Genomic DNA, 144,179 nt, shown 5'->3' on the forward strand with positions numbered 1-144,179 from the left:
AACGGTTATAAAAAATAAATGTGACAAATAAGGCTTTGACTAAGTAAATATCACATGGTTAAATCAACAACAAACAATAAACAACTTTTAATAACTTTTGAAATATAATATCAACTCAAAAATACAACAGTCAATAGCGGCGCTATAGCGGCCGCGCGCGTAGCGGTGACGAACGGCGGCGCTAATTGTTGTAGCGGTGCGGATTGAGACAGCCGCTTCAGCTGCTATAGCGGCATAGTTATTAAATATATTTTTATTTTTATTTTTTTAGAAATATATAAGTTTGTTTATACTTTATTATTCATGTAATTTGTTCAAAATGAAATTGTATATGTTGAAAATTCTGTCTTATCATTGTCTGGATTTGTTTCTAAGTAATGTGTTGATTTTGCAGCGCAAGTTGTTAAAGGTTTGGGTGATGGTGTGAAAACAATTAAAAAAGGTGAAAAGGCCCTTTTCACCATTCCAACTGAGTTAGCTTACGGTGAATCTGGTTATCCTCCAAAACATATATATTACTCCTAATGCAACTCTGCAATATGATGTTGAGCTACTTTCTTGGATTAGTGTGGAGGATATTTGTAAGGATGGAGGTTTGTTTAAAATGATACTTAAGAAGGGGGGAAATGGGAAAACTCCAAGGATCTTGACGAAGTTTTAGGTAAACATATTACGAGTATATTCCATTTTTCATTGAGGGACTCTATTATTTGACTGTGATAACTATAAAATACCCTTCTGTTGTTGCAGTGAATTATGAAGCGCATCTTGTTGATGAACACTAGTAGCAAAATCTGATAAAGTGGAGTTCACAGTGAAGGAGGGTTAGTGCGAACAAATTTTATCATGGTTTCTGTCTCTCATTTTCAATTTTTCTGATATGTGATGTCTAATATAATGTTCACCATGAGACAGGTCATTTTTGTTGTGCATTGTCAATGGCTGTTGAAACTATGAAGAAGGGAGAGGAAGTGTCATTGACTGTGAAGCCTCTATGTAAGTTCTTTACACAACACTATGGGAAATGTTTATATAACACGTTTCTCTATGCTATGAAGGTTTTCACCGTTGATATATTAACTCTTTTTTTTATTGTGTAATAGATGGATTCGGTGAGACCGGCAAGCCAGCTGATGGTGATAAAAGTGCAGTACCAACTAATGCAATATTAGAGATAAAACTTGAGTTAATTTCTTGGAAGACCGTTATTGAAGTAACTGAGGACAAGATGGTTCTCAAAAAGATTATGAAGGAAGGTGAAGGATACAAACGTCCAAAAGATGGAGCTGATGCAAAATGTAAATTACCATTGATAATGGCTCTTTTCTTTTGCGTGTATTGTAATGTATTTAGTAGATAGATTTCTGATGATTTTCTTCATTTTGCATATTTGCAGGGAAATTGACTTGTAAGCTTAAAGATGGCACTGTGTTTTTTCGCAAGGGCCATGGCGGAGATGAAGCAGAGCTGTTTGAATTCACAACAGACGAAGGTGAGGGTGATTATCTTAAATTGTTGCATTGGTTCACTCTCTCCTATTAATTTGTTTTTATACTAACCAACGAAAGTGAATGTCTGTTGTGTTGAGCAGCGCAAGTGACTAGAGGGCTTGATAGAGCTGTAATGAGTATGAAGAAGGGTGAGGTAGCATCGTTGACTATTGCACCTAAGTATGGTTTTGGTTCATCCGAGTCTCGACAGGAATTGGCAGTGGTTCCTGCAAATTCAACCTTACATTATGAGGTTGAGTTAGTATCATTCGTAAAGAGGATGGAGGACGAAAAAAGATCCAAGTTTCGTAAGACTCTTCGTGATGCAGTGAGAGAGTGGTCTCAGACCAAACCTAAGAGTGAAAAGAACAAAGATTTCTACCACATCAATACACACAAAGTGAAGCTATCATTTCCAGGAAAAGAATGTTTTCCCATTGTCATTGGAAAGTACAAATGGTATGGAAAGAATTTTTAGTTAAAGTGTTTGGATAGTAAAGTGAAACTGAAAAATTATTATTTCTAATGTGTAATTTCAATTGATATTTCTATTACAGGCAATTAGAAGCTATGCGGTTGGAGGGCAAGGATCCCATGGATCTTGAATTTTCCATATATACTATAGGGGGAAATATCGATAATCTATATCAAGTAGACGGCGTCGATTCATTTTTGGTGTCTATTGCAACTCTTCACCCTCGCTATAGTCATATGCATCATTTTAACGGTAGGTTTTTAAATTATAATTTTAAATTAAAAAAATAAAATTCCTAATAGTATTTTATTTGAATCGGTGCAGACGATATCAAATACTGCGGTGGGGTGGGTGTCCATTTTTTTGAATTGATACATAAAAATGCATATTCAAGTGGGGATAAGAGTTTTGAGGACAGTGAAGGTTTTGTCAGTTTTGAAATTCAGGTCCAAGCAATCAGGTATTTCAACATTTCATAATGGTTTCTCTATTCCTTGTATTGTTTATGTTGTTTTTTTATGACTTACGTATATTGTTTTTGATCAACAGCTCGGAGGTTTACCCCCCTTTCCTTTCATTGACTTACAAAATGGAAATGTTTGAGGCATACAGAGAATTTGTGCTTGCACAATGTTCTAAATTTATGAAGGAAACACAGACAGAGTTCAAGAAAGTGATCAACAATAGTTCTCGCTGGTCAAGGTATTTATTATATATTTTCCATAACCATTTGTCGAACCTGAACCAGGCACTGATATATTTATGATTTTTTGTGCAGTTTATGTGATCTTTTGAAGGATGAAAATTACATAGCTTTAGAATTCCAAAGCTTTTCAGTAAAAGCTGATGTAATTAACAAGAGGTTGGTGGAAACTTTTTATCGAGACGATAAAGGCGAAGAATAAAAAAAAAAATAAAAAAAAAAGATGGTGGCTTGATAGCTTCTTTGATTTTAGATATGATTTACCAGGGATATGAATTAACCTGCAAAAAGAAGATGAAGAATTGCGAATGTGTCATGTATGATAGTGATGGTGGGTTTCAGCCGAAAAAGAATTTTTCGGCTATATTTCTTAAAGCTGCCTGTTTGAAGTATGATTCTGCTCCGGTTGGAAAAGCCGATTCAAATAGCCTAGAGCTCGATTTTAAGCCTTAGGAAAAAATTGGGTTTGTTATGTTGCAACTATTTGTCACCGCATATTTCTTTAGGTAAAATATATTTTTGCTTTTACTCCTTTATTTTATTTTGTGAAAAATATATATGATTTACTTAATCTGGGTTTTTCTTGATTTTTGGTATCCTGTAGATTGTGCGAGTTACTCTTGGATGGTTACGTGAAAAACACACTTAAGAAAAAGAAGGCCAGATTTAAAGGTACTAGCAAGAGTAAAGGGGATAAAAGAATGCAGTCCCAAATAAGTGTGCCTCTAGAAGAGGGGGAACACAGTGTAGAGACACATGGATCGAAAATGGTAATGGAAGATGAGGAGGCAACAATTATAATGGTAGATGAGGTAGTGACTGTGTGAAAGAAGACAGGGAACACAATGTAAAGACACATGGGCCGAAAACTGTAATGGAAGATGAGGAGGCAGCGATTATAGTGGAAGATGAGGCAGTGACTATAGTGAAAGAAGAGCTGGATAATACATTTGTAGATGTTTTTGAATCGGTCAGCAAGAGAGTTGTTGATGCTCTCAATGAGACTTATGAATCACACGCACAACTTGTCAATGATTTTGATGCAAAGATTGAAGCTCTTCTTGGTGAATGTGATGGTACCATATCTGTTGACACAAAAACGATTTGATATCTACAACAAAACTGTAAGGAATGTAGATGATTTATATGAAAAACATTTGTATGAAAAGCACATAAATCTTGATTTCAATTTAGATGTCTGGGCAGATGTCAGTAGAGTAAGTTGAATGCATTTTTTTTTTTGTTGATTATTTTTTAAATTTGATCTAGTATCCTTTTTGCTTTCTTGTCATTGCAGTTGTTTAAGAAGAGGTATAAGAAATCAGACGAGCAAGCCAAAAAAATTGGCAAAATAGGAGAGAAGTTGGCTAACGCATACTTAACCGAAATGTATAATGACGAAGTGAATGGTGTTGAAATCCGCTGACTTAATGAAATGACTGAGTCAAACACAGCATGCAATCTTGCCCTTTTCAAAGGTAAAGTGTTACTTTATTACTTTGAGGTGAAAGTCACTGGTATACCGGAGAAATTCTTTTTCTTAATGACACCTAATTAGATACATTTGGCCGCAAAAAGTGTTGATTTGTATAGTGTAGTGTTAATTAAGGTGAATACTGATTTTAAGTGCGGATGTATACGAAATAGAAAATCCATTGTCAAAAGAGAGCGAATTGCAAACAATTTTAAGGACCAAGAAAGAAGCGAAGGATCTACCTTTAGTCACGATGACAGTCGCCGAAGTTAAGGACATATTGAAACAAGCTGCGTTTATCAAGGGGAGGTGAGAAAATGTAGGTGTGTGGGGGTTTTATGGGTTATTTTGTATCGAAAAGTATTATGTGAAAGTATTATAACTCAAAATCCCCACACACCCTAAATTTTCTCACCTCCCCTTGATAAACGCAGATTCCTGGGGTTTCAATATCTCTTTAACTTCGGCGACTGTCATCGTGATTAAAGGTAGATCCTTCGCTCCCTTCTTGGTCCTTAAAATTGCTTGCAATTCGCTCTCCTACGACAATGGATTTTCTATTTCGTATACATCCGCACTTAAATGAGTATTCACCTTAATGAATACTACACCATACAAATCACCACTTTTTGCGGCCAAATGTTTCTCATTAGGTGTCATTGAGAAAAAAAAATCCCCACACACCCTAAATTTTCTCACCTCAAAGGGCAAGATCGTATGTTGCGTTTGTCTCAGTCACTTCATTAAGCCAGTGGATCTCAACACTCTTCGTCATTATACTTTTCGGTTAAGTATGCGTTAGCCAAGTTCTCATATTTTTCCAATTTTTTTGGCTTGCTCGTCTGATTTCGTATACCTCTCTTAAACGACTTCAATGACAAGAAAGCAAAAAGGATATTAGATCAAATATAATCAACAGAAGAAAAAAAAAACGCATTCAACTTACTCTATTGACATCTGCCCAGACATCCAAATTGAAATCAGGATTTATGTGCTTTTCATATAAATTAGCTACATTCCTTGCAGCTTTGTTGTAGATATCAATTCATTTTTGTGTCAACAGATATGATACCATCGCATTCACCAAGAAGAGCTTCAAACTTTGCATCAAAATCATTGACAAGTTGTGTGTGTGATTCATAAGTCTCATTGAGAGCACCAACAACTCTCTTGCTAACTGAGTCAGAAACATCTACAAATGTATTATCCATCTATTCTTTCACTACAGTCACTGCCTCATCTTCCACTATAATCGATGCCTCCTTATCTTCGATTACAGTTTTCGGCCCATGTGTCTCTACATTGTGTTCCCCCTCTTCTTTCACTACAGTTCCTGCCTCATCTTTCACTATAATCGCTGCCTCCTCATCTTCCATTACAGTTTTCGGCCCATGTGTCTCTACATTGTGTTCCCCCTCTTCTAGAGACACACTTGTTTGAGACTGCATTCTTTTATCCCCTTTACTCTTGCCACTGCCTTTAGAACTGACATTCTTTTTCTTAGGTGTGTTTTTCACGTAACCATCTAAGAGTATATCACACAATCTACAGGATACCAAAAATCAAGAAAAACCCAGATTAAGTAAATCATATATATTTTGTCTAATTGGCCTTCATTCTTTTTCATCATTCAATTATTGTAGGATTTTGTGTTTACTCTTCAAACTTTCAATTATTCCCTCTATTGTTCCAACACAATCAAATTTTGCAGTTTCGATGTATAATCTATTCTTCTATCTGAAAAGACTCATTCATGCCTATAATTCCAGAAATATTAACTTAACCAAGTTGACAGATAGTCATGAAGTATATAACACATCAAACATGCAAAACAAGTTACCAAAATTGATCAAGATAAGTAACTCAGTGTTATGTTCATGTGAAAAGTTTATAGATTCATATAGAGAGGAAAGGAATTGAGATGTAGCCATAGAACTGAAATCAGCACAATATAGGAAGAGCAAAGCAAACTCATCGGTCAAAGATACGAATTTACATCAATGAAGGTAGAAAATACTTGTTCAAAAGACAGCTTGAAAACATTACAAGGCAGTAATCCCCGTAGACATGAAGGTCATGCAGTTTTTGTAGAAAAAATCAACTTAAAGGGATCATTGCATCATGGTGAGATGAGTTATATCCAAAAATGTTATGGTGAAATGGAAATCAGCAGAAGGTCCTTGCTTGGAAGAAGCGAAATGCGAATCACATTAACTAGTTATCAATCATTGGAAGATAATAAAGAACTACAAATAAGTAAAGCCAATAATAAAGAACAAACTAAGAGTTACTATCTCTACGATACCGTTCATCATTTTCCGTAGTGTATATCAAAAGAAAGGTGTCATCATGCATTTAAGAGGTAACATCAAACTTCAAAGAAAAAACATGTCTATGAGTTTATGGCAGCGTCAGCAACATTAAAATTCTAACATAAAGCTAAAAAAAAATTCTCCATTTGGCAACAATTCTAGCATGGTCTTGAAATCAATATTCTCATCAATCTTCACCGAGCTTATGACTTTCACATTCTTCAAGCCATGCCACCAACACTTAGTATCACTAGAACTGCACAAGCAGTCATCCCCTTTTCTTTCCATTAGCGTCTCATATAAAAGCTGCAGATTGAGATGATTAACAAATAGAGTTAGAAGCTCCATAAAATAATTATAAAAAGGAATTATATCAGATGATAAAAAGCAAAATCTTTTAAGAATAAATGCTTGTCTGACGTAAAAGGAATTGGATCTAACCCAAATTGAGGATAACAATTGTATTATAAAAATCTTCTTAAATTGCCAAATTTCAGTAGGCACGATGTGATATGTCTCAGAAATTATTGTTCCACTATGTATTTTAGGATATAGTAAAGGCTGATTAGAGTAGTTTAAGTTGTTAAGAGTTGTTAGAGAAGTCTGTTAATTAGTCACCATTTAGCCCTAAAGTAGTAGAGTACTTTTGTACCGGAGACGAATATGGCGATTGATATGTTGCGAATAGATATTTATCTAGTGAGAAAGGAGAGTGCTCCTTTGGGGTGGCCTTGTGTGCTAACTGCAAGGTTACCTTCTTGTTCATTCCTATTATTATTACATTAAGTTGATAGTACCATGTCGATATTTAAAGAAATCTTCTTTTTCTCAATTATGTTGATCAATATTTATTGAGAAATGATATTTGTACAACCACTTTGTGACAACTTTCTTTCTCATACTCACATTTTATTATTACTCTCTCTTCCTTTTTCTCTCTCCATTGTTTTTGACCAATGAAAAGAGAGAAAAGGAAGGTTGTCAAATAGGTTGTAACAAATGGTTGTTCAAATATCATTGCTCATATTTATTCTAGTTAAAATCAATCTTTTGTTTACTCAATTTTGTACTGTTTTTAGGATAAATGAAAACAGAAAACATAAAAGCAAAACATAGATGACATAAAAGGAACATGGGAGAGAATGACATACCTCAATGAACGATCTACTGCAAGAAGGATGTGGGCTCAAAGATATAAATGCAGGGCAGCAACTTGAAAGTAAGATATTTACAATAGATAAAAACAAAGTTTCATTTTCTGGAACATAGCGAAGGTACAAATGTTTGATACTTGAAATAGCACCGGGTGTTGTACATCCTATGTAATCCAGACACAAATACAATAAGAAGTTATGAAGATTGAACCAACGAATTAAGTAGCTAACTAATACTCACCACAGATGGTTTACAAAGATGATGATAATCAATGAAAAAATTCATATCAACTTTTAGTTGACTAGAACTTCTTAGATAAGATATAATAGGCTCTGAACTACCATCACCACGATTAAAAAAAAAAATGATAATAGATTTGGAGCATCAATGTTGACCTCCTTCAAGTTAGAACAATGAGATAACTCCAACACCTTAAGTTGAACACTTGAAATATTAATCTTGTCGGCCATTGTACAATAACCCAATTTCAACTCTCTAGGAAATGAAATTTTGGAAACAGTTCAAGAAACCATTTTTTTTGGAAATATTTCAAATTTTGGCATCTATCAAAATCAATCTTATATGGTGAAAAAAAATCATCCGGACAATAACAAAGTTTCTCAAGATACGGGGCATCAATATATACCTCCTGGATTCCTTCAACATCAACTGTCTTGAGCTTAAGTAGACCATGCATGCTCAAAGACTTCATGTCGACAAACTTCAAAGTTATATGTTCAATCAACGGACAACAAGAAATAAAATGTTCAATTACATGTTCGTCTTTCGAAACGACATCCCACAATGACAGTACTCTTAATGAGAAAATACCCTACAATCTTTATATGATTTCTGCTCTTTCCTGTGCACTTTTCACTTGCACCCTACCGTCTTGCCGAAAATACCCTGCGTTAGTTAACTAACGCAGATGTAAAATTAACATGACATAATTTTTACACATGTGTGACTTAAGTCACGCTGCGTAAGTTAACTCACCCTAGAATTAACACATGCACACGCTGGTTTTCAAAATTTCAATTGAGGCCGTATGTTTTTTGAGTGTAACCAATGAGGGAGGGAGATCAAGTCAACCTGAGCAGCATGTGAATATGCACTCATTCCCAATACATCCATTTCCAATAGAATTTCAATTCCAATTGTGTTTCGTATTTCATTTTTTATTTTGTTTCTTTTCAATTCCAATAGATTTTCAATTCTTCAGCCTTCTTATTGTGTAATTCGTGTTTGATTTTTTGTTTCTATTCCAATCAATTTTTTATTTTGTGCTTCTTAATTTGAATCCATATCCTGCTATGTTCATAACTTTTATAAATTAAATTTTGGTTATTCTAATATATAATTTGATATCAATTCCATGGTTGATTTGATATTTGAATGAGGAAAGTTGAAGAATTATGAGTGCTGAGATTAGAGTGAAAACCTCTGTGTGCACAAGGAAAGAGATGAAGCGTAGATATTGCTATCATATTTCTAATTATGTGTGCACCAAATACGTGATAGGATATGTGTTTATCCTGTGACTATCATATCATTATCTTATTTTTAATTATATCATGCTTCTATCATATCATACGCATCAAACGGACCCTTAAAAGTCAATGACATCATACTAGAATTGTGCTTACCACCAAATAAAAAAAATGTGCTTACCTCGCATCCATGGAAGACTTGATAAAAGATTTATAATAGACTTTTGATCATGTCCCTATTTGTAAGCATCTTTGATACTTTCATATGTATTAAGAAAATAGATGGCATCAATCAAGTATATAATTTATGTATAAACATTATTAAATTGTTCTTTATGTATAAATATGTCCAAAAAAAATTTATGTGTCAAATAAATTACTATTTCCTTAAAAAAAGAAATACTATTATTTTCCAAGAAATTAATAGTATTTATAAGGAGTATATTTAAAAATTAATAATAAATATACTTAATAATTAAAAAAATGTTATATTTTGAGACGACTTTTTTTTTGTGTGAAAATGAGCTCATAATTATGCAAGAGGAAATATTGTACTTATATTTGTATCTAACTCAACTCAAAAGTTAATATAATAATAACATGGAGTACTTTGACTATGTTCACGTTCACATACAAGAATCAACACGACAGTGTATACTGACTGCTTCCTCAACTCCTCCTCCTCCCTATGTTGAGTACATCCAGTCCACATTCAGCATGAATGTGCAGTATGAAATTTACTTATGCCTAGGTTAAGTGTATAAAGAAAAACCGTAATCCAATTAATTTTAAAAGTATATGTTACAATATATTAACTTATATTTGCATTTTAACTTAATTAATTATTTAGTTCATTAAATAATATACATGTAAATTAGTTATACAAATGTTAGGAGTCTCATACTAAGTAAATAAAAGTGTTGAATGTAATAATATGAGATATGAAATTCTTTTTGAATGATGATGAATTAGTCTTTTGAGTTGGACTTCATATATAACATTAAGTCCTAACAACAAATTGGTTAGCTATGCCAACTGTTATGATGACACTCCAATAGTGATGTTCATGCAAATTTTCATTAGATATTTTCGAGCGAATTTATTTCATTTTATGAATAGATATGTCCAAACGAATATGATATTTATGATATTGAGGGAATTTTATCATTTTCTTCGAAAGAGACAAGCGAAAAAATGGTTATGCTTCAAAATATCAAAGTTCGAAGGCTATTATTTCAAAAATTAATTTGGAGAAATTCGAAGACAGACGTTCTTAAAGTCATTTGAAGTCCATATTCCCTAACTTCTCAAAATTGTTGGATTTGAAGTGTATGAAAGAATTTCTATAGATAAACCGGTTAAAGGATTTTCAACGCGAAAGATTCAAAAGAAAATAAAAGCTCCATAGAAGATACATGACATTCATGCATTCTAGGAGTTAATTTATTTTCTTTATAAATAATAGAATTAAACTTTATGCAAAAGAGTTCAATTTCATACAAAAACGTGTCTACTAGATAACACATTAAACGAATGATGTATGTAACTCACCTATATTTATAATAATATCAATTTCTTTTTATCTTTATTTCTTGTTTTATATACTCGATCACAATTTCTTGCGTCACAAACTAAAATTTATGGATATAGACCTATCAATCAACTTAGAACTCTTCAATGATTTAACTTGAATCCTAGATTCACCATTCGAGTTTATTTGTTGAAAGAAAAAATTTCACGTTAACGAATGAATATTTAAAAATAGAGACCGCAACTCATATAAATGAATTATGTTGTTAATGCTTCAAAACTCAAACTTAATAAATCCACTACATATAATTTTACTTTTTTTTTTTTTCTAGTATATAAAACCGATGAGAATTCATTGTTTAGAAACATGAAGAATTAGTATCGTCATAATTCGACTCAACCAATTTTAATGAAATGATCATTAGTGTCAATTATAATAATTTCACCATACTCCAATTATTTTAAAAATAATACAGAACATCAATAAAATCACAAACTAATAAAGATGGAAATCTTAAACTGTTGATTAAAAACACCAATGAATTGAAAATCCTTGTCAGTATTTGCGAGCAACTTTTAGAATGTGAGAGGTGAGCTTTTCTGGTTTAGAAAACATGACCATGTGATCTGAATCCTTTATCACTTTCACCTCAACATATGGACGAGTATTCTCAATCATCCATATTTGAAAATCCTCTGTCAACAAATTATCTTCTTTGCTGATGATGAAGGCTTTAGGCACCCTTCCATTCCTATGTTTGGTAACTCTTGTTTCTTTCAACAATAGTTTTTTGTCATTAAAGATAGGATGTGGCCTCACCAACGATAATCCAAGTGTCAAATCCTGTACATGTTACCATCAATATATGGCTTCAATGTAAATTAATATAATATAATACAATATATAATATGCCCCTAAAAAAATGTAACATGGCATGTTAAGCTAACTTGGTGTACACATTTGGTGCTAACGATGTCAAGAGAAAATGTCAAAATGGGTTATCACTTGGTGTACACATTTTGTTAGATTATATTTAATATTTCGTTCTGTTTTGTTATTGCTCAACTCAAATCAGATGAACTATCAAACCTCTTTATTTTTTATCTTCTTTAACCCACCTTGGTTAATCCCACTGTTAACATCAAAATGTAGAATATGCATGGACATCAACTATAATATATATTCAGTATATAAAATTATTTACCTTAATTTCAATCAAACAATGAAAAAAATTACCTCATGAGGAGATAATTGATATAGATTAGATGACATGATTTTGGGTCCCCACAATGAGGCAGTTGGAGGATTATTTATCCCATTTGAGAAGAATAATTGGGATTCTCCCTGTCGAGTGGAATTCTATACGGCAATAAAACAAAATGAGATAAATTAGAAACAAATGTGACAATAGACTTCCACAATTAAAATTAAAACTCAGAAAATTATAAAGTACCATAAACATATATAACCATGATCAAGACTGTATTCTATATTATTCAACTAACCCTTATTAATCCATCATATACTGTGTATAATAAATGTGAGAAAAAGACAAAGCAAAGTACCTCTTGATTAAAACTTGTGAAATTAAGATTTTCACTAAGCACCAATGCAGTGATAAAAACTGCAACAGAAATTTTCTTAGGGAATTTTTCCATAGCAACAGATAAGGGTATCCCTCCAAAACTATGACCCACAAGAATCACCTTCTCCTTTGGAGGAAGAGATTCCATAAATGTCATGAAAGGTTCATAATATTGTGAAATTGAATGAATCTCTTGAACCTGGATTGGACTGATACCACAAGCAGCCAAGTCAATAGTTGTAACATTATGACCAGCTAATTTAAGCATAGTTGCAACCTTATACCAACACCATGCACCATGGAAAGCTCCATGAACAAGCACAAAGTGCTTCCCATTAGCACCAATGAAAAATGAAAGAATAAAGAAGAGAAGAATCAACACAACGTGTCTTCCTTGTTTAAACATGTTGATAATATATTATATCTCTATGATTAGGAATGAGCTAATACATAGACCTTTAGCTCCTTTATATATGTGTTTGGTCATTGACCAATTATAAATGTTCTAACCTTTTGAATATTGGAGACATTTTGTAGAATTTTTTGTGGTCTAACCTTTCGCATTCACACATATATGGGATATCAATGACTATTTAATCAACATTGGACGGTCCAAATTCAAATTAGTTATTTTAAAGGTTTAATTGATTTTTTGGTCTCGTAGCTATTTTGGAGGTATCACTTTAGTCTCATAAGAAGGAGTAGATTATGCGTTTGTTTAGTAGCAAAAGGGTTAATATAAACGTGGAGTACGTTGACTATATACGTACACCTGATCAAAATGAAATTATGATATACACGAGTTTAATTATATATATTTTAGAATTAACAACAGTTTGTTGTCAGGTATCAAAACACGTTCTATAGCTAAAATGCAAGTAACCTCATCAAATCATTATATATAATTCAAAATCACAGGCAATAACTGGTGAGACTCTAAACCTGAAACTCTTGATCTTAAGACCTAACTTTTTACTATTAGATCAAACTTTAAAGTGATAACACTCTTCAAAACACGTGAATAACCACGGTTTAGAGTAACTAACCTCAATAATTCTTCTTAGAAAATTATCAAAACAATTAAGGCTATAAGCAGAAAACGTGTGAATAGGGCAATCCAGTAGTTTCGCATCCGCGTAAGAAACAATTGATGATTTATTAGAGATAGTTGTTGAGTTTTTTTAAGGGATAATTGTTAATTGTTAAGTTAGAGAACAATATTAATATAAGATGATGCACTGCCAAAAAAAAAATATAATCCATTCATTTCGGTTAATTTCTATATGAATTTTCAAGTTTCAAATTTAAGATTCATATGTAAACATAAGTGAAAAACCATAGATTTGAAGACTGCGAGTTCATATGAAAATAAAATTGTAGATTTAAAGGTTAAAAATCTATACATAAATGGATCAAAATGACATGCATAAAGATATATGACCAAATCATTATCTAAAATTAAATGAATGAGTCACATGACTAATTTTGTCAACAATAAAAGTGCATACTTATTCATAATTTAATGGTCATTCGTTGCACGCATAAATGTATTTTGAACAACCATATATAAAACAAAAACAAATAATATAGATATCAGGAAAAACTAACGCAATTTAATTTGTTTTTTTATGCATAGTAGCATGGGTAACACAGCAGGACAAAAAATATCAAACATCATAAGCCCAACAAACAAAAATTCATATAATTGTTTAGGTATTGAAAACCTTTACTTATTGTTCAAACATCATAATTATGCGATGAACGAAAACCTTTACTTATTGATAGTTGTTCTATTTAGTGGTCATGTGGTGATGAAATCGCAGCTTGTCTCCACCGCATCGAAAGGGTGGGTTTGTTTAGGTAGATGGTGGTGTCGTCGTCATACTTTGTCCTTGAAATCTGTAACACTCTAGTATTTATTTAATTATTTTTAATTGTGTGGTGTCATTTATTTGATTTTTGGTGATTTATGTGGTGTATATATATTTATTATATGATTATTTTATTAAATAATTAAAATAAGAGGAGAATATGAGTAATTAGAATTTGGGGGTTATGAAATAATTAGTATAGTTAGTAGGGAGTTAATTGCTAATTAGGGGAGTTAGGGAAGTTACACTTTGGGAGTTAAGAAAAGGAAAGAAAAACAGAGAAAACAGTTTTTACGTGAAAACAGTCAAGTTTGGGAGAAAACCAAGAGCAAGGGAGAGGAGCTTAGGAACCATTTTCTGTTGTGTTTATTCTGCAAATCTAAGGTAAGGGTGAGGTTTACCGCAATTCTATAGGTTCTGAATTCTGATTTTGTTCTAACAGGTTTATGTGAGAATTGGGAAAAGTTAGGTTTTTGGTTGATTAAGGGGTTTTGAGTGTAGGAATCGTGGAATTGAGGTTAGAAATGGGTTCTGAGTGCATAAAACCTTTCATTGCATGTCTGTAAACTAATTTGGGGAGTGAATTGAGGAAAAATGGGATTTTTGGGAAAAACCTGCATTCTGCCCGTACAGAAGTTCATCGCTCGCCTCGCGAGTAGTCATTGCTCGCCATAGCGAGTGACCAACTTCATCGCTCGCCTCGCGAGTGATACAACTCGCCATGGCGAGTAGCCTTGTAAAAATCTAGATTTTGAAAATGTTGTTATAAGCCGTATTGTGGGTAGTTTCGTGTACCTAGATGATTTTTAAGAGGACTAGAGCAAGTTTTAAGTTTAAAAGATGATTAGGGAGCTTAGAATTGAGGTTTGAGTGAGAAAAATGTCATTTTTCCCGAGAGCACCATATTTCTGTTCGCCTCGAGTTCGCCTCCAACTCGCCATGGCGAGTACCTGTTTTCCTGAGCTCGCGAGGCGAGCTGCCCAGTATTTTGTTGGTTGATTGCTGTTGTTGTTTGGATGGTTTATTTTGTTGAATTATTGCATGGCTTGTGTGCTGATATATATTTTCCTGGATGTATTGGTTGGTTGTGATGAATAGATGCTGATTGAATGAATGTTGTATTTAATTAAAATTTCCTTAATGTTGCAAGTTGAATGGTGAATCATATATATGTATATGTTTAGGTTGGTTGGTATGTAGATATACTCAATGGGGATTAGTTGCATAAACATAACAGTGGGAGAGCTTCGGCTCTGGAATGCTTAGTCGTTCAAAGTGGTGGAGTACTAGTTACTCAAAGTGGTGTAGTGGTGAGGACTTATGTCCTGTTGAGAATGCTTTAACCATTCGACAGCGGTGTGGGTCACGGCCCTGATTTTTGGTACCACATGCATGGGTGTTTAGAGGAGTCTTAGTGGAGTGGTGATAAGTTGCATTTGTTGTTGAGAGGTTTATGAATTAATATTGTTGATAAGATGCGAAAATGATGTTATGTAAATAATAATGTGGATGAATTATATGATAGGGTGTTAGATTCAATTGATGTATTCTTTATCTATAATTTGTTGTGAATCTCACCCCTTCTGCTTGAAAATGTTGCCCTTCCTATGGGTAACTTGCAGGTAATCCTGAGTAGTTGGTGGTGGCTCATTGTGTCTAGGACTCTGATGCGTGGGATGGGATTTATAGTTTTAAATTTCTACCATGTATCAATTTTTGGAACAAGTTAATGTAGTCCATGTTTATTGTTGAATTTTATGTTGAGGCCTAGTGCCAAGATTTAATTTTGGATCATGGAGTTTAATTTAAAGAATATTCCGCTGCAGTTTAATGAATGATTTTGTTAAATAATTTTAATCTATTTAAGAATTTATGTTTAGTAGTGTGACATGCCGTTTGGTGTTGAACTCTGATTTTATAATTATAATTAAATTGATTTTGGGAAACGGGGTGTTACAAAATCAGTTTGGATCTGGATCTTTCTGTTTAGTATGTTCTCTTGGGTTTTTTTTTGTGTTGAAACCTGGAATGGTATGCTTGATATCCTCTATCTCGCAGCCGTTTTGGAGTTTTTTCTCCGCCATGTGGATTGGTTCTAATGGGTTATTCAAATTTGTCGTCTCCTTCCTTTCTTTGGAGGTGGTTGTGGCATTGTGGTTGGAAACGGTTGGTGTACGTGGATTTGCTAATTACCGTAACGGTTGTCGAATCCACTCTCCATTTTCATGAATTTGTCCATGGTTGTATCCCAGTCATCCCTTTAATTTCATAAGACTGTGTGGACTCGAAAGAGTCGTTAATGTTTGATGTCGTTGTTGCATGGAGTTAATGGCACGTGATCTAATTTCATGTTGACGATCGATTCATTTGCCAAAATATAGACCCGATTGGTACTTACAAACGTCTATCATTAATGATGTTTGCTTGTTAAAATTGATTATGGTTGGATCCACTTTGTTGATTTTTTTTTTTTTTTTTTTTATGTTTTACCTGTTAGGGGTGTATTAACTCGGTCAAGTTTTTTGTCCACATTTTTTATGTAATGTTCCCCTTTTTTAATAATATATATAAGCAATTGACAAACGAGTATAGTAGGGTATACCTTAGTTAGGCATCATTCTTTTTTATGTCATTTTGTTCTTGTCCTATAAAAAAATTATTTTATTTCTAATTGACTATTACACTAAAAATTAGTACAAAGATTATAAAGAGTTCACTAAGAAAAAATAAGTACAATTATTTTTACTTTTATCTCAAACTTTTTACACTAAAAAATTCATATTTATATCATCTCATGTTAAAAAAATCTAAGTTTTTGTAGAGAATTTTTTTTTTATAATATTATAAACATGTCTCGAAAATATAATGAGATAGATTAGCAACACTCATTGTAACACACATTTTACAATATAATCTCTTTGATTGGTTAAAGTTCAAACGCGTCTCACCAAATTTATATGGCCCCACATGGTTTGGTGGGACCCAAGTGAGTTTTAACTAGTGAAATAAAGTATGTTGAAAAGTATGTGTTAAAATGTGTGTTGCTAACATTCCTCAAATATAATTTAAAAATTTAAAATTTGAAGGTTAATTAAACAAGTTTCACATGAGTTTGCACATAAATCTTTTATTGTTACCCATTTGTGCAACAAGATGAAAGAAAGAAAGAAAAAGAGGAAAATACAAAATAATAGCCGAAGAAAAATCTAATATCAATGAAATAATTTCTGACTGCGTTTAAAGTAGTAAGGGCAAGAATTTCAAATTTGTCCAAAAATTGGAACATTACAAAAAATGTTGCGATTATTAATAAATAAAATATCAATTATTTAGAGCACAAATGTAATAGAGGATAAAATTTACAATCATTTTATATTCCTAACATATATAACATTTTTTATCACTTAACATGTGAGACTCCAAGAGTCATGAAAAATTAAGGAGAATGGATTCAGCAGACATGCATGTAGTTAGTTAATTGGTTGTATTCTTTGTGATATATGCATGTAGTTTATATTGTTGTTCCTTCGTGATTGGTATACATGACTTTAGGATCATATTTAATACATGAGAGTGACATAAAATCAATTGTATATGATTTATCTAATAATTAAAATTAAATTTTTTAAATTATATTTAATATGATATGTTATTTGTGAGTTTTCTTCCTTTCTTTAATTGAAATTTGTAACACTTAAATTTATAAATTGAAATAAAAATTTTATATTTTAAATTAAGTTTATAATTAAATTCTCACCAGTACCTTTTGATTGAATTTTCAGATTGCGAGAGCCTCTTCTTCTTGGATGAAATTTCAAATTTTCATATTTTAAAATATAAGATTGTCGGAGCTTTTATCTAGGTTGAATTTCACAAAACAATTAGAGAAATTAAGTATAAATGTTGCTTAGGAAAAAAATAATAACAAAAAATAAAAGTTTTCAAATAAAATAACAAAAATTAATATCCATAGTATGAAATAATTAAAGTGGACTAGTATGTAGGACCATACCACGTGGACTCTTCTATACCTTGACTATTCAACATGTACATCTCAATTTGATCATTCAGGTCACATGAGTTTGTCTTTCAACGTCACTAGCTCTTTCACAGAGTGTTGTTTGTTGTTTTTGGATTTTCAAATTGTTGTATTTGAATTTTCCAATTCTATTATCTACCGAAGTTGTTACTAGGTTGAGTCACGACTAGGTCGCTCTCTTTAAGACGTTTCGTGACACTGCCCAAAATTGTGCAAGGCAGACTATCAACCACGCCGCCTCTAGGATAAAAACAAGTCCAGCTACAACTGTGCGGTTAACTAGTGCACTGTAGAAAACCGTTCGAGATTTACACCTTCAAATATGGTACTAAGATCACTCTTTAATACTGAAACCACCTATGATATTGTAACCACTCTATTATGGTGTTGCCACCATTCTAACTTTAATTTATCCAAAACATCAATATGGCACACAACGACTCAAATATGGTGATACCACCATTTCTCCTCAAATAGAAAAATATTGAAATACTTTTTATATATACCGTTAAGATCATTCTTAATTTCAACGGGACATTGTTATTCCAAATAGGGACTATGATCTTAAAAGTAATCTTTATTCTGAAGGGACATTTATCGAAGGGACAATGTTTTTAAGACCATTCTTAATTCCGAATGGACATTAAACCGAAAAGTGACTATGGTCTTAAGAACACTCTTAATTCCGAAGGAACAGAAAAAGGAGATGAATAGAAGAAAGACTCGTCAACACAAGTCAAGAAATGGAGAAGAGATAAAGAGTTCCCAACAACTCAATGAAACTTTTTGGTGTGTTTTTTGAACTGAGTGTAGTCTTCTATTTATATAGAGATTTTGTAACTGTTTTAGCAAAAATTGCGACAGCAGTTACTCTAATGGATAAGATCAAAATGGAGTTTATCCATTAATCAATTCAACAACACTTGTGGATAGGATCAAAAGAAACAAATCCACACAAGTGGAGCAAACAAACTATTAGATTTGAATGAAGGAAATATAAAAAATTTAATTAAATTCTTATTCTTATCACAACCACCATAAGCTAAATTTATAGAAAATGATATTTTCAAATAAAAATAATAATTACTATTATTTTTATCATTATCAAATATTTAAAATTAAATACCGCAATTTAAACACTTCTAATGTGTGTGTTCTATTTTATATGGGACCCCACACTATATTTTTTCAATTCACACAACATTAGATCAAAGTATAATTACTTGGTGTTTAATCTTCCAATTTATTTTCCAACATCACACTAATGTTCCAACATTGTTCAAGTGACATTGTGGTCTTCCTCTTGAAGTCTCATAACACGCCACACGTCTTGCACGTACATGTGACGTGAGCTACAATAAAAAGAGATCCAATTCATCTTCTTTTAGAAATTTTCACGTGTTCCATTAATCTGCATTTGTTTCACGTTGGAATCCATAACCAAGACTCTTTTGAGTATCATAGTTAAAAGAGCAGCAGAATAGACAAATCTATGATCTCAAATTCTCTTTATTAATTTGATTCAAGAGTCGTGATTTTCTTTTTGGTAAAAATAAAATAAAATAGAGGTAATAAAAAAAATAATGGCTTTGTTAAGAACCGAATAAGTGAAATTTGAAGAAAAACTACTACAATGGTATGCGAGAGAGGAAAATATTGGTTTAGTGGTTGTTTTATATAACCTGATAGACAACAAATCAACATGATAAGTAGGGTCATCAACATTGTGTAGAACAGAGACATCAAATATAATCCAATTCCTACTAACAAGATAGAAACAAAACAAAGTTCCACAATATAATACAAGAACAAAATAAAACATGCATGCTAAATGTAACAATACAAATAAAATAAAGTTAAATATGTTTTTGGTCATTGTAAAATTAAAAATTTAATCTTTACTTAATTTTAATATATCTTTTAGTCGCTCTGTTTGGCAATTTTGAGGGAAGGGGAGGGTTTGTAAAAAATGAAGGAAAAAGTGGAAAGAATTGAGAGATATGAAGGTGGAGAGTAACGACTAAACTTAAAATATCTCAATTTTATAAAAACTAAATACATATTTAATCCAATAAAACATTTCAATTTTTAACTTGATCTCCTAATAACATCAAAACCAACTCCATATAATAAACATTTGATCATTTGAATCAATAGGAAACATAGTCGGTTTTCATAAGCCGTAAAAATGTGTATTAAAATATTGATAGACAAAAGTGCTCATTTTTCAATTAGTGGTTATAAAAAAGTAGATAAAAATATCAACACTATATACAATACACACACTCAAGCTCGAGTTCTAATCCTCTCCATTTTGAATCTCCTCCCTTTTTTCTATCTAGAGAAGTAGAGACGCAATAAAATTTGAAAATAATTAATGATGATGAGACTCACTAGTTAGTAGAATCCACAATTAATATTTTTTGTGTATTTCTTTATAGAGTTAGGATCATCTCCATTAAAACTCTTCTTCATTTCTTCCTTTAGAGAGATAAAGACACAAAGAACATTGAAAATAATTAATGATGGTGGAACCCATTTAATGATAGCACTCACCACCTAATCTTTTTTTTCTTTTTTTTTACAAAATAAACGATATTCATTCATTCAAATTGATAGAGTACATCGATACAATACAAAACAAAAAGGATGAATCTGTGAACAAACTCACAACATCCAAGTTAATAGCATAAAGTGGCAAAGTACATATGCCTACAAATATGACTAGTATGACTATATTCATGTCCCCGGAATACTCATGTCTCCGGATCTGCAACGTTGGCGACGTCAAAGTCATTGTCATTGATCGGATTTACACTTGCTCAAAACTAATCTTTCAACCTGAATCAAATAAACATCGCGCTAAGACGGGACATCAAAAACACACCGCATAAAGACGGGAAACCAAAACAAACAGTCGTTCAGATACGAGGAAATCACAAAAACAAACGAAAGAAATCAGAAAAAATGTGAAATCACTTATTGAATTAGGATAGAAGAAAAAAAAATCGGAGGGGTGATTTTTGGGTCAAAATTGACCCTAAATCACCCCTCTAAAAAGAAGAAGAAAAGGGTGACGACTAGGGTTTGGGAAGGAGATAAGAGATTTATTTTTTTAGATGGATGATTTAGGGTCAATTTTGACCTAAAAATCATCCAAAAAAAAGGGTGACGGCTAGGATTTGATAAGGAAAGAATAGATTTTTTTTTTTTGTCATCTTCATTTATTTTTATTATTAAATATACTAAAAAAACAATGTCAAGCGATGTCGAATAATAAATTTTGATGCCCCGTCGATCTAAATAAATCATAATTTAACTTTTGTATAACTATTGAAGTCAAGTATGTTTAATCATCTCACGATTAATATTGATTATCAGTGTAAAACATTTTTAGACTGTGAATCGTATAAATTAAATCCTCAAATTTTGTTTTCCTTTTTTTTTTTTCATAAATTTTTTGTCTTCGCTCAAGTTTTTTGTTCTAAGAAATGTGATATATACTCCTATGAACAAATAAAATATTTGTATGCACTTCACAAATAATTAATGAGTTTACACATGATTTGCAAGTGCATATAAGTAAAATCAATCCATAATTAATATCCAGTTACCAGAGTTTGGATTATTTAAATTTAAGAATTATCATCCAAGGCAAGTCAACAAATTCCAGAAATTTTTTTCCCTGATTCATTGTACCAAAGTGGTGATTCTACTCATGGCTAATCGTAGATTTATTGACTTCTTACTTCACTTTATTAGCAAATTATAATAATTTACAGACTCATGCAAGAAACATTTCATAAAAAATATATTCATAAAAAATCTGAGGTTAATCAATATATTCATAAAAAATTCTCTTTAAACCATTTATATCTGCTAAGAAATAAATAAAAGGCCACAACCAAGAGGACATAGTACTTCAGCCTAAAAAATTCTGATGAATAATTGAACCTTTTACATTTGCATTGAAGATGTAGGAGAAATAATATTAAAACAAGAAATTCCATAATTTATAACATTCTACCCACCCATCTCACTGAGAAAATCATCTCTGCAAGTTGAGAGTAGCCTCAAAAACACTAGACAAAATCATAGACAAAATCATTTCCCCCCTATATGAATGTAAAAAGCATACATTAAGCATCATCGTTATCTAAATAAATTGCTCCAACTTCCTTGATGTAGTAGAATTATTAGGTGGTCGGAAAGACTCCAACCGCAAGGTTGAGCTTGTACGAATCTCACTTAGAACAACATCCCCTTTCTCGTGCTTTATTGCCTCCAATGTGCTTCCAAGAACATCAGCTGCAAGTCCAAATTCTAGGAGACTGCCTGGCTCCTCTCCACCATCATGTACTAACTGCCCAATCTCGTTCAAACCGACTAAACTCTCTGTTATAAGTTCTGCAAAAATACGGCCAAGAAACTCCGGTGCCTTGGGGGCATCATTAACAGCATCCTCCAATGTACTGAGAACTGTCTCGAACCTGGCCAATATTATATGAAAAACATAACATGAAGAGTGTTTTTACAAGACAAGTATGAGAAAAGGCAGCATTCACCATCAGTGTGAACTAGTTAGTTTTACAGACATCGAAAGTGGGCTTATGTGGCGATAAAAATGAATTTCATTGGATGTCAGTGTAAAACTAATATGCAGCGACAGTGCATCACCATTAAACTCAGTATTCTTCCTACTAGTCATTATATCGTGAAATAAATCTTACCCTTCGATAAGCTGAGTTGGACTCAGGAGGCCATCCTGAGACTTCCCAAGCTTGACAAGCAGTTTAGCCAAAAGATCTCTTTCAGCGTCCTTTCTCTCAAATGAGTCTGTGACCCAGAGAGAAACCATAGAAGGATGAAAGTTTGGAGAGTTCAGATCTTTGATGCATTGAGCAACTTCGTTTACATCTCTAGCACTGAAAATTGCATAAGTTTCAGTCAGATCATATTACACACAAGATAAATGGGAAATAAGTTTGTCATACATCACCGCAAAAGCAAAAGAAAAAAAACCTAAAAACTTAACAAAAAAACGAAAGACACGTATGGAACTTAACTTGGCTCCCATCAATAACCAGTTCCATGAGGTACAGACTGTCTATTTCTTGAGATATCAGAGTCAGAGTGTCAAACAAGTTTCCAACAACATCTGTATGACACTCATTAGACTTGTGCCATACACTCTTCGTCGGGAGTTCTATTAGAACTATTATTTATTTGCATGGACATGCACTAGATACGGATTGGCACTTGGCTGACATTTAAATATCATTTTGTTTTAAAATAAATTTCAGGAAAATCAACTTAAAACATTAAAGGAGGTTAAACCAAAAAAAATAAATAAGGTCTCTAGTAAATTAAAGAATGCCACTGCTTCATATGTTAATTCTTGTTATCCCATACATGCGTGTATCTACAAAAGCTAAAATTTGACAGTAGAGTCTACATGCATGCTCAAGACTAACTCATCTCATGCTCTCAACCAATACGAGTATGCAACTATGTAAATACCTTTATGTGTGTATGCAGTGTATGTGTCATTGCCCGTACATGATAGTAATTATTATAATCATAACGTTAAAACTTGTGATAAATCCCCAACATCTACACAACGTTACAATAACAAATAAATCTGAATTCAATAATCTACCAGACCAAGCAACTTCCCATATCTCCTTTCCCTATTCGAAATGTGTATAGAACATTTCGCAGTCTCCAACCGTTACTATTCTATGATATTCATAAGTTAACAGGCAAGGGAAATTCGGTCATAAACAAGGAAGACAACACAGACCAGGGGGAAACTGCATTTAACTCTAACTCCTTAAAATTTAATTACTGTTTTATAAAAAACTATCATGTGAATGACCAATGTTACAGACCCTGATCACACTGAAGTCCCGCTTTGTGTTGAACTTCATGTCCTGGAATTGAGGCGTTCGGAGTTGTTTGGGTCTTCGGGAATTAATCATATTATTAAAGGCTATGAAGGAATGAACTTAATCTAATCATGACCTATTTTTGCTTAAACAATAGGGTTAGAAAAGGAAATAAGGTGGTAAATCAAACAACTAATTAAAACTTGTAGACTGAAGTCCAAAAACACGAGAAGTAAAACAAAAGATCGATAAAAGAATGAAACATCATAATTGGCACCAGCAGATTCATTGATGAGATGATATAAAGCTACAATCCTGATAATGGTAAAATCCTAATCCTAAATGAAATAAAGATAAACTGTAATAAAGATTTGTATGTCTCAACTTTCATGAGATATACTGTAATGAACAAAAATTGTAACCGAAAAGATATAAACAACACAAAAACAAAACAGTACCTGTAGTATTCTCTGATTGCTGACAAGGACATGTCCCGTAGTTGTTCATCTGTAGAAGCATTTTGAGAGACAATTGGCCCTTGCGGCTGAGCATGAGGTGAAGTTGCAACAGGCCTATTTAGATTCCGATCATCATTCCTTAAGTCTCTGTTACCATAGTTTATATTATGAGATGCAGCACTTGAATGATCATATCCAGCTGGACTTGAAGGTCTGTCTGACATATATCTTGATGCAAGATCCTCCCTATTGCCATACGATGTGCGTTCAGATAAATTGCCATAACCATTAATACCGCTAGGCATTCTGTGAGAGTCTCCAGGGCCAGAATGCACATCAGGTATTGACATATTTGAATTTGTCGGTCCTCTACTGGACATTCCCCTAGCAAGACCACCTTGGGGTCCCAATGTTATAGATTCATTACCCAAGGGTCTTTGAGGAAAATTAATTGGCAAGGTCCTAGGCTCATAAGATTGCCTTTCTTCAAAACGAGCATCTTGTAAACCATATCCACGTGTTTGAGTAGAAAGCCCACGCGGTCCACCCATTGGAGAAGGAGGAGACAACATAGGTGATCCTCTAGGACCAAAATCCATGGGGTTCCTTCTTGCAGATTGATTGTTTCCCATACCACGACCCGTCCTACCAACTTGTGCTTGAGCCTGCCTTTCTTGCACGGCATCTCTGTGTACCTCCTCAATCTTCTTTGGACCATCAACTTTTCTCCTTACTTGCCATCTATTCCTTCTCAAATCAATTACATCCTTCAACATAAATCTTACCCTAGAAGATAAATTCATGTTGTTTGATAATATTTTCAACCTTTCAAAATATACATCCATATGTTCTTTAGCTTTGGGATGGTCAATCATCTCCCCAATAGTACTCATCAGCTTGCACAGAGCCTCAACATCTTCCTCATCAGGATCCTGACACTGACCTAGTAACTTCTTTATGCACTCGTGCATTATCCTCTCTGTCAACATTTTCTTCTTATAAAGTTCTCCAATCAATCTGATGTTTCCTAACATGCGCCTTCTTGCCTTGGTTCTTCTCTGCTCCCTTTCTTCATTTGACAGCTTGACCTCACCCTCAGCCTCATCCACCTTATTTGCCTCTTCTTGTTCTCTTTCACCCCTCTCAAATTCCTCCTGGCATTTGTTTAATAATAACCTCTTAAAAGTTATCTTTTCGTTGTCCACACTCAAATCAGGCAACTCAGCAGCCAGATGTGAGCAGAAGTTGGCATACATTTCACAGAAGGTAGGTTCCATCAGAGCCTTCTCGAAGATTTGTGAGATGACACCAGTGAGAGTGATTGCGTTGTCAATATTAACTGCTTTTACCTGTTCAAAAAGTCTATCGAAATTTTGAGGAGTTAGTTTGTTCAGGATAGCTTTCAGTTGCCTCTGCTTTGCCTCTTCTGCATCTGACACTTTCCCTATTTCGTACTTCTTCTCAGCCTTGTGCATCATCTGTAAGGGAGACTGAGGAGAAGGAATTAAACCCCTCTGCTGGAAGCTAGTAGAACGTTGCCACCTCTCCCCGTCAGGACTATTTCTTTGCATTCCACCCTGATGTGCCCCAGATTGCATTGGCCCAGAAAGGATCGCCCCACCATATTGGATGGGTGCCGGTCCACGAGGATTCCTTAAAACACCAAAATTGCCTCCTTGGCCATGTCGAAATCCACCGCTACCATCCAAACCACGCCCAGAATGAAAAGCATTGGAAACTTTGTTCCATTTGTCTTCCTCGGCCACAACATTCCCACGGTGTTCCATCCTTGACCTGTCTACAGTTCTTCCAGGACTAGGATGTGAATCACGAGAATTACCAACATTGGAATTCATCAAAGCCGCAGCTATGTCTGCCGTAATTTCAAAACCTTCAGGAAGAGTAATGCATTGCTCTGAGAATTTCAAAAGAAAATCACGCGAGTACTTTTTTTCTGTACTTCCACTTCCATCAAAATCCTGCTGAGATTTATCATCAACTTCAAGCTTTGGTGTAGACACGTCAGCTGCATCCTCCCAGTCATCAGGTTCGGCTTTATTCTGACCACTTTTCTCGCTTACTGCAGCATCTAACTGAGCAGAATCTGCGGATAACTGCTTTAAACCTTCAGATGTACATTCACTTTCTGAGCTCTCTGAAATTAAGCCAGTTTCTTTCTTTTCCTCAGGTCCTTTATATGCATTATAAAGATCAGAAGTTGTCCCAGCAGCATCTGCTTTCTGGAGAAACTCTTTTCTTTTCTTCTTCCCTTTAGATGTAGTTTTCGCCTTATTTGGTTCTAAATTTGGTCTATCCTTGGTACCCGACACTGAATGGGACATCGAGTCACTGCATGCATTCTCCGCACTATCATTGGTTTCCTTGTTTGCTTCTGGTAAATCAGCAGACTGCAGATCTGATGCTAAAATTTCAATAAAAAATATTCATTAGTAACTACACTATCATTTCTACCTAAATAGACATCACTAGAATCCAATGCAGTATAGGTTGGTATGCCTGAGCTATCATCTGTCCTGTCATCTGACTTAAAACTAGCAGATTCATCCTGTCCTTTCTGTATTGTTTTAAAAGCTCTGAAGCATAGGTACTCCAAAATTCGTCTTGTACCTGTACCCAGTACTCGTTGGGTACTTGTTGATATTTTTCCTGTTACATTGTATTTTTTTTCCTATTTTTTACTATATAACAACATTTACCACACTCATATTATGTAAATAAATATCCTATTTCTATCATAATTTTCTTGATCACATATATTTATTTCCAAACTCAACTCAATTTTTATTTCTGATGTAGAAATTCTGAAGATGCTTTCTTGTATATTTTTTGTTAAATGTTATATTTATGAAAGACATTTCTTTGTATATTGTTAATGTACCAGTACGTACCTTAGTTTTTCTAAAAATCTCATATCTCGGACTTGTACCTAGTACCATACCCGTATCCATGCAACATAGTTTAAGGGTTAAAACTTCAGTGCTTACATTTGCAGCATATTTTCAGTTTGTTTAAATTGTAATGCCACATTTAATTTTATTTTTTTTTGGATTTTATCAAGAAGTTCGTCATTTAATAATAATGCTTACCTTCGGATGATTCGTCTATCTTATCATGCTTATGATCACTCAAACTATCAGCCACTTCAGCAACAGATCCTTCAGATGTGAGAAGATCTTCAGTGATAATTGCAGGAAAATGGTTTGTTTCACTTCCTACAGGTGTGGAAACCCCAGTATCAGATATACTACTGTCAACAGCTCGAGACTGCATACTAGCCGCTGTAGGAGATTGCACAGAAACCTGTGGGAGAAGTCAAAAAGTATATATATACATTAAATATTCAATTATACCAAGACCCAAATATTGTGTTAAAAATAATTCAAATGTATACCTGATCTTGAGACGATTGACCTATTTTCCCAGATTTCTTCTGGTTATCCTTCGCAGAGTTGGACCTACTAACAGGTTCCCTCGTGTTGGCTTCATTATTAGTCACAACTGAAACAGAGTCCACAGTCACAGCTGGCGTAGGTAGCACTGTAAGCTTCTCATCAGTGACAACAGATGCAGCAGATTGTTTTGGCAAACTCGAAATTGAAGAATCCTCGGAAGATTTAGAATGCTGTGTAGAGATTTCCGAGGAGGTATCGGGATTTTGAACACCAGAAATACTAGAATTAGTCAATGATGAGTCGGTAACAGCAGAAACAGCACTTGGTTTAATAGTCACAGAAACCCCCGTTGAAGCTGATGATGTCACTTTAGGCACTTCACGAGAACGTTCTGCAGTGGGAGCTTCAGCAATGTGAGGAATAGGAGTGCTGACTTTATTAACAGGCAGAGAACTAAGAGAAGATGAATTGATGAAAGCTAAATTTTGTGGACCATTGTTCACAGGATAATTAAATATCGGTGGCTGGGTGTTGGGAGTTATCTGGCTACTTGTTAACGGAAGAGAACCAGGAGGTTGATAATAGGGAGGACTGGAACTATATGAGCCGGAAGGATAATAATTCGAAGGCTGAGAAGCAGCAATGGATTTAACAGGATGGGATTGAGAAGGTACATTAGGATGCGGCCTAGCACCAGATGACCCACCATCTGAATATCCATCTGCCCTTTTATCAAGCCTTAGCTCTTCATGCGTTTCAGGGTGAGTTATCTTGACAGTAGTAGTTTTTCGAGGACCCGCAAAATTTCCACCCTGCTGCTGGGGGTATGGAGGGCCGGTGCCAATGCCCATGTTGCCCAATTGATGGGGCAACTGATGACCCATTTGATGAGCGAAACTTAAGTTATGGCTTGGATGCATCATCCCATGAGAGTGCATTGGATGAGGCTGAAGACCAGGAATAAAAACCGGCTGTTGCACTTGTCCAACATTTCCGATTGGTATAGACATTGGCATAGGAATATGCATGGGTGTCGAAGACATTCCCTGAGATTGAATTTGTGGATTAGGACCACCAAACTGTAAAGATTGCTGTGACTGCTGAAATGGTGTTGGCATTGACATCCCAGGTACAGGAACAGCAGAAGGCCTCTGCATCTGGCTTGCCGGAGTCAAAGCTGGCAACTGGGGATCCTTTTTAGCCTTAGCCCCCAGATGAGTATCTCTGGCATTAGTTTTCTCGGTTACAACTGCATCATTCCTAGGTGGCTGCTGTGGCTTCGGAACAGTAGGGATTGGCGCTGAAGGAACAGGTTTAATAGAGTCGTGACGAGCCTGAAAGTTTAAGAAAATAGAAATCAGGAAAAAACTTGCTATGAAAAGTGAAGAAAAATAACATTAAGCAAGCTAACTTCAAGTAGACAAAGTCACAAAACTTGTTATGTGTTCCCCTTTCAGATTTAATTTCAAAAACAGTATCTATTCATATCATGCCTTTGGAAGCAATGGGAAGTAGCATCAACTATCTATAACTACAACAAATGTACGGACATCAACGAGAAAGTGCCAAAAAGAATAGAAGTGAATACCTGATCACGCTTCTGCTCATCTAAATTAGGAGGAGCTGAGCTTGTACGAGCAGGAATCTGTATATTATAAGAAAACAATCAGTTACTCACCTTACAATTCTATAAAATACGTATAAACCATACATTTAGCAATAATATGTCAGAACTTACAGCCACCCCATTCATAACACCAGGAACAATCGATCCAAACTGAAAAGGGAATGCCTTTGAAGTATCTCCTGGGACAGACATAAATATTCAAATTACTTAACTATCACAGTCAAAGCAAACAAAAAAAAACTAATCTAAAACAAATCAATCTCCAACACAACTTCATGTGACCCAATCTACGACTACGAGTAACAAAAAACAGGAGTCAATCTACATTTGACTAACATACCCTTTGCAGGGCTTGTAGGAACGGTTGGTTCGGAGCTCACAGGGGGCGGTTGAGAGGTTGGTGCATTTTGAGCAACTCTAGGGCTCCTCTGTGCAGCTGTTGATTCAGATGCCTTTGCAACCGGCCCATCAGATGCTCCTATCCTACCACGTAAACTAATGAATTACATAAACAAACAAAACCATAATTTACCAGACACTAAAACACAAACATTATTTGCATATTCTTCCGGTATAAAGCAAAAGAGATCTTTTCAGGTATAGTAAACTTTTACTGAACGGCATAACCAGACATCAAAAACCAATAAAGAGAAGAATCAGATTTTCCAAAATTGAATAAAAAGTTAAAAACTCATGTTAAAGCTTACCATGCATCTGGGGTTGTACATGAGTACCGTTATGTATGGTTCGAGCAGCATAAGTACTGTTTGGCTCAGTTGAATTCACGGGTGAAGGGTTCACCCGATATTGCCCACCTTGTGCATTATTAGACTTCTTGCTAAAACTGGAACACACAATACAAATAATCAATAAAATAGGAACAGAGGAGAGAGAGAGAGACCACACTGCTCATAATGGGTGGGAAAAAAAATTAACAAATTAAAAATCATCAAACTTCATGCAACAAAACAAGGATATTTATAACACTGTTGAAAAACCAAAATAGTAAGTTTTCACAAACTCGTGTTATTATGTAATTTGTCGGAGGCAAATGTTAACATGTTCCCTCAGGACACTTGTCAGTGATGTAAATATAGAAACTTTGTTTTGGAATTGTGTATTAAATTTATTCAAAAAGTTAAAAAACCGATTTTAAGACCAAATTTATATTTGTTGATTCCTTAACATGTACCCTATTATCAAAAGACCCTTTGTCATACATAAATGTATTTCAAGCATTTTATCTTAACCTGGAGTGTGAACTTCACCCATGGATTCCATCAAATAAAGTCTGTAAAAGTGATTTTATTACGAGTAAACAACCATTTTGAGGTTTGAAATTGCTAGCGCGACTGTCACAAATTGGGACCTCAAATTTACAAAACACCAAAATGCTCCCTTGAATTGTCGAACGTCAGTCATATTGCCCATTCCGTCAAGTTGCTTTGTTGCAAATGTTCATGTGGCACGTTAACCGGCATCCACATTGACACACCACAATGACTCTTAACGTGACACATCAGCAACTGTATAGAGAAGCAGCTTGAACAATTTGACTGACATTGGAAAATTCAAGGGAGCATTTTGGTATTTCTTAAATTTGAGGTCTCAGTTTGACACATTAACAATTTCATGATCAATCCAAAATGGTGGTTTACTCTTTTATTACCCTACGTAAAATACACACAAATTCTACAAAGCAACCCCATATTCCTCATCCAAACATAAACCACTTTACCTTCAACTCACTCCTTCGAGTCATTTTTAGCCAGAATCAATTTAACAAAACCAATTCACTCAAAATCAATTTTTATAACCACATAACAAAGCATACACAAAAGTGATTTTATAACCCTGTACAAAATACACACAAATTCTACAAAAACAACCCCCATTTACCCAATCCACATTAACCAACACTATTACACAATTAAAAACTACCCATTATTCACAATTCATCCAAAATCAAAACAAAATCACAAAAACACAATAATTCAATTAAAACACATATAATGGCAAATTAGTAAACCCTAACTGACCTCCTATTAGAGTTAAGTGACGAAGCCGGTGCCTGGCCACCGCTGCCCCTTCCATGACCACCTGAGGGACCTCTCTGCTGATTAAAGCTAGACGATCGCCCAGATTTTCGATAAAAGGCGTCGTTCTTTTCCGTTTTTGATTGATTGTAGGACATATATACCAATCCTGAATAATCCCTTAAATCACAAGTTTTCACAAAATTGAAATTGAAAGAAGAAAAAATGAAATTTTTTCCTCTTTTCAAAATTTCCCTGCAAACCCAAAAACGCAGATCCATTAAAACCGTTAAAATCATACACAATTATACCGTTTATTTAAAACCCAATTGAAAAATTGTCACGAAAATGAATGAAAGTGATGAATTTGATAAGAGAGTGAAGCAAGTACCTTAAAAGTTGAAATTAGGGTTTTGTTGAATGAAGGTGATCACAGTACTCTGTGTGTGTGTGTGTGTGAGAGAGAGAGAGAGGGGGGAGGGGAAGAAGAAGAAGAAGAGGGAGGGAGTGAAAGAGAAACCAGAATTGGAAGAGATTGTGGAGGAGAGAGAAAATTGAAGAGAGAGAAAGTTGAATAGGTAAGAAAGTGAGACAGACAAGAGAGGTTAATGTGTGTGAAGATTAAGGTTAAGGTTAAGGTTGGTCAAGGTGGTAGGTTTTTTAGGAGAGATTGCGGTTCTTGTGACACCTATTCACTTCAACACTTGAACACATCATCATACAAATTTTACTATGTTTTTTTGAGCATACCATAAAATATTATAATTTTGTTTGTATGAAACTACATGAATGAATCCTTGTCTTTTGTTTTTGCTTTTGTTTTCCACGTGTTTAGTCCACTAAGATATGTTTGATTAGACCATCAGTGATGACGAGGATTATTCAAATTTATTCTATTTTTTTATAAGACTTGATGCAAATAAATAGTGGTTCATTTTAGAACCCTAATCAGAAGGTATTGAGTTACTCATGGAAACTTAAATACATAATAAAAAAAGAAATAAAATATGCTAAGAACAAAAGTTGAAGATATGTGAGACTCCTCCTTGATGCTCCAGGTGTTTTACTTCCTCTTATTTTTGCATAATTTATAAGTTGTTTTCATTAGCTATCTTATAAAACATCTGAAAATAAAAGTGAAAACAATTTATGGACATGTTATAAGATGTTATCATAAGTTCTTCCAAATAGTCTTACAAGTGTTTATGTCGGTATCTAAGCTCAAATAAGTCAATTCAAATAGGCTCAATGTATTGTGTGTTGTTTCTCTTTACTAGGTGTTCAATCCATCAAGTTAATCATGTTTGATTATATTATCCTATATTAAATCAAACGTAATTATATCTTTTAATCAAGACTCAAACCATGATTTATCACGTTGTAAGAATCCAGTTCTTTATTCTTGACCTAATTCACGACCTAATCCATGCTTCCAAATCTTGTCACTTTTATCTTAACTTTTAATTTTAGTAAAAATGGAGTGTGGTATTCTTAACTTCCACCATAAAGTAAGTAATGTATGATCAAGATTATTTTTGAAAGGGTCTTGTTCATTTGAGAGATTGCAAAAAGGATAGAAATTATGGTTTGTTCTTTGTGAGCTTGTTGAAGCTAATTTCTTGTAACCCTTTTATATCTATTTGTAAATAACTCACTAATAGTGAATTGGAGAGATCAATCTCTCCCCATAGTTAGGGGTGGTAAAAAAATTTGTGCCCGCGGGTATTCACGGATAAAATCCGTCATGGCACGGGGCGGGTAGCTAAATGGATACCCGCAGGTATAATAAACGGGTATTTAACTATCCGTTACTTAATGGACACAGACACGGATTTGATGATACCCGTTCCCGCGGTATCCGTACCCGTTAATATATTAAGTAAATTACTAAAATACCCATGCGTGTGTGTGTGTGTATATATATATATATATAAGAGTTTGGTGTCTAAGAGAAAGAAAAAAACCTAGTTTATGTACGGTGCTCAAAATTCTTTCTCTGTTCTTTTCTTTTTTTCTTTCTTCGTCTCCTTAGCATGATTACTTGTTTATGATTTTAGAATTTAGGGCTTTCTAGTTTTAGAGGAATAAACTAATTTAAGGTTTATTATTTTGGCCGGTGTATACAACTAATGACTTTAATCATCTTTTTAATTTTACTGATGAAATATAGGAAGCAATGTCTGCAACATTTTTGTTAGAATTAGTTGATGCAGCTGCGATTATGTTTACAGTTTAAATGTAGAAATTATTGTATGTTGTATTGGATTGCAAGTACATATTAGTAGTAGTTAGCCGATGATGACAAAATCAAATTGGAATTACCGTCGGAATAAAGAGAAGAAAAAAGTATATATTAGTTGGTATTCTATTAGGATGTCTTTTATACTGTGATGTGATGTGATCACTTTTCTCTGGTATCCAATCCAATTGTTTTATACAAATGAAGGATAAAGTGACTTCTATGTTTAATTTTAGAAAAAACACGTTTCTTAAAATAAAAAAAAATCATATATATTCTACGGTCCTTTAAATTATATGTTTATAACATATTAGTTCTTTAAGTTTTTCTGTTACCAATTGGTCTTTTAAGTTATTTTTTGTTACAAAATGGTCCTTTAAGTTATAGAATATTACAATGTCATACATCTTTTCGGCCAACTTCATTAAAAAGTGCTTATAAACCATTTAACATTACGATGGTAGGTCCAAATGTGCTTGTGACATCAAACAAGATTACCTATACACATTTTCTTTTTGTTTTTGTACATGAAGCTTAATTTTACCTATAAATATTTGATTAACAATATTATAAAGGCTAAAGTGTACTTTTTCCCCCTTAACTTTTAAAAACTTGCAATTTTGACCCTCTAAGTACAAAAACTACAATTTCGGTCCCCTAAGATTTAGCCCATTTGCATTTTTTGGTCCTTTTGGCCAATTTTGATTTATTCAACGCCTACGTGGCAGGCCATGTGTGTAATAAATTAATTAAAAAAATTAAAAAAAGATTTACGTGAGGAAGATCTGAGAGAGCATCAACCATGGCAACATTGGTGATAATAGCAAGAATCTTGTTCATCTTGGAAAGTGCTCGAAGCTCTTTACGTGAGAGAGTGTGGAAATCCATTGCTGAGATTTGAAATCCCCTAGCATCAACATGAAGAAGTGTTTTGGGTTTTATTTTTATTTTTATTTTAGATTTTTTAATTCTTTTTTTAATTTATTTAATTTAAAAATTGATTTTTTGGTTTTTTAATTTTTTTTAAATTAATTAATTACACATGTGGCCTACCACGTAGGCGTTGAATAAGTCAAAATTGACCAAAAGGACCAAAGATGCAAAATGGCTAAATCTTAGGGGGCCAAAATTGTAGTTTTTGTACTTAGGGGACCAAAATTGCAAGTTTTTGAAAGTTAGAGGGGGAAAAATGCACTTGCTTATTATGGTTTTTGAAAGTTAGAGGGGAAAAAGTGCACTTTAGCCTATTAGAGGGACAAAAATTAATCGGTCAATTTTGTTTTGAATCAGGACCGAATAGCACACATATGAGCTCTAGTTTTTAGAGCAATGAATTTGAACAAACAAACTTAACATTAAACATCCACATAACACCTTTTGACCGAGTTTGATGAAATTAGGATAATAGTGCAAATATTTTATGACTTAAATGACCAATTTATAACAAAAAAAAAAATTTAAAGGACTAACTTGCTATAATCGTGTAACTTAAAGGATTACAAATGATATTCGACCAAAAAAATAATAGAAAAAATAAGTAATTGTTATTTCAGCTACAACATTGCTTTGGTTTTTCTTTAAATTGATGATTGTAGTGTTAAAAAAGACTTACGGTCACTTTAAATTACTTAGGCTAAACTGTATTTTTGCCCCCTAAGTTTTAAAATGTTGTATTTTTGATCCCCTATTAAAAAAATGGCAAAAGTGACCCCATGTTTAGGGAAATATGCTCTTTTGACCCCTAACATAAGGAAAATATGATCTTTTAACTTCTTATCTTCTCAAAAAGTTGCGAGTATGGCCTTGTTTTGGGACACGTGGCGTCTTCTCAACAATTTTGAGACGAAAGGGGCCAAAATTGTCTTTTTTTAATAGGGGGCCAAAATTACAACATTTTAAAACTTAGGGAACGAAAAGTACAATTTAGCCAATTGCTTATTAATTTTCATTAAAAGTGTTCAAATCAAAATCGATTCAAATTAAAACTGCAAATTGGATTGATTTTTTAAAATTAAACAAAATCGAACTAAACCACACAAGTATAATTTAAAATTATTTTAATGAAAATTTTATTTATTTTATTATATTGATATGATAGATTATGTTAATATGTTATTTGTTGATTTTAATAAAAGAAAAAACTTAATACTACTTATTAGTTTAGGTTAATGTATTTTCTTTTACTATTTCACATGTTTATTTATTTTTGGTAGAATTATTATTTCACATGTTTCAAACATAATCGATCATGGTCATTTAATAATATTAACTTTTAATGAATTATATGTTATATTTTTCATCGAAGGTATTATTTTACCATTTTTTAATAGTATCATCATTAATAAAAATAATTAAATTCTATAATTTGGATATCCAAAATCCGATCCAAATTAAACAACATTAAATTATATCGTATTTTTTAAATTAGTCATCTAAAATTTAATCGACCCACGTATAATTTTATCTTTGAATAAATAAAATTTTATTCAATCGTACCTTGTTTTAAAAATAAAAAAAAAACAACAACGTACCTAACTTCAATGGTGTCAAAAATTACAACCATCAACCCATCATTATTTTTCATAGTTATTTCTCTTTTGAAATTATAGAAAGTTTGCCAAATATAAAGGTTTATTGATTGAAATATAAGCTACTATATATGATTGATCCAGTGGTGAAGGGTTATGGTAGCATACATGGTCTTAGATTCAAACATTATTAGCTTCATTGTACACAAAAAGAAAAGATTGAAAAATAAAGTATAGAAGCAGATATGAAACGGAATTTTTCATATAAACAAGGGAACAATTTCTATCAACAAAAAAAAACAAAGGCTAAATTGTATTTTTGGTCCCTTAACTATTTAAGGAGCATCGTTTTGATCTCTTAATTAAAATTTGATTATTTTAGTCCCTTAACTTCTCTCTGTTACACATTTTGGTCATTTCCGTTAGTTTTAATTCAAAAATATTAGATTTCCTTCATCTTCTTCTCCTCCTTTTCATCTTCATATCATCTCCTTCAACCTTCGACAACAAGAATCCCAGAAAAAAAAACCTAACGTTTTTGAATTAAAACTAATGTAAAGGACCAAAATGTGTAACAGAGAGAAGTTAAGGGACCAAAATAAATCGAATTTTAATTAAGGGACCAAAGCGATACTACCTAAATAGTTAAGGGACCAAAAATACAATTTATCCAAAAACAAATGGAGAGAGAATATGGGTCAAGTTGTAGGAGAGTGTATGTGAATTAGAGGGTTTGTGGATTGAGGTGCTTGTTACTAAATATTGGTTTTCAATGTGGCTGAGTTTTGGGAGATGGTATTAAGGTGTCTAGTCTTTTGAGAGTTGTCTGTAATAGGAAGAATAATTTTTTGTTGTTGGAGAGATTCATGTTTGGAGAGGGTGTTTTGTGTTCTAGATTTAAAAGATTTTGAGTTATATGGTGAAAGATGTGTTTCATTTGCGGGTATGTGTAAGTTAGGTTTGGAAGTTGATGGTGGTGGTTGGAGGTGGCAGAGGAGAAAGTTGTTGAGTGTTGCTCTTTTTTGGATAATATTTTTTAATGGGTTATGTAGATGATTAACGAGTATGGAAACATGATACTAATGATAGCCATTTTTTCATAGGAGTTTACTAGTTGTTGACTCAAGTTGAGTGTCTTGCACCGTTGGATCTAAAAGGAGAACTTTGAATAAGGCATTGTCATGAAAAGTTTCTCTTTTTGCCATTAAACGTGATAATTTGACGACTCGAGATATTTTATTCTCTAATTCTTTGGTTGCTCATATGAATGTGGGAAAGAAGAAAGTATTCATCATATTTTTCTTTAGCTGCGAATTTTTCGGTCAGATGCAAACTTGTATTTTTAAGTGGTTGAGTATTTCTTGTGTTCTTCTGAATAATGTGTGTATGTTTACTCTCCAATTTTGTGGTTATCGTTTGTTTAGTAAGGACATTCAAAGTTGTTTTCAAGTAATCTAGTTGTCTTGTATTTGAGTTCTTTTGAAATATAGAAATCCGTGGGTTTTTAGTAACAAATAATTGTCTCTTTTGCAATTGCGCAACAAAATTAAATTCTTACCAAGATGGCGGTTAAAGGCTATGAATCTGAATTTGTCTTTTGATTTGAACCTTTCGTGAACTAACCCTTGCTAGTATTGATTTTTCACCTCTTGAGTTTTCAGTTGGTTTTGCTATATTCTGTATATGTTTTATTGTATTTTTTTTTCATTTTAGGTTGAATGGCTTTTTAATACATTTATTTGGATCATAAAATAATATAATTATTTCTAGAACCTCTTTTTTTTTCATATATTTTTCTGGTCAAATGTTTTTACTAGTCTCTTATATTTTTAATAAAATATCTTCCATGTCTTGATAAAAAAAACATTATATCTTCCATGTAATTTTCTATATAAACCCCACACCACTCTTCACAAATCATCATAGACTCATAGTAACACTTAATCTTCCTCTTTTTAAGCATTAATCTAGTCAAAATGCAAGGGTTCCTCACTTTTATTTTGATTCTTAGTTTTATTTTACCTTGTCTATGTACGAGATTAAATGTTGGAACCACAAACGCTATTTATAATGTGATGCAATATGGTGCACATGGTGATGGCAAAACTGATGATTCACAAGTATGTATTTCTATAAACTTTTTCTTAAATTTTTTAATTAATATCTATACTTTTCATGATAAACTTTTCTCTTCTATTATTTAATTTTTTAATTTTGTATCTTTATGAGCAGTTTATGGTTTGATAGATCATGACTAATTGGGTGTCCCTTTTTTAATTGTATGCATGTGTTAAATTGTAGGCATTTATTAATGCATTTAACAGTGCGTGTAAAGCAACTGGGATGTCAACACTAGTTATACCGGCAGGAAAAACATTTATGGTGTCGAAAGTAATTTTTAGCGGTCGTTGTAACGCCAAAGTTCGTATTCAGGTATATATATCTAACATTTAACCTAAGATATAACACCTATTAATTGTAGTTTGGGAATTTCCATCAAGAAGTATATTATTTAGATGGAGTAGACTTATAATATATTAGATAAATTATTAAAAAAAAATATTGTTTAAAATGAATAATATGATATTAAAAAATATTAATATTTTATATTGAAAGTATTCGTATGCATTCTTATTAAAAAAGGGTATACATATATTATTGTTTTCTGAAATTTTTCATATTGTGAAAATATAGTACATATATGTTAAAGATTTCTTAAAAAAAAAAATATATATGTTAAAGATGTTAATATTTTTAATATAAACAATATTAATTTTGTTCAATAAAATAAGAGAATGATTTTGATGTATTGTTTAAACTTTGTATACATTCAATCAATCTCAAATCATATGTTAAATTAATTTTAAGATATTGATTCATTATCTTTTATGAGTATTTTTGAATTTAAGATGAAATCAAGTGTTCTTTTCGAATATTATTAATTATTAAAGTTAATTTTTATTCTTCACAATTAAATTTTAATTTTTTATTAAATTTAATAGTTTTTTTAAGGATATTCAATTTAATAGTAATTCACCGATAGTAGTATAAAAAGAGCATAAAACTCAGCAACTAAACCCACGAATGAACATACTATGATCTCTAGATTATCAAGTGATGATCGTGATTTCTGTCAATTTTCTTACTATTCTATCTTTTTTCTAAACCTTTACCCTGAACGTTGTGTTGTATCTTTTGTAATTTTGTTTTGTCTCTTTTTGCACTCCTTATGCTAGGGAGCAAAACTTTGATTTGTTAATATATATCTCATTTTGGCTTGTTCAAAAAAAAATTTCTTACCATTCTCGTGTAAGATCTTCGAAATATATAACATAATAATAAAAAAAATTGATAGATAATTTTTTTTATGTAGTGGTTTTGTGGTTAAACTTCCATCTCTTAAACTGGAGTGAGGTGTCTAATCACCGACTCTCCATATATCATGCAATGTCCTTTTCAATTGAGATTACTGAAACAATTATTCACATCTTTTATTGAGTAAACTTCTACTTACGTTATATATGTATATTAATTACACGCACACTCACATATAAATTCTTATTTTTTTTAACATGCATTCTGATTACGTTATTTTTTTCTTATTTATTCATATATTTATATATTTTTTTTATCATTCTTTGAGGAGTATTCTTTAAGTCAACATTTGGAATAGTAAATTATATTCCGATAACCTTATTTATATTATTAGATCATTTCTTTTAAGAAACTGGGAACGGAAGAAATCATAATTAATTAAATGACATAATCACTATTTAACAATTGTATCAAATATTATTTAAACTTTGTCAATTACGATTATAAAGTCAATCTCTTATAATTATACATTTTTTATATCAACGTTATAATTAATTTTTAAAAAGGTCATGTGAGATTTATGACGAATAATGTGATATATAATTAAATAGTTATTTTTTGTACATATATAAATAATTAGTTGAAATATAGAAATTTCAATTAAATATTCTCAACATCTACGTTTAAATACAATATATGTTTTTTGAAATGCAAATATTAGCGACAATTTAAATAAATAAATGAAGTATATTTATTTAAAATTTTTCCATCTATCTATATTGCAGCTTGAAGGGCAGATAGTTGCACCCTCTAAGGCAAATTCGAAAGCACAATCATATTGGTTTACTATTGAATATGTAAATGGACTCACAATTGATGGTAATGGTCAAGGAGGACTTGATGGAGACGGTTCTACTTGGTGGGAAAGCGGTGGTGAAAGACCTGGGGTATGTATTAAATAATATTTTGAATTGATTGTGACATATTTTTTTAACATAACATGATGATGGTAGGTACAGGCCTTGCTTTTTCATTCTTGCAACGATCTTAGTGTTAGTAACCTAAGGATCACCAATAGCCCGAGTTCTCATGTATCCATTAATATGTGCAATCGTACAACATTCTCTCATGTATCCATCAATTCACCTGCTACTAGTCCCAACACTGATGGGTTTGACATTTCTTTTTCCACTGATATTCGTATAGAAAATTCCAACATAAAATCTGGTAATTAAACTTTATGTAATATTATAATATTTTAAATATTTAGTATGTCTTAAAAGAAAGTTTATGTTATTATTTTATAAAAGAGAGTCAAACATAAATTGTTATAGAGAGAGAGATAATTATCATTATCATTGAAATGATTAAGTTTTGCGTAAATTTAATGAGTTTTATTTTTTAATTCTAATAAGCAGGTGATGATTGCATTGCTGTTAATGGTGGCTCTAATTTTATCAATGTTACCGGGGTTACCTGTGGACCCGGTCATGGGATAAGGTTTATAAAAATTGTCTATATCTAAAGTTTAATTTCGTATATATATATATATATATATATATATATATATATATATATATTATTTCCACTTTAGCTTTTTTTTTTTTTTTTATACCAAATATCTCTCTCTCTCTCTCTCCATATTTATATATGCCAATGAAATTTGGATTATCTATGACTTTCAAAACATGACACTCGCTCTAATTAGGAGATCAATCTTATATGAATATTAGGGCATCTAACATCCTAAATTGATATTTTTATATCATAGTTTTAACTTTGAAAATAAATTTTTTATAGACAAATATTAATTGTTAGTAGTAGTCAAAGTTGGACTGCTTGACTTCCTAAACTTCTTTGTGATGCCAAAGTTTTAAATTTATATTTATATTGCACATGTATTCATTTCTTTTTCTTTCACAAAACTCATAAAAATGTATATCATGAATTAATCAGTGTTGGCAGCCTTGGTAAAAAAAGAACTAATGATCAAGTTTCCGATGTTCATGTGAGAAATTGCACATTCAAGGAGACTCAAAATGGAGCACGAATCAAGACAGTTCCGGTGAGTATAATTGATAAAGTTAAATATATTTATACTTCTTATAAAAATATGGATCTTTCAAGTTCCATTCGTGCCACCTCTAAAAAAAACGTCGATATTAATATATTATTCAATCTCAGTCCTTATCTTTTACATAAACAATGTGATTTAAATATCTCTACATTAAATAAAAACATGCTAATATTTTTTATATACAAAAACACAATATTTTTGTTAAATATAGACCAAAAAAATATTATTATAAGTAGTTTAGGTAGTATATAATAATATAAAGTTATAAATTATTTCATATCGGTGATGTCAATAATGACTCGTGGAAAATATAAATAATTCAAAATTTTCAATGTTACAGTGTTTTATAGCTGCTATTTGACAACACTTCTAGATATTGTATCACAAAATAATAACGGTTTGTTTAAATTCAGCTATACTACATCGATGTTATAGTTGTTATTTGACAATACTAATCTATATACATGAATACATTGGTGGCTACCACTTATTGTTACACAGACATATACTTGGCAAAACATGAAAAATCGACGAATACATGACTGAATGAAAGTTTTGTTATTACGAACCAATTGTAGGCAACTTTAGGCTATTGTTACAGAAAATAGTATCATATACCATATCATAGATATCTTGGTATGGCTTACACTCAATATCAGTTTCAAGCTCATCGTCAATTTTTTTGCAGGGTGGATCAGGTTATGCAAGACATATTACATATGACCAAATTATCCTTGTTAATGTTAAGAACTCCATAATTATAGATCAATATTACAATGATATTATTCCTCAGGTACATATTTCATTCTACATTATTCATAATTATTATATCTTTTGTGATATCAACAATGTAGTAATGTTGGTTTGTTTTATATAGTATAGTTATATATTGTGAATTTTGTAAATTATTAGGCTGGAGATGTGTCGGTGAGTGATGTGACATATCGAGGATTTACTGGAACTTCAGCTAACGACTTAGCTATTCAGTTAAATTGTGGCTCATCTGGTTGAACCAACATTCAATTGGATCAAAACAAAATTGTCTCTGCTCAACCAGGAACAAAAACTTATTCTCAGTGTAAAAATGCTCATGGAACCGCTACAAATACTATTCCAAGTGTCACTTGCTTAGTTAAGTAATGTTTTATTGACCTCCATTACGCGGGGGAAAAAACTATTTAAACAATGTATCATTAATAAACTTGCAATGCAATTCAAAAACTTAAGGCTAGGAGAATAATGATTAATGTTCTTAATTGGTTTATTCTAGAAGAGGTTGAAATATTCTATCAATTAGTTGTTAGATGCGCCATGTGTGGTTGATCTAGCTATCTTGCTATGTGTATGCATTAGTTTTTATGAACATTATTTAGCCTCGTGATTGGAACCAATGGAAAATAGATAAATTTCTTCTTATTTCATCTATGATTTCTTTACCTAAATTTTGAAGTTTAACCCTTCTTAAATTGGATGTACAACTTCTTCTCTTTGGTTGTAGGTTTCTTTTAATTTGGACCGGTGAAAGTTGAGGTCCAACTTGGACCAGTTGAAATCTGACCTTTGATATAATATTAATTAATATAGACGATTGTGATAGACACTCAAGTACCTGATGTATAAGTTAAATACTATCCAAGCCTAGTGTAAGAGTGACCACACAGTAGCAATTTTATCATTGGAAAATACAATTTTACCCCTTTTCATTTCACTTAAGTTTTCCGGCAGTAATCCATATCTTATTATTTTGATTTTTCTTCCTACAACAACAACAATTTTTCTCCCAAATGCAACCAATTTTCAATCTCTGTTTATCTTCTTCTTCTTCTTCTAAACTATACACTCCAACAACAACAACCTCAAATTTCAAATATTGAACAAGAATAACATCACAAAGTTCATCTCAGAAACCCTTTTACTCTTCTCTTTTCAATTCTCTTTCATCTCCAAAATCCACTTTTACACTAACATATCTAACAGAAATAGATTTCCAGAAAATAAACAAGAAAACAAAATCTACATAATCAAGATTGGAAGAAGGAAGATATCGAGTGGAAAAAAAATCAAAATTAACAAATATTTTTGGATGAAATATAGAAACTGAATTAAAAAAAAAAAAATTGATCAAGTAGAGGTGACCGAATAGAAATTTGTGGGGATGAGGGATCATCTTAGTCATGTTCACTTGATTTTTAAATTTATAAGCATTTTTTGATAGATAGTTTAGATCCACGATTATTCATTTCTGTTTTTTATAAGGTTTCCGAAAAACTATTGCTCTATATGGGGAAGAAGTCGGGGTAGAATTGGAATTTTTATGGTATGTGAAGGTAAAAATATAATAGATCTGAAATAAATAATAACTTTGTAAATTTTTTGGGGGAAAAAGGTTATTGCTGTGTATTCCTTAATAGAGTGTATGATATGGGGAAACTTGAACACAACCTGTAATATCAGGTCATTTAGCTGGTCCAAGTTGAACCAAAACATAAGCTGATCCAATCTAAAGGGACCAAAACTAGGTATTTACATTTATGCAAAATAACAAAGTTGATGTTTGACAATAATATGTGATGCTCTAACTACAATAAATCTCTTCATTTTCACATAGCACTATAGTTTTTGTCAAGCTTTGAATATAACTGTTTCACATGTGATGAGAATTTCGGTCATCATGTAACACATTTTAAAATTAAAGAACTGAACTGCACATCACGTACAATCGAGTTCATGTAAAATTAATATTTTCTTATTTTTAATTGCAACATCATATTATTGACCATATCAATACAATATATACAAGTGTTTGGAATACATCATGTGTTTAAATATATAATCAGCCAACACTTGTTAAACTTCTACCATGAACTTCCAAAGTTTTTAATTGTAGTGACTCATTTACTTTATCTTCAAGAGACTACACATTTATATGATTCTATAAATAAAAATATCTAATGTCCCCATGTTTAGTTCCATTTTCTTATTATTCCATACACTAAGTTGCTCAAGTTCTTCACCACAGTCTTCCTACTCATGGTGTCAAATCTAGAAAAAACAAATTCTTCGTTGACTCCTTAATCCTCTCCAAGGAAACTCCCTCTTAATCTTAACCACCTCCATCCACACCTTGTTCGACATCTTCATAAAGGATGAGTAGAAAATAGGGATCACATTCAACATTGAATTAATCAAAACAATCATACTCTCAATTCTAATGCATTTGTTTCCCCCAAGATCCTATTGCTTCCAAATAACGTCCAACATTGGTGTCATGATGCAAGGAGTTTCTCGTAATAAATTTAAAACCTTTTCCGATGGTTTGTGGAGTAATTCTCATTTCTCACCTTCAACATGTGAACAATACTTTGTGTATTGTAGAGGCGACTATAATCCACGGGTTCTTAAAGAGGTTACGAGAGGCTTTAAGATGACGTTGGATCTAAAGGTTAACTTTTGGAAGAGTTGTTTGAAAGAAACTATCGTGTAACAAAATGTTATTATTATGGCAGCTAGATTTCTTAATTCTCGACTTGGAACGACCCCGTTCAAGTATCTTGATTTGCCTATGGGGGATAATCCATGAAAATTGTCAATGTGACAACCAATGTTGGAGTGTTTTTTGGAAGAGAACATGATCTTGGAAAAACAAATACACTAGCCTTGGGGGTAGGATTCTTTTGATTAATTTGGTGTTGAGTATGGTCCCTACTTTCTACCTATCTTTCATGAAGATGTGCCCATGAAGGTATGAAGGGAGGTGGTTAAGATTCAGGATGAGTTACTTTTTGGCGAACTAAGGAATTCAAAGAACATTTATTGGGTGAAATAGGAGGATATTACCAAAATAAGTGAAGGGATCCTAGAGTTGCGAGACCTTAGAGTGGTTAACATAAACCTTTTAGAAAAATGTAGGATATGTTTTTATCTCAATAATAAGAAGTTTGGAAAGAGATGTTAGTGGTACAATATGGTCATCAAATTGTAAGGAATTATATATTTGAGGATGACGATGATGTGAGGATGGACTCTATTTGGTGAAAAGACATGTGATATATTTGGTTCTCTAGTGCTTCTTAGAGAAGACTAGGTAATGGCATGCTTACTTAGTTTTGGAAAGACATTTGGGTAGGTGAAAAAACATTGTGCTCTTGATTTACTTGCTTGTTTAGAATTTTGGTTCAAAAGGATTGCATGGTAAGGCAAGTCGGTCATTGGGAAGTTGACATGTGGATGTGGTTGTGCACTTGGCATATGAATTTTTTGAATGAGATGAAACTATTTTTCAAGAATTATTGGATCTGGTTGGAGGAGTATCTCTGGCATCTGAGATTTTTTTTTTTGAAACGGCAAATAAGTGAAAATGGAGGTCAGAGAACAAGGGAGTTTTTATAGTTAAACCTACCTACTTGCTCCTTTCTAAATTGATTTTCATGTGTCACGATAAACTTCCAATGGAGGCATTTTGGTTAAAAAAAACATTTGGAAAAGCAAGACACCTTCAAAGGTTTGTGCATTCTCATGGAAACTAGCTTTTGATAGGGTCGGGTAGGCCACAACAAGTGCATAATTTCTATCGCGTAATTTTTTTTTTTTGGGCTAAATTACCTTTTTGTCCTCTAACTATTTAATTGGTATCAGATTGATCCTCTAACTAAAAATTAATTTATTTCGGTTCTCTAAGTTTCTCACCGTTACTACATTTAGTCCTTTCTGTTAGTTTTATTCAAATAAACGTTAGGGTTTGTGAATTGTGGGTCCCCTAACTTTATTTATTAGTATCATTTTGGTCTTATGCCTTATTAATGTATTATATGATTAAATAGTGACTGATATTATTAGTAACCGTTATGGTTCATATGTATGTGTGAAACAGGAGGTCTGGTGCCCACATAACACAAACCCTAACGTTTATTTGAATAAAACTAACAGAAATGACTAAATGTAGTAACGGTGAGAAACTTAGAGGACCGAAATAAATCAATTTTTAGTTAGAGGACCAATCTGATACCAATTAAATAGTTAGAGGACCAAAAATGTAATTAAGCCTTTTTTTTTTATCTCATGAGAGCTAGAGTTGATTACAAATTTCTTTTTCTGAATTGGTTAGCTAAAAATATTAGATTTTTTAGTGATCCATTTTGGTAGAGATTTATTTAACAATAATATAAAATTATCTTAAGATTATAGTTTCCATCACAATAATAGAAACTCCAAACCCATTTCTATTTTTTTTCAATGAAAGTCAAAGTTCTAAAGGGGGGTAAACTAATGTAACTTATTACCCTTTCTGGGTATTGCATAAGCGTGCTTTGAACTAACAAATCCTCGTTGATGCTCAAGAAGATAAAATACACGTAGGAAGAAAAGTTTAGGAGATGTGAGACTCCTCGTTGATGCTTCAAGTGTCCGCCTTCCTCTTGATCCGCCAAGTTTTGAATGAACGTTCATGTATGGAAAGAGCTATATTTATAGGCATATTTCCTACTAAGTTTGGATTGAAATTCTAGGCTTTTCCTCAACCCATATGGAAAATACAACAAAAAGTTGTATTTTATTAGAACAACACACGTAGGGCGCGTGGACCTAGGCTCAGGGTGCATGGCAGCTGGGGTGAGTGCCCTCGGTCTCAGGTGCGAAAATCACATTTTTTTGTCGTTCTTTGAGTGTTTTTCTTCTTCGACTTGATCTTGGGACAAATTTTCCCCACCTTTAATGTCTTCAAAGCCTTATTAAATCTTACCAATCTTCATTCCACTCCTTCTGAATTTTCCATGTGGTGCCTTGCTTGCCGAATTACATGATTTTTTTTCATAAAAAATTAAAATCACCACTGAAATTGTTTGGTTTAGGTAAGAAACATAATTGCACGACTCAATTGAAAACATCACAAATCATCCCTTAAACCATAAACAATTTCTCTAAAATTCTTCTATAATAACTCAATTATCTAATAAACTTCCTCAGAATCATATTGAAAAAATCGTAAGATGACATGTCATCAGTGAACTAAAAAATCTGAGAGAGAATACACCATATAAGAATGAAAGGTTGATTTCTCGTCTCATTAAGGAATTGATGTTATTTTATTAGTGATGATGATATTGATGTTAACTTGAACTTGCATGTTTAATATTTAGAATACTTGAATAAGTAATTAATAAATGAGGAGTGTTATTTGAACAACCAATTTGATTACAACTTATTTGACAACCATAATTTACAAAGAAAAAGTTGTATTCGCACGGAAACCATAACAATAGAGAGATAAAGTGAAAAATAATGTGAGTATGAGAGAGAATGTTGTCACAAAATTTGTCACCAAATGGATGTTAAAATATCATTTCTCTTAATAAAATCTATCTTCGTCATTTTTATCTCCATGTTATCTCACATTACTTTTATCGATTATTTTTATATCATTTAAAACTTATGAAAGAAAACCAACCAATTATTAACATTAGAATATAATCATTATTGAACGATATAGTATCACTCAACTTCATGTGGACACAATAAAACCCATACTTACTTTTGATCCTGTATAAAAATGCTCGATCAAAATGAGTAGTTAACATAATATCCAACTTTTTTTTAATTTATGAAAAATTTAGTTCTCTTTACCAAAGGATGTGATGATATATGTTATCAAATAAGACAAGACTTTAGAAATAAAGTGATCGTTGTCATGTCATTAATGAACCTTATAGTGAATGTTGAATCAATCATTAACATCAAATTCAGTTCAAACACTCAATGATTTTCACTCAGCCAATGTATTTACAAATGTTTTCCAATCCAAGAGAACCTCTCAAGAAAACTCTCACCAATGATCATCAACCCTAAAGTTACTTTCTTTGATTTCTCAAGTTTCTCTCTCTTGAAGCTCTCCCTCAAAATCGAACATTGAGGCCTTGAATAGTACTCATATACTGTCAAAATCATGTCACGGTTTGTTAAAATTGTGCCACGATGAAACTCGTATACAGTACAATGCTACATCTTAATCAAAAAAATCGTTCCATAATTTGTCTTCGAGTGGCTTTCTTCTATTCTACCTCAAAAATCATGTCATGATTCTCAACTCTGAATTACTCAATTTTGAGTCAATTCAACATTTATCATCAAAGAGTTAACAAAGAAAAATACAAAAAATAACACTTACAAAAATTACAAAACACTCATAAGCAAAATAGAGAAAGACAAAAACTTTGGTCCATTCTAATAATATTAAAAAAAAGGGGACTTCTATGGTGTAGTCAAGAAAATGACTTTTTTGAAAAAGTCATTTTGTTCAGCCATTAACATAGTTGTTGATGCCATGTCAGCTAATGTCTTTGTGATGGACATTGTAAAACCAAATTTTACTTTATTATAAATCAGTCCTTATACAAAATATTAATTACTTTTGATTTATTAACTTATTTTATTTAAAATACAATTTTTTTTTTATTTCATCTGTTCAGTTTTGTTCGTCCTTTTAGAACCAAATCAAAAAATTTGTTCGTCCTTTCTTCTTCTTCATCTGCAAATTCATTTTTCTTCATCTTCGTCCCAAAATCGAAAACACGTTCATCACACAAAAATCGTTCCAAACCCAATTCAAAATCGAAATCGAAATCCATTCAAAATATTGAGTTCATCATCTCAAAATCGAAGACATGTTCTTCCATTCAAAATCGAAAACATGTTCTTCCATGCAGTTTGAAATCGAAATCCAATTCCGCTTTGAACCAGTTCGTATGATTCACTCCTCCCTTGTTCCCAAATCGTTCTCAAATCACAAAGATTGAGGCGAGGTTCAGTTTGTTCATTTCAGTTTGTTTGTTCCTTCAGTTATTTAGTTTTTTGTGTATATTTTTTTGGGGTTTTCTGGTTTTGTTTCGAGTTTTTGGGGTTTAGTTGTGCAATTCAGATTCCATATCTTTTATCGAGTTCTATGTCAAAATTTACTCTTACAATTAGGTTTTTATGATAATCTATTTCGCTTTAAAACCTAATTTCAAAACTACTGGTTAGATCCCTTTTCTTTGGTAAATTTAATTTCAAGAATTGCATGCTATATATCTATTTTGCTAAAAAAACATCAGTATTTCTCATTTTAATGTCTTGATTTCATTTTTTTTCTTCTTAATTTTGAAAGTGTTGTGGTGTTTTTTTTTTTTTTTTGGTACAAAAGTGTTGTGGTGTTTTAATTAGTTGTTTGGAAGAGTTAACTCTTAGGTGTGTTTCTATCAAAGTATGGTGTTACTTTACTTTTTCAATTATTTCCACAGTTGCAAAATAACTATGAATTTTCTTAATGGTTTCATTTTCTGGTTGTGGTATCTCTCGACAGTGTTGTAATCATCCATATATTATTGATGAATCCCTGCAACCTTTACTACTAAAGGGCCTTGAGGAAGTTGTGTATCCGAGTCAAAAAAGAAAAAGCAGTTGCATTTCTGAATGTCGGAATAAAAGCAAGTGGCAAGCTGCAACTACTTGATTCAATGCTCACGGAGTTGATAACAAATAAATTAAGGGCACTCATACTTTTTCAGGTATGTTGTCTACAAGTTTCTTTCCATGCTTCATAAAGTTGCTGACCTGAGAAACACTATTGTTTAGGATAATATATGAGTTAGCATAAAATTGCCATTCATATGAAAGAATTGATAATTGTCTTATGGCTTCCAAGAAGCAAACTGTCACGAAGATATTTAACGACAAGAATAATGAGCGATTTTTCTTTTTGATGGAAACAAGTGTCTGTCATCCTAGCATAAAATTGTCATCAGTTGACACTACAATTATATATGACAGTGATTTTTCTTTTTAATTTCAAGAATTGCATGTTATATATCTATTTTGCTGAGTTTGTTAATGATTCAATTCATTTGCAGGGTAGAACTGATTCATGTTTCAGTTTGTTACTCATTCATTCATGTCCAAGACTCGCCTTCCAGTTCTATTATCGCGTGTTGGTGCTGGCTGCTCGCAACTGCTCTCATATATGCAGGCTTTCAAGGTCAGGCTTTTCCGTGAATCCTTTCAAGTTCTAACTAATTTTTAACATGCCTAATATTCTTTAACATGCCTAATTTTTAACATAAAATTAGCAGATCCAAAGACTTCGGAGGAGCAACAGAGTTGCATCAGAGGACATGCCTAATTTTTGTCTCTTGAGGTAGGGGCCGGTGTTAATAGGTGCTGCTGCTGGTGTGGTGTGTGATTTTCTGCTAATTTTCGCAGGCCTATGTCAGTCTTCTGCTGCTTGCGGTTGGTTTTCTTGGTGTTCCAATTCTGTTCGGTTTTGGAAGGGTTGGGGGCTGTTTAGTTCGGCATTCTATCTAAGTTTGGGAAAATTTGTTGTTGGCAGCAGTGCTGCATTTTTGTGCTGGCAGCAGAGAAGGAGTTTTCATGTCACAGGGAATCCTTGTCATAGGGATTTTGAGGTAGGGGTATGCTTTCGGTTTTCTATTGTCTGTTGGTATACTTCGGCCTCATTATTTAGAATCGTTTTGGGAGCTTGGGCTGTTGGTGTTCCGTATATTTGCGGCGCCATTTGTATCTTTTCTTTAGTTCGACTCTCATGTGCATTGTGCGGATTATTTATGTGATATTTTTGTCTTTATACTGATAGTAGAACTCAAAATTGAAAAACAAATGACTTATTTTAGCATCAATAGACGGTGTGGAACCAAAGGAAATGTACAAACAAATTTGTCATTTTATTCTTTATATAGTTGGAGCTGTTTTTGTCCTTGTCTACGTTTTCACTGTTGTTTCTTGTTGATAGATATGAGGAACCGACAAATGATGGTAAATGATTGGTTCAAATTTTTTTTTTTGTTGCAATATAGAGTTGATAAGTCAACAATTTAATAAGTCTGTGCTAGTATGTTAGTAGTATTGAATATGAATATGATTGGTGCTTATTATTTTTTTAAGGATCAGTAAAAGGAAATAAGGAATGATATATATACGTGAAAAATTGAATGAGGAATGAATCAGTATATAGTTGAATTGCAACTTAGCATGGATTTTTTTCTCAATCACGTGAATTTGACAGATTGAAATAAACAATTACATGAATTTTGCACAAGGCCTAACGAAGGCAAATACATGATTTTGACAGATCTCAATTACATCAGCAAAGTTTATTAAGTATTTTTGGGAGAGTTGCAAAGTTTGCAATAATGCAGTGACACGTTTTTTGGAATTTTTTACTCCCTCCGTCTTATTATATTAGTCGTTTAAGGTTTGTGCACGATTATTAAGGAAATGATTAATTGTGTTGATTTCAATGGTAAAATTAGTAGCATTTACTAAAACACCCTTATTAATTGTAGTTAGTGAAATAGTTACTCCCTCCGGTCCTAAATATAAGCAAATTTGACTTTTTAGGTTCATTCAATTAATGATGTATGTGGTCTATAATATGGTCCACATACATAATTAACTTAATGAATCTAAAAAGCTAAATTTGTTTATATTTAGGACCGGAGGGAGTAAGTTTTATGAAATTTAATAAATAAGGGTATACTAGTGGAAAAAAGTAATAAATGTTGCATTGGTATTGTAAAGTGACAATTATTGTGAAACGGATGGGAAAAAGGGAAAAAAGTATATTTTTATTTTTTGAAAACAAAGTGTGCATTTGTGAACCTATTGGGAAAAAGGGAAACTGCTTTGACAGAGGAAAATGTATGGGGAAGGTAGAATATAATGCTAATGATGATACTGCATATTAATGACAAAGGATCAGTGGGAAAGCAAAAGGACGTGACAATTGTTTGGAAGATGTAAATAATTGGGTGTGCATTAATTAATCTCTTTAGGAGATTGTTTAAATTAATTAAAAAGTGAAAATGACGGCTATACCCATAAAATAAGGGATTTAGTGAGAAATTAGAAGGGTAATTATGAGAGAGAATGGTAGTAATCAGTTTTCTAATGATAGTAGTAGAAGTCGTAGATGGGAAGAGTTTAGTCTAGTTATTAGTGGATTTTAAGTGATTTATGGGAACATATGTAACCGTAATTATCAATGAAAAATACAATAAAGTACTCAACTGAGGTTCAGGATTTATGTACTATTTGTTGATTTTACTCTTTAATTATTTTAGGGAAATGTTAACTAGTGCCCCCAGGGCATTGGTTAAGGACTTTAAATGGTAATTTTTTATGAAAGTTTGTGTAATCAGTGCATTGGAAATTGAAAATTTTGACATTTTAAAAGAATAATTACTTAATTTAGCATGCTTAAAGAGTGCCCCGGGGGCACTCGTTAACAAGACCCTTATATTTTATTATTTGATTTCTTATATTATTCTTGTGTTAGAAATGCATTTTTTAAAGTGCTCAATTAAAAGAAAAAATTTAAATATTTGTGCCATTGTTAATTTTAATCTGAGCCACTGACCGACACAATTGAGCGATGAAGAAAATTTAACCTATATGGGACATTGTTAATTTTATTCTGAGACACTGACTGACACAATTGAGCGATGAATAATATTTAACCTATCTGAGACATTGTTAATTTTATTCAGAGACATTGACTGACACGATTGAGAGATGAAAAATATTTAAATATCTGGGACATTGTTAAATAGTCCCTAAACCCTCGCAGTAGTTAGTTTATTTGTTATGAAAACTAACCTCTAAATAAACCTTAAACCCTAATGTAGTAGTAGTTAGTTAGTTTGTAGGGAACTACACTTCTCCGGTGACTAAAACGTGGCTAGAATTTGAACACCAACACGTAGAATCAATCAGACCGTTCAAAACGACCTTAGTAGATCTATAAGGATATAGGAACTAAAATTTCTCAGACTAGATTCCCAGAGTCAAGTCAATCAGACGAACTATCCCCTCTGAAACTAGTCAACTTATGAACTACACTCCTCCGGTGACTGAAACATGACTAGAATCTGAACGGAAGCAAGTACAATCAATCAGATCATTGAAAACGACCTTAGTATACCTATAAGGATATAGGAACTGAAATTTCTCAGATCGGATTCTCAGAGGTAAGTCGATCGGACGAACTATCCCCTTAGAAACTACACTCCTCCGGTGACTGAAACGTGGCTAGAATATGAACGACGACAAGTATAATCAATTTGACCGTTTAAAACGGCCTTAGGCACCGTTTGGCTAGACTTATTTTTGATCTTAAAGCTACTTTAAAATAAAGATAAAATAAAGCTCTTTAAGAAAAAAGGTAAAGTTGTTTGGTTTCTTTATTTTTTTTAGTTCTAACGTTATTTTTAAGTTAAAAATTGTTTGGCAAAATATTGTACAAAACTTTGAATTTATTATTTTTTTGTGCTGTCCGGGATTCGAACCCGTGACCTTGCATATATTATGCATTGTCTATATCAACTGAGTTAAGCTCACGAGTACAAAACTTTGAATTTATTACAAATTAACATAATAAATAAAAAATGTTTAAAATATTTCTTTTAAGGGAAAAATGTTTAAAATATAAAAGATATACGGTGTATATATATAAAGAAAATATTTTGTTTTTTCTTTTTCAATTATATTGTATAACAAATTTTGTTATAAGAATACCATATTTTTGGTGTCATTTAAAAAATAAGAATTTATATTATATGATATTATATTTGTTACATCGTTGGTGTCAATGAAAAAGATATGTTATATGATATTATATGAGAAACACAAACAAATCAACCCTCTGGAGTTACACAATATCACGACAAAATTAGAAACAATTAATCTGTCATTGTATTGTACATATGCTCGTACTGTGTTTTAGGGGTGTTTCCACAAGCTCAACAAAGTCTTGAATTGGTATGATAAGTGAACCCTAAAGGAAGATGAAGATGAAGAAGTTTTTCAGATTTTCTTTTAATTTTACAATTAACAATTTGATTTTGATGTTTTGATGCATAAGTTTTACTAAAGAATTTTGGAGAGAATAGGAGGAAGAAATCTGGAATTTTGATAAGCTATAAGGAATTTGTGCGATGGGGAAGATGGAATGAATTGGTTGTATCCAATTTAGATGCATAAGTTTTAAGAATAAAAAAAAATAACAAAAATGTTTAATTTTGATTTAATCAAGGACACATTTGCGATAAGTAAAAATATAGTGGTACACAATATGAACAAATGTACAATACACACTATAATTTGATGTGACATTCATTAAATACACAAATGCATTATGATTGGTCATTCTAATGACTTCACCAAAAAAGTCATTCTAACAACTTCACCATAGAATTTTCCTAAAATCTTTTCCTCCAAGTCCCCAAACCCCAATCGCCCAAACGGACTCTCCGCTTCTCCGTTCAATCGCTGCCATCGCCAACTGTAATCGCCGCTTTCAACACTTCCGTTCAACTCCTTCCCCAGGTTCTCTCTCTCTCTCTCTCTCTCACTTTTTCGAGTTCCTCTTCCATAACCTAATTGAAACCATTCGATGAAACCAATTTATGCAAGAGATATCTTTCTAATTACCCATTCACCTGTGTTAATTAGTGTCTATTAATCTTTCTTTATTAACAACGTCTTTGATTAATTTGTGAAGGAATTTGAATTTGAAGTAGAAGAAAGATGGGTGAAAGGAAGGTTTTGAACAAGTATTACCCACCGGATTTCGATCCGGCTAAGCTTCCTCGGGTAAGAAGGCCGGAGAATCTGCAAATCAATGTTCGTATGATGCTTCCGATGAGCATTCGATGCAATACCTGCGGGAATTACATTTATAAAGGAACCAAGTTCAACTCCAGAAAAGAAGATGTTATTGGGGAGGTATAATTATTTTCTCAGAAAATTTTGAACATGTTCAATTTTTGATTTTTCGTGTTTTGTATCTGTTTTTCAGTGTTATTTGATATTGGATTTAGGGAAGCTTGGTAAAGTTTGTTTGTGATTTGTGTTTAGATTCCAATTTTACTTCATCTGTAGTTTAGAAATTGATTTTGATTAAATTGATTTTGTAGAATTGATTTTAATCTAAAGTGGGTTGAATGTGAAGTTATTTATGTTTGGATATAGTCATGTAGAAGTAAATTGAACAATAAACTTGAGTGTAAATATCACTTTTGCTTTCAAAAGCTACACATCCTAGCTTCAAGTTAGAATCAATTTTAGAGGCAAAATCAGTTTCAGTCACATCACTCAAACATGTCTAAATCAGTGTTATCAAATTCGAATCACTTTTGGCTCTCCCTACTGTGAAACCAAACATGCACTAAGTGCCACGTTTAAACTATTTGTTTGTCTCATATTATTTGCCATTCTAGATTACCAATGAAGTACTAGCGTGTATACCCGTGCGGGGCACGGGGAAAATTGTTTTTTGAATGAAATTTAAAATAAGATATTTTATAAGACATATCTAAAATCATTATAATTTTGACGTAAAGTTTTAAGAATATACTAAAATTAACAGATATGTAGAATGCAGAAGATTGTAGATTTATGTAAGTGTGTGATCAACAAAGTATTGATATTGGTTTAGAAGAAGAGTTTGATTAGTTAAAGTTGGAGGAATCAAGCTTGAGCAGTTGAGATTGAGGTTATGAAATTAATACATACACATTTATACCAGACATCAATCCTTAAAAGCAATTTTTTAAGTTATATAAAAAATTACAATATAAAAACAAAACAATATAAAACAACAGCTTTGAAATGAAGAAAAAAACTGAGGGGCATAAGTTATAAGTTAGAATTACAAATAAAGCAAGGCTCTGCTGCACATTAAAATAAAACCCAATAAGAACAAAAAGCTGCAGAGTATATAACAACATAAGTCAAAACAAATAAACTAATAGATTTAAAATACATGCATGAAGCAACCATTGTGATTCAAGAAAGTACACTTCGGTAGTTTAATCCAACCATAGTAGAGAAAAAAAGTTTCTCAACACCTTAGCACACCCATAAAAAAACAGAGGATCACAAAATATTAGAAGTGAAGGACGCAGAGAAGAATTGGGGAAAACACATACATTGAAGGAATGAGTCCTTCCAAAGTACAGTAAGAAAAGCCTGCTCAATAGTGACAGAATCGTTAACAGGAAGAAAATATAAAAAGGTTTCATTAAAAGAAATAAGTCAAAAGCATTGAAGAAAATACCTTTTGTTACAGATTGCTACAAAGTCCAGTAAGATGCTCAATATCAAAAGAACAGGGAATTCCACCTAAAAAGATAGATTAAGAAACCCATCAATCCAAGCTTATAAAATTTATAGTAAATGACAAAATTAGAAGTATTACATTTTTAATATGTGATCAACCAACAAATATATATAAGTATCGAACCTTACAAACATTATTTAAAACTAAAACCAGCAAAATAAGCTAATTAAAATATATACCACACCAATTTCTCAACTAAACAAATGAATTTATCAAATTGAACTTGACATATAATTCATAGATAAACAAAAAGAAGATTAAGATGGAGTTGAAATCATCACACACTCACATAAGACATATAATTTACATAAATTACGAATAAAAAAGCAAAACCCGAAAGGACAAAAATTGCATACCATAAACTTATACATTTGATGAAATATATCAACACCTTTGTTACAAAGGGATCTTTCTTGATTTCCTGGAGTTGACAAAAAAAGAGAAAAATAGAGGAAAAGCCACATAGAAAAACAAAAATAGAATAGAGTTTAAATTAAAGTGAATAACAAAAGGTGTAGAAGAACAGGCCTCAATCATGCATCACGTTGTAGCTGTATATTTTTCTGTAAGAATGTACAACAATACAAACAAAAGCTAGAAAAACACCCCTGAATAATTATCGAATTAAAGGAATGAGACACCCCTGAATAATTTTAATTGCAACAGCTGAAGAAAACACAGGAAGATGCAACAAAGTGAGAAAGAGAAAGAAGAGGAAGATAAATTGACGATTATCTAGAGAATGGGGATACATAAAGCCCCTTTTAATTTAGAGTTCCAATTCCATTCCTTTTCTCGATGTCTTTTAGCATTGATGGGAATTGAGGATTGGGATGGGAGGAGAGGAACAGAAGCGGTGAGGGCGGTTTTGCAAAGGAATACACGTTGTTAACATTGAAAACACGCATGTGTGATTATGTTTGTATCGAAAGAAAAGTTCAAAAATACCATTAAAAATTTCTAATTAACAAATAAAATAAATTAAAAAACAATTAAAAGATAATTAAGGAAATCATACTACTTATAGCAATTTTAAAAGAAGTAAGCATTCTTAGAAGATGACAAATGGCAAACTTGCCAAAATACTAAGTTTGCTTTATTATTATCTATAGATTACTTAATTACTTGTTTCAATTATCATATCCTTATTTATTGCAACTCAACTCACCTAACTACTCCTTTGACTATTACTTAACTACTCCTGTGCATAATGGATGGAGTATGATTTTCTGAGTTTCTTGTTGCTTTATATGTGATTTGGTTTTGATTATGATATTGAGTTTGAGTTTATCTTGTTTGATATTTTTTGTGCAGACATATCTGGGAATTCAAATTTTCAGATTCTATTTCAAATGCACCCGGTGTTCGGCTGAACTTACCATGAAGACTGATCCGCAGAATTCAGATTATGTTGTTGAGTCTGGTGCTACCAGAAATTTTGAACCTTGGCGTGCAGAGGATGAGGAAACTGATGAAATGAAAAAGAAGAGGGAAGCCGAAGAAATGGGAGATGCAATGAAGTCGTTAGAGAATAGAACCCTGGATTCCAAAAGAGAGATGGACATCCTTGCTGCACTGGATGAGATGAAGTCAATGAAGGTATAATCATTGTTGTATCTTTAATGCATCTTGCAACATGTTTGATTAGATAGTTGTGCATAAATGATTCTCTATGGATCTTTATATTATAATTTTAGAATATAGTGCTGCCTAAAATATATGACATGCTTTTTCTGGGATCATTTATTCTTATTATAATTAACTCTGTTCATATATCTGAAGTCTGTCCATTGTACTAATATCTGATGAGAATCTCTTTTGTTTTCCAGTCTAGGCATGCAACTGTCAGTGTTGCTGAAATGCTTGTGGCGTTGCAACGTACAGCAGCGGACAAGGTATGATAAAGCTTGCTATATAATAGTATTTTCTGTGTGAGAAGATTCCTGTTTGAAGGAAGGGATTGTTACGCATTACAAAAGAGGCATAAATATCAGTTGAATTTTTTGAAATTTGTTTGACATCTAGTTTAGTTGTTACTATGAAGCACATTCAAACACATGGACACTAGATGACTAGACTCAACTATTGACACGACAATTATGATTATCTCCTCTTACCTACTCACTTTTTTTTTCTCTTCTTGAATGGCATATAGTATGTTAATTGTGATGTTTAATATTTCTTCCATTACCAGAATTCGAACCCTGGAACTTTACCTCCTTAAATCCGTAAGCTCAACCAAGTGAACTACCCATCTCTCCCCTCCCCCTCCCCCTCTTAGGCTTTGTTTGCGAGTTTGGAGGGGAAGGGAAGGAAAGGCTTTGGGGGGACAAAATTATAGAGGAAAATTGAGAAATCTTTCACATTTTTTGAAAGAGTATTTTTTTAGAGAGTGATAAATTAATACATATCATTAATATATGTTTAATTTTAAAAATATTATAACAACATATATTAAATTTGAAGAATTCATATAAACCCTCTTAAACCCCCCAAAACCCTCCTCCAATACAATTTTTAAGTTCCCCCAAATGAGGAGGGTTTTATATTTTGAAGAAAAATAAGCCCTCCAAAGCCCCTCTTCCCAATGTCCTCTATTTCTTCCACTTACTCCTTCCTATTTTTCCAAGCCTTTCCTTTCCTTCCCCTCCAAACTCGCAAACAAAGCCTTAGGCTTTGTTTGGGAGTTTGGAAGGGACAGGAAGGAAGGGCTTTGGGAATATATAAAGGGAAATAGATAAATCTTTCGCATTTTTTTGAAAGATTATTTATTTAGAGAATGATAAACCAATGCTTATGATTCATATATATTTAATATTAAGAATACTATAACATCATAGATAGATTAAATTTGAAGAATTCATATAAACCCTCTTCCAAATTCCAATACAACTATTTAGTTCCTCCAAATGAGGAGGGTTTTGTATCATGAAGAAAAATTACCCCTCCCCCCCCCAAAGCCCTCCTCTCCGAATGTCCTCAATTTCTTCCACTTGCTCCTTCCTTTTTTCCAAACCCCTCCCCTCCAAACTCGCAAACAAAACCTTACTCACTTGATATGCTAAATGTCAATATGGGCGGGGAACATGATCAACAGGAGAGTATCAAAATCTTCTAACTAGAGCTGGAGAATTTCTTTTAACATTTGGTATAATCTTGTAATGCAATGTTGACATTCAAAACTTAATTAAATTCGAGATTAGAGAGAGTGAGAGCTGAGAGGACATAGAAGAGAAAGAGCACTTCCGTCATTCTTAACTGAATCAATAACAGAGAGCAAACATGAAAAGCCTCTTTCCAACTTCCAAGGGTGTCCCTCTTGTATTTTCTCTATCATAACAGAGCCCTTGCTCTGTTTTCAATATTAACAAATCTCAAAACCTCACTTCTACCCTTTCATAGAGTCCTACTATTTATAGTATATATCCTTTGTTAAACGACTTATAACTATCCAACCACTCCACTTTAACAATTATAACTAACTATTCTTTGGCTCCTTTGAGCTTCTGTAAGAGAAAACTTGGCCCTTGATGGGAACTTAAGGTTGCAAACTCTAACTTATGCCTTTTAATTGATAAACCTGAACTTCAGCAGTTTAAGACAACCACAATAAAAATTCGAGTTGTGGGCTATGACATAAATCGCGCATGTAGTTCTATTTCTATGGCATTCTTTATTTCTTACTTTTCCATTCCCCTCTTGATATTTTGAGTAAAGCTCTGTTATTTTATGTTCGTAGGAGAAAAGAATTGAAGAAGAAGATGAAGCACTGATAAAATCAATTTTCTCGAATGTGAGTATTTCTGTCCTATACTTCCAGTTACCCTTTTTATTTTAACCACTTCCAACGTCAGTTTATTCTCTTGAAATTAATCTATATGGTTTGTTTTGTACTATCTTAAACAGAAGTCAGAAGTTCCTATCAGCAGAATTCGTGATGAAGATATTGAAGACGAAGAGGAATTGTTTCAGTTTTCAAATGGACATGGTGAAACATCCAATGATAATCCAAAGGTACCAAAATGTCAAGTAGTAATTGTCTAATAGATTTTCTTTACTGTCTTTGCCGTCCTAATAAATTATTGCAGTATAATTGTTAAGAACCTCGCTTCTAATAATTTTCATACCACCCTCTTATTCTCAACTGTTGAAATCTCTTCCCTCATATCAACATTGATTTCTGAATCCAGAGGTGGTTTCTCTGTATTATCCGGTCTAATATCCTCCCGCAGATCATAACAATTTTTCATTTGTTGCTTTAAATTGGATCTACAACAATGAACAACAAAACAAACAGTTCACATAAATGAATGTCATCACAACAAATTAACAATACACAACTGTATGATATACAAATAAATACCCAAACTGTATATCTACATTCTCATCAACATATTTGCTGGTAAAATCCAACTCGATACGTTTGAGGAAAGCGGTTGGAATCTTATCTCCAGACTTCTTGACAGCAACCACACAAAAAACTAAAAAAAAAAAAAAAAAAAAAATTCAAGTCAATTCCAAACTTGCGATGATCGATAGAAAAAAGGAAAAACAAACAAGTTTTTATTTTGAGTAATAAAAAACAAACAGTTATTAACAAAAAAAAAAAATAGAAACATAAACGAAAGGAAGAGTTCACTACTGTATTCGCTGCCAACAAGGTAATGGAACCCAAGTCCACCATTTTCGTAACTGAATTTTTTCTTCGAACCAAAAGGAAAAAATTTATCCCAGATAGGAAGTTCGTGGACCATACGCTTTGCTATTCCACTAAAATCACCAACGGAATTGGCATACTCAGCGATGATGCGTGGGTTGCGGCGGATAGTTCTGTTGGGGTTGTGATCTACGTCGCGTCTGGGAACTATGAAGCTGTACATCAATGATTGTTTTAGTGTCATGGTCGGTTTCGGTTTGAGAGAGAAAAAGTGGTGAAGAAGGAATAAGTAGAATTTAAATTTAAAAAGACTAAAACTTCCGTTGATATACCATGAAGTTTGAATTTACCATGAAATTTTAGTCTTTTTTTGTGTTGTTGCTGTCAAGAAGTCTGCAGATAAGATACCAACCTCTTTCCTCCAACGTATCGAGTTGGCTTTTACCAACAAATATGTTGATGAGAATGTAGATATACAGTTTGGGTATTTATTTGCATATCATACAGCTGTGTATTGCTAATTTTTTGTGATGACATTCATTTATGTGAACTATTTGTTTTGTTGTTCATCGTTGTAGATCCAACTTAAAGCAACAAATGAAAAATTGTTATGATCAGCGGGAGGATATTAGACAGGATAATACAGTGAAACCACCTCTGGATTCAGAAAACAATGCTGATATGAGGGAAGAGATTATGAGGATATTAGACAGGATAATCCAGGAGCTTAAATCTTCAGCCTTTGTTATGACATTTGAACTAAGTCTGATCTAACATTTTCGTCAACTATCCCGGAAGTCGTTTCTTGACTTTCTTTTTCTGAACCAGATATTATTCTCTGCAAATTTGATTTCACTATTTGTTCAGAACTTTTGAATGACATGCTTTACTACATTTGGAAGATGTTTATATTTTGTTTTAGTTATATTAACTGCACTCTTGAAACTTGAAGTTCTTTTGGATTTACAAAAATTAGCATTTATTACAAAGATGCCTAATTTCTCATTTCCATAGGATGTTGAAATCATATGATAACTGTTTAAACTTTGTTTGTTTATATCTTCCTGCAGAGGCAAAAAATTTCCGAAGATCTTCCTCGAAAAGCAACTGACACCTTGACAAAAGCCAGTTTGGATGATTCTGACAAACAAGGTATATGCCATTTCTTAACATGTTTTTAAGCAAAGCAATTAGATACATCAAACTTTATTAATGCACACAGTAATTAGTCATATCATCACTGCAAGTGTATTTTATATTGTAAATGAAGTAACATTGAGGAGAGGCTGCAAATCAATTTGAGAGACTATCTTCAGCTGTATAGCATATCTATTGTTCATCTTCAATATCTCAAATTCCGAGTCGCACACTTACAATGAAGTAGTATTAATCAAAGAAATTTATCCACATTAACCATCTGTTTGACTTGCCATTGACTCTAGTTTTAATCAAAAGAGACGTATCCACATTAACCATCTGTTTTTTTATTAACCATCTGTTTGCCCACCATTCACATCTGCACTGTTTCATTTTTAATTGGACTCTACCAGAATAGTCTAACTTTCTATTTTTGGTGGATGGGGGTTTTTATGATACCATCGACAATATGAGAATCTAACACATTATGCCATCTGTTATTTATGCAGAAAAATTGACCGCCGGTCGTCGAAAGTCTAATCCCTTGGTGACGATTGCTGTTATTAAGAAACCAGGGATCTCTAATGTTAGAAGTGCTGAAGAAGACAAACAAAAGAAAAAAGAGGAAGATAATAAAACAAATACTACTTGGGGGACTACTATCTCTGTGTCAAAGCTATGGAAGTAGTGACGAGGAATAGTTTTCATAAACAGTTGGGATGACTATGTATTCAACAGTTGCTTCCAATGGATTGTATATTGTGATTCAGAACATAGATTCTTAGTTTTCAAGTTTTTGCAAATTTCATGTTGTCATATTGTTCAAGATTAATGGAGAAAATGAAGAAAAGGAATTTGACTCAATTCTTGTTTTCCCTTTTTGTTTTTTAATGTTGGGTTACTCCTGTCTTGTTCTTCAACCTCTATTGAATTTTGTTGGAAATTTTATTGTGATGTTATCGCTCGAGATTCAAACTGTAGATCTCAGTGTTGTAATCAATAGTGTTGAAAAGTCTGAATTAAATTGAGTAGACTTGGGACTTACGAGTGTACTCTTGTCTAGGTCTCAAGTTTGAATCCTTGAGATGTCAACAATTTTTATGCGGGGCCAGTGCCCCTAACTTCAGTTTCTCCTCCACTAATGGACCGTGAGATTGTTCGGTTTCTAATTGTTTTTGAGTTTAAGCCTGGATATGCTTTTAAAGAAATACTAGAGATAACAATAATTAAAGAATTTAGAACTTAAAGTGCATTATACAACATTTTGTATATCCAAATATTGATTTCACAAAAATTTATCACTCAGTTTACTCACCTTTAATACTTATTCTTGTATTGTAGTATGTGATCATTGTTAACTGAACTAAAGGGGCCAAGCCCCTAGAACAAGAAAACTACAAGGTCTTATACAAAAGGAGTTGTACAAGTTTACACATGTTAAGAAATTCAAAATAATAAATTTGTATCGAAATTTATGTATTTTATATTAAATATTTAACTTTTTAATAAATAATTGTTACTTTTTAATAAAGAAATTTCTACTTTTAGTTGTTTCAACGTGTGCAATATTGTACATGTTTGCCAAATCCATTTTTAAAAAGACTTTAGAAATAAAAGGTGGATGTAATAATCACAATCCTGATTTATTCATCTTGGTGTTATCGGTATGTGATTTATTCATCTTGGAATTAGGAAGCATATCTTAAACTTGACAAGTCAAAATAAGAAGTTAGGCTATTACTTTAAGAATCTACCACTTTCACCTTTCTGAGTATTATTATATTCATAATTTCATCAATCAATATAAAGTAATTTCAAAGAGCTATTGGCTAGATCCTCTACAGCCTTACAACTCAAATCCAATTAAATGTCAGTCATTGGATTAATCTAATGGGCTTAGCAATTGGATCAATCCAACCACCAATATCAGACCAATCCTATCCAACCTGGAGGAATAACATATGACTCACCCACAATACTACACATATTGAAGTGAACAAAAAACTATGTAAATGTTTTATGTAAATGTTGTTATAGATATTTCTCCAAAGGAATGAAGATAGAAAATTTGCTTAAGAACCCTTCATCTCAGTTGGAAAAGGGAAAAATATTACATAAACCATCTTTCAAAAGTTCACATCACTAGCTTGCACTGATCATGCAATAGTAACATAATAATACACTCTTAATGGCCATTATAATACAACAGAAACAACTAAACAAGATACCAAAAAGAAGCATGCACAACAATAAGCAACTGTTTTTTCACAGCTTCTGCTACCACCTAAACATGGCCATAGTTAAAATACTACTCATTGGGAATTACAGCGAGTTCGACAAAATTACGGTGACGTGAATTCGTTGAGGCTCCAAAGTACTCCCTCCGTCCCTATATCTAAGCACCCTTTTATCTCACATAAAGGGTGCTTACATATGGGGACGGAGGGAGTATTACATTTGACAGAATCACGTGACCGTGATTGTGCCAAACTCACCGTCAATTCAAGCAGGTGCAGAAATCACTTTTGGCCTTTCTTCTTCCATAAATCACCAAACATTCTAATACCAGAAGAACCCTTCTTTTTTCCACTACCAAAACCATCATCCAGATCATCAACCATACCAGGAGAACCTACATATCCATGATACCTTCCACCAGGTGTCTCAAATGTTCCACCACCAAAGTGCTTATCCATTGAACCACACCTTTCAGGAACCCTAGCAGCAGCACTCATATCAAAACCTCCTGCAAGCACTGCAGCTGCAGCATCTGCTGCTTTTCTCCATTGTTCTGTCTGCACCCTTAGCTTCTTCATTTCTGATTCTAACCCGGCCTTTTCTTCTTCCACAGATTTCAACTTCTCATTCAACTTCTCTGCATTCCCTTTACTAGCTTCCAATTCTTTACTCAATTTCTTCAACTCCATTGTCATTCCTTCTTCCTTTGTTTCAGCAGCTTTTACTTTTGAAACTGCTTCATTCAGTTGATTCTTCAGGTTATCATTTTCATTACTGATTGATTCTAGCAGCCTCCATAGCTGGGCCACGCTGGGAGTGTGAGGCAACATAGCCTCGCCTGAGATCCTTAGCAGACACATTCGTAACATTAAATCCCACAATGTCACCAGGAAGAGCCCGGGTGAGAGCTTCATGGTGCATCTCCACAGACTTCACTTCAGTTTGGAGCCCAGTTGGGGCAAAAGTCAGCACCATTCCAGGTTTCAAGATACCAGACTCAACGCGTCCCACAGGCACAATTCCAATTCCTCCAATCTTGTAGACATCTTGAAGTGGTAATCGGAGAGGCCTGAATATTAACCTCTTAGGCCTTCTGATTTGGTCAAGAGCTTCAAGAAGGGTGGGACCCGTGTACCAGTCAAGGTTAGAAGAGTGCTCAATGATGTTATCTCCCTCGTAACCAGAGATAGGGATAAAAGGAATTTTACCTGGGTTATAGCCAACCTCGCTCAAAAAGGGTGAAATTTGACTCACAATTTGTTCATACCTATCCTTGGAGTATTTGGGTGTAGTGGCATCCATCTTGTTACAGCAGCAGATCATTTGTGAAACACCAAGAGCGTAGGCAAGTTGAACATGTTCATTGGTCTGACCATTCTTACAAAAACCAGCTTCAAAACCACCAGGTGTAGAGTCAATGATAAGAACGGCACAGTCAGCTTCGGATGCTCCGGTGATCATGTTCTTAATGAAATCCCTGTGTCCGGGGGCATCAATGAGAGTGCAGAGGAAGTTGGTTGTCTCAAACTTCCATAGAGAAATGTCAATTGTGATACCTCTTTCACGCTCGGCCTTGAGCTTGTCAAGCACCCAAGCATACTTGAATGAACGCCTGTTTATCTCAGCAGCTTCTTTCTCAAATCTCTCGATGACATCCTTTTCAATACCTCCAAGCTTGTAGATCAAATGACCAGCCGTCGTTGACTTCCCGGAGTCGACATGACCACCAATAAACAGAATGTTAATAGGAAACTTTCCCCTACTCATCAGTCCTTCAACTTGAATGAATCTGCAAATTCAACACATAATAGTATGTGTGTGAGTATCATCGATTGTGATGTCCTTAAGTATTTCACATGGTATATGTTAAGAATTCCATAAATAGAAAATATTTTATTCAATATAATAATTTTCAACCTTTGACAAAAAAATTAGCACATTTTCGGATGCATAATTTCTACTTGTAGATGTTTAACATGACTTGGGCACATATTAACATTTCACATAATATAATAGGAAAAGCTACTTAGGACGGAAGAAGTAATAACCCAAAAACATAAAGGATCAACACACTAAAAACATAAACAAATATCTAACGAATCGAAAGGAAAAAACCGAACACAAACAAACGTGCGTACTCTGAATTGTGTGAAAAACGTACGAATTGGTGATATTGATGACAAGAATACATGAAATAAAAACAAAGGAATAAATTCACCTTTGAAGGAAGCTGCGATGAAATCGTAACCACACGCAAGGAAGATGAAGATGGTAGAGAAGAAGAGTAGTTTTTTTGTACGGAAGAGTAGGTTTTTTTTTACCGAAGAGTAGAAGAGTAGTTTTTTTTTTTTTACGGTAGAGTAGAAGAGTGGTTAAAGAAAGAATAGACATTAAACAGGATTTTTATGGTGCAGCTTCGGTTACCGTCGAAAAGGGATTAAAAAACAAAACCGTACGGAATTGCCCTTTGTTGTCCTACTTATATTTCTCTTGTGTCATTGAGTGCATTATTTTGCTGCTTACGTGGCCTAATTATACCCCAACTTCCTCCGTCCTGAATTATATAGATAGATTTAAAAAAAAAAAATAAAGATAGATGTTTTTGGTATTTCACACTTATCCATTCTATATTATAAATTTAATAACCACCAAAAATATAATATTATATTTTCTAAATTTTTTGACATCTCATCAAATTTATATCTTTGTGTTTTTTCTTTTCTTAAAAACAAATTATAATAAACTCACTCAATAAAATCCATTAACCTGATATTTTTTAAATGAACAAACTAATTTAATCTTAATGTCAATCAAAACAAATTTTCATATAATTCTACTTTTAAATATTTATAGTTCTCTAAAAAAAATATCTATAAATTTTTTTTTTGAGAAATAAATATCTATAGTTAAAAACAATCTATTTATTCTATATTATGAAACTTAATCATTACCAAAAGTAATAGAATTTTTCTATTGTTCATCCAAATTTACTTAAAAGTTTACTAAAATTGCCCTTTTATATAAATTTTCTTAAAACTTTAATTTCATTCATTTATCACTTTAAAACTTCACCCTCTTTCATCCGCAGACAATCATGGATGTTCAATCAATATTTATAGAAGATTAAAGAGTGGATCAAAACATATTTCATCCATACTTGATTGCATATAAGTAAATGAGTTTCTTCTTCTTTTTCAATGATGCTAGAGTTTCATTTTTTATCTTGTTGTTCAACGTTGATATGTTACGCCCTTTACAACGACGGTTATTTGATGGTGCAACACACATGCGTTAACATTAATTTACATCGTTGAGGTTAACTTAAATTCAGTTTAAGTTGGTTTATATAAACTTGGTTTACATAACCTGTTTAAACTTGAGTTTACATAACCTACTTAAACTGAGGTTACATGCACACTATAACTTTTACCTACGCTACCGTCCGGGTCATAAACAATGGAAAAACTAATATATTATGATATGATCCATTACATAGATAATAAAAGAATTGAACTTAAACAATATTTTAGGATATACAATAGTTGTTCACACATTTTGAAAAATCTCCTTGTACACTATATTTGAAGTGGTGTTAATACAGTCCCCATGACATTATAAATGTAGTAGACAACAGCAAAATTTTATAGTACAATCCCAACTTATATTTTTAATATCATAATTTTAAACAGAACTATAAAAGCAGATTGTATAATTTTGATTCAAAATATTTTTAGTGACATTGAGCAGCAGTTCATATTTTTTTAACAAAAGAGATTTATCAGAAAATAAAAATATCACTTATTCTAAATGCTTATTGTGTCTGCAAACACTAAACCCTAATTTTTCTCTCCTAATTGTAATTTGATGGTTATTGTTTCCCTCAAAAATCTAATGGTTATTATTTCTCTGATATCTTTTATATATAAAGCTTATTACCGCCTAGCTGTCACTAAACCTAATTTTTTCCCTCGTAATACTAACCCTAATTTTTTAAGGTTTGACAAATATATACTAACCCTAATTTGTAGGAGTTTTTGTTACTTTCCTCAAATCTTTTATCTTTTATATATAAGCTTATTACCGCTTAGCTGTTACAAAACCTAATTTTTTTCCTCCTAATACTAACTCTAATTTTTTAAGGTTTGGCTAATACTAACCTTAATTTGTATGAGTTTTTGTTATTTTCCTCAAATCTTTTATTTATATATAAAAGCTTATTACCGCTTATCTGTCACTAAACCTATTTTTTTCCCTCCTAATACTAACCCTAATTTTTTTATGTTTGGTTAATACTAACCCTAATCTATAGGGCTTATTACTGCTTAGTTGTCACTAAACCTATTTTTTTTTCTCTCCTAATACTAACCCTAATTTAAGGTTTGGCTAATATATTAACCCAAATTTGTAGGAGTTTTTGTTACTTCCTTCAAATCTTTATCTTTTATATATAAAGCTTATTACCGCTTAGTTGTCACTAAACCTAATTTTTTCCCTCCTAATACTAACCCTAATTTTTTAAGGTTTGGCTAATATTAAGCCTAACTAGAACATTTACCCGTGCTACCACCCGGGTCATAAACAATGGATAAACTAATATATTGCAATATGATCCATTACATAGATAAGAAAACAATTCAACGTAAACAATAAATTTATTTTCTCATGCCAATTACTCTCATTCAATTCTTCAATATGTAATGACAATGAAACCTCTATTGTAACCATCTCATTCTTCAATTTATAGCAACAATAGAGAGCTTGCAATAGTGTCATTTGAGGAAAGTAACAAAAACTCCTACAAATTAGGGTTACTATTAGCCAAACCTAACAAATTAGGGTTACTATTAGTTTTTAAAATAAAGGATTAGAGGAGGAAAATATGAAGGAGAAGATATGTGATTTATGGTTTAGGATTTAATTGGTATATGGCTGATAAATAGTAGTAAAATTTGTAGTTTGCTAATATATTTGAAAAACTCCTACAAATTAGGGTTAGTATTAACCAAACCTAAAACAATTAGGGTTAGTATTAGGAGGAAAAATATTAGGATTTACTAATAAGAGATAAGGGAAGAAACAAAATATAAAAAATCAGGGTTAGAATTAGGAGCGAAAATAGAAAAAAATTGTTAAGGTTTTGGGATAAGTATTAGCGAAAAAGAGGAGGGAAAATAATTTGGTTTAGTGACTGCAGTGGTAATAAGAGGCTAGACTTTTTACCCGCGTCCCACGGGTCTAACAAAAAAAAATCACAAACAAACTTAATAAGTATACAATATTATTATTAAAATTATCTTAATATGCATTCAACAACATTTAAAATAAAAAAGAATATTCTGTAAAAAAAATATATATGATATTCTTCTGCTGTCTTTGTAATTTACCACGGTTTAGGGTTTTTTTTTTGAGATAACCGTGGTATATTAGGTTTAGTTGCCGCAGACTTAACAAAATTAATAAATAAGGATATGGAGGAGAAGATATGTGATAGCTGATAAATCCCTTCCTAGTAGAAAATTTTGTTGCTTGTTAATATATTTTGAGGGATGTAACAAAACCTAAAAATAACAAAACCTAAAAAATTTAGGGTTAGTATCAGGAGGGAAAATATTAGGTTTAGTCGCTGCAGGCTTAACAAAATTAATAAATCCTTATTTATTAATTTTGTTGGGTTTGTTTTCCCTCCTAATACTAACCCTATTTTTTTTTTAGGTTTTGTTATTTTTAGGGTTTGTTACTGTTTGTTATTTTTAGGGTTTGTTTTCCCTCCTAATACCTACCAACACCTAAATTTTCTTACGGACAGTTGTATCAAGAGTTACATCAAGAGAAGAACTAAAGATATTGATATCTGATGAAGATGGTGAAGATACCAATGTGACATCTAACGCCGTATATGAGGAAGTATTTCGCAATGTGTGATGAAACTACATGCCAATGTACTAGAATTTTCATATTTCTTTTACCGGATTATTGTTAGGATTACCGAATTTTCATTTATAATATTTTCAGATTTTATACATTTTATGAAGTGTTTTATTTTGTCTATTATGAATTATCACCTGTCTTTTTTTTTCCGACTACCTATTATTCATTGCATTTTACTTTTCATAATTCAATTTTTGCTCCTAAAACCCGTGCGGAGCACAAGTTAACAATCTAGTAAGGATAAAGGAAGAAGAAGATACGATTTAGGGTTTAGGAGAATATAATGGATTTAGGGTTTAGGGTTTTAATGGTATATAGGTGATATAAATAGTAGTAAAATTTGTTACGGAGGAGAAAATATTTGATAAATCCCTTTCTAGTAATAAAATTTGTTGCTTGCTAATATATTTGAGGATGTAACAAAACATAAAAATAACAAAACGTAATAAACCCTAAACAAAATTAAGGTTAGTATTAGGAGGGAAAACAGACTCAACAAAATTAATAAATAAGGATTTTTTAGGTTTGGTTAATATTAACTCTAATTTGTAGGAGTTTTTGTTACTTTCCTCAAATCTTTTATCTTATTTATAAAAGGTCTTTAGTTTGCTGAAGCAACTTTTTATAGCCAAAAAACTGAGGTTAATTTTGAAATTTCATAATTATTATTTAATTTAATATTTATCTAATTATTGAAACCTATTGTCACCCTAAGCCAACCAATTTAACAAAATATTGTTAAATTTGTGCCCTGTGGTCGTTTTCCTCATTTCATCATAATCTTTTTTTTTTCTTTCTATTTTTCCTATTTTTCTCGTTTTCTATTTTTTTGGCAATATTTTAATTATTTTAATTACCAATTATTAACAATAACTGGTAATCCTTATTTATTAATTTTGTTGAGTCTGTTTTACCTCCTAATACTAACCCTAATTTTTTTTTTTAGGTTTTGTTATTTTTAGGGTTTGTTTTCCCTCTTAATACCTACCAACACCTGTATTTTCTCATGGACAGTTGTATGTTGTTGTTTCAAGAGTTACATCAAGAGAAGGACTAAAGATATTGAACACTAATGAAGATGGTGAAGATACCAATGTGACATCTAACGTCGTATATGAGGAAGTATTTCGCAATGTGTGATGAAACTACATGCCAATGTACTAAAATTTTCATTTTTTTTTACCGGATTATTGTTAGGATTACCGAATTTTCATTTATAATATTTTCAGATTTTATACATTTTATGAAGTGTTTTATTTTGTCTATTATGGATTATCACCTGTCTTTTTTTTTCTTCGACTACCTATTATTCATTGCATTTTACTTTTCATAATTCAATTTTTGCTCCTAATACCCGTGCGGAGCACGGGTTAACAATCTAGTTATTTATTAATTTTGTAGAGTCTGTTTTCCCTCCTAATTTTAACCCTAATCTTTTTTAGGGTTTGTTACGTTTTGTTATTTTTGTGTTTTGTAACCTCCCTCAAATATAGTAGCGAGCAACAAATTTTGCTACTCCAAAGGGATTTATTTATCTTATCTTATCTTATTTATTTATTAATTTTGTAGAGTCTGTTTTCCCTCCTAATTTTAACCCTAATTTTTTTTAGGGTTTGTTACGTTTTGTTATTTTTGTGTTTTGTAACCTCCCTCAAATATAGTAGCGAGCAACAAATTTTGCTACTCCAAAGGGATTTATTTATCTTCCTTATTTATTAATTTTGTTGAGTTTGTTTTCCCTCCTAATACTAACCCTAATTTTTGTAGGTTTTGTTACATCCCTCAAATATATTAGCAAGCAACAAATTTTACTACTAGAAAGAGATTTATCAGCTATCGCATATCCTTATTTATTAATTTTATTAGGTCTGCAACAACTTAACCTAATAATTTCCCTCTAAAATGCTGCATTAGGTTAGCATCAATTTAACCTAACAAATTCCATCTAAAATGCAGCGCACCAATTTAACCTAACAAATCCTTATTTATTAATTTTGTTAAGTCTGTTTTCCCTCCTAATACTAACCCTAATTTTGTTTAGGTTTTGTTATTTTTAGGTTTTGTTACATTTTGTTATTTTTATGTTTTGTTACATCCCTCAAATATATTAGCAAGCAACAAATTTTACTACTAGAAAGGATTTATCACATATCGCATATTTTCTCCTCCATAACAAATTTTACTACTATTTATATCACCTATATACCATTCAAATCCTAAACCCTAAATCCCTTATATTCTCTTAAACTCTAAATCATATCTTCTTCTTCATTTATCCTTATTTATTAATTTTGTTGAGTGTGTTTCCCTCATAATGCTAACCCTAATTTTTTTTAGGTTTTGTTATATTTTCGTTTTGTTATTTTTATGTTTTGTTACATGCCTCAAATATATTAGCAAGTAACAAATATTACTACTAAAAATGGATTTATCACCTATCGCACATCTTCTCATCCATAACAAATTTTACTATTATTTATCACCTATATACCAATTATTTATTTATTTATCCTTATTTATTAATTTTGTTAAGTCTGTTTTCCTCCTAATACTAACCCTAATTTTTTTAGATTTTGTTACGTTTTGTTATTTTTATTTTTTGTTACATCCCTCAAATATATTAGCAAGCAACAAATTTTACTACTAGAAAGAGATTTATCAGCTATCGCATATCCTTATTTATTAATTTTATTAGGTCTGCAACAACTTAACCTAATAATTTCCCTCTAAAATGCTGCATTAGGTTAGCATCAATTTAACCTAACAAATTCCATCTAAAATACAGCGCACCAATTTAACCTAACAAATTCTTATTTATTAATTTTGTTAAGTCTGTTTTCCCTCCTAATACTAACCTTAATTTTTTTAGGTTTTGTTACGTTTGGTTATTTTTATGTTTTGTTACATCCCTCAAATATATTAGCAAGCAACAAATTTTACTACTAGAAAGAGATTTATCAGCTGTTGCATATCCTTATTTATTAATTTTATTAGGTCTGCAACAACTTAACCTAATAATTTCCCTCTAAAATGCTGCATTAGGTTAGCATCAATTTAACCTACCAAATTCCATCTAAAATGCAGCGCACCAATTTAACCTAACAAATTTGTTCTAAAATGCAGCAACCCCTAATATTTCTCCTCACTTCATTCCTATCATGTTGTGTGTTTGTATATATCTATGGTTTCTGTACCTTTTTTTTTTTTTTTTACAAGAATCATTAATTAGAAAATCCGGTTATATTTTATTTCACGACAAGAAGAATTTTATTTAAGTAATACGAAAATTTTATAATTTTACTAATTTAATAACGGGTACAGATTTATGCGAGTCTAATTACTTAAAAATATTTTACTTTATATGTGTTAATAATTTATCGTTATTTATTAATTTTGTTGAGTCTGTTTTCCCTCCTAATACTAACCCTAATTTTTTTAGGTTTTAGTTACTTTTAGGGTTTGTTAAGTTTTATTATTTTTATATTTTGTGACATCCTTATTTATTAATTTCGTTGAGTCTGTTTTCCCTCCTAATACTAACCCTAATTTTTTTAGGTTTTGTTATTTTTAGGGTTTGTTACGTTTTGTTATTTTTAGGGTTTGTTACGTTTTGTTATTTTTATGTTTTGTTACATCCCTCAAATATATTAGCAAGCAACAAATTTTACTACTATTATCACATATCGCATATCTTATTCTCAATAACAAATTTTACTACTATTTATATCACATATATACCATTCATTATCCTTATTTATTAATTTTGTTGAGTATGTTTTTCCTTCTAATACTAACCCTATTTTTATTTTAGGTTTTGTTATTTTTAGGGTTTGTTACGTTTTGTTATTTTTATGTTTTGTTACATCCCTCAAATATATTAGCAAGCAACAAATTTTACTACTATTATCACATATCGCATATCTTCTTCTCAATAACAAATTTTACTACTATTTATATCACATATATACCATTCATTATCCTTATTTATTAATTTTGTTGAGTATGTTTTTCTTTCTAATACTAACCCTATTTTTTTTTTAGGTTTTGTTATTTTTAGGTTTTATTACATCCCTCAAATATATTAGCAAGCAACAAATTTTACTATTAGGAAGGGATTTATCAATTAACGCATATATTCTCCTCCATATCCTTATTTATTAATTTTGTTAAGTCTACAACAACTAAACCTAATATATTGTGGTTATCTCAAAAAAAAAAAACCCTAAACCGTGGTAAATTAGAAAGACAACGTAAGAATATCATATATTCTTTTTTTACAAAATATTTTTTTTTATTTTAAATGTTGTTGAATGCATATTAAGATAATTTTAATCATAATATTCTTTGTTTGTGATTTTTTTTAGACCCGCGGGACGCGGGTAAAAAGTCTAGTTTATTAAAATACGATAACAAACTATAACAAACCCTCTAAATATATTCTCTCAAAAAAAAAACCTTTAAATATATATTTCTCTAAAATAATCCAAAAAAACTCACTGATATATATTTTCGCATACATTAAAATCTTGGGGACTTCTATGGTGTAGTCAAGAAAATGACTTTTTTGAAAAAGTCATTTTGTTCAGCCATTAGCATAGTTGTTGATGCCATGTCAGCTAATGTCTTTGTGATGGACATTGTAAAACCAAATTTTACTTTATTATAAATCAGTCCTTATACAAAATATTAATTACTTTTGATTTATTAACTTATTTTATTTAAAATACAAATTTTTTTTTATTTCATCTGTTCAGTTTTGTTCGTCCTTTTAGAACCAAATCAAAAAATTTGTTCGTCCTTTCTTCTTCTTCATCTGCAAATTCATTTTTCTTCATCTTCGTCCCAAAATCGAAAACACGTTCATCACACAAAAATCGTTCCAAACCCAATTCAAAATCGAAATCGAAATCCATTCAAAATATTGAGTTCATCATCTCAAAATCGAAGACATGTTCTTCCATTCAAAATCGAAAACATGTTCTTCCATGCAGTTTGAAATCGAAATCCAATTCCGCTTTGAACCAGTTCGTATGATTCACTCCTCCCTTGTTCCCAAATCGTTCTCAAATCACAAAGATTGAGGTGAGGTTCAGTTTGTTCATTTCAGTTTGTTTGTTCCTTCAGTTATTTAGTTTTTTGTGTATATTTTTTTGGGGTTTTCTGGTTTTGTTTCGAGTTTTTGGGGTTTAGTTGTGCAATTCAGATTCCATATCTTTTATCGAGTTCTATGTCAAAATTTACTCTTACAATTAGGTTTTTATGATAATCTATTTCGCTTTAAAACCTAATTTCAAAACTACTGGTTAGATCCCTTTTCTTTGGTAAATTTAATTTCAAGAATTGCATGCTATATATCTATTTTGCTAAAAAAACATCAGTATTTCTCATTTTAATGTCTTGATTTCATTTTTTTTCTTCTTAATTTTGAAAGTGTTGTGGTGTTTTTTTTTTTTTTTGGTACAAAAGTGTTGTGGTGTTTTAATTAGTTGTTTGGAAGAGTTAACTCTTAGGTGTGTTTCTATCAAAGTATGGTGTTACTTTACTTTTTCAATTATTTCCACAGTTGCAAAATAACTATGAATTTTCTTAATGGTTTCATTTTCTGGTTGTGGTATCTCTCGACAGTGTTGTAATCATCCATATATTATTGATGAATCCCTGCAACCTTTACTACTAAAGGGCCTTGAGGAAGTTGTGTATCCGAGTCAAAAAAGAAAAAGCAGTTGCATATCTGAATGTCGGAATAAAAGCAAGTGGCAAGCTGCAACTACTTGATTCAATGCTCACGGAGTTGATAACAAATAAATTAAGGGCACTCATACTTTTTCAGGTATGTTGTCTACAAGTTTCTTTCCATGCTTCATAAAGTTGCTGACCTGAGAAACACTATTGTTTAGGATAATATATGAGTTAGCATAAAATTGCCATTCATATGAAAGAATTGATAATTGTCTTATGGCTTCCAAGAAGCAAACTGTCACGAAGATATTTAACGACAAGAATAATGAGCGATTTTTCTTTTTGATGGAAACAAGTGTCTGTCATCCTAGCATAAAATTGTCATCAGTTGACACTACAATTATATATGACAGTGATTTTTCTTTTTAATTTCAAGAATTGCATGTTATATATCTATTTTGCTGAGTTTGTTAATGATTCAATTCATTTGCAGGGTAGAACTGATTCATGTTTCAGTTTGTTACTCATTCATTCATGTCCAAGACTCGCCTTCCAGTTCTATTATCGCGTGTTGGTGCTGGCTGCTCGCAACTGCTCTCATATATGCAGGCTTTCAAGGTCAGGCTTTTCCGTGAATCCTTTCAAGTTCTAACTAATTTTTAACATGCCTAATATTCTTTAACATGCCTAATTTTTAACATAAAATTAGCAGATCCAAAGACTTCGGAGGAGCAACAGAGTTGCATCAGAGGACATGCCTAATTTTTGTCTCTTGAGGTAGGGGCCGGTGTTAATAGGTGCTGCTGCTGGTGTGGTGTGTGATTTTCTGCTAATTTTCGCAGGCCTATGTCAGTCTTCTGCTGCTTGCGGTTGGTTTTCTTGGTGTTCCAATTCTGTTCGGTTTTGGAAGGGTTGGGGGCTGTTTAGTTCGACATTCTATCTAAGTTTGGGAAAATTTGTTGTTGGCAGCAGTGCTGCATTTTTGTGCTGGCAGCAGAGAAGGAGTTTTCATGTCACAGGGAATCCTTGTCATAGGGATTTTGAGGTAGGGGTATGCTTTCGGTTTTCTATTGTCTGTTGGTATACTTCGGCCTCATTATTTAGAATCGTTTTGGGAGCTTGGGCTGTTGGTGTTCCGTATATTTGCGGCGCCATTTGTATCTTTTCTTTAGTTCGACTCTCATGTGCATTGTGCGGATTATTTATGTGATATTTTTGTCTTTATACTGATAGTAGAACTCAAAATTGAAAAACAAATGACTTATTTTAGCATCAATAGACGGTGTGGAACCAAAGGAAATGTACAAACAAATTTGTCATTTTATTCTTTATATAGTTGGAGCTGTTTTTCTCCTTGTCTACGTTTTCACTGTTGTTTCTTGTTGATAGATATGAGGAACCGACAAATGATGGTAAATGATTGGTTCAATTTTTTTTTTTTTGTTGCAATATAGAGTTGATAAGTCAACAATTTAATAAGTCTGTGCTAGTATGTTAGTAGTATTGAATATGAATATGATTGGTGCTTATTATTTTTTTAAGGATCAGTAAAAGGAAATAAGGAATGATATATATACGTGAAAAATTGAATGAGGAATGAATCAGTATATAGTTGAATTGCAACTTAGCATGGATTTTTTTCTCAATCACGTGAATTTGACAGATTGAAATAAACAATTACATGAATTTTGCACAAGGCCTAACGAAGGCAAATACATGATTTTGACAGATCTCAATTACATCAGCAAAGTTTATTAAGTATTTTTGGGAGAGTTGCAAAGTTTGCAATAATGCAGTGACACGTTTTTTGGAATTTTTTACTCCCTCCGTCTTATTATATTAGTCGTTTAAGGTTTGTGCACGATTATTAAGGAAATGATTAATTGTGTTGATTTCAATGGTAAAATTAGTAGCATTTACTAAAACACCCTTATTAATTGTAGTTAGTGAAATAGTTACTCCCTCCGGTCCTAAATATAAGCAAATTTGACTTTTTAGGTTCATTCAATTAATGATGTATGTGGTCTATAATATGGTCCACATACATAATTAACTTAATGAATCTAAAAAGCTAAATTTGTTTATATTTAGGACCGGAGGGAGTAAGTTTTATGAAATTTAATAAATAAGGGTATACTAGTGGAAAAAAGTAATAAATGTTGCATTGGTATTGTAAAGTGACAATTATTGTGAAACGGATGGGAAAAAGGGAAAAAAGTATATTTTTATTTTTTGAAAACAAAGTGTGCATTTGTGAACCTATTGGGAAAAAGGGAAACTGCTTTGACAGAGGAAAATGTATGGGGAAGGTAGAATATAATGCTAATGATGATACTGCATATTAATGACAAAAGATCAGTGGGAAAGCAAAAGGACGTGACAATTGTTTGGAAGATGTAAATAATTGGGTGTGCATTAATTAATCTCTTTAGGAGATTGTTTAAATTAATTAAAAAGTGAAAATGACGGCTATACCCATAAAATAAGGGATTTAGTGAGAAATTAGAAGGGTAATTATGAGAGAGAATGGTAGTAATCAGTTTTCTAATGATAGTAGTAGAAGTCGTAGATGGGAAGAGTTTAGTCTAGTTATTAGTGGATTTTAAGTGATTTATGGGAACATATGTAACCGTAATTATCAATGAAAAATACAATAAAGTACTCAACTGAGGTTCAGGATTTATGTACTATTTGTTGATTTTACTCTTTAATTATTTTAGGGAAATGTTAACTAGTGCCTCCGGGGCATTGGTTAAGGACTTTAAATGGTAATTTTTTATGAAAGTTTGTGTAATCAGTGCATTGGAAATTGAAAATTTTGACATTTTAAAAGAATAATTACTTAATTTAGCATGCTTAAAGAGTGCCCCGGGGGCACTCGTTAACAAGAACCTTATATTTTATTATTTGATTTCTTAGATTATTCTTGTGTTAGAAATGCATTTTTTAAAGTGCTCAATTAAAAGAAATTTTTTTAAATATTTGCGCCATTGTTAATTTTAATCTGAGCCACTGACCGACACAATTGAGCGATGAAGAAAATTTAACCTATATGGGACATTGTTAATTTTATTCTGAGACACTGACTGACACAATTGAGCGATGAATAATATTTAACCTATCTGAGACATTGTTAATTTTATTCAGAGACATTGACTGACACGATTGAGAGATGAAAAATATTTAAATATCTGGGACATTGTTAAATAGTCCCTAAACCCTCGCAGTAGTTAGTTTATTTGTTATGAAAACTAACCTCTAAATAAACCTTAAACCCTAATGTAGTAGTAGTTAGTTAGTTTGTAGGGAACTACACTTCTCCGGTGACTAAAACGTGGCTAGAATCTAAACACCAACACGTAGAATCAATCAGACCGTTCAAAACGATCTTAGTAGATCTATAAGGATATAGGAACTAAAATTTCTCAGACTAGATTCCCAGAGTCAAGTCAATCAGACGAACTATCCCCTCTGAAACTAGTCAACTTATGAACTACACTCATCCGGTGACTGAAACATGACTAGAATCTGAACGGAAGCAAGTACAATCAATCAGATCATTGAAAACGACCTTAGTATACCTATAAGGATATAGGAACTGAAATTTCTCAGATCGGATTCTCAAAGGTAAGTCGATCGGACGAACTATCCCCTTAGAAACTACACTCCTCCGGTGACTGAAACGTGGCTAGAATATGAACGACAACAAGTATAATCAATTTGACCGTTTAAAACGGCCTTAGGCACCGTTTGGCTAGACTTATTTTTGATCTTAAAGCTACTTTAAAATAAAGATAAAATAAAGCTCTTTAAAAAAAAGGTAAAGTTGTTTGGTTTCTTTATTTTTTTTAGTTCTAACGTTATTTTTAAGTTAAAAATTGTTTGGCAAAATATGTACAAAACTTTGAATTTATTATTTTTTTGTGCTGTCCGGGATTCGAACCCGTGACCTTGCATATATTATGCATTGTCTATATCAACTGAGTTAAGCTCACGAGTACAAAACTTTGAATTTATTACAAATTAACATAATAAATAAAAAATGTTTAAAATATTTCTTTTAAGGGAAAAATGTTTAAAATATAAAAGATATACGGTGTATATATATAAAGAAAATATTTTGTTTTTTCTTTTTCAATTATATTGTATAACAAATTTTGTTATAAGAATACCATATTTTTGGTGTCATTTAAAAAATAAGAATTTATATTATATGATATTATATTTGTTACATCGTTGGTGTCAATGAAAAAGATATGTTTAGTTTTTTTAATAAGAAAAAGATATGCATAGTTTGTTACAATATAAATGTGTAAAATATATCAGACAAACTATCGCTTAGAAACTAGTTATCTCAGGAACAACACTCCTCCGATGACTGAAACGTGGTTAAAATTCGAACGGCTTGTATCTATCTAAGACTTGGTCTATATAAAAACCCACAATAAAATGAATTGAATGATCATTTCAAAAATGTTAATAGATATTAAATACAATAAAGATCCATGGGATATACGATTGTATGCGTGGTGCAGTTGGTCAAGTCTCCAGCTTTCTTTGTGTTTGAGGCGCTGGTTCGAGTCATGTCTTGCTGATTTTTTTATTTTTTTATACTCATCTTCTTCGCCCGTCAACTGTAAATGGGTTATTTTGACCCGCTATTCGATCCGATCGGATCTCCCTTTCTACGTAATGAAATGCAACGATTTTTACATATTTTTGTTCGGAATTAAATGGCAAGATGAAAGCACATACTTCTTTTGCATATCCACAAGCCAATCACATATTATATTTTTAAGGTTCTTGCATAAAAAAACTTGATTAAATATAATTTTTTTCACGAAAGTTACAAATTTGTTTTTGTTTATTCTATGAAAGTCAAATTGTAGATTTGTAATTAGCATGATGCAAGGCTGCACCCACACAATAACAATCACAGAATTTTGGTAGGACATCAATTTTAAAATAATTGCTTATATGAGAAACACAAACAAATCAACCCTCTGGAGTTACACAATATCACGACAAAATTAGAAACAATTAATCTGTCATTGTATTGTACATATGCTCGTACTGTGTTTTAGGGGTGTTTCCACAAGCTCAACAAAGTCTTGAATTGGTATGATAAGTGAACCCTAAAGGAAGATGAAGATGAAGAAGTTTTTCAGATTTTCTTTTAATTTTACAATTAACAATTTGATTTTGATGTTTTGATGCATAAGTTTTACTAAAGAATTTTGGAGAGAATGGGAGGAAGAAATCTGGAATTTTGATAAGCTATAAGGAATTTGTGCGATGGGGAAGATGGAATGAATTGGTTGTATCCAATTTAGATGCATAAGTTTTAAGAATAACAAAAATGTTTAATTTTGATTTAATCAAGGACACATTTGCAATAAGTAAAAATATAGTGGTACACAATATGAACAAATGTACAATACACACTATAATTTGATGTGACATTCATTAAATACACAAATGCATTATGATTGGTCATTCTAATGACTTCACCAAAAAAGTCATTCTAACAACTTCACCATAGAATTTTCCTAAAAAAAAAATGGGGTCTAACCGTTCTATGGTTTTGCTATATATATCCGGCATTGGCAAATTTCTCTTTCTTTCTGTGCATATATGTTTGCATAAATCAATGTAATAAAACGGACTATGGGTAGCATCTTCTATATAGAGTAGAAGCTATAGTAACCTTTTTTTTGAATCATGCACTCCTTAATCAAAAAGAGCAATCTAGCTACACACCAAACCTTGTTAAATACTCAACCCTAAGAGTCTTCATGCCAAACAAAAATTCAGCTCTTGCATCTTTTTATTTTTCTTTCTCAAACCCTAGATAATACAAAACCATGCTCCCTCAATAATTACTCTTCCACAAGAACACCATGTCACTAACCAAAAAAGGTTTCTTAGAGTCGTTTACATCTCAATGCTAATACTTTTGGTGCTTCTAGCTTTTGCTGTTGTGGAGATCATACAAAATGTTACTATGCATAACATTGTTGTGAAACACCTTCTTTTCATGAGAATATCACTTTTTGTTATACTTTCACTTTTACTTGTGCTCATCCTTTACACCTCTTTACAACCTCATGTGAGTGGTAGTATAGTGGAAATTGTGGTGACAATGGTATATTCATGTGCTTTGTCTGTCTTCTTAGTGCATGTGATATCTACTCTCACTGCAATAATTACTTGCATCATATGGTCTATTGCTATCTTCATTGTTGTTGTTTTGAGATGGAAGGAAATTGTTATTCAGGTGAAAGCCATATGGACCGCTGTGGCAAACGGGTGTTAGTTGATGGGAGAAACAAAAGTTTGATATGCTGTTTCTTCAAGACCTTGTGGATACACAAGTTTTAGTTTAGTTTTGTAGTTAGGGTCAAAAAAAGTTAATGGTAGTTTTTTGGTGGTAGTTAGGGTTTGAACATTATCTTTTTCTTATTTGTTAACTATCTTTTATCTTTTAGTATATAACAACTGGGTAGCACTTGGGTGACATAGAATTGGTGACACTGGTGACATTGACCAATCACAATGTCATAAATGGCCTTTTTTGCTCTCTTTCATAAGGACTGTGACATTGTGATTGACCAATGTCACCAATTCTATGTCACCCAAGTGCTACCCTGTAACAACTAATTAGTGCCTGTGATGATTTTATATTTTACTAGTATTAGCTAGTAAATTGTTTTAAGAACAACAATGCTATTTATCCCGAAGCTTTTTTTATCACACTTCTCGCAAACTAGTGTTAAACCAATCATATCTCATGCTGGCCGACAAAAACAGGGTAGTGGAGTTTAGATTGTACAATGCTACAAAGCATTCGTGAAATTGTCGCTACATCATTTCTCGTTATCTTAAGCATTTCCCTTTTAAGAATTTGTTTCAAGCAAAAAAAGTTTGGTGCATTTTCAGAAACATTTTTGTTTTATTAAACATATATTAAGACTGATATTTAATGTGAAAACTGAAAGTATTTTAAAGATAATAATTGGTTCGGACCATCACTGACCACATCCGGAGTGTCCCAACATTGACAACGTAAGATTATTCAACTGTGCATAAATCGAACATGGTAGCACTAGGTCGACCCTCTGAATCCTTGGTCAGGTTACCCCATTGGGCCAGATTAAAAATATTGAATTAAATTTGCACATGTGAAATTAAAAAAATAATTTATCTGTTGAAGATGGTAACAAATATAAAATTTAAACTTTTTCAACAGTTACAAATATAAAAAAAAAAAAAAAATAACGTGTTGAGTGATTGTTTAAAAAATAAGATGTTTAAATATTACGATTTCGATATTAAAATATTTGTAATTTCATAGACTTATCACTATAAAGTTGAGGATACCCTTATTGGTTTTATTGCGGCTACTCATTGGACTATGAGATTGTTAGCAACGAGGTGTTTGTTAGCAAATGGTAGGTGCCTAAAGAGCAACTTTCATGTCCAATTATCAGGAATTACTATGTCACATCCTCTCTCTTTTGCCCACAAAACAAATCTTTGCAACATCCTGTCTCTCAAAACGCTGGAGAGAGGACTCTATCAAAGAATTCTTGATATCAACTTGGACGACACGGAGGATATTGATCGATATGAAGACGCCTATTTTGATTATACCGACATCGCCAGCGCCCTTATATGTTCTAGAGATCAACCCCTCAGAACTTTAACTCTTTTGTCTGCGTCTCCCTTTGCCAACTCTTCTTCGTTAAGAGCTTGGCTTGGCGAAGCAATCAATAGAAAAGTTGAACATGTCAATCTCACTTTTCTGTAGCATTCTCCCACTACCCCCATTTACTTGCATGAGAAGATTCTAATTTGTTCAACTCTTGTTCCCTAAACCCTAAATTCAGTAATTAGAAAGTATTGGAATGACCTTAGTCGCAAAAAAGAGAGTGGTTACAAGTTTGATAAATGGGAAGATTGAACATGTCCCTTGATTTGAAACATGATATGTGAGCCTATTTTGGTTTAGATTCGGTAAAATGAAAGTCTTGAAATGACCCTTGCCATGAAAAATGAGATTGTAGTCTATATGGTTAAAAGTTTGATAAATATGAAGGTTGAGTTTGTCCCTCGATGTCCTTTGATGAGTAACATAATATTTGAACCTATTTGGTTTTACATTCGGTAAACAGAAAGTAATGGGATGATCCTTATCGCAAAAATGGGAATGGGGTCTTAACTATTGACAATGTTCATAACTCTCTTACTAATTTGCCCAACCTCAAAAAACTCCACTTCACAAGGGTTCATTTTCTAAAGCTTCAATTTCTTATTAAGATTCTCTCTGTATGTCCGCTTCTTGAGGATTTACTCATCAAAAATGTTACAGCTGCTGATGATCATAATGCTTACCATTGTTTTCCATTGAACTTGTTTTACAATGTGAACTTTCTTCGCACACAAGTCACACTACAACATCAAGACACTACTCAATTTCTCAATTTAACTCATATGGAGCTTACCATTGTGGACGACGAATATTCTTCTTCTTCTTCTTGGGATTGGTTAAACAAATTCGTCTCCGCCTGCCCCTCTCTTCACTCTTGTGATTCATTATAAGTATTGTTAGTTTTTTTTTTGTTTAATCTTAATCTTAACTATAGTTATTTATTTATGACTGATGATAGTCATTTTGAAATTACATTTTTCATGATTGTTGAGTTGTGTTGCTTTGTGCTGCTCATGTTTGTAGCCTACACATGTGTTTATAATTAATAATCGCATCTCTTGATTACCTTTTAGCGGTCCTTTGTTTCTCTGACTTTGGTGGCGAACCTACCGAATAGGAAATGGTGAAAAACAAAAATCTGATTAAACAACAGTAGAAACAAGATTGTCAAAAAAAAAAAAGTAGAAACAAGTTGTTGACATTGCTTAATTCCCATGTTCATCTCTTAAAAAAAAAAACCAGTTAGATGTATCACTTGAAATCCTTCCTGCAAACGTTCATCTGGATACCACTTGTTGGAAATTTAGGTCTTAATATAAAACAGATTTCATAGAACATGTTCAACAATTAAGAATCAATAGCGGAAGCAAACAAAACATTGAACATGAATATGAACGGATCTAATGACATGTTTGATTTATCAAGGATGTTAAGAATTAGGGTATTAGGAATACCTGGAGATGAAGCTTTCATGGCAGCCCTCTCAACAACAACGATAAAGAGAGGAGGTGATCTGGAGATGAAGCTTTCATGGCAGCCCTTTCAACAACAACGATAAAGAGAGGAGGTGATCTGAAACAAACATCAACATCAACACGGTTAGCGGCGGCTAATTTGGTTCTTCCTCAACCAGTACCTTTATGTCTCAAGTTCTCTTCAGATGGGGAGAAGAGAAAGTTTGCCGTGTATTGTGTATTGGGGACCATAGCCTGGATGGGTGTACAGTGTATTGGGGACCATAGCCTGGATGGCCATTAAGGTTTCCCATTATTTCGTTAATGGGTCATCCGGACATCCACTCATATTGAGTCCATATCCATTAATTAATTAATATTCTAAATAGAAATCTAATAAGCCTTATTACTTAATTTGATCACTAATCAAGTAAGGCTCCAAATTGATAAATAGCTAATATAATTATTATTACGATATTTGCCCGCATAATATTATTGGAATATAATTAAATAATAAAATATTCCAACAACTATATGAAACAAAGTTAACTTAACAACCTCGATTTTGCTTCATTCTTTCAAAAAAAAATCTAAATTTGCTTCATAGTCACAAACATAGATTTTTTCAATGTTTTTTTGGTATGTTTTCGATTTACATTAATGATATTTTAAACACAAAAGTTACAATAATTCAAAAATTGAAACATACAATAATAAAACTTAGGTCAATTGCCAATATACTATTCTACTCATTTGCTTGTTATTTCCAGCATTGGCAAACTTCACTTTCACACTCATTACACAATACAAGCTTCTTCTATATTGAGAATGACCCAATATTAACTTTTTCTTCAACCACTCTCGCCTTACACGAAAAGAGGCTGCAACCTATGAGCCAATATACTATTCTATTTGTTATTTCTCGTATATAATTTAATGGAAACATATGAACACTTGTTAAAAATTTGAAAATGGAAACAATTGATAACTTTTGTGTAAAAAAAATTGTTTTTTAGATGTTTTAATGTGCTGAATACACAATTTTCTAAGATAACATTTCTATTTTAAATATCATATCAAGTGTCTTAAAGGCACTTGTTAGTATTTTTCTAATAATTATATTGATGTAGAATAAAACCATTGATTATAAGAAGATAATTATGAACATATCAAAGTGAATAGCCACCTTGTATGTTCTACGACATGTGTTGAATACTTCGGCATAAAGAACATGGGTCGAGGTTCTGATCCCGAACACCACACTTATTCATCTTAAAAGATGAATGTTTAGAATCCATATTGATTAATTAAATATTTAATTAGTTATCCAATTAAAAATTGAAATAGTCTTATTACTTATTCATAACCACTAATCAATTAGCTTAATACGGGATATTCTGAACGAAGCCTTCTAACTCCTCCCAAAATTTTACTTTTAGGCATTCTTCTATCCTTACCCTACGTGCATAAACTCTAACTACATTAAAGGTGTTGTTCCACTACAAACTTTAGGGCTATAGTCCGATCCTTTTAACATCCAAAATATCTTTCTTCCAATCCTTATCCACAATGATGCCTATCCATTTCCCTATCTAACTTCACTAGTGTACCAAAGCTTAAATCCTAAACTATCTAATTCTTTTGCCTTTTTCCCCACCCACTTAGTTTCTTGTAGGCACATAAAATTAATCCTCCTCCTAGTCATCCTAGTCATAGTGTCTACTACATCCATAAATTTTTCTGAAAGAGTGTCTATATTCTACGTTCCAAAACGAATTCTATTATCATGAACTAGCTTCTTTACCCGCACCCGTTCAGGAAGATGTGGGAACCCTTGTTTATTTTTCACTGCATCTAGGTGACGATGCAACGACCCTTGTTCATTTCACACCGTATTGGAGCTATACAACGGTTGCTTTCGTGCAACAACCTAGCATTCAGACTATTTCGTATTTGGTTAATGTCACAGAAATTCGACAAAGTTTTAAGTTGGTTGTCGAGGTCGATATTGTTTGTATCTGTTTTATTTTCTTGATTGTCAATTGCAACGAGAAGTCAAATGGTACAAATAGGTCGATCGTAGAAAATAGCATCATGGGGTGGAGGAGAGATTGATTAGTGCTTTGAAGGGAATAATTTACATCTTAAAGAAGTTTTCAAGGATTGTATTCTCTCATTTGAAGATGCCAATGTGAGAGATATGAGGGTGGAGTCGAGTTCTTGAGGGATTGTGAAAGAAACATCATTAAAGAACTCATATTCAAATACAATTTTTATTAGGAAATGTGGTGGGAATGATAAGGGTGAAAATTGATTCTTGAAAACTCCAGTTTAATAGAAAGCGTTGTTGCAATGTTGTAGAGTCCGGTATGTCTTCGTAGGTAGAATTGGACAGAACATGATGTCTATCGTATCTATTTCTTTCACCTTGTAATATACTATTTATTTCATTTGAAACACGAAACCATAAGCTGAGGTTATTTGATGATGATGATGATAAATTTCAAAAGAACAACTAATTAAAAGCCGCAAACACAAATTTCATTTGATGATGATGATAAAAATAATAACATGTAGTATATAAGAAACAAAGGATACACCAAACAATGGCAGATGGAGAATATTATTTATTTGACAACATTTCAGCTTATCAAATTCGCAGAACACCTCTGATTTCTACCGCGCAGCAAGATAGATGTGTGTGGAAACTTGAGAAAAACAGTATCTATTCCGTTCGTAGCGCATACAGGAGCATCATGGAAAAGGATGTAAATTCTCATCAGCACGGAATTGATGGTAATTGGAAGCAAATTTGGCGCAACAAAATACTTCCACGGGATTAAGAACTTTCTTTGGCGAGTTACTCGCGAATTTCTTCCAACAAAGGGTTCGACTGCAGGCTAACGGAGTCAATTGAACCCAACAGTGTCCGTTCTATAATGACCACGAAGACAACATGCACACATTATTTCTATGTGGCAAAATCGCCCAATGTTGGCAGCTGCTGGGTCTTTGTTAAGACATAACTGTTGCGATTTTGAATCCAGGTGATATCTCCTCTATATTTTTGCAATTCTGCATCGTTTAGAGCCCTCACAACAGCCAATCTTTAGCACGCTGATGTGGATCATTTGAAAAAATAGAAATAATATGGAATGATACCTCAGACAAGTGTCAGGTTATCTGTGATAGAGCCACGATGTTGTTTTCAAGTTGGAAGAATGCTCAGGAGGTAAAACAAACATCAAGTGTATCTCATGCGGTCAGGCACGTTGAGAAATGGGTTAAACAATCTCAGGCAGGTACAAGTGTAATGTTGACGCTTCCTGTCTGAAGCTCTGGATAGAGTGGGCATAAGAATCTATATCAGAGATGAAGAAGAAGCTTTTGTGTTGGCCGGACCGAATGGATATTGATATTGATGTTGATCTCCTCTTCTTGATATTGATGTTGGAGTGGCGCTTAAGTTGTTAAAGGCTATGGAATAGGCAAGAGAGTTACAATTGTAGAACATGTATTTCGAGGTAGACGCCAAGACAATTGTAGACAACATATATGGGAAGCAGATCGGTGTATCGGAATATAATGAAATAATTAGTAAATGTGCTTATATGTCAAATTCATTAGGAGACAATCAAACCAAACTGCTTATGGGTTAGCTAGGGTGGCTCCTACGGAAACTAGTTTCCATGTTTATTCTCACATCCCAACATGTATTGAATCTATTTATTCTGCCACGTCATTCTTGAATCTTTCTTGATAAAATCATTCTTGATATGCATCAAGCCTATTCTTGTCAAAAAAAGAAACAAAGGATGGAAATGAGGTAGGTCCTCCAAAACACTTCTCGCAGTCTTGAGTCTGAGGGTGTGTCTGAGGGATGGGAGCCATGCTACCTCCCTCGTTATGAGAAATTGATTTTTCTCTCTTAATTTTTCTCATGTCAAACACAAAGTTTTAAAAAAGACGATTAAGATGTTTTTAACCCCACCAACAGATGAGTAAGAGCCTCGACTTAACCATTCATTTGGTGAAAATCATACCACTTCGTCTCATGTTGTTGTTCAGAGACAACACATATATAAGACGGATAATAATGAGAAAGGTATAAATTAAGCAATGTCTCCAAAACCAAAACCAAAAGAAGTTGTGAGATTAAGGAACAAATTATTCCTAAGCTTTTTGATATGGCAATTAATACCCTCAACTATCATCTTCCTTCTCTACTTTTCCATTATCCCCAACACCTCATTTTCCTCCTTTCCCAATTCATCTTCTCCGTTTCTATCTCCTTAATCCCTCCACCTTTTGGTCCTCGTAAAATCAACCCCTCGCTCGCTTTCATTCTCTTTGTCCCCATCACCGTGTTCACCTGGTCCGTTGCGGCACTTTGTCTCTTTGGAAGAGTTGGCTTTCCATTGTTGGTTTCTTTCTTTCTGCTATTTTATCGATGCTGATTCCTTACCTTTACACGCACCACATTGCAACTTGGGAGTTTGTAGCCGAGCAGATTGTGTTTTTGGTTCCTACTTTTGCTATCTTCTTCTGTTGGGAATTGACTCATACTTTACATCGGGTTTGTGTTCCTACTTACACAATGTTTAATTCTTCATTCCTATTTTTCACTCAGTTGCAATGTTGTACTTTTTATACCTGTTTTTTAGTTTGTTGTGTTTGTCATTACTCATTCATAGGTTGTATTTGTATGTTGTCATACATCAGTCATGTTGTGCTTGTTCAATCATTAATGACTGAATTGTTTGTTTGTTCATGTTCTGCAGATCATGAACAACAATTCAGCCATATAATATTTAGGATGTGTTACTTGAATTGTTGTTCTAAACGTGCATGTTACCGTGTCTGTGCATTGTATTATGCTTATGCACAAATGGCCGAAATATGTTCAACCTGGCATGGTTACACGTTTGTAACTTAAAATAAGAAATAATTTTGAAACAACTGAGTTAATCTATACAATGATAATGAATCCCTTTTATATGTGTATCAGTCCTCAGAAGACAACATTCTTACATATTAACTTGAGTCTCTATATTGGTCAAATATGATACATATAGGTTTTACATACCAAGAGATTCATATTTGCTCCCCCAAAAGGATCAGCAGCCGCAGAGAAAAATCCAAGTGAGCTCCTCCTTTCAGTTCTAGAGGAGAGTAATCCAACATCTCTTCTTCGATATCATGCTTATCTTGATCTCTGTATGGTTTCCGAGAACAATGTTGACGCTTGGCGGCGTGCAGCATTTTTTGAAGAAACCGGTGAGACTTACAAAAGGGTAATTGCTGTGTGCTTGAGGCCTCTGGAACAACTTGCCTCAAGATTAGGCGAGGACTTGGGGAATTCTGCCGACAAACCTACAAATCTATCAAATCAATTATCCTCCCCAACAGATGTGAAGCACATAGAAGAACTGGATAACTTCCAGGTACATGTATAACTCTATTATTCGTAGATTGTTTATTTTCTGCTAAGAAATCATTTATTTTTTCCGTATAACTTGAAAGCTTTAAGATTTTGGGTGGGCACACTAAATTTTTAAACTTAACTGTAACAAAATCTCTGAAACAGTGTCTTGAAATTTATTTTAAAGTTTTTTCACATGGTTGAAATTATAGGATTGGATGAATTATAAAAAGGATAACTTGATATAATACATTTAAGTAATGAGACTCTAACCAACTATGATGTTGTGCTGACATGATATACTAACCCAATACTCTTATTTATAAACTAATATGTGTTTAGTCAATGTCAAGCTTAGTATAACTTGTATAGTTAATCTATGTAACAATCCTAGACAATAATGTCTTACTATATATTGAATTTTCTGTGTTACACCCATAGAAAATGTAAAATCGCCCCTGCAATCAATCGTTGTATGGTTGATACTTGATATATCAGCATCCCTCTTCACGTGTAAATAAAAGTAAAACTAGACAAAGATTTTGAAATGTTTACACATGCAAAAGCTCTCATCCTTCACTGAGAAAATGATAACAAATGTTGCTGCATGCACAGATAATGCAATTCCTAAATGTGGTTGCACATATCGAGGGAAAGACCAGCCCGTGAAACATGAATTGCCACTGCCACCTTTTACATTACAAATTATAAAACCAATGGTTGCACATATTTGGGTCTGTTTAGATGGACTTATTTGAGTTTATCTACTGGCATAAACACTTTTGAGACTGTTTGGGAAAGCTTATGACATTGTCCATTAGTTGTTGAGTTTATTTCCACATGTGCTCTCCAAGATAGCTTGTGAAAAAAACTTATAACTTATGAAAAAGTTCAACTTTATTTGACCTTTTGTTATAAAATAGCTTATAGATAAACACTTATATGCTAAAAGCTTAATCTATAAGCTCTCAATCAAGTTGTTTATCAAAACAAGACCTTTGTATGCGAGTTAAAAAAGCTTTTATTTGCTTTTGCATGCAGCCATATGCTTGGTGTTCGAGGATTGTTGCCTCACTGACTGCCCGTTCACGCAAAGAAGATAAGTTTGGGGTTGCTCAGCTTTCTGGGAATAACGCTGCTGTGGTTTCGACCCTGATATCATGCCTTCTTGCTGTTGAGAATTTCATGGGAAAGAAAACAAACCTGCAATCACCAAATCAGTTGGGATCTGCTGTTAAAAGAGAAAATGGGCCAGTGAATTCAAAAGCTTATGCTATTGCTGATGTTCTCAAGACATCAATCTATCAAATAGTATCTGCATTCCATGATGAGATGTTGTCTGATACTAAATCAAGTCTTCTGGAGAAGGACTGGATCCCAAGCAAGAAACCACTTTTTGGTACTCGCGAGATGCTTATTCAAAAATTACGTCTTTTCCTTGTTTTTCGGGCTACCTAGATGGTACATTGTTACGTGGTTTGGTTGCTACTTAACTGGACTAAACAACATGCTTGTAAGAGGCTATACAAATTGGATGTATTCAAGTAGAGTTGATAATTATATAGTTGGTAGGGATAGAAGGAAAAGGTTCTCAATTTTGTTGTTATAAATTTGAGATGGATATTAATCTGTAGTGATTATGTGGAACATACTTGCATATGCAGGTGAGTTATCTATCGGATTTTCTTTTTCTTCAGAATTTTTAAGTACTTCTCTGAAAGGTGACGTTTTTTTAAAAGATAGAATTGTCTCTGAAAGGATCCATTGAAAGGAGACGTTAAGCTTGTCCAAGAAGAGAGTCACATTCTAAGTTTTGTTTTCGCCTGCGACTTCATCATGACAGTAACTAATAAAATCTCATATGTTTATTATTTTTTTTTCAAATCTAAAATGATTTAGAAAATTGAAGTATCTACCTATAGATTTTGGTATAAAATTTATCCTTGATCGTGTCACTGTCACCATCTTGTATCATATTTCATTTTCAGGGCACCCTTGGCTAGTAGTATGATCATATTGTATGCTTTTGGTAGATGCAGTTTATGATAGGATTCCATAAGTGTGTGAGGGATAGTTGGAACAATTTAATTCTTTTTTTTTAAATTATGGACAATATATATTTTGTCTTGTGGCCAAATTTATAAACTAGTTGTTGCAAAGTAGCCGTTATTTTGTCTTTTGTGAATTTGAACTTTGCATTGATGACTAAGCTTTCTTCTAATAGTGATAACAGAGATTTTAATCTAATTTCCATCTTTTGATGCTCAATCTCATCTTCTATTCCACACTTGAGAATTGTTCCCTTCATCATTCCTTTTGATTTGAAACCAAAGAACAATCAATCACTTGAATAAAGATATTTGCATCATGAATTACTTTTTATGTGTGGGTGACTTAAGAAATCTAAAATTTAGGATCAATAATATAAGAGCAAATTGCACTCACCTCCCTTCAGGTTTTATTAAAAGACACTCACACCCTCTCTAGTTTGAGAAAAACATTAACATCCCTTAATTATTTTATGATTGAGGTACTTTCCTCTTTAGACGCTAGATATAGTCTTGCATAGACACAAATACAAACTAAATTATTTGGGCACACACACAATGAAGAAATTTAAATGATAATTAAATTAATCACATCATTCAACCATTTTATCTTTAAAAAAATATCAATTGTGTGAATGTGCTCAAACCTAAACATGTTAGATTGTGTTTTTTTCTTGCTAGCTTTGTTATCTTCTTCACTTCATATATAATCAACTCATGTTTTATATCGGGTTCGTTCGTGTTCCCTACTTACACAATGTTTAAATTATTGGTAGGATGTGTTACTTGAACTGTATTATGCTTAATATGATGATAGGCTTTATATACCAAGAGATCCGTATTTGCTCCCCCAAAAGGATCAACAGCTGCGGTAACAAATCCAAGTGACCTCCTCCTTTCAGCTCTGGAGGAGAGTAATCCAACATCTCTTCTTCGATATCATGCTTATCTTGACCTCTGTATGGTTTCCGAGAACAATGTTGATGCTTGGCGGCGTGCGGCATTTTTTGAAGAAACCGGTGAGACTTACAAAGGGTAATTATTGCTGTGTGCTTGAGGCCTCTGGAACAACTTGCCTCAAGATTAGGCGAGGACTTGGGGAATTCTGCCGACAAACCTACAAATCTATCAAATCAATTATCCTCCCCAACAGATGTGAAGCACTTAGAAGAACTGGATTACTTCCAGGTACATGTATAACTCTATTATTTGTAGATTGTTTATTTTCTGCTAAGAAATCATTTATTTTTTCTGTATAACTTAAAAGCTTTGAGATTTTGGGTGGTCACACTAAATTTTTAAACTTAACTTGTACGTTTCATCTATGTAACAATCCTAGACAATAATATATCCTACTATATATTGAATTTTATGTGTTACACCCATAGAAAATGGAAAATCGTCCCTGCAACCAATCGTTGTATGGTTGATACTTGATACATCAGCCATCCCTCTTCACGTATAAATAAAAGTAAAACTAGAGAAAGATTTTGAACTGTTTACACATGCAAAAGCTCTCATCCTTTGCTGAGAAAATGATTGATAATGCAATTGCTAAAGGTGGTTGGACTTATCGAGGGAAAGACCAACCCGTTAAACATGAATTGCCACTGCCACCTTTAACAATACAAATTATAAAACCAACGGTGACAAAAAATCACTTGTCCATTGCCTTTGACGAGTGTCGTAGTAGACTTGTAGTATTTGGGTCTGTTTAGATGGACTTGTTTGAGTTTGTCTACTGGCATAAACACATTCTAGAGTTATGTATTTGGGTCTGTTTAGATTGACTTATTTGAGTTTATCTACCGTCATAAACACTTGTGAGATTGTTTGGCAGAGCTTATGACATGTCCATTAGTTGTTTTGAGTTTATTTCCACATGCAACTCTCCAAGATAGCTTGTGAAAACAACATATAACTTATGAAAACGTTCAACTTTATTTTACCTTTTGTTATAAAAATAGCTTATATATAAACACAGATATGCTAAAAGCTTAATCTATAAGCTCTGAATTAAGTTGTTTATCAAAACAAGACCTTTGTCTGCGAGTTATTAAAAAGCTTGTTTGCTTTTGCATGCAGTGTTCAAAGATTGTTGCCTCACTGACTGCCTGTTCACGCAAAGAAAGTTTGGGGTTGCTCAGCTTTCTGGGAGTAACGCTGCTGTGGTTTCGACCCTGATATCATGCCTTCTTGCTGTCGAGAATTTCATGGGAAAGAAAACAAACCTGCAATCACCAAATCAGTTGGCATTTGCTGTTAAGAGAAAAAATGAGCATGTGAATTCAGAAGCTTATGCTATTGCTGATGTTCTCAAGACATCAATCTACCAAATAGTATCTGCATTTCATGATCAGATGTTGTCTGGTACTAAATCAAGTCCTCTGGAGAAGGACTGGATCACAAGCAGTAAACCACTTTACGGTACTCGCGAGATGCTTATTCAAAAATTACGTCTTTTCCTTGTTTTTCAGGCTACCTAGATGTTACATTGATGTGGTTTGGGTGCTACTTAACTGGACTAAACAACATGCTTGTAAGAGGCTATACAAATTTGATGTTGTCAAGTATAGTTGATAATTATATAGATGGAAGGGATGGAGGGAAAAAGTTCTCAATTTTCTAGTTTTATTTTGAATGAACTACTTGTCTAACAACTTTGTTTAGAAACACCTCTTTCTAATGAGATTCTTGTTGGCTTCTAGTGCAAATTGTGGTTGGTATGACCCTTTCATGTATGTGAGGCATGTGTCTTATTGGTGCTTATGATATCTCCCATCACTGCTCTAATTACTTTCATGGATTATTACCATCTCCATTGTCGTTTTGTTAAGATGGAATGACATGATTTAAGAGATTAAGGCTCTGTTTGGTAAAAATAGCGGATAGCTGATAAGCTAACTGAAGTGTTTGGTAAAAATAGCGATTCAACTAGCTGATAAATATAAAATGACATAAAAGGTATTCTTAATTCATAATAAAAATTATATCATTAATTCAAGTATTTGTAATTTTCTAAACTAATTTTTCTTTAAAAAAATACTTTAAATTTATTAATTTAATATATCCTATATATTATAAATTAAATTAAATTTTATTCACTAAAATTTTATCTTATATTTATTATCATTTAAGTGTTTCTACTTTATAAAGAAAATAACATTTACCTCAAAAACATAAAAAAAAAGTAGCACTAATAGAGTAATACTAATAACAGAGAATAAAGAAAATAACACTTACCTCAAAAAAATAAAAATAAAAAGTAACACTAATAGAATAATAGTATTTTGTTTCGTAAAAAAAAAAAAAACGAAGGTATATATTTAAAAAAAAAAAAAAAACCAGCTGATATATATACAAAAATTGGAATAAAGGGATAGTAGTCTTTATTACGTAGCTTATTATAAAAATTATAATGGATAAAAATACAATTTAAATGAAATAATAAGGGTAAAATTGGAAGAAAAAGTGAGAAGCTATAAGCTCAAATGCTACTTGGAATAGCTTCTGAAAAATAGCTTATAAGCTCGTGAAATAAGCTATAAGCTCATGGTGAAAAAGTGTTACCAAACAGAACTTTTTTTTATCAAACGAGCTTATAAGCTATAAGCTAAAAGCTAAAAGCTCTTTTTTTGGGTTTCCCAAACAGACCCTAAGACAATAATCTCTATTGTGGCAAATAAGTTCAGTGTCGCAACTCGCGGGTTTTTCTCTAATCTATGTTATTTTATGACTGCATTACGTGTTTTTATTTGTAATCCTAGTAGTAGTAATTTGTAGTTTCTTATGTTTGATGCTATGACTTTTAATTACCTTTGTATGATGATTTTATATTTTACTAGTAATGTTATGTATGTTAACAAGTCTCCTGAATTTATGTTCAACAATTTGTTCAACAATATATTACAAATTATATTGTGGCACTATGAACAGCAGATTATATTGTGTCGTGTCGGTGGCAAGATTCTTCAACACATCCTAGAGACAACATTTGTCTGGACACACATCCAAGTGTATTTCAATAAATTCCTAAGATTCTTTAACTCCTTGTTTAATCAGACGGACGAACTTTTTGATTTGAGTTAAAATTCCTAAATTGTACTGATGAATTTGAATCAATCTGTCCACTCTTTTTTATTGTGCAAGAATTTGAATCCCTGTCTGCAAAATAATCTTGTGAGGTCACTGCTAATTTAATGCCTTTTTACTTGAAGCTAGTTTGTATCATGAAAGTAATGATGCTAACCTAACTTAAGTTGGATAGTTGAGAGCTTACTCAATATTATGTCCTTTTGAAGCTTCTCAGACAAAAAAACATTTGATTTTGTGGTGAATGCTTTTGTAGTGTGTGTGACAATTGAGGTGCTGATCATTCTATAAAAAATGGCTAAAATGATTTTGTTAAGGAAAAATTGTATACTATCTTCTTGTGACATTGAAAATTATATAGATAAATAAAAAATCAGTATAGATTTATAGAATAAGTCCTTCTGAAGCAGAAATAATACATTATCCTTCTTTGTGTTATATATACAACAAAACCAAAAATCAAGTGTAGCTACTTGTTATTAAGCAGAAAATAACTAAAACTTGATGAAGAGACAGAAAAAGAAAGGTAAAAAACTTTTTCTCTATACTAATATTTTGAGTCCGGTAAGATATCTATTGATGCAAAGCTCCCCCGATATTTAACACTGTTACATTTGATTCGAATCAAGAACATTTGATTAAATCGAAAGAGATCATTTATCATCTCATCCAAGTGTTTATTGGTCTACAAAAATTGTATCCAATTTTAATCTTCATTTTCCTTTTATAAAGACTAAATGAAATAACTAAAGTACTAATTTTTTTTCTTTTATAAAATGTAACAAATCTATAAAATAAAATTGAATCAAAATTATATATTGCATGAAATAAATTTTAAAAAAATATTATTGCATTTCGATGCATTCTTATCATCATTCATTTATACATTATTGCGTTCTTAATCGCAATTCTGAACAAATATGATGTGATAATCGTTTATTGTTTAATTATTATTTATTTTTCTTTTGAATCATACTTGTTAATTTACTGTTGTATTATTGACTTGGACTGTTAACTTAATTTTTTTCTTAGTTTGTTGTTTACAGTATTTTGATTAATTATATTTTCTTTGGTTTGATAAACAAGTTGCCCTTATAGCTCAGTGGTAGAGCGTCAGTCTTGTAAACTGAAGGTCCGCAGTTCGATCCTGCGTGAGGGCAATTGATTTCTTTTTGTTGCCAAGTTTGCACGGTCATCTCGCAGCTTAGCTTTTGTTCTAAGAACTAGGTTCGAGATCATCGATTCTGTTTTTGTATTTTTAGTCTATGGTGCTAATTTTAAATTGAAGCATTTATCAGTATATTATTTTTTCGTCAGCATAGAGCTTAACGCCGTAGTGTTTATGTGTTAATTTCATCGCGCTTGGAATGGATTATGTGTTATACCTGTTCTCTGATTTGTATTATGTTTGTTATTGCTGTTTGGATTTGGAATGTATGTATCAGGTAACCTAAAGTACAAACAATATGTTCACTAGTAAGTTCAATCAGCACAAGACTAAAACCATGAACATCAACAATGGTTGTTACCTCTCAGGAAAGGAAAGTTTCATAGATACACAAATATTATAATCCTTCTGAAGCTCATATCTGATCACAATCCTATTTTCCTTGACAATAACCCTTATATTTATGGTACTATGCACAAAACTAGGAGTAAAAAGGTCGAGCAAATTTGGCTTAAAGAGGACCAAAACAATAAAATTTTAAAGATATATGTTACTCTTAATAAGCCAGAAATTGCATTGAATCTCTTCATCTTTGGAGTACACAATCATTTCACCATAAAACTCGTCAAAGAAACAAATACAACATATAATTGATAAGCTTATGAATGCTACTTGCATGCAAACGAGAAGAAGAAATTGAGAATATTCTAAACCACAATTTTCAAGGGATTCACATCAAGTCTACCCTCTAATATAACCAATGCGGTATATGGAAGAATATGCAGATATGAGAGGTGAGCTAGTATTAAAATTTCAAAAAGTCAAACAAATTGTTATAAAAATAAAGTCGAAGGAATAATGTTAGCGACATTCATTTTAATACCACTTTATATAAGACTCATTCTCAAAGTCGTGTCACTCTCCCAGTACTACCTCAGAGTTAGGGTTAGATTGACTCTCCGCTATATTCTACTAAAAGCGTTGAGATATTGTTAAAGAAGACATCAACAAGATGGATTTAGTCAGTTATTGAACTAAATATCGTGTTAAAAAATCGGCAAACTTATATTTTACATGATATAAAGTTTGATTCTAACCATATTATAATTGATAACGCAATTTTAACTTTTGAAAATTTTCACGCTATGCAATGTATTAACGGTAAAAGGAAGTTTCGTTGACTTGAAACTTTTTATGTCCAATCCAATGCTTATGATCCTATAAAATGATACTTTTTTCAAGGTTCTATTCTTCATCAAATGTATGATTGATGTCCTTTAGTTAATAGCTTCAGATCTATGTCGTTTAATCACTAAAACTTTAGGCAATTGTTTGGCTCATTGCATTGCTAAATTTGCCTTATAAAATCTGGATTGGGTGTAAATAGAATATATCCTCATTACTGAAATCTTCACATGCTAATTATTCATTTATTTGGGCCTAATTGGGCCTTAACCTCTCTTTCCTAGTAAAGTTGGTTTTTGGTTCTATAGGTTGCTCTATAGACCCCTCAAGTTTCTTTTCCTTTGAAAAAAGCTAATCATGAGACAACTTCCGATAAAAAAGACCAATCAAAAAGTATATTTTAATAAGTTTTTGTCATCGAAAGATACATTCCGATAACTTAAGGGGCTTTGGTGCAAATAACTGTTTATACTTTATAGAGCATTTTTTATCCGTTGGTTTTTATTAAAAAAATACAAGTATTATAATATTGTTATTGTTATGACAACATTTGCCATATAAAATCATAGAAGATATTGATCCCCTAAGAAAAAAAAGTCATATATATTGATGTGATTTAACTGGTTAACATAAATCTCATCTAGTCACTATCTACCCAAAAACTTATAAATCTCATAGTATATTATTATATATAGTCAAACCAAATCAAAGTTTGTGACAATACCTAATACACAATTTTAAATTTGTTATTAGTTGTAATTGGCAAACTTCGAATCAACCAAGTTCCCGTTGACTATGGAAACTGGAAATTCACCTAATTCTTGGACGATAAGCTATACATCTTACGTATGTAAATTCCTGTTTGCGGATAAAACCCAAAAAGACAAGAGAAAATCTTATAGTATTATTTTTGGACAAAATAAAAGAATTAAGTTAAGAACTTGCTTACCTAATTTGTTGAAGAATGGTATAACTTTCTTTGTAAATGATGTTTAAAGTTTAAACCCTAAAATTCTACCTACTCAAGCGTGGGATATTATTTGTATCCTCCGGTCATTATTATAAGCAAAAATCAATATTTTATATTTATTCATTAAATAATGTATGTTGTCTATAATAAAGTCTACATATACATCATTATCCGATATTCACCATATATTTCTCTCATAAAAATAAAAATGGGAGGTACTATAGGTGGGTGAAACAAAAAATAAGATTTGTGAGTTGTGATCTATGGAAAATACTTGAGTGATTTTGCATTTTGATGACTTTGATGACTTTAGTATATTTTAGATGAGAGAGAATGATATATAACTGATTAAAATAAATTATTTTGATAAAAGAGAATTTTTAACTAGAAGAGAGATAAAAACAAAATCATCTAACTCAAATTCACCAAAGTGTTACCCGTAATCCATTTGTTCAAACCCAATACTAGGAGTAGTATTTTGGTTTCCCTCAATTTCAAACACGGTTTCCGTTTGACCACCACATGCAATGATATGCACAAATAATTAATCCTTCAAAAAAAAAATAATGGACAAATAATTAAACTCTTGACGTAAAAATTGGACTAGCTAATAGCTATAGTACCAACAGAGTTAATTCAAAGATTTAATATCACATGATTGATTTAAATGATGACAGCTAACTATACTCCTTCCGGTTTTAAAGTTTTTAGAAAATTATTAAAAATTAAGTGGTGCCAGTGTAATATTATTTTCAATAGATCTCAAAGATCCAATAGTTTATTGTTTGATAAATAGATTAAACGGTTGAGATTAAAAAAATTAATAAAACTTATGATAGGTCATCCATAATGTTGGTTCACGTAAGACATTTGAAGTTAACACCATAAGTTCATAACAGAAATGATCAAATTATCTACCAAAAAAAAATATAAATCAAATTGCTTAATAAAGACATATTTAAAAGATATTAGTTATGGAATCAAAGCGATACCACAAAAATAGTTAAAATAAAAGATAAAAGATGTTTAGAGTAAATATGGCAAAAAAACTATATTATTTCATATTAATTAGAGAATGCTTCACAAGACTTGTAGGTGAAACTATCTCTCAACAAAATTTAAGAATGAGGAATATTATTATTACTTTATCAAAACATAACTATTTAAAATGAAGTGAATTTAATTAAGATTAATTGAATAGTCTAAATTTAATTTCCCTTAAATTTAAAATTACCCCATCTAATCTAAATATACTCTAAAGGACTTTAGTATATCATTTTTTTACTTACAATTTCTTCATTTTTACCACCGAGTCAAGATTTGTTGACATTTGATTACTTACACATAGATATTCAATTCAATTTATTTATTTGTTTTGAGAGATAGATACTGAATTTATTTATAAATAAAAAAATAAGTGTCCAACTCAACCTATTTGGTCAAAGCAGTCCTCTTTGACAAATGAAACAAAACAGGTCAAATAGGGAAAGGTGGCAAATGACAGAAGACATAACTACATGCAACTTGTGTTTTTTTCTTCTTAGTACTTTGATTTCCGTGACACAAACACAAACAGAACCAAAAAAGGAAAAGAAAAACAAAAGACAAAGTTGACAATTATACACGTGAATGAATGAATGTGAACAACCTTCTCATTCTCTTGTGCTAATCACAACCAAACCTCTAGAACATGTCTTTGTGTTCTTCAATATACTTGTAAGAATTTCAATATTTTCACTCTGAAATTTCAACCCTTTTAGTTATTTTTTCTTCTGAGGCTTATTCATGTGATTTACCATATTCTAACTCATTTCGTAAGTGTTTTTGTATTTTTTTTTTTTTAAAAATTCTCATGTGCTTTTCTCTGTTAATCCTTTATGTAGTATTTTCTTGTTTACAACTTTCTATCTTGGTTGCATAAATTTGCAAACTTTTTTGCATTTTGGATCTTAGATGCATAAGAGGTATTCATGAGTTGGTTTTTTTTGTTTTCTCCTTTTTAGTAGGAAATTGTATGATGATCAGTGTTTTAAAAACCAGACCGAACGGTTGAACCGAGAATCAATTTATTCTTGAAAATCATTGAACCATTTGAGCCATGACTTTGAATGTTCCGTTCCATTTTTTATGATTTATTCGCGATAATCATTGTTTCTATGATTTGTTTAAATGGTTGCAGGTTGATTTGTTACAGTACATGAGAATCATATTCATAGGTGATTGAATTGTGTGAATGAAATGAAGTGTTTTTCCTATTTCAAATATAAACACAAAGGTAGGGGTCAAAGATCAGCACCTGAGCTAGAAGAGCAAGAGAAACATCAGTTTTCAGGATCTGAAAGAGTTACAAAGTCTTCTTGTTCATCTACCTCTTCACCTAGGGGTATACCAAAACTTTATGAGGAGAAGGGCCATAATTTGAGGGTTTTTTCTTTCTCAGAGCTCAGCCGTGCGACGAGTGACTTCAATAGGCTTCTTAAGATAGGAGAAGGTGGTTTTGGAAGTGTATTTAAAGGTTCAATTAAGCCTGTTGGTGGAAATGGTGATCCTGTCTTAGTTGCCATCAAAAGGCTTAACAAGGATGCATTGCAGGTATGAGATTCATGAAATTTCTTAGGAATAGTTTGTCATAGAATGCTACAAACAAACATATGATTATTGCATTTTCTTGTTGACTGTTAGTGTAAAGTTACTTACACAGTTACACTGAGTTAATAAAATTAAGTTTTATCTTAGCTATTTCGACGAAATAACAGTCGCTATTCTTCTATGAAGCACTGGCACATACTTGTAAACACCGGTAAAAATTTGAGAAAATAGAAGTGATTGATTGAAAATGCATGTTTCAGTGTCATTTCAATGTCTGACACTGACACACCTTTCATATGATGTGTTGGTGCTGCAAACATATTCTTGCTTGTCTTAGTCTAGTACTAAAATTCCGTTCATGTTTGCAAGATTCTTCATTTATCTGAGTTTGAATTTCACAGATAGAGATTTGCTTCACCACATTTGTTCCTTTGTTTAAAATGCTTGTGTATCTGTGTGATGTAGGGTCATAAGCAATGGTTAACTGAAGTTCAGTTTCTTGGTGTTGTGGAGCATCCAAACCTTGTCAAGCTTATTGGATATTGTGCTGTGGATGGTGAGAGAGGGATTCAAAGATTACTTGTGTATGAATACATGCCGAATCGAAGCTTAGAAGCTCATCTGTTCAACAAATCTTATGATCCTGTTCCTTGGAAAACAAGACTTGAAATTGCACTTGGAGCAGCTCAAGGCTTATCTTATCTGCATGAAGAATTAGAAGTCCAGGTTATAATCAACACAATTTGAATGCTTATATGTTATCTCTGCTTCCCTTCACATGCCTAGACCTAATCATTTAAGTTTTTTCAAGAATTGGTTCATACAGTTTAACGTGCAACTATATTAAACTTAAGAATTTGAATATTGGAGACAAATTATGTTTATTTATAGTACAAAATTCCCCACAATTTGAATGCATGAATTTATATAATCTACTAACAGTGGCAATTTGATGGAGCATTAATGTATACACTATTGGTTTTTTTATATTTTTAGTGGCAATCGCCTATCACTCAATTGTTTTTCTCAGTTTAGATAACATTTACATCTTCTACTGCATTTTCTGCATGCTGAACTCTGCTTTTAACATTTTGTATTGTGTTGATGCAGATAATATATCGCGATTTTAAATGTTCAAATGTCTTGCTGGATGAAAATTTTAAGCCAAAACTTTCTGATTTCGGACTCGCTAGGGAGGGACCGGAAGCTGGGGATACCCATGTTTCAACTGCTGTAAGTGTTGTGTGCCTTATATTTATTCATTAGCATTTTTACTTTGCATTTGTTTTCTTCAAATTTGAATGTTTGAGACCATTAAGTTGGAATTTCCTGTGGCGGACCCTAAAAATAACTAAGGTATAGATAAGGAGAAAGAGAGTTGATACAAGCCTGAAGTTTGGCATCAATACAATGAAACTTTTGCTTTCTGTGTCCTCTAATTTTCTGGTACCCATCATTAGTATCATTAGTATCGCTGGATGAAGAAAATGATTGTGCAATTACTCCACTGCAGGACATAACAGTAAGCTTTAGTTTTGTTCCGTCACGCTGGTTTCGCTAAACTGGCTGTAATAGAATACCTGTGAATCCCCTTCATGATACTTTGGAGTTCCTTGATATAGATTGCACATATACTATAAAACATACCATTCAATGAAAGTTTACAGAACAATATTTCCCTAACTTTAATTTGCGTATAAGAGAATAGACGAAATGATTTGGAGTCTTGATTTTGGCAGAGTTTAGGAACATAAACAAATTATTTATTTTCTTCTTCTTGCATGGTGAAGTTGTCTATTTATAGAGCAACATACACGACTTGTCACTTGATGAGAAGAAATAGTTCTTGACAAAGAGTTACATTCTTTCATGAACGAATTCAAATAGAAGAGATGTATTTATTCATGATTAAACACATGCAATCATTTAAGAGCACATCTTATTAATTTTAATATACAATCCATGAAGCGACACATCTTCTGGAGTGATTTCTTTGATTCCATTATTTTGGAAATCTCTTACAAGTTTAACTATAAAATTCAACATTTGTAAGATTCTTGTTGGTGATAAAGCTTCCAACATGTACAACATAAGCTACATAACTATTCTTCTGCTTAGATTCCAACTTCTGTCTCAAACACAGTTGTCAGTATCTTAAGACACATGCGAGTTGTATCCTGATTCGATACAAAACTGAACTCAAACGATATGAATCTTTAGCATGTATCTATTTGGACATAAATCTATTCTTGAATCCTGATTCACTGTAATGAATCTCAATTCTTTCTAATGAATTACTACCTAAACTTAGTACAGTCAGACACTTAATCTTGAATTATTTTGATGTTCATATTGAATGATGGATAAGCTTAGAATTTGGTCACGTCACTTGTTTTTTACTTATAAATGTCATATTTTTTGGTGTAATTTATCTTAAGATATATAATAAAATCTGACTCACGATTTCTAAAACTGTCTTCAAATTCACGATTTGAATCTTGATTTGATAACCATCTCGAACATGTTGTTTATGTCAGGTAATGGGGACACATGGTTATGCCGCTCCAGATTACATTGAGACAGGCCATCTCACCGCCAAGAGTGATGTGTGGAGTTTTGGTGTTGTGCTATACGAAATGCTTACCGGTAGGCGTTCATTGACAAGAAACCGACCAAAAACGGAACAGAAACTATTGGAGTGGGTGAAGAACTACCCTCCTGATAGCAAAAAGTTTGACATGATAATGGATCCAAGACTTGAAGGACAATATTCCATTAACGCGGCACGAAAACTCGCCAAACTTGCGGATCATTGTCTGCGTAAGAGCTCGAAAGATAGGCCGAGAATGAGTCAGGTAGTAGAGAGATTGAAGGAAATAATCCAAGCTTCTGATAAAGAACAAGAAGAACATCATGACCCTAATGAGATTAACAGTGCTGAGGTATCTGAAAATGATTCATTTGAGCATCAAGAAGAGTCAAATTCATCAGGCTCTACGGAGTTATGGAGAAAGAGAATGGAGCATCTTGCAAAACTTGGTGAACATGTGGAGGGTGCTAATAGAAAAATGTTTATGATTCAACAGAGAGCCAATGTGTCTACATAGTTCCATCTGTTCTCTTCTCAGCAATGATGAGTGATGGATACTAAACACAATGCATAAAGTTTTTATATGATTGATGTATAGAATGGTGGAAACACTACATTACTAGTGATTTTTTTGAGTAGCCATATATTTTGTTTAATATGAATGGGAACTAAATATAGTATATAGCAGTTCTTAGTTGGCATTTGTATTGTTGATATGGTAATTAAGTGATTTTATTTTATGGTACATAGCTTACTTTTCTTTTTAAATATTTGATTGATCTACTTTTATTCTATTGTTGAGATATAATCTCTCCTAGTTCAGTCAATAGGCAGCGAGAGTTTAGGGTAGAAACAAGTGTTCTTCTATCACGATAGAAAATAACACGCTGAAATCCTTCGGCATGTGCAGTTTGCAACGACTCAAGCAAGGTCAAAGCTTCTGCCTCAGGCACAGAAGCACGACAGGGGTTCGAAGCTGTTCTGTGTCTTTGAACCATAGTCCTGTGAAGGTTTGTTTCACTGCAGCTGCATATTGCAAGACAAGGATTGGTTGGAGTGATGTTATTGAATGGTTTTCCACTCATCACATGATTGATGATATAAGAAACTGTGGAAGATTTATTCTCCCACAATTTATTGTTCCTGCATTTCCAAAGGCTCCATAACATCATGAAGTTTACTCCAAATTCTACAAAAGTTTTCTGCAAAGCCAACGAATGATTGAGTGCAGCTGTCTACGACAGTATCTAAGTGGATAAATTTCCACTTAGATATTGTCATGGATAGCTTCACTCAAATGTCTTGACATTGAACACCTCCACTGAGCAGGTTCACGCGAGTACGAAGACAGGTACGAAGTAGGCACCACAGTAAGGAGAGGACACTTTGAGGAACGCCAAACTTCCAAACAACTTGTCGATTACTACTGACCGGTTCGTGTGAGGACTCAATAATCTGTTTCATACAGAGGCTGTAAGCAGATTTGACAGTATAGGAACCGTCGCTTGAATAGTGCCATATGCGACAGTCAGCTTGAGTACTAAAAAAAAGAGGCATGCTGAGTATAGCTGCTTCATCTGGTTCATTGAAAATGGACCGAACAATATTTCTGCACGAAGACACGAGGTCTGCCGACAAGATATGGTCGATCTTAACATCCAGAAGATGGGATTGAGGAGTGCATGCTGGGGCGGAGATTGCCGTCATTTCTAATCTATTCCAGACATAAAAAAATCCGCAGTTGCCAACTTTCCATCTTTAACTAAGATGTATCAAGGGTTGAGAACTTCAAATGCTCCTCCATGTGAAACTTGGGTTCCAAGAAATCCTTGTCGTGGAAGTATTTAGCTTTGAGAACGCCAAGACTCGACGAAGGCTTCCAAATTACAAAAGCCTATGTCACCCAAGTCTTTTCACTCTACCTATCACATTTGTAAAAAAAAAGGTGTTAACTAAATTATAAATCAACCAGTATTATTGAATTCACAGATTAACCAGCTTTAAATATCAATGCATAGTAATTAAATTCTTTGAATTTTCAAAAATAAGTTTGAGATATACAATAGGTGACCAAGAGAGACACATGACTAGTTTAGTTGCCTTTCTCTTTGGTGGCATTGCCTGTTTTCCACTCTAATCACATTTGAAAAATAGAAAGACAGTTACTTTTTTCACCCTATGAGTTTCTCACGCACCCTGTACATATGACACGCGAGAAAATCACTAGGTTAGGTAAAGAAGGTGTCAAATAGAAAAGTGCGAAATTAAATTATACTACTCCAGCCTTAAATATAAACAAAAATATGTAATATAAATTGATGTATCTTATTTGTAATTAAATTAAATGAATATTCATAAATTTCAATTACTCCAAAGAAAACATATAATTCAATTTACAAATTAACCATCTTAAATTTCCCATCTACTTTGTCTGCCTTGAGACAAGAGTGGTGCCCTCATTTTGTGCTTTTTCTATGGTTGGGGCCAGATGTGATGGTTGCTTCTTTTTACTCACATTGATAGCTACACATTTTTTCGACTCAATTGCTCCACTCCACATAAAGTAGTTATAAACAACTATTGTATCAAAATACTTTTTCATAATTTTGCATATTTTCTCTTCCTTTTCTTTCATTTTGGGTTAAATAATTTTCCTCATCATTATAGAGGCGGGCCATTTAATTATTGTCATCAATAAACTCTAAGAAAATCTATAAAATTAAAAATACAAGATGATTTTTTTTAAAAATTAAAAATGCAAGATGATACAAGTCTTTAGTCTTTACCAAACCATTTGATTTTTTTTAATTTATGAATTATTTTTAAAGAGTCGCAATAGAATCTGTTGACATCAATTATCAAACATAACATGTTTACCTCTTTATTAATTTTTTTTCGTAGAAAATGAATTAAATTGATTCAACGGTTAAATTAAATGGATCAAAACACAAAATAGCAAAATTTCAAAGTTGTATGATATCATTAATCCCTAATTTAAGATGATCCAATTCGAATTGATTTATTTTGTCATTTACAACGAGTTGTCGAAGATGAAAGTATGTTAATTTGACATTGTGTCAACATATACTAACAATTTTAAGGGCGTTTTGGTGATTCACTCAAAAATTGTGTCCCAATTCCCAAATCTTAATATCTCTGATTATTAGAAAAGAAAATGAAAATATGTCACACACACGCCTACCAAACAAATAATATATTAATCTCTTTACTTCTCTTCCTCCGATTTCTATCCTTCCAATTTCTTCTTTTCCAAACAAACTAGTAAGAAGATCCATTTAATAGAGAGATTGGAGAATCGATAGTTTTGATGGCCATTATTGTTTGGAAGGTTGCTCAACTCTTGAAGGAAAAAAAAATCGATCACAAGATAACTTTCGATGGAAGAAAAAAAAAACTAATCGAAATTTATTTCGTATTATATTTGTGTCATCGAAAGATACATTCAGATAAATTTAAAGATTTTTCGAGCAAACATAAGGGACCAATACAACAATTTCATGTGTTTGATGCTATTGAATTGAGCCTGAACTGCCTACCCTATTGGGTTTTAGATCTTATGCATATTTTATACACTTTAGATCTTATGCTTTAGTTTTTTTTTTTTAATTGGTTTAATGAATCCAATTTTAATTTGTTACCATGTCATAATTCCATGTATCTATTCTAGATTCTACAATCTATAGATTGAGAATTTTTCTACTGACCAATGGATTTTTTATTCAAAGATAATTTTTCCATGGACACCACATGATTTTTTTTTTTTTTTTGAAGGAATGGACACCACATGATGATGAAAGGATGTAACAAAGTTTCACCCCATCTAGATTCTCCATAAAGTATCTTTGATACTTTCTTTGTTTGTTGTCTCAATTTTATGGAAAACTAAACCCATCATAATATTTATGATCCATTTTTTCTTATAGAACTTGGAAGAGAAAATTTGAGAAAAATAAAATAAAAAGGATCAAATAAAAAACAAAAACAAAAACATAGAGCCAAAATTCCTTGTTGAGTTTTTTTTCTTTCTATCTCTCTTGAAACTCCAACAATTTTTTTTACAAGAGGTAGCAAAGATTCATCCTTGTTTTATCAGAATCTTGATGATGGAAATTAATTGCTCTTAATTTTCCACTTCATAATTTTTTCAAAAATTTGCATTCATTCACACCATTCATGTCATGTGATTTTAGGCCACTGCAACTGATTCTGATCTTACAGCCTTATTGTTTGAAGAATTCTGATTAGTTTCAGAATTTCTAACACCTCTTTTGGTTGAAATCTTCCAACTTTTCTCTTTGGACTCATCAATCTCTATTTGTTCTTGCCTGCACTCATTGCTACAAAATGGTGTGTTCCCTCTGAAAAATCACAATTTCAAAACTCATTTAATTACACTAATCTCAACAATAAAAATCCAAATAATTAAAAAAGTTCTCTAATAATCCAAATAATTATATTATATCAAATTTTTTTTTCTAGATCTGTATTATTCAATGAATCTTGTACTAGAAAATTGAAGTCAAAATTTCTAAAGCATAGTACAAGAAAAAAATATATATACTAGTCCTTATGAGTTATGACCTACATGAAAATTAAGTGTAAAACAAAGTATAAATATTATGGATATAAAGTATAAATATTAATCTGGGGTGTGAGAAAAAGATGAAGGAAAATTGAGGTAATTAAATAACTAACCTGTACATAAAGATGTCTTTGTTTTGGCCAAGAGGTTTTCTACAAAGATAACAAGCTTGGAGGAAGTGAGGTTCATCATAGAAATCTTCACTTCCACCATAATAAAACATGCTTGATTTTGGAGAAGGGATTGAAGAAGATGGTGATGAAGAAGAGAAAGAATAGTTAGCAGCCATTGGTTGAGTTGAGAGATAGAGAGAAGGAGTTGGAAAAAGCAGGGAGCTGAATTGAAGGAAAATGGGCAATTATATAATGAGAGGGTCACAGAAATTGGACGGTATAGGGTATAGCACATAGCATAGTATATTAGTATTAGTATATAGTATAATACTAATATAATAATAAAGATATTCACAAATAATGAGATTTTTAACTATTGTGTTTTCTTTAGGCCTTTTTTTTTTGTTGAAACAATATGTTAATTTGTTAATTAAATGAATAGTGTTTTTATCAGATATATTATGGTAATTCGAAGTTTGGTTGTGAGGTAAGGATAACATGATCAATAATTGTTCAACTTAAAAATTGAATTCGAATTCTCTCAAACAATTCATCATTGATGAAGTTCGTTAACCACTTGAGCTCAATCGTAGAAAATCTTACTTTAAAAACTTTACCTATAGATAAAACCACGTTGCTAGGAAAAACACACATGTATATATGTTGTATAGGTAGAAAATCTTGTTGGTATTGTTAGGTGTGTATTTTTAATTCATAATTTTTCAATATTATTTCATAATAAAATAATTTGATATAAATTCTTTTAAGAAAATATACACATTTTTTAGGGGTACAGTAAAGCTTTTATTTATGTGAGTTACTTTAAATAGAATATAAAACAAAAAGCAAAAAGAAAAATTAATAATTTAGATTGTTTTGCTTTAGATGTCGTCATCAAGGATGTAACATGTCGAAAAAAGGTATTATACTTTGTTTTTAGGGAAAAAAGGTATTCATGTTTAGCTTGTCAAATAATTTTCACAATTGCTTAAAATAAATATACACAAAATATAGTATTTATAGCTTATAAAAAAATGTGTCAATAAAGATTGACTAAGTTTATAAAAAAAACTGATTCAACAACAAGATTGTAGATTCAACTCTCATTAAATATGAAGACATTTTTAATGAGTGATTTGTTTGTATTTTGCTCTACATAAAGCCAACTCCTTGTTTTTAATTCAATAATACATTACTTGTTTTCAATTTAATTTTTATCTATAAATATTTCATAGTTTATTTTTCAATTTTATATATTATATGATATCTTTCAATTTAATCTCTACATTTCAATACACTGAATTTCAATTTATTTAGCTCCTATGTTTCACTATACCTTCTTGCTCTAAGTATAATTCAATATACAATGAACACGATATAAAGAGTGTAAAAATGTGGTGGTAATAAGCGTTTAAGAATTATGAATGTTCTAGTATAAGAGTTGTTCAATAAAATCAATCATGTAATGAGTTAGATGAAAGCTTCATTGACGAGTAGGGACCATCCAAGTGCCTTACAATTCATGGTGTACCATAATAGCCCACACTAGGGCCATATATAAATTTATCTTTTTTGAAAAAATAAAATTGAGGAAAAAAATAAAATTGTAAAAAGAAAACCAATGACTGTTTTCAGAGGTCATGGAACTGAAACTTGAAAGTTGAAGCCATTGGGACCAGTTCATGCATTTTTGCACTTTTTTCCAAAAGAACTTTTCCCAACCTTTTCAATATTTGGCCTTTTCTCTGTTGTACTATTTTTATTAGTACACCCGTTAAATTTGTTGCTTTTTACTATGTAAATAATAATAAAAATTGTTCTGAATCGGTTTGAAGGTCAATCTCATACTGACACGTGGACTAAACGCCCACTATGCTAAGACACGATGTTTGAAGGAACACGTCAATATCAGTGCACCGTATCACACTCGAGCATGCTTCCGCGCGTCAATCACCTTACATGTGTCCTTTAATTGATCCCTAATCACATGTTGCATATCTGAGAGATGGTTATTCTCATGTGTGCTATATAACGGTTACTTAGCTTTATCCTTGATTCACTTTTCACACACTCTTTCTCAGTTTCATTACTGACTTTAGCGTTGAAATGCTAACGTGTCTGCATGCACCTTTCGTTCCACTGCAAAGACTCGTTACCACCGTACCAGATCACTCTCCTCGACCATTGGCTCTCATCTATCCTCACCCGGAAAGATAAAAAATAATAGTGTTGGAACATTAGTATGATGTTGGAAAATAAATTGGAAGATTAAACACCAAGTAATTATACTTTGATCTAATGTTGTGTGAATTGAAAAAATAGAGTGTGGATGTCCCACATGAAATAGAGCTCACACATTAGTAGTGTTTAAACAGTGGTATTTAATTTTAAATACTTGATAATGATAAAAAATAATAGTAATTGCTATTTTTATTCGAGAATATCACTTCTCATAAATTTAATTTATGGTGGTTGTGATAAGAATAAGAATTTAATTGAATTTCTTATATTTCCTTCATTCAAATCCAATAGTTTATTTCCTCAACTTTTGTGGATTTGTTTCTTTTGATCATATCCACAAGTGTTGTTGAACTGATTAATGGATAAACTCCATTTTAATCTTATCCATTATAGTAACTGTTGTCGCAATTTTTGCTAAAACAGTTACAGAATCTCTATATAAATAGAGTACTCCGCTCAGTTAAAAAAAACACACCAAAGAGTTTCATTGAGTTGTCGGGAACTCTTTCTCTCTTCTTCCTTTCTTGACTTGTGTTGACGAGTCTTTCTTCTCTTCATCTCCTTTTTTCTGTCCCTTTGGAATTAAGAGTGTTCTTAAGACCATAGTCCCTTTTCGGTTTAATGTCCCTTCATAATTAAGAATGGTCTTAAAAACATAGTCCATTCGATAATATAAGTCCCTTCGAAATAAAGAGTACTATTAAGATCATAGTCCCTTTTTTGAATAATAATGTCCCGTCGGAATTAAGAATGACCTTAACGGTATATAAATATTCTTTCAATATTTTAATCGAGGAGAAATTTAAAAGTGGAAATGGTGGTAATAACCATATTTGAGTGGTCGTAGTGTCATATTGATACTTTGGAGAAATTAAAGTCAGAATGGTGGTAACATCATATTTGAGTGGTCTCAGCACCATAACAGAGTGGTAACAGTACCATATTAAAGTGGTTTCAGTATTAAAGAGTGGTCTTAATACCATATTTGAATGTGTAAATCTCGAATGGTTTTCTACAGTGCAGTAGTTAACCGCACAGTTGTAGTTGAGCTTGTTTTATACTGGAGGCAGCGTGGTTGATAGTCTGCTTTGCACAATTTTGACTAGTGCCACGAAACGTCTTAAAGAGAGCGACCTGATCGTGACTTAACCTAATAACAACTTCGATAGATAATAGAATTTGAAAATCCAAATACAACAGTTTGGAAATCCAAAAACAACAAACAATAATGATGATGATGATGATAAAATGACTCAAACTAATGGCAAAAGAACAAGAAAGAAGAATATAAATAAATCATGTCTCAAGGCTCAACTAGGTTCCCTTCACTTGGACTATTATTCCTTGGGCAGGGGAATCCTTTAACTTTGTATACTTTAACAAATTTTTAACTATTTTTTATTTTTGTTTCATCAAATTTTTAACTATTAGATGATACACTAAGTTCATTTGCTTGCACGAATGAACAGAACGTGGCACATAGGTAATGATGAAATGTTAAATTAATTCATACAGCATGATCAATTTTAAGATTTGGTGTCATATGGCAAGTGTATCAAATGCAAAGCCTTTACGTTAAAGGGTGACATGAAGGGGGGAAAACAATGAAGTGAGAATCTTTCTTTTGCTTGGTTGGTATGTCTCATAAGTCACACAACTTGCATGTGAGGTCTATAATCTAAGTTATATAAAAAATACTTATATCTGTGTATAAGTTAGATATGACGCATTGTATTTTCATATGCTTATTCATGGAGCATTTTGACACATATATATGCTTAGACTTTTTGGTTTAATATAATATACAAGTTCAATAAAATATGGGTTTAACAAATAACAACTCCTCTAAAAAAAAAACTATACATGGATCCATTATTGTGGCTGATAGTGTTCATTAGAAAAACAAATAGATTTAAAGAAATATTAACCATTGTCTCGGAACACTAGTTAAGGAGTCAAATATAATATTATTATAGATTTATTAGAATTTGGATTTATTATTGTTTTTGGAGTACTGAGAAATTTTAGCTGATTTTATAAGGACAAAAATAAATGTGATTTGATTGCTCATTTCTTTGTTAGAGTGAGCATGTTTTTGAAGTATTTATGAGTTGTTTTCAACAATAAAAAAAAAGCATTTCTGAATTGTAATTTCTTTTCTTTTTTCTTTTGTTTATGAGTTTTTTTTTTAAGTAACTTTTTTTTTAAAGGACGGAAGGAAGAAGCAACTTTATTAAGTGAGACATATTATTGGTTATTTTTTAAGCAAAAGAAAGGGTGCATAGGGGTCTGAAGAACCCTGATCATCATATATTAAAAGAAATAAAAATAAAGAGTGAGGGGGATAAAACCAAAAAAAGATAAAACCCAAAAAAAAAAAAAAAAAAAAAAGAGCTAAGAGACTCACTAAAGGCTAGCAAGGCTGATGGCTAGAAGCATCCACCTTGAAACTCTTGCTCGCGTTCGACTACCGCTTCTTGCTCTTCTTCTTTTTTGGGACCATCGGTTGAAATGGTTGGCATGTGTCTCTTGTCAAATCAACAATTTCTTCTTTCTGATCTATGTTATTAATTGGCTAAAAAGTATTGAATACAATATAAATATATTTGTCAAAAAAAAAAAAAGAGTACAATATTATAAATAAATATTCCTAAAAAAAAAAGACTCTAAATCGAATTATAAACTAATATTAGGTCGTGCTAACATAAAATATAGAAGAATTTTTTCGAATGATAAAATAGAGGAATTGTCAACTTTTTGAAAAATAAATTTACATCATTTCTAACACGATTTCCACTTTTGTCATCTTTAATATGTGTCTTAAGAACGCATGTTAGTATTTCTCATTAATATTTAGCTGGATTTATATGATAGTAGAAAGTAAGTTTGATATAAAATAATTAAGAGACTATTTTCCTTTAAAAAAAAGATATTTTTAAAGTCGAGAAAGTTCAGAAATTCATGTTAGTAGATGTTGTCAAATTCATGTGAGTGAAAGGGCAAAAATGTGATTGCTTCTTCTCCCATCCCATAAAAATCAAACAAATTCATGATAAATATGCAGTGTACATCCCCTACAATTTCTTTTGGCTGTTGCTATCCCCAGCTCATGACTTCCAACACTTACTATAGAAAAATTGAAAAAAGTAATAGACATTTCATAGTGGGATATTTTGATTTCCAACTTGACCTCCTCCCAAACAAAAACTAGTGTTTCCATCAACAACAGGGAAAAATCTAAAGTGTATTTGGTTTTGCCCGGTAAAATTAGTTTTAAATAATAGATTTTGTAAAACTAACTCTAGTTAAGGGTGAGTTTTTTTTCTCTCAAATTAAGTTAAAACTTATTAGAGAAATGAAAAGGAGAATAAAAAAAAGTTTGGGAGGACTAGACCAAAACTCTGAAACAAAAGCGATTAAAGAGATTTTAATGTAGGAACACTCTTGGAACGGAAGGTATAACCGGTGTTAATTTTTGTGGCTTGTTGAATCTTCAATATCGAGTTTTTTTCTCTCCGTCTTTATTTGATGCTACAACAACCTCCTTCATTACATCACCTCATAGTCATTGAAGCACATGAAAGTTTTGTTGAACCCACAAGGTTAAACTTGTGTAAATCACTAGAACTATGAACAAGAGGGTGCATTCTTGAGTCTATATATATAATTAGGGTTAATTTGTGAATCACCAAGCTCTTGATCTTTTGCCTCATGAAAGTTTGTTTCTTGATCATTATATTTTGTTCATTTGGCAAAGGAGTTGTAGAATTATCTCCTTCTCTATACATGTTCTTACCATCTCTGCAGATTTAGAAAACTTAAATACTAGTTTATTGCATAACATTTTTCACTATATCTGGATCCTTACTTGGTAGCGCATCTCCTATATTTTTACCTGGTTTTGTTTGTTTCGATATTTTCTAGGGACAAAAAGAGTTTTTTTTCCCCCTCGTTGGCTTTGTATTCTTTTGTGCATGACAAAATGAGCAAAATGAAATTCAGCAAGAACTCTAAGAGATCAAGATCCACTAAGATTCTAACGTAATATCCAAATTTATTATTGCTACTAGTTGCTTCATCTAGGGCAAGTGGGATCTCAATACCGTGCGATTGAAAATAAAACAAAAAAAATGTGACATCAAATATTCATTAGGAAGACCATGAGTTCTACCTCATTGTACCATTCAATCATCTTTTATTCAATCTAATTCATTCTACTATGAGTTTCTATGAGTAATCTTCTCATGAGAAACAAGATATTTACACCTCAAAACTAAGCTCATATTTACTTTCTCGTGTTTTTGTTAGTTTACCAATAAAAACAAATAATGTTAGCTTATACTTCTAGAGGACAATGTCGATTGTTAGTGCTTTGGATAATTTGTATAAAAACTTGTCCACCGTAAACTACTTGCTAAGGTTTTGAATTACATACACATCTAATTTAATAATGAATCCATTTTAATGTAGCTTATAGGGTTAGAAAAGTGTCTCGTTGTTCTAAGGTGGACATATGTTTAACAAACGTTCAAAATTCTAATATTGATGATTGATACTGCTCCCTGTAAGTATAAATTTATGATACTGCCCTTAAGGTAGTATTACTCTTATATTAATGTCGCAATATTTAATGACAAATACTAACTTGTACCTTAACCATAAGTTAATAGTCAAAAGTAGAAATATTTTGTTCTAATTAATGCATATGAATTTCATTTTTTTTACTTTTAATTAATTGAATACACAAAATTTAAGAAAAAATTTATACTTTTAAATTTCTTAACATGTGTTATAAGGATATAAGTTAACATGATCTAAATTTAATTTATATTTGGTTTAACGTCGATCGTGTCATTGTCTCGATTATAATAATGATATGAAATATCTTGAATATCAATTTAAAGGTAGCAATGTCAATTCTCCTTAAACTTTGAATCTACGGGAAAATATACGTGACATTTATTCACCCTAAAATTTGTCAAAAGAATAAAAAATTCACCCTAAAAATTGTACCAATATAAGTAAGTTGGAGAGGTTTACGCTATATAAGACCTGAAATTTAATATTTTAAGGTCAAACCTAATGTAGAATCATAAACCGTAAAACTCCATAGTTCTTTTCTTAAACGAAATTGTGAACCCCCTGTTAAAATCAAGAGTTTACTAGTATTAGAGATTACTTGAACTCATAATATAGTTTGCAAAATAAAAAAAGAGTATACATGCGAGTTAATTCGTTTTTGTAACATAGAATCATAAGCTTATAAGAGTTTAAAAGTTAATTTGAGAGTTTCACAATCTTATTTGCATTTTTAATCGTCTCTTACTTGTGTCATTGTATAAACAAAATGCAAACAAGTGATAGATGATATACTCATGGCTATATCAAATCGAACCAAATATTGATATTGATATATAGTGAATTGATTGTAAACCCTAACTAAGATATTGAACAACTAACTTTCAAGTTATTTCTATTAGGTGATAAATTAATGATAGTGCTCACTTTCTAAGTCAAAACATTTACCTCTTATACTTCTCTCAATTCTTTTTTTTCTAGTCTATGTTTCATATCATAGTAGGTATTTAAAATCGCAGCAATCCACCGTGATTTTTCAAAAACTACACTTTATAATTTTTAAAAAATTTCGATGGATCATTGTGATTCTCGCATGCCAATCATGATATCAAACTTACACCTAGTTGTGTTTCTTCTACTCTATTATTTTTGATGAAATGTTTTTAGCATGTTTATGTAAAAGAAAACATGATGTAACAATACTACAAGAGAGTTATTTTCTCATAGTTGTGATAGTATAATACTATAGTTTGTCTTGTGGATGGAGTCACTCACTTGATGACTCACAAAAAGGTTGAAAAGAGCAAACCTGGAGCTGACGGGGCAAGGGACCCACGACAATGAGAAGCAGACAAAGACATTGAAAAGTGGGACCTACTAAGCAATGGTCTTTGCTGGCGTTACCACTGACATGTCCTTGTCTCACGGCCCCACAACAACTGCCCGTATATGACGGTCAGCCACAACCTCTTGTTCTTACACGTGCGGTCTCTTCAACTCCAAAACTGTTACAAAGATTCCACGTGCAACGTGCTTCTCAATGATTTGTGTTTTGATCAAAAGGGAAACTCAATGATATGAATCTGCTACAATGCAATTTAAATCAAAGTCTTCTTTTTATTTTATTTTATTTTTTTTGACAGCATCTTTTTGTTTTATTTAGTTTACATGTATTATATTTTTTAGAGGAGTTTACATGTATTGTTAGTCTAAATATCCTAAGAAAATATTAATATTAATCTAATTATTTTACATGTCGCCCTAATTTTTGAAAGATGCAGAGCATAGTTTTAAACTCGGTTCGGTCATCGACTCGACAGAGGTACTGAGTCACTGAGTCGATGTTCGAACCATCAGGTTATTGGTTTAACCGCATGATTGAACCGGATCAAACCGGATGACTCAATAAGATAATTTGATGTTTAGATTAAATTTGTATAGATATTTAATCAGATTAAATCGAATTGAACCGGTGACTCGGTCACTCCAAAAACTAAAATAATAAAACATATAGAATAAAAAATAAATATCAAACAAACATAATTTCATAGACTATTACTATGAGCTTTAAATAAAATATTTGAGCTTGATAATTATATATGTGTTTCTCTTTGTAATGTGATTTACAAAATTATTTCTAAACTTATTGTTAACAACACTAAGGGCTTGTTTGATATACTTTTCAAAAACAGTTTTTAAGTTTTTAAAAATTGGAAAATAAAAAACCTGTTTGGTAATAAAGTTTTAGAAAAGTGTTTTTGGAAATTGTTTTCCATTTATCAGTTTTTAAAACTAAACAACTAAAACAGCTAAAGGTTGTTTTGCTTTTCTCTTGCCAAAAACAAAAAATAAGGAGAAAATGCACAGTTTTCATTAATGGCAAACTTGTAATTAATGGTAAAATCTTTTGTTTCTCTCTCAACACTTCTTGCTCTATTTCTATTGGTAGTGTGCACTACTCGTTCTAGTGTAAGCGGTTAAGGGGTATTGTTCCTTCTTTTTTTGAGCAAATTGTGTCTTTTATTTTATTTAATAAATAAATTGTTATTTTTTAAGAGAATAAATAAATTGTTATGTTTTTAATTCTTTTTGAAACAACTATTTTCAATTCATAGTGATATGAAATTAATTTCTATGTAAAATATTTTTATACATGCATCCAACCACAACATGAAAAATAGGTATTTTACGAAATATTTTAGTAACTAACTTATAAAAGTGATATCATAAAATGATTTGATTGAATGTATGTATAAAAATGTTTTACATTGTCGGTGCTTACTAATTAAATTCTTAACTAAAATGAGCACATTATGACGTATTGTTCGAGAGAATCTGAATTTGATTCATGTTTAGAATAATTATTGATCAAACTTTATTTAATGTCCCTTTAACTTAAATATCAAATGTCCCTTTAACTTAAATTATATTTAATTTAATTATTTTGTGAATAACAAATTTTTAGAATAATTTGATATGTTTAAAAAACATATCAAATGTCCCTTTAACTTAAATTATATTTAATTTAATTATTTTGTGAATAACAAATTTTTAATTAAATTATATTTAATTAAATAAACATAAATTGTGATTTATTCAATCATAACTTTTGACATAACAAAAAAGTTTATTGTTTGGACGGTATATTAAGAAGAAAAGAGAATTTTTATTTTGAAATGAGATTAAAAGAGAATAGTTAAAAAAAAAGTACAATTTATCTTTGTATATCAAACAAATTTCCAGTTTTTATGTTTTTAAAATATATTTCGAAAATTCATTTGCCAAACAAGTTTTTTCCTTCAGACTTCTCCAAAACAGTTTTCAAAATTGAGATTACCAAACAAATTTTTTTGTTGATTTCTTTTTCAGAACAGTTTCCTAAAACTGATTTATAAAATAGAATTTAAAAACTAAAAACCAAAACTCTTTCAAACAGGCCCTAAGCCTTCTTTTAATGATTCTATCTCCCTTTACCATAATAAAGGGTCTTTCATGGCTAAAATGAAAGGTAAGAAAACGTATATGTTCATCATGGTTGACCTGGAGAAAATCTATGATTGTCTTAATTAGAACTTTATTGAAACACTATTTGGGGGATATAAGTTTCCTCCTTAGCTTATCGAGAAAATCCACCATTGTATTTCGTCTCTTTCTTATAAAATCATGTGGAATAGGGAGAAAACACGTGATTTTAATCCTTGAATATGAAAAGGAGACCCTTTTATCTCCTTAATTATTTGTTTTATGGATAGATTTTAAATATTATATTTGACCAGATTGAGGTTGGGTATTGGAGACCAGTGCATATAGGTATGTATGGTCCCCAAATTTCTCACCATCCTTTTATTGACGATCTTCTTTTTGTAGAGGCTTATATTGAGCAGCCTCATTATGTCATTCATTTCCGTGGTCTTTTCTGCCAAGCTTCATGCCAAAAGATCAACAATCAAAAAGTATAAATCCATTCTCTAAGAATGTCGATAATCATCTCAGCAAAGATACTTTAATTTATATTTGTTCTCTCATGTTAATTATTTGAGTTGATACATGGGAGCTAATTTAGCTACCAATCAATCTACAAGCCCACAATTTAAGTATATTGTCCAAAACTTACATAATAGGCGTAGTAAGTGGAAGAAACTATGTTCAAGTCTTGCAGGGAGAGTTATGCTATCTAAGTCAATTATTAGTTCTATTTCATATTATCATATGCAGTGTGAAGATCCCCAAAACTATTTGTGATAAAATTAAGAAAAATGTGAGTGGTTTTCTGTGGGGAGGAAAAAACCATTTGGTGAATCAGGATGTTTGTTGCTAGTCTAAGTTTGATGGTGACTTGGGGTTTAAGAGTCTGGATCTTATGAATGAGACTTTTTGTAATAAAGATGAAGTGTAATGTCATCAACAAACTAAATGAGCTAGCTCTAGTCAAAAGTCCTTATTAGCAAGTAGGTAATAAGTAACAATCTCAGCCTTATAGTTCTCCTATGTGAAAAACTCTTGCGGGAATTTGTAGTGATTTCCAATGCAATGTGGTTTGACAAATATGAGATGGTAGAAGGATAAACTAATATTGTGGATTAACTATCTGATTTAATGGACCTAATGAGATTTACATGTTTTATTTAATGGGATGATTAAGTATTAATACTCACCATTTTTTTATTTAGAGTATTCGTAGGTTGAACATGGGGATATGCATGCCCTAGATGAAGATTGGAAGTCTTTATGTGACGGGAGAAGACCTCATTATCCAAACTTTCATATGTTCTGAGTCTCAAGAGAACACATCCATACCAATTTTAGGATAAAGCAAGTGGGAAGTGAGCATATCTCCACATTGCACAAGAGGTGGGAAAGAAGATGATGTAACCATTCATGTCTTTATAATTGGTTTCTATACTTTTAATTGTATGAACTAAATTTTCAATAAAATCAACCGTTTGGTTATTGATGCAACCACCATAAGTTGGAAGACAACCTTCATGAACACTTGTTGGTTCATGTGAACATGGAGTAACAAAAATATTTTTGAAGAGAATTTTCAACAATTGAATCATTTAGTCTTGTTGAATGTTAATCCAAAATTATGATTAATATGGCTACGAACAACTACAAGTTTATTGGATCATTTTCACGTTGGTGCAGTGTATTTAAAATCTATTGACTTAAGATTGGCATGTTCAATTTTGTCATATTTGGAGGGATGCCAATCGATGTGATGATTTGCTGGCTAACTTTAACCTATGTTTAGACTCTTTAAATTGTACTACAATGTAGACTCCACCTAATGAGCTCCATCGATTTCTTTTTGATATCTTCGTACTTACGTGTCTAGTAGTATTCAACTAGTTCCTTAATTTCATATTAGACCTTTAACCCTCTTTTCTAAAAAAAAAAAAAAAAAAAGTTTCTTAAAAAACGTAATGTTTATATCTTAAAAAAAAACTATTGTTGAAGCCACTTTTCCATCTATTTCCCCTTTTGCAACAAGAGGCCCCCCATTCTCTATCTTTTTATCCATTTTTAGTCTCAACTCAACTGGGGGAAAAAGAACTAGAGAAAAATCAACGGTGCATGTTATTATGAAAGGAAAAATAAATAATAGATATCAAAATTGCTAATACAAAAAAAAAAAAAAAAATGAGGGACTCAAATCCCACATTGGTTGTGATGCATGAGAGACTAAAAGTGATATATTAAACAATATTTCTTTTGAGTTGGATAGAACCACATCATAAATGATAAAACACTTTATCAAAAGATTTAATACATCTTCCTTAAAAAAAAAAAAAAAGATTTAATACATCTACATTCCCAGGACTGAAATCAAATTCAAAGACCTCTAATTAATTTGTAAAAGAGTACTCCCTATCTCATTTAAATGCTCTAAGGTATAATTAAAACTAGGAAAAAAATTAACTTGTGTCCACATGATCCTAAAAACTATTTAGTGTAATATTCTCTCGTCCTTATCTATATGCTTGGAGTACATGCCATAATCTCGTCATGTCTACGAAATTTTGTTCTTATGGGACTTGTAAAATTTACAACAATTGATGTTAGAGCCTAAATTAGGTGTAGATTATTATGCCTAGTCTATTTTTTAATATATTTTTTTTTACAAAATAATGACGGTCTATTGTTGATCTTTTGTGAATAAATTATATTTTATATTCTATAAATCCCCAATAATATTTTACATTAATTTATTTGGGAGAAAACTAATTTTAAGTATTATACATGTGGGTTAGACCTGAAAAATCATGTGAAAATTGTCACAACAATAATACTTATGTGCATTGTGTACTCTCTTTTTTAAACTGTTACGATTGTTGTAAAAAGTTATTTCATCCCATTAAATTAGCCCTTAATCCTTTAGTTTTTGAAATAAAATCATATAATTTGAAGTTCGTTGGATTATTGTTTTAGTTAAAAGTTTAAACTCGATTATCCATGATCAATTCATCTTTAATTGAAGTTTATTATCCATTTAAACTCAATTATTTGGTTGATCACTATGCTTGTGTCAAACTTTTGTTAATTTTGAATTTTATGGGTGTTGTAAAAGGGATTACTTTTTGCACACATCATGGTCACTATAAATGACTTGTCCTGTCTTTGGAGGTAACCCGCAAACAACATTTCAACCTATGATGAATGATATATTTTGATCTTTCTTGCAAAAAAAATATTTTGACATTTTTCAATTGGCTTAAAATTTGACAGGGTTTCACATCTTTGTCGCCTGATTCTCAATTTAGAAGGGTTGCATTGACACCATTCATGCTAAGTTCAACCAATGAAGTTATCAATAAAAGAGATATTTAATACTACTGTATGAAGCAGCCTCTCTTACCTTTGGTTGGTGTTTCCCTATTAATTATTCTTCTATGCTGCATTGATGATATTTACTGTTTTTCTCTATTGGACTATTGTATTTTCATTTCTCTCATACATTTGGATAAATTCCATGTGAAGTTGAGTTAGCTCTCCCAATTTTATGTAGATCAATAAATGATAAATAGAGATATATGTCTACATACTATATATATATATAAAATAATGTCCCATGAATTATCATTTTTGCCCTCAAGAGGGGCAATTTGATCATTCAATAAGTGCTTAAGTTTAGTGAGTACTATCTCTCCAAAAAAAATTGGTGCCACCTCACTAATTTTTATTTTTTTTAAATATTTATTTATTTATTATGTTAATTTATAATAAATTCAACGTTTTGTCTTCGTGAGTTTAGCTAAGTTGATAGCGACAATGCATAAATATATGCAAGGTCCGGGGTTCGAACCCCGAACATCATCAAAAAAATAATAAATTCAAAGTTGTGTATAATATTTTGCCAATAATCATCACAACATCACAAATATTTTTATTCATGTTGTCATTTAATGATACCAAATATTTTTATTTTCTTTCTTCAATCTCGCAAATATATACATACACGTTAGCTTTATGTCTGTTTGTCTGTTCTTTTGTTACGCTAATGCGTATAATTTTGTTACACTAATGTAACAATTAGAATATCATATTATATAATTCTTATTTTTTTTGTTATAGAGTATAATTGAAAAAGAAAAAACCAACTATTTTGATATTATTTATGTTATATTCTTAAATTATTTATCCTATTCAAATATTTGACAAGTCTTTTATATGATGATACGAATTTGTATTCATGTTATACAAAATAAACGTCATTGAGTAAATATATTATTTGTAAAAAAATATCTTTTATATTTTAAACATTTTTACCCTTCAAAAAAAAAATTAAACATTTTTTTATTTATTTTATTAATTCATAATAAATTGAAAGTTTTGCCCTCGTGAGCATAGCTAAGTTGATAGTGACAATGCATAAATATATGCAAGGTCCGGGGTTCGAACCCTGGACAATATCAAAAAATAATAAATTCAAAGTTTTGTACAATATTTTGTCAAACTTTTAATTTAAAAATAGCTTTAAAAAAAAAAAAAAAACCTAACAATTTAACTTTTGTGAAAAACATAAACACTAGACTATAGCATTATATTCTTGCAAAATAATTATAAAGAGGGACAATCTTTTTTTCTTTTTTTTGGTACAATAAAGAGCAAGAATCTATTCTAAAATCAGATTGATAAATATGAAGTATAATTTTATTTTTTTGTCAAGTAATCTAGGGGCTAGAGCTCAAATCCCTACCAACTGAACTAAGCTCACGGGAATAATTAAAATGTACAAAAAGAAATGAAAAAAATAATGAAAATGTTACATAAAAAAACCTACGTAAAATTAATTAAGTTGGTCACAAGTATTTTGAAAAGGTCAAAGGGTAATTAGAAAATACAAACTAATTAGTATTGATTAGTAATGCATACCTGTAATGACATCTCATATCGTTCTCCACATTTTGATGCTAGAAAAGTGGGCTATGCTTGACAAATTTGAGTTTTGTCATAACACCTTGACACAGAAGAACATTGGGAAGGGAGAGGGAAAAAGAAAGGAAAGATAGAAACAAAAAACAACTATCTTTCCTTCAAAGATTTTTAATTTTCTTGCTTATTTCCCTTCTCAACATTTGACATTAAGGTCATTTCAAATTCATATATCTAATTGTGCTGCTTGGGTTTATAATATTTTCTGCATGCAAAGATATTCATAAGCAGGTATCCCTTTGTATTTTTCTTTTGCATTGCCCTACATTTCCATTTTTTTTTCGATATTCCTCGTTGTATTCGTAAAATTCTCATTAATGAAATGTTACAAGTCTTTTACCGTAAATTTCTTTTTGATAAAAGAGTAAAATTGATGTTATCCTTAAAATTGTCTAGCATTAACAAAATTTCAAAATAAATTTAAAGAAGAAATTTCAAAATAATTATTGAAAGTAATAATCTACTTGTCACAATAGTCTTTGTGTATCAGACAATTTGTCTCTAAAGTTATTTTAAACCGATTAATATGACTGGAGAATTTTATTTTTTTCGGATTGTGTTTTATCGAATTGGTAATTCACTAATAGAAAATTTAACTAAGGGTATAATTCAAAATGACAAATGTGCAAAAATATTTTTTTTCAGGTCACATTCAAAGAATTTCAGAGCTACAAAATTAGAACATTCAATAGCCTAATCAAACAAGTCAAATTTACCTTATAAAGAAACAATGTCACAAAGTACATTAAGAAGAGCCATTGGAGCAGTGAAAGATCAAACAAGCATAGGCATAGCAAAAGTTGGAAGCAGTGCCTCAATAGGTGATCTTCAAGTAGCCATTGTTAAAGCAACAAAACATGATGAAAATCCAGCTGAAGAAAGACACATTAGAGAGATTCTAAGCTTAACATGTTACTCACGAGCATTCATAAGTTCTTGTGTGAACACACTCTCTAAACGTTTGATCAAGACAAGCAGTTGGACAGTTGCTTTAAAAACACTTGTTTTGATTCAAAGGTTGTTGGCTGATGGTGATCGTGCTTATGAACAAGAAATATTCTTCTCAACTCAACGTGGAACTCGACTTCTTAACATGTCTGATTTTAGGGACAAGTCTAAGTCTAATTCATGGGATTATTCTTCGTTTGTTCGCACGTACGCGCTGTATTTAGATGAGAGGCTTGAGTATAGGATGCAATATAAGCGTGGAAGAAGTGGTCGGTTCGCGTATGATGAAGATGAGGAAGAACAATCAAGGGAAAGCAAAAGAGAGAGATATAGAGAAAGAGATAGGGATAAAGAGATTGTTGTGAGATCTACTCCGTTGCGTGAAATGAAGACTGACGATCTATTTTCCAGAATGCAGCATTTGCAGCTGTTGCTTGAGCGATTTATGGCTTGTCGTCCAACAGGTTTGTAATGATTAGAACATAAAAAGTTTGGATTTAGATTGTGTGTAGTGTGATTGCATGCGGTTAGGATCGTATGATCAAGATTAGACAATCCATATTTTGATACAGTTTTTCCTTCTTTTTTTTTTTTTTTTGGTCAGGTAGCCAGCCTAGTGGTTAGAATTCACCTTATAAACAGTTTTTTCTTCTTTATATCTAAAATACCGATCTTACTATTTGGACTGCCTGATCTTAACCAGACGGTCCATAAGTGGCTGAATGCGCGCAGGGTTGTGTATTTTTGTTAGTCATGTCAGTGTCAAATAATTAGATTGAGTTTGCAAGAATTAAAAAGCAAAAACCTCTATATTTGCATGACCAAAACTCTTCATGCATCTTACATTATTCTTATACTTAGTTGCCAACTGGTTTTGTAAAAATGCATACTTTCAAATTTCAATGAATTCAAACAAAATTGCATATATAAGCACAAGAAGCAATCTGATGCTTATTTGAATTGAACAGGTAGAGCAAAGACACATAGAATGGTGATAGTGGCACTCTACCCAATTGTGAAGGAGAGTTTTCAAACATATCATGACATGACAAGCATACTAGGTATCTTCATCGATCGTTTCACTGAAATGGAAGTACCAGAATACTACAAGGTTTACGACGTTTTCTGTCGCGTTGGAAAACAGTATGACGAGCTAGACTTGTTTTACAGCTGGTCTAAAAGTATTGGCATCGGACGTTCTTCCGAGTATCCAGAGATTGAAAAAGTCACAACGAAGAAGTTAGACCTCATGGATCAGTTCATTAGAGACAAATCTCTCGTATCACAAGCAAATAAGCTGATTACACAAGAAGAAAATAATGAAAAGAATGAAGAAGAAAATGAAGTAGAAGAAGATATGAATGAAATCAAAGCACTTCCACCACCAGAAGGATTCAATGAGGAACAAGTAGAGGAAGAGATAAAAGAACAAGATCAAAAGGAAGAAGAAAAAATAGTGCAAACAGAAGGTGATTTGTTAGATTTAACTGACAGTATGACAAATCAAGATTATGTTGGAAACAAACTAGCATTGGCATTATTTGATGAGTTACCAAATACAACAAGTAATACCATACAAGCTCTTCCGTGGCATGCTTTTGATGATGTATCAGATTGGGAAACAACACTGGTTCAATCAAGTACCAATTTGCCTAATCAGAAACCATCATTAGGTGGTGGATTTGATACATTGTTATTGGATAGCATGTATAATCAGAAACCATCTCTGCAAGGAATGAATGGTTATGGGAGTGCTAGCAGTGTTGCAATAAGGTCAGAAGCAACAATGTTAGCATTGCCAGCACCACCAACATCAAGGAATGGTTCTCAAGATCCATTTGCAGCATCAATGCTTGTAGCACCACCAGCTTATGTTCAAATGTCAGAGATGGAGACGAGACAAAGGCTATTAGCTGAAGAACAAGCAATTTGGCAGCAATATGCAAAAAATGGAATGCAAGGACAAGTTGGATTTGCAACACAGCAACAACCTAATAGTAATTTCTACATGGGAGGGTATCAACAAAATCATTATGGGAACTATTATCATTGACTAGGAAGAATTCTTCATTAGTTTGTACTAACCTATGAAGTACAGACTCAGACACAGACACGAAACACGATACGTCAATACCGATAATAGTTTGAAAAAGGACATAATTCAATGTAATCATATATGTCGGTATAGTGTCGGTACCAGACACGATACGTATCCGACACCGAGACACACTTAATATGAGGAGTATTTGTGTTTCATAGGTACCAACCCAACTCCCTCTCCCTCCCCCACCTTCTCCCCAAGGTGAAGTAAAATGTAATTGGACAGCTATAGAAGAACTTGTTTATAAATTATAAGCTTCTTGCAATTGATCACACACAAAAGTGGAAATTCAGTCCACCAGCTTATTACACATATTTAACTGATAGTATAAAATCTTGATCTTTTTAAGTTAGAACTTTTTTTTCTTTGAAATTATATATTATTGGATTAATAACTTTTTTTATTAAAAAAATAAAATATAAATAAGTTTGGTGAGCTAATCAAATAAATTCAAAGAAGAATTTTTTAACTTTAAAATTTGAAACTATATTAGAATGTAGCACAAATCATTTTTTTTCTCCTATGAATGAGCTGACTTTATATTAAAAAAGAATTATTGATTACAAAATTCTTCTACATTAAAGTGAACCTTCTACATTTAACTTATTTAACTTGTATGAATTAGTTCAATACACAGTAAAGTGAACCTTCTACATTTAACTTGTTAAACTATTTGTTTCCTCTTAGTACCATTTAAATAAGATTTAATTGATTCTACAAGAATAACTATGTATTCCATTGTTCTTGTAAAAGAAAAAACTTTGTATTCCTTTGTTTGCTTGGTAATCATATATTAACTATTTAAACGTGTATATTATTAACTACTGAAAATAAAGTTATGCCTTAACCGAGTACCGACCTTATTACAGCAAACACTATGATTTGACATTTAAATCACTGCCTTGATTTGGGAGAAGACATCCAAATATTTGTTAACACCCACTCTTTCATTATAAAAAAATTTAGATGAAAATTATCATATTCAGTTTGAACATAATCTTAGCATAAGGAGTTTTGGGATCAGTATAGCTAGGGATGAAGTGCTTACCTTTGATAACATCATAGAATTTTAATACGCTTAACCAAAACGAAGCATGTGCTTATGAAGTTGAAATCATATTGCATATAATCCAAAATATATTTATCAAGCTTTTGTTTCTGATTTCAAGGTCTTGCTCAACTTCCTGGAGCTAGATGGAAGCTGTTGAAATATATTATTCCGTCAATTCGGTTTCAACACAAATACATGATGATAATGTTCTTCAGCAACTTTGATTACACTGAGACAAAATAACCGGGGAAATAAACAATTCAAAAAGTAAAGTTCAACTACAGTACTTAGGCTGTAAGAGCTGAGTTGAGAGCACTATGGACATCAACTCCAATCTGAGCTTCAGCTTTCTCCAAATCAGTTGTCGCTGAGCTGAGCTTCTGAGTGAACTCTTGAAGACCCTTCTGCACTAGGCTTGCATCAATTTGATCCAGTGGAACGGCCTCAACAGCGATTATATCAGCAACAGAGTTTGCATGGACGAAAGCGAAGCCACTGCTTACAAAATACTTGGTCGAATCATTCCCTTCTTGTACAATCATGACCCCAGGTTTCAACTCTGCAATTGTTGAAACATGTCCTGGGAGGATACCCATCTGGCCTGTTGTGGCTGGGATTATTACCAGATCAACCTATAAAACTAAATTGTGTCATTTTCCAAGGGAAGAAGAATTCAGGAATTTTCTAACATCAGAACTGAAAAAAACTACGGAATCAGTGAGGGCAGGGATATGGCCGCATTAGAAAATAAATTAGATAACCAACGTTGTCAGTATAGATAATTAAACAGGCAAATATGTGAAGTTCCCTAGTAAAATATTTTATTAGGTATTAACCATCAACATTCTTTCCCAGTGTGGTCCATGGATTCCACAAGGATTAAGAACGAACATCACACAGATCTGTAGGATTACTGCATGGACAACATGAAACATATGTTCTAGCAGTCACTTCTTTTATCACAGTTTGATATTTTTTTTTATCACTCACTTCTTTTTTCAAAATTTACCAATGCATATGTTCTAGCAGTAATGTCATTATAAACATTGCTAAAAACACTACTATAGACATGAAAAATGAGTAAAAGAAATTTCTCTATAAATAATGTAAATGGTTTGAAAATCCATTATAACAATATATAAAAAAAAGCATCGTACATGATTATATTTTGTACACAGGTTGTAGTGGACAGCTAAATAATTTGAAAATCCAAAAGACACTTAACAACAACTACAACTAAAACCCTTACTAGGTGCGGTTAACTACATGGGATCGAACAATGCTATAATATCCTATCATGAATCATGCCTGCTGAGACTGCTTATATCCAAATCCCTCTAGATAGTTTGACAAAAAAACTCTTAATCTCTCTGAGCCACTAACTATTGGTGTACCTTTCATTTGATCTACTCTCCTTATTGATACTAGTGGGTCTTCTCCACAAACCCCCTATGATGAGACTCTACCATCTTTTACACAATTGGAGTTACTTCAATTCTTTGAAATGCTTTTATTCCAAACCCCAGTACTATCTTGTATTGTATGAATACTCATCCATTCTAACACATCAATAGCAACAACAACAACCAAGCCTTATCCCACTAAGTGGGGTCGGCTACATGGATCAAATTACGCCATAATGTTCTATCCGTTCTAACACATTAAAAAAATATATAATTGAAGCTTGAAATAGCACGCTTGAAACAAGATGCCCGTTTCATATGAAAAATGTTCAATGAAAGAGTTTCAAAACCCAGTCCTTAAAAGAGTTGTTGCACAAACCAAAATGTATACTTCACGGTAAAAAAACTCATTTCCTCATATACAAAGCTCAGAAATCACATGGTCAACTGTTCAACTTTAAACGTGTAAAATATCAACGGTGCTCATTTCAAATGTCACTTTCATGGATTATTGGGAAGTCTATCTATGTTAACCAATGTTAAGCATAGTAAATTGCCTGGAACCAGCAACCTTGTTCTTTTTCTAAATTTCCAGAAGTTAAAAAATTGTCTATGTTTTGTTTGACTGTATTTATACCACGATGTAGCATTTGAGATAAAACAAGAGAAAGGACATGAGAAGACACGCACATCAAGGCTTCATGTTCTGTTTGGTATCAATAAACAATTCATTCTTCAAGAAATGCAGATAACCTATGTAGTACCAACACTTCTAATTGAAGGCATGTCAATGTCTGGCACGGTGGCACCAACACAATACCGACACAAGTGATTATATTCAATTAATTAACTATCTCAAATTATTACTGGTGTCGAGGTGTAAGTGACGTATCAGTGCAGTGCTTCATAGGAGATAACACACTAAGAAGAAGCAACTGAAATCCTACAACATTATTTTATCCAGGTAATCCTAAAATCTGAGGGTTGTGTTATTCCCACAAAACAAAGAATAAAAAAGTCTATAAGCACAAAAATCATTATATTCTAACTGCAAGTTTCATCAATAGACAATTCTATAAGATTACATGACAAAAGCAACAAAATTGTTTCAGCAAAATCTTAAACCACTTATAGGAAGTAATCAACCTACTAGAAAAGAATGCAGGTTTAATCCTCAAGCAATTGAAATATGTGGGCAAAAACATAACATAAGGACAACGAAATCTCAATAATAAATGGTGAAATAAAAGGTCTTAAGTAGTGATAACAGCCCTAGAAAATGGAGCATGGTTAAGAAATGAGCTTAAAGCAAGCATTACTACTCATAAAGAATGCAATCTCCACAGATAAAAGAAAAAACAACAGCAAGCACGACAACAACTAGATCCTAAATTCAGTTTTTTATTTAACATAAATGGAAAAACTATGCATTGTTGTACATTGTTTATCCTTTGAAGTTAAATCATTAGTAAGCCCGTAAATACTACAAAAAAGAAATTCCACTAGTTAGAGTTAACTACATAGATCTAAGCCTTGTTTTGATAAACAACTTACTTGCAGCTTATAGCACAAGCGCTTATGTATAAGTTATTTCTATAGAAAAAGATAAAATAAAGTTACTTATAAGCTGTTTTCATAAGCTATCTTGGTGACCTTGTGAAAATAAGCTGAAAACAGCTTATGAACAATGTCATAAACTGTTTTCACAAGTTCTCCCAAATAATGTCACAAAACTTATGTCAGTAGATAAGTGTAACTAAGCAGATCCAAACAGGCCCCTAATGACACCATGACATACTATCATAAATCATGTCAAATAAATTTTCCAATAATTCAATCCAAATCCTAAGCAATTGCTCTCATATAATTTTCCTTATCCCTATTTTACTCAATTAACCGTATCCTAATCACTTTGTTATTTCCACAAATGAATTCATCCAATTTAAACCTATTCCACAATATCCTACAAAAATGCAAAACCAACAATCTAAAAACTACAACTACAAATAAGAAGCAGCTACCTTCTCCAACAACAAAAAAAAACATTTTTTTATAACTAATTTGTTTTTAAAAAAAGTGATTATCATTCCCTTAAACAAACACAATGTAGCTTATTTTATTAAAAAATCTTTAAAATTAATCTCTAAATTATCAAAATCATTTTCTTATTCACCAATTTCAATATAATCCCTATTCACTAATTGAGATTTAACCCTAATCCACAATAATCCCAATTCACCAATTTCCAAAAATGCATAACCAAAAACACAAATCAAAACCAAATCATCTAAAATCTCACAAATCAAAACAAAACCATACATAATCATCATCGTCATCATCAACAACAATAACAAGCACAAATCTGAATGAAATTTTAGGGAAGAAATGAACCTCTTTAGCGGACAATTGAGAAGCATAAGGAAGAACGAAATTGACTGTGAGTTTGGTTGGAAGAGTAGAAGGAATAGGAGGACGAGATTTGATGAAAGCGACTGGTGTCTTAGGTGGATCAAGATTGGGGCTAACTTTATTCCAAGCTTCAACGAAGGAGGAATCAGTGACGGGGGTAGCTACATCGGTGGAGAAGCGGCGAGTGGCGACGGCGCGTGAGAAAAGGGAAGATGTTGCGCGGCGGAACATGGTGGTTGTAGGGTTAGATCGCTCGGGCTCGCAAGTCGGAGAGAGAAATGAGTGAAAGTGTTTTTGTTTAGAAAGAGAAAGTAGAGAGAGAGTGTGAAAGAGAGAATAGAATGGTTGTGAAATTGTAAGCAATGTATGTGACTTGGACTTGTATGAATGGGTTTGGTATTATGGGCTTGGGCTATGAATGGGTTTGGTATTATGGGCTTGGGCTTTGTGTTAGAATTTTGCTCTTCTCGCAACACAAAAACACTTGCACCCAACTGAATTTTCATATATACTCCTACGGAGTTAAGTCACGCTATGTGACTTAACTCACGCACCTAATAGAGTTCAGTGTGGCTTAAGGCACGCACCACTGGCATAGACGCGGGTTAACTCACGCAGGTTGTCCAGCTGGTCTGAGCTCAAAAACACACGTTTTTACTATGTTTTACACGTTCTTTTTTACTATATTTACGGTAGATATAACCTATGTTACAATCTCCCCCTATAAATATACCTCCAAACTTCCACATTTTCTCACATCATCAAAAATTCTCACTCCCCTCCTCACTATCTCCCACCTATGAATCTCTTTCTTTTTTTAGTCTTTATTTTGGTGTTTTTTTCTTCTTTTTTTAGTCTTTATTTAGGTGTAAAAAGAGGTCAATCTTGGGGTAAAAACATGATCGGTGAGCAGATTTTCCAAGGGTAAAACTAAATGTGCAGATTTAGTTTTACCCTAGGGAGGTTTGTTTTCTTGCGGTTTTTTTTTGTTTTACCACAAGAAGCTAGGTTTTATGGTGGTTTTTTTTTTTCTAGTTTTACCACAAGAAGTTAGGTTTTCTGGTTTTTTTTTTTTTTTAGTTTTACCCCAAGTAGGTAGGTTTTCTAGTGGTTTTTTTTCGCAGATTTAGTTTTACTCCATTATAAATGTAATAAGAATTATACTAATCAAATGATATTTTATATTTATAATTTTTGTTAATTTTTGCATTTATTTTATGATTGCGTATTGAATAAATAAATTCGAATAAAGTAAATAAATAAATTAGAATAAAGTGAATAAATAAATTAGAATAAAGTAAATAAATTAATTTGAATAAAGTGAATAGATAAATTAGAAAAAAGTAAATAAGTTGGGAGAAGAGCAGAAATCTTTGTGTTATTGTATATGTTAGCTCAATGCAATAATCCGAATTATATATTCCGAACTACTTTTGGATTATATAATCTGGACAATTTCGTGTATCTTGGAGCTTAAAGCAAATGGACTTGTAGCAAACTACAAATACTTTCTAAACAAAACCTAGAAAATCAAAGGAATGGGCTTATAGTCCTTGGAATACTAAGAAACACAGAAGATAAAAACATTTAAGCAACCTAGAAAAACAAGGGAAACGAGAATAACATGAAACTAAAGATTAAGACTACTTCCTCTCTACACATTTCCATTGCCATGATTGTTGTTGTTGTTATTGTTGGCATGATCCTCCTGATTCTGGTTACAACAGTAGTAGATGCGCTTAAATTTAAGCCTTAAGATGTTCTTAAGTTTAAGGAATTGTGTTTTAATGTCATCATATTTCAAGAAAACCACATAGATAAAGGTAAATGTCCACGTACCCATCAAAATATATGCAAATTTATGGTCAAAGAGCCTCAAAAAAGAAAATGACATAGCACCATCAAGTATGATATAGAGCAAATACTGCATAGTTAGCAGATTCTTCAATAGAAGTGAGCCAAAGGGTGAAAATGAAGAAAACATGTATTATTATAACAAGATTAAACACAAAGACCTTCATGATCTTGTTTTTCCTTAACATAGTTATAATGGTATTTTGAAGTTGGATAGCTACAAAAGTACCAAGCATGAGGGTGAATTGGATTGAATGGGTAACAATATTTTTTATGCGTTCCCTGTTTCTAATAGCAGGGTTTTCATGAGGCTGAAAGTTGGGGTTTTCAAAATTGGGTAAAACTTGGTCTTGGTTTGCCATATTGAACAATTGGAATGAAAAAGAAAATAAATGAAATAAAATGGTTCAAGGATAGAAAAATGTAAAGACATAGGGTTATATATATAGTAGGGCTGGACATCGGTCGGTTTCGGTCGGAAATCGGCCCCAACACCTAAAACCGCGGAAGCCCACGGTTGCTAACCTATGGCCCAATTCTGACTGTTTTAGCCTTCGGTTTTATCGGTTTTGGTTTGTTCGGTTAAGACGGATTACCGGGTGGGTTTCGTCGGTGATAACTATAATAAGCCAAATTAATTTTGCCATAAAACTTAATCGAAAAAAAAAAAAAAAAAAACTTCAGTATGATTGACGTGAATGAGAGACAAAGGAAGATGAATGCACAATATGATACAGTTCCTTGAACATTGTCACTTCTTATAATTGCTTCCTCAAGTTTATCCAATTTCTGAATTTAATGGCAGTTCCAATAGCTTGTAGCTATTTTCAATCGACAATACACTTGTACTTGAAATGAAGAAAATCAATGAAAATTGAGAATGGAGGAAACTCAAAGTCTTAAGGCACACATGATACAAAAAACATAAAAATAATTACACTTAACCAAATAATAATTAACCAATTTGATAAATATTGTTGATTTGTGATCTTTGATGTTATTCTGGAAAATAGAAGGTAGAGATTGTTTGAAAGATTGGGATGTTGATTGTTTCTGGAAGATATTTGAAGGAAAGAAACAGAAACAGGATTTGGGTATGAATCTAAGGAAAGGAACGTTGAGGATTCTGACTCTAAGAGATAGCAGCGGCGCATAACAACAATGATAAATTAGGGTTTCATCTCTTAACTCAAGCTTTTATATCTCTGGGTTGGGTTTGGACTGGGCTTACTTTCGTATTGGGCTGGATTTTACACATGATATATGTTTGGGTTGGGCGGAAACAGATTTCGATGGGTCCTTCATTCCCACCCGTAATCGACCACCACAAACCACATGTACCCAATTGATTAGAACCGTTCAACCCGGTGACCCGCGAAACACCGACCCGACGGGTTTCGGCCCATTCGGCCGGACGGTTTAGGCCGGTTATCTAATTTCTTGTCCAGCCCTAATATATAGGAAGAAAACATGGTAGTATCAAAACAAAGGAGGTGCCAAAGCCCTTCTCTTTTTGAAATAATTATCCAAAAATCTAGAAATTGTACACTTTTTGAGTGTTTAGTTTTCCTGGCCTTGAATGGTTATGTTTCTTTTGTTTTTGTTAACTTGACAAAAACTATGCTTCATATGGTAGAATAACATGAATGTAAATTAAAGCAGAGTTAAAGAACTCGAAAACTAGTTACATTTTTCAATCACAAATCACATAAAAATACATGCAAATTAACGTTGTCGATTTTACGTAAAATGGGATTTAATATCCATAATCAAAACTCAACTTTTATTTTAAGGAATGTTCAAAACACAACTTTTATTATTCCTTTGTCACAGATATATTCTAAATAAAAATTAGTATAGAATATATTAAAAATGCATCATTTGTCATACATTAAAAACACAACTTTTCTTTATTTTATGAGGGAATTACTGTACCAAAATTTATTATTTGCAGGATGTGCCTATTTTTAAACTTAGATTAACGTCTTTATATTATCAATTTAGAACTCGTTAACAAGAAAGAAGAACAAAATAAAAGAGCGTATTTATGTTTGTAAATAGTAGTTTTTGAAGATAAATTGAAAATAAATAAAAAATGCATTTAAATTTATGTTTTCTTGCCAAGATTTTGTTTTTGTTAAACTTCATTGAATTGTTTGATATTAGGGGTGTTTTTATACAAAATATAAATCTAAATTTACAACAACATTAGTTGGTGCATTTACAAATCGATATTCTCATGTTCTAGTTGATTTAGTTAAACATCTTGCAATTGAATTTACCTAGTTAAAGATAGTTGCATGTGACGATAATACAATTCGGACATATTTGTTAACATTCAATTACTTGAATCTTAGAACTCGCAACTTTTAATATATAAAATAAATGGACATAAAACTTCAAATTGTGATCTTGCTACTTCTACAAAAAGAAGTTGTAACTATTAACTAAAGTGATGGTAGATTTTAAACGGAAAATGATATATCATATGTTTAATATAGACACAGTATAAGTCTATAAGTCTATCACACGTTGATGGACCAAATAAAGACATAAATATAAATTATGGCATAAAGAAATATGATAACAATTTATCCATGGTATATTGTTATCAAAGACCAATCACAACAGCTGTATAATATATCAGTACCATCTATAGATAATACTAGAGACATTGATTAGATTATATCTCAACAAAAAAAACCATTTTAAACTAGGTTTACTACTTAACACAAGTTTAATGTAAAGTTCAATGCAGTAAAATAATCTATCTCAACAAAAAACGAATTCCACTTACAATGCAAAAATTATCCTATCCCAATGAAAAAACTAAATTCAATTACAATGAAACTAAAATCTAAACATCAGTTGAAGCATTGCAAGCAGTTAAACCTCATCTTCCATTCCTTGTTGCGTCAAATATAAATATAATTTCAATTCAAGTGATAAACCAATATAGAAGTTTGACATAAAATGAACTCATGAAATAATGTTGGTTGCACAAAAACACAAACAAATGCATTTATGTCAATTTAGTTATATCTTTGTAACATATCGCAATATACCTTAATCGGTTTTCCACCGAATATTAGTTTTCATGATAATTATTGTCCATGCATTCTTCTAGGGATGGTCCACACTTTATCTAAAGAAAAATATCTGAAAACAAGAACCGCAAATCCTTTAAAAGTAAGTCCACGGTGATCCACCGTTCATAGAAAATCACGCACAGATCTCAATACAAATGGATATTCTCTTCCATGAAACGGAGTCTCGAAAAATCTTGCCTGTCAGAAAACATTTTTAATAATGTCAGGAATATCAAAGCTAAATGGTGTACTTCAATAATAAACATGCAATAGAAAAATTAACCTGAAAACGACTTAATTGTGCAAAGTTAAGGCCACCATCCGCGTCAAGGTCACATGAATTAAAAATTTGATGTAAAACTCCCCTAAACTTAGGCGTAAAATCAATTCTGCTATTCTCATGGAAAAACTTGCGAAGCTACAAAAATGTAAATTAAGTTATAATGGTATAAAATAAATCCATATGTATAATTGTACCACTTTTGAAGTAAGATTTCATTAAAAGAGTACTTACATTAATTCCCAATAGTGCTGAACAGAACATAAAGTCTACAATTTAGGGAAAAGTTGTCCTCACTTTTAGGATCACAGATTGCAATTGAAGACTGTTATTCCATGTGAGCAGTTCACATCTACAACCTGCGTGAATGATTGGAACATTTGTCATCTCTAAAATTGATTTACAAGTATAGCGGTCCTCAACAACGACAATTCGAACTTCTCTATGATTTTTATCGATAGCGTGGAGATTGTTGGTTGCAAAACTGGTGGAAAATCTGGCATCATCATTAAATCCATAAAACTGATGTATTGAGACTCGTGTCCTAAACATTTAACACAAAAAAAAACACGAGTTTAACACAAAAAAGAGAGAATTTAGCACAAAAAAAAAATAGAGAATTGATTCGTGAACATCCTTATGTGTCAAACCACTATTGTACCACTCATATGTAACATTTTTTACTAATTTTGAGCACATGTTTATGTGAACATCATTGTTTCATTTCGAGCACATGCTCAATTGTTCTTCTCTCCCATTGTACTATTCTTGGTGTGCCAATCTACGATACTATTTTTTAAGGGATAAAATAAGTATTATCGTTTAAAATGTTTACTGGTAAATATTAACATACAACTTTAAAGAATACGTACTGGTAACATTTTATCAATTGTTTCATCTTGAACACACGCTAAAGTGTTCTTCTCTTCCAATGTAGTATATCTAGTGTGTCAGTCTATAGTACTATTTGATTATTCCTTTAAGTAATGTTTAAAACACAACATTTATTATTCCTTTGTCATAGGTATAGTCTAAATTAAGAGTAGTAGAGAATACATTAAAATGGGGTCAAGATCCTCTCCATTTATAAATTTTTCAATTTGTTGCAATTTGGAGAGAGATAGACACAAAAAAACAAGTGGTGGGTCCTATCACTAAGCGGGTCCCACCATCATTAATTATTTTTTACTTTTTATGTGTCTCTATCTCTCTAAATGGAACAAATGGAGAAGATATTGACCCATTAAAATGCATCCTTTGTATCCCCGTGAGCTTAGCTCAGTTGGTAGGGATATTGCATATTATATGCAGGAGGCGGGGTTCGAACCCCGCACACTCCACTTCTCTACAATTAAATTGTGTGAGCTCTAGCCACTAGGCTACTTGACCCAAAAAAAAAAATGCATCTTTTGTCATACATTGAAAACACAAATTTTCTTTATTTTATGAGGGAAGTTATTGTACCAAAATTTATTATTAAAGCATGTGCTCAATTTTAAACTTAGAAGAATAAAATAAAAGAGCGTATTTTTTTGACCCAAACAAATGACAATAGATTACTCAAATGAACTTGTATCCCTTCAAATACATCAAAATTAGAAACACATAAGTTGACAAATCCTAAACTTAGAAATACCTTCTAAACAAACAACCTAGAAAAAACAAGTTAAAGCAACTTAGAAAATCAAATGAATGAACTTATAGTCCTTAAAATATTGAGAAACACATAAGATAAAAACACTTAAATAGCCTAGAAAAGCAAGGGAAACAAGAATAGCAAAGGAATGGACTTATAATCCTTGGAATACTGATAAACACAATTTCCTTAGGTCTTTCACCAAATCATTAATTGTCATGCTATACTCGTCTTTCATTTGCATTTTAAGTGTAACATTTTATAATTCATTCAATGCAATACTAATAATTGTTTAGATAAGGAAATGTGCAATCTCTTTAAAATTATTAAATTAATTGTTTGTAACATAAGAACTCTATAATTGCATGCATTTTATACCTCAGCAATAATTGTGATATGAAGTGTGGAATCACCAAATGGGAAAATGGTAGTACTTGTTATAGATAGATGAAGGTTTGTAACCAAGTTTAGTATTTTGTGCACAATATTATCATTTTGCTTCTTCTCACATTGGATTCAATCATCACACTGTTTTCTGAGACTCTTAGTGTGACTTTAGGTAATACTATTTCATCACTGAATCTATAACTAGCCAAGTTTGATCCACAAGTGGTCGAGTCATGTAGTTTCTTTTTTACCATTGTTGAATATGCAATAGTTATGTTTTCCTTTTGAATTTCTAGTTCTCTTACACGTTCTTGAAGTTGATTCACATAATTGATTGTTTCTTGAAGTATATAAGACTTTTCTGCTTGTACATATAAAGAGATGTATTAATAGCAGACAATAATTCAAGACACAAAATTTAGGGTTTAAAATACCAACTAAGTACAAATATTTAACAACAAATTTCATTTTACAAATAATGTAACATTTTATAATTAAAAGTAAACATAAAAAATAAATTAATTTGAACATTTTTTAATTTCTACTATATGTTTAAAGAAAGAAAATAAATAAATTTTTGGTTCAAATCAAAGCCAGGTCAACATACTTACAAGCATTGTCGTGATTTAGAAGTATTATCTTTATGTAAAAGCTTGATGTTCTTGGAGGTGCCGTCTATGCGAACCCTTTAGTGGGGTTGATACTTTGGTACATGATTAGAAAAAGAGTTTAAGAATATAATTATTATATTTTGGTGTTCAAATTACTCATTTAATATATTTTGCTTGCAAAAAAGAAATTAGTTTATGATTTCAATTTTTTTTGAAAAAAAAACGGATATATTTTAATATGAGACTAACTCATACCATTTAAGATAATTTAAACCTTTTATTTATGTAGGCTTTATTTTATTTTTATAAAATTATGTAGAACTTTAATTTTTTGGTCAAATAGTTTAGTGACCAAATTAATATGAGACTAACTCCTACCATTTCGGATAATTTAAACTTTGATGTTCTTGGGAGCGCTTGGAGTGGTAATGAGCAAAATGTATAGGGTATATCACCGGTAGTTTATAATAGTTATGTATCAAAAGAAAAAAAACTTATTATATATATATATATATATATATATATATATATCACATGAGAATGCCAATTTTATATGAAAATGATAAGAACACTTATCAGCCCTTAGATTAAAATAGATAGTCCAGGTTAACCTTCGTGGCACACAAGAGATAGAGTGTGGAAATGAACATCTATTATTTAATTTAGGAGTTTTAATCTGGACCATCTATTTTAATCTAAGGGCTGATAAGTATACTTATCATTCTCATATAAAATTGACATTCTCATGTGATATGTCTTTTTTTTTAGGCTTAAATATGCAAACTGTCCCTGTAATTTGGGCTCATTTTGATTTTCGTCCCTGTAAAAAAAAAAAAAATTTTAATTACATCCCTGTAAAAAAAAATTTGTTTTGAAAATGTCCCTGGCCCCACTTCGCTGGTGATGTGGCATGGGTTTTGCCACGTGGCAGTTGCTGACTGTGCAACTTCTGCCACGTGGCAGTCCACATAATTAAAAAATTAAAATTATTTTTAAATTAAAAAAATATGAAAATAAATTCAAAAATCATTAAAAAAAACTGTTAAAATTAAATTTTTGACTTTAATTTTTTTAATTTGAAAATTATATTTTTTTCTTCATATTTTAAAAAAAATAAAAAAAATCATTTCATTTTTTTTCAGAAATTTCAGATTTTATAATTTTAAAAAAAATAATTTTTTTTTTTGAAAATTATATGATAAAAATAATTTTAATATTTTTCAGATTTTTTAAAATGTTTTTTTATATTTTTAAATTTAAAAAAATAATTTTTAAAACTTTAAAAATAATTTTAATTTTTTAATTATGTGGACTGCCACGTCTGCGCCACGTGGCATAAGTTGCCTAGTCAGCAACTGCCACGTGGCCCAAAACGTTGCCACATCACCAGCGAAGTGGGGCCAGGGACATTTTTAAAACAAATTTTTTTTTACAGGGATGTAATTAAATTTTTTTTTTTTTACAGGGACGAAAATCAAAATGAGCCCAAACTACAGAGACAGTTTGCATATTTAAGCTTTTTTTAATAGATGTGATATACCCACTATGTATATATATAAAGTTAATTAATCCTTTTTTTTTTCTTATTGAAAAGTGCGTGTTTTCAATTAGTATTTGTGATGCAACTTTTTTACGTACTTACCTTCTTCAAGCCAGGAATTATAGCTGTAAATGCAATGAAATTCCGATTCAATTTTAGTCTCCTTTTTCTCTCAGATGCTATGTGATTTGTTGTCTCAGAAGAGCTTCTAATTGACCATGTTAAAATTACATGTTCTAGCTATCACCATCCTTAAAAAGATTGTCAACATTAATATTGGTATTTGAAAGGTTGTTTTGTACATGAAGAGGGGTTTCAAAATTTGTGGTATATTATAAGTAGCCTCAACAAGAGAGGAAGAAGGGTAGAAGATTTGTTGATGGTAAATATGAAGAGCTTAATTTATGGCTTTGTTGATTGAAGAAATTATCATCATCCATTTGCTATAACATAAATTCAAAACACCAAAAAGAAGACGGTTATTACTTATTGTATACTTTTATATATACTCCATGCGTACCACTATCGTAAAAATGTACTAGTTGATATATTGTTAGGGAGTTTGGGAGAGTGTTGGAAACAATTTTTGTCATTTCAACATATTCTAGTAATGCATATCGTGACAATAATTGTGGCTGGCTGCAATAGTTGTCTATGTAAATTTTCTATAATATTAATGTAACCGCAGTCACAAATTCACTGTGAGCTTTCTTAAAAAAAATTATCACAATTGTTTAACATCTCGGGTAATGGATAGTTGGTGAGACAATTACAAGCTCGAAGGGATCCTAGAGATCAGATTCTTACTTTTCTTTTGAAATTGAAATTATGGTCATTGATCTATCCACCCTCAAATTGTTTAAAAGTCTATCGAATTTATCGTGTCATAACTAACATCCTTGCAAATCTATCGAAAGTTACAACCGATATTGTTTATTTTTTGATCAAGTCGTAACTTATAATCAACTTATTTTTAAAAGTTGAATAATTTAAAAGATGAACGGAACAATTTTTCAACCATTATTGAGTCGAATTGAAGAGATGGTGAAAAGTTGAACCTGGACCCGCCCCACTGCACCTTTTAAAAGATTATGTCACCACGTGGAGAAGATAATCTTATTGATTTGAATATTTTTTTTTGTATATTTTATAATTAATCTGT

At 32.0% G+C, this 144,179-nt stretch overlaps 12 protein-coding genes, 2 long non-coding RNA genes, 1 other non-coding gene and 1 pseudogene across 21 annotated transcripts; 9 read left to right on the forward strand and 7 right to left on the reverse strand.

The window, feature by feature from the left end:
• The first annotated feature begins 378 nt into the window (after positions 1 to 378).
• LOC11431103 (peptidyl-prolyl cis-trans isomerase FKBP62-like) lies at positions 379 to 3,792 on the forward strand (annotated as a pseudogene).
• A 2,802-nt stretch (positions 3,793 to 6,594) lies between these two features.
• On the reverse strand, positions 6,595 to 7,937 carry LOC112417237 (uncharacterized). Its single transcript, XR_003007800.2, has 2 exons — positions 7,606 to 7,937; positions 6,595 to 6,760 (listed from the first exon to the last, which is right to left on the reverse strand). It is a non-coding gene; the product is annotated as an uncharacterized lncRNA (long non-coding RNA).
• Positions 7,938 to 11,033: 3,096 nt separating this feature from the next.
• LOC11424306 (methylesterase 2) lies at positions 11,034 to 12,663 on the reverse strand. The gene is made up of 3 exons (XM_003626700.4): positions 12,196 to 12,663; positions 11,867 to 11,989; positions 11,034 to 11,473 (listed from the first exon to the last, which is right to left on the reverse strand). The coding sequence occupies exons 1-3, from the start codon at positions 12,619 to 12,621 to the stop codon at positions 11,186 to 11,188; spliced, it is 837 nt and encodes a 278-aa protein (XP_003626748.1). The 5' UTR covers positions 12,622 to 12,663; the 3' UTR covers positions 11,034 to 11,185.
• A 9,306-nt stretch (positions 12,664 to 21,969) lies between these two features.
• On the reverse strand, positions 21,970 to 32,185 carry LOC11419878 (eukaryotic translation initiation factor 4G). Of its 5 annotated transcripts, none has more exons than XM_039828590.1 (11): positions 31,939 to 32,185; positions 31,551 to 31,802; positions 30,219 to 30,355; positions 29,852 to 29,989; positions 29,623 to 29,690; positions 29,473 to 29,529; positions 27,884 to 29,218; positions 27,579 to 27,792; positions 24,472 to 26,887; positions 22,856 to 23,050; positions 21,970 to 22,615 (listed from the first exon to the last, which is right to left on the reverse strand). In XM_039828590.1, the coding sequence occupies exons 2-11, from the start codon at positions 31,703 to 31,705 to the stop codon at positions 22,282 to 22,284; spliced, it is 5,049 nt and encodes a 1,682-aa protein (XP_039684524.1). In that variant the 5' UTR covers positions 31,706 to 31,802; positions 31,939 to 32,185; the 3' UTR covers positions 21,970 to 22,281. The 5 variants fall into 5 exon arrangements, with proteins under 5 accessions (XP_039684524.1, XP_003626750.3, XP_013443935.2 ...); XM_003626702.4 differs by having other exon boundaries at positions 24,472 to 26,893; positions 31,939 to 32,184; XM_013588481.3 differs by lacking the exon at positions 29,852 to 29,989 and having other exon boundaries at positions 24,472 to 26,893; positions 31,939 to 32,184.
• Positions 32,186 to 38,389: 6,204 nt separating this feature from the next.
• Positions 38,390 to 42,717, forward strand: LOC11418887 (probable polygalacturonase At3g15720). The gene is made up of 8 exons (XM_024772314.1): positions 38,390 to 38,434; positions 38,616 to 38,747; positions 40,415 to 40,576; positions 40,643 to 40,856; positions 41,048 to 41,129; positions 41,586 to 41,694; positions 42,395 to 42,499; positions 42,619 to 42,717. The coding sequence occupies exons 1-8, from the start codon at positions 38,390 to 38,392 to the stop codon at positions 42,715 to 42,717; spliced, it is 948 nt and encodes a 315-aa protein (XP_024628082.1).
• Positions 42,718 to 54,912: 12,195 nt separating this feature from the next.
• On the forward strand, positions 54,913 to 63,554 carry LOC11434991 (splicing factor YJU2). The gene is made up of 8 exons (XM_003626707.4): positions 54,913 to 55,074; positions 55,250 to 55,473; positions 58,184 to 58,468; positions 58,699 to 58,764; positions 60,609 to 60,662; positions 60,776 to 60,883; positions 62,597 to 62,678; positions 63,173 to 63,554. The coding sequence occupies exons 2-8, from the start codon at positions 55,276 to 55,278 to the stop codon at positions 63,349 to 63,351; spliced, it is 972 nt and encodes a 323-aa protein (XP_003626755.1). The 5' UTR covers positions 54,913 to 55,074; positions 55,250 to 55,275; the 3' UTR covers positions 63,352 to 63,554.
• Positions 63,555 to 65,182: 1,628 nt separating this feature from the next.
• Positions 65,183 to 65,590, reverse strand: LOC11434018 (interactor of constitutive active ROPs 4). Its single transcript, XM_024772315.1, has one exon. It carries the CDS (start codon positions 65,588 to 65,590, stop codon positions 65,183 to 65,185), a length of 408 nt encoding a protein of 135 aa, XP_024628083.1.
• Positions 65,530 to 67,355, reverse strand: LOC112416106 (elongation factor 1-alpha). 2 transcript variants are annotated; one of them, XM_024773813.2, is made up of 2 exons: positions 67,120 to 67,355; positions 65,530 to 66,690 (listed from the first exon to the last, which is right to left on the reverse strand). In XM_024773813.2, exons 1-2 carry the CDS (start codon positions 67,290 to 67,292, stop codon positions 65,673 to 65,675), a joined length of 1,191 nt encoding a protein of 396 aa, XP_024629581.1. In that variant the 5' UTR covers positions 67,293 to 67,355; the 3' UTR covers positions 65,530 to 65,672. The 2 variants fall into 2 exon arrangements, with proteins under 2 accessions (XP_024629581.1, XP_024629582.1); XM_024773814.2 differs by having other exon boundaries at positions 67,040 to 67,121.
• An 8,293-nt stretch (positions 67,356 to 75,648) lies between these two features.
• Positions 75,649 to 77,738, forward strand: LOC11434990 (uncharacterized). Its single transcript, XR_003007559.2, has 4 exons — positions 75,649 to 75,911; positions 76,455 to 76,659; positions 77,002 to 77,126; positions 77,221 to 77,738. It is a non-coding gene; the product is annotated as an uncharacterized lncRNA (long non-coding RNA).
• Positions 77,739 to 87,252: 9,514 nt separating this feature from the next.
• LOC11428584 (uncharacterized) lies at positions 87,253 to 92,690 on the forward strand. Its single transcript, XM_039828569.1, has 3 exons — positions 87,253 to 90,249; positions 90,749 to 91,117; positions 92,137 to 92,690. Exons 1-3 carry the CDS (start codon positions 90,124 to 90,126, stop codon positions 92,551 to 92,553), a joined length of 912 nt encoding a protein of 303 aa, XP_039684503.1. The 5' UTR covers positions 87,253 to 90,123; the 3' UTR covers positions 92,554 to 92,690.
• A 673-nt stretch (positions 92,691 to 93,363) lies between these two features.
• LOC25500152 (uncharacterized) lies at positions 93,364 to 95,915 on the forward strand. Its single transcript, XM_013588488.3, has 2 exons — positions 93,364 to 94,331; positions 95,229 to 95,915. Exons 1-2 carry the CDS (start codon positions 94,085 to 94,087, stop codon positions 95,627 to 95,629), a joined length of 648 nt encoding a protein of 215 aa, XP_013443942.1. The 5' UTR covers positions 93,364 to 94,084; the 3' UTR covers positions 95,630 to 95,915.
• Positions 95,916 to 98,323: 2,408 nt separating this feature from the next.
• On the forward strand, positions 98,324 to 98,395 carry TRNAT-UGU (transfer RNA threonine (anticodon UGU)). The gene has a single exon. It is a non-coding gene; the product is annotated as a tRNA-Thr (tRNA).
• Positions 98,396 to 102,091: 3,696 nt separating this feature from the next.
• On the forward strand, positions 102,092 to 106,482 carry LOC11410159 (probable serine/threonine-protein kinase PBL19). Of its 2 annotated transcripts, none has more exons than XM_024773508.2 (5): positions 102,092 to 102,274; positions 102,738 to 103,150; positions 103,613 to 103,873; positions 104,258 to 104,380; positions 105,685 to 106,482. In XM_024773508.2, the coding sequence occupies exons 2-5, from the start codon at positions 102,797 to 102,799 to the stop codon at positions 106,252 to 106,254; spliced, it is 1,308 nt and encodes a 435-aa protein (XP_024629276.1). In that variant the 5' UTR covers positions 102,092 to 102,274; positions 102,738 to 102,796; the 3' UTR covers positions 106,255 to 106,482. The 2 variants fall into 2 exon arrangements, with proteins under 2 accessions (XP_024629276.1, XP_003626764.1); XM_003626716.4 differs by having other exon boundaries at positions 102,119 to 102,372.
• A 3,266-nt stretch (positions 106,483 to 109,748) lies between these two features.
• Positions 109,749 to 110,704, reverse strand: LOC11419880 (FCS-Like Zinc finger 3). Its single transcript, XM_003626718.4, has 2 exons — positions 110,454 to 110,704; positions 109,749 to 110,116 (listed from the first exon to the last, which is right to left on the reverse strand). Exons 1-2 carry the CDS (start codon positions 110,627 to 110,629, stop codon positions 109,945 to 109,947), a joined length of 348 nt encoding a protein of 115 aa, XP_003626766.1. The 5' UTR covers positions 110,630 to 110,704; the 3' UTR covers positions 109,749 to 109,944.
• A 15,657-nt stretch (positions 110,705 to 126,361) lies between these two features.
• LOC11419881 (putative clathrin assembly protein At4g02650) lies at positions 126,362 to 128,974 on the forward strand. The gene is made up of 2 exons (XM_003626720.4): positions 126,362 to 127,120; positions 127,625 to 128,974. The coding sequence occupies exons 1-2, from the start codon at positions 126,439 to 126,441 to the stop codon at positions 128,707 to 128,709; spliced, it is 1,767 nt and encodes a 588-aa protein (XP_003626768.1). The 5' UTR covers positions 126,362 to 126,438; the 3' UTR covers positions 128,710 to 128,974.
• Positions 128,975 to 129,876: 902 nt separating this feature from the next.
• On the reverse strand, positions 129,877 to 133,977 carry LOC11434992 (ATP synthase subunit delta', mitochondrial). Its single transcript, XM_003626721.4, has 2 exons — positions 133,603 to 133,977; positions 129,877 to 130,440 (listed from the first exon to the last, which is right to left on the reverse strand). Exons 1-2 carry the CDS (start codon positions 133,849 to 133,851, stop codon positions 130,096 to 130,098), a joined length of 594 nt encoding a protein of 197 aa, XP_003626769.1. The 5' UTR covers positions 133,852 to 133,977; the 3' UTR covers positions 129,877 to 130,095.
• Between the last annotated feature and the right edge of the window lie 10,202 nt (positions 133,978 to 144,179).

Source organism: Medicago truncatula, chromosome 8, assembly GCF_003473485.1.
Source record: "Medicago truncatula cultivar Jemalong A17 chromosome 8, MtrunA17r5.0-ANR, whole genome shotgun sequence".
Lineage (NCBI taxonomy): Eukaryota > Viridiplantae > Streptophyta > Magnoliopsida > Fabales > Fabaceae > Medicago > Medicago truncatula.

What these genes read in the sequence shown, in the direction of transcription:
- LOC11424306 (XM_003626700.4), bottom strand. Translation starts at nt 12,621, where the DNA reads ATGTTTAAACAAGGAAGACACGTTGTGTTGATTCTTCTCTTCTTTATT. An exon ending in TCACAAGTTTTAATCAAGAG is followed by an intron (nt 11,990 to 12,195) that starts GTACTTTGCTTT and finishes ATTGCCGTATAG; the next exon opens with AATTCCACTCGACAGGGAGA. An exon ending in ATCAATTATCTCCTCATGAG is followed by an intron (nt 11,474 to 11,866) that starts GTAATTTTTTTC and finishes TAACATGTACAG; the next exon opens with GATTTGACACTTGGATTATC.
- LOC11419878 (XM_003626702.4), bottom strand. Translation starts at nt 31,705, where the DNA reads ATGTCCTACAATCAATCAAAAACGGAAAAGAACGACGCCTTTTATCGA. An exon ending in TGTACAACCCCAGATGCATG is followed by an intron (nt 29,990 to 30,218) that starts GTAAGCTTTAAC and finishes GTGGTAGGATAG; the next exon opens with GAGCATCTGATGGGCCGGTT. An exon ending in CCAACTCAGCTTATCGAAGG is followed by an intron (nt 22,616 to 22,855) that starts GTAAGATTTATT and finishes AATATTGGCCAG; the next exon opens with GTTCGAGACAGTTCTCAGTA.
- LOC11418887 (XM_024772314.1), top strand. Translation starts at nt 38,390, where the DNA reads ATGCAATATGGTGCACATGGTGATGGCAAAACTGATGATTCACAA. An exon ending in GCAAAACTGATGATTCACAA is followed by an intron (nt 38,435 to 38,615) that starts GTATGTATTTCT and finishes GTTAAATTGTAG; the next exon opens with GCATTTATTAATGCATTTAA. An exon ending in GCGGTGGTGAAAGACCTGGG is followed by an intron (nt 40,577 to 40,642) that starts GTATGTATTAAA and finishes TGATGATGGTAG; the next exon opens with GTACAGGCCTTGCTTTTTCA.
- LOC11434991 (XM_003626707.4), top strand. Translation starts at nt 55,276, where the DNA reads ATGGGTGAAAGGAAGGTTTTGAACAAGTATTACCCACCGGATTTCGAT. An exon ending in AAGAAGATGTTATTGGGGAG is followed by an intron (nt 55,474 to 58,183) that starts GTATAATTATTT and finishes TTTTTTGTGCAG; the next exon opens with ACATATCTGGGAATTCAAAT. An exon ending in GGATGATTCTGACAAACAAG is followed by an intron (nt 62,679 to 63,172) that starts GTATATGCCATT and finishes TTATTTATGCAG; the next exon opens with AAAAATTGACCGCCGGTCGT.
- LOC11434018 (XM_024772315.1), bottom strand. Translation starts at nt 65,590, where the DNA reads ATGGAGTTGAAGAAATTGAGTAAAGAATTGGAAGCTAGTAAAGGGAAT.
- LOC112416106 (XM_024773813.2), bottom strand. Translation starts at nt 67,292, where the DNA reads ATGTCTATTCTTTCTTTAACCACTCTTCTACTCTACCGTAAAAAAAAA. An exon ending in CATCGCAGCTTCCTTCAAAG is followed by an intron (nt 66,691 to 67,119) that starts GTGAATTTATTC and finishes TTGAATTTGCAG; the next exon opens with ATTCATTCAAGTTGAAGGAC.
- LOC11428584 (XM_039828569.1), top strand. Translation starts at nt 90,124, where the DNA reads ATGCTGATTCCTTACCTTTACACGCACCACATTGCAACTTGGGAGTTT. An exon ending in TGACTCATACTTTACATCGG is followed by an intron (nt 90,250 to 90,748) that starts GTTTGTGTTCCT and finishes TGATACATATAG; the next exon opens with GTTTTACATACCAAGAGATT. An exon ending in AAGAACTGGATAACTTCCAG is followed by an intron (nt 91,118 to 92,136) that starts GTACATGTATAA and finishes TTTTGCATGCAG; the next exon opens with CCATATGCTTGGTGTTCGAG.
- LOC25500152 (XM_013588488.3), top strand. Translation starts at nt 94,085, where the DNA reads ATGCTTATCTTGACCTCTGTATGGTTTCCGAGAACAATGTTGATGCTT. An exon ending in AAGAACTGGATTACTTCCAG is followed by an intron (nt 94,332 to 95,228) that starts GTACATGTATAA and finishes TTTTGCATGCAG; the next exon opens with TGTTCAAAGATTGTTGCCTC.
- LOC11410159 (XM_024773508.2), top strand. Translation starts at nt 102,797, where the DNA reads ATGAAGTGTTTTTCCTATTTCAAATATAAACACAAAGGTAGGGGTCAA. An exon ending in ATGAAGAATTAGAAGTCCAG is followed by an intron (nt 103,874 to 104,257) that starts GTTATAATCAAC and finishes GTGTTGATGCAG; the next exon opens with ATAATATATCGCGATTTTAA. An exon ending in ATACCCATGTTTCAACTGCT is followed by an intron (nt 104,381 to 105,684) that starts GTAAGTGTTGTG and finishes TGTTTATGTCAG; the next exon opens with GTAATGGGGACACATGGTTA.
- LOC11419880 (XM_003626718.4), bottom strand. Translation starts at nt 110,629, where the DNA reads ATGGCTGCTAACTATTCTTTCTCTTCTTCATCACCATCTTCTTCAATC. An exon ending in AAAGACATCTTTATGTACAG is followed by an intron (nt 110,117 to 110,453) that starts GTTAGTTATTTA and finishes GTGATTTTTCAG; the next exon opens with AGGGAACACACCATTTTGTA.
- LOC11419881 (XM_003626720.4), top strand. Translation starts at nt 126,439, where the DNA reads ATGTCACAAAGTACATTAAGAAGAGCCATTGGAGCAGTGAAAGATCAA. An exon ending in TATGGCTTGTCGTCCAACAG is followed by an intron (nt 127,121 to 127,624) that starts GTTTGTAATGAT and finishes TGAATTGAACAG; the next exon opens with GTAGAGCAAAGACACATAGA.
- LOC11434992 (XM_003626721.4), bottom strand. Translation starts at nt 133,851, where the DNA reads ATGTTCCGCCGCGCAACATCTTCCCTTTTCTCACGCGCCGTCGCCACT. An exon ending in CTCAATTGTCCGCTAAAGAG is followed by an intron (nt 130,441 to 133,602) that starts GTTCATTTCTTC and finishes TTAGTTTTATAG; the next exon opens with GTTGATCTGGTAATAATCCC.